General features: G+C 48.4%; 7 protein-coding genes across 16 annotated transcripts in view; 4 read left to right on the top strand and 3 right to left on the bottom strand.

The window, feature by feature from the left end:
* FLNC (filamin C) overlaps positions 1–6,074 on the top strand; it is a 94,156-nt gene extending 88,082 nt beyond the window's left edge. For 7 of the 8 annotated variants that reach the window (XM_060689316.2, XM_060689318.2, XM_060689313.2 and 4 more), the window contains 4 exons: positions 670–846; positions 2,072–2,290; positions 3,510–3,719; positions 4,441–6,074. In XM_060689316.2, the coding sequence (XP_060545299.2) occupies positions 670–846; positions 2,072–2,290; positions 3,510–3,719; positions 4,441–4,628 (794 nt within the window). In that variant the 3' untranslated portion in view covers positions 4,629–6,074. The remainder of the gene's footprint in view (positions 1–669; positions 847–2,071; positions 2,291–3,509; positions 3,720–4,440) is intronic. The other variant, XM_060689319.2, reaches the window with a different exon arrangement.
* Positions 6,075–8,149: 2,075 nt separating this feature from the next.
* On the top strand, positions 8,150–12,414 carry ATP6V1F (ATPase H+ transporting V1 subunit F). The gene is made up of 2 exons (XM_034404345.3): positions 8,150–8,853; positions 10,519–12,414. The coding sequence occupies exons 1-2, from the start codon at positions 8,696–8,698 to the stop codon at positions 10,718–10,720; spliced, it is 360 nt and encodes a 119-aa protein (XP_034260236.1). The 5' UTR covers positions 8,150–8,695; the 3' UTR covers positions 10,721–12,414.
* A 1,739-nt stretch (positions 12,415–14,153) lies between these two features.
* Positions 14,154–17,258, top strand: SPMIP1 (sperm microtubule inner protein 1). The gene is made up of 2 exons (XM_034404342.3): positions 14,154–14,811; positions 17,103–17,258. The coding sequence occupies exons 1-2, from the start codon at positions 14,340–14,342 to the stop codon at positions 17,210–17,212; spliced, it is 582 nt and encodes a 193-aa protein (XP_034260233.2). The 5' UTR covers positions 14,154–14,339; the 3' UTR covers positions 17,213–17,258.
* Positions 17,259–20,030: 2,772 nt separating this feature from the next.
* LOC117656230 (uncharacterized) lies at positions 20,031–54,539 on the bottom strand. Its single transcript, XM_087873498.1, has 18 exons — positions 54,334–54,539; positions 53,315–53,461; positions 52,316–52,405; positions 51,617–51,699; positions 50,520–50,647; positions 48,649–48,787; positions 47,564–47,689; positions 46,593–46,706; positions 39,644–39,776; positions 38,175–38,311; positions 36,349–36,631; positions 27,502–35,241; positions 27,158–27,289; positions 26,349–26,483; positions 24,962–25,111; positions 22,621–22,728; positions 21,291–21,379; positions 20,031–20,305 (listed from the first exon to the last, which is right to left on the bottom strand). The coding sequence occupies exons 2-18, from the start codon at positions 53,429–53,431 to the stop codon at positions 20,122–20,124; spliced, it is 9,888 nt and encodes a 3,295-aa protein (XP_087729624.1). The 5' UTR covers positions 53,432–53,461; positions 54,334–54,539; the 3' UTR covers positions 20,031–20,121.
* Positions 54,540–55,540: 1,001 nt separating this feature from the next.
* Positions 55,541–63,783, bottom strand: LOC117659337 (interferon-induced protein with tetratricopeptide repeats 5-like). Its single transcript, XM_060688743.2, has 2 exons — positions 63,708–63,783; positions 55,541–61,155 (listed from the first exon to the last, which is right to left on the bottom strand). Exons 1-2 carry the CDS (start codon positions 63,710–63,712, stop codon positions 59,838–59,840), a joined length of 1,323 nt encoding a protein of 440 aa, XP_060544726.2. The 5' UTR covers positions 63,713–63,783; the 3' UTR covers positions 55,541–59,837.
* A 3,499-nt stretch (positions 63,784–67,282) lies between these two features.
* On the top strand, positions 67,283–72,169 carry LOC132710998 (interferon-induced protein with tetratricopeptide repeats 5-like). 2 transcript variants are annotated; one of them, XM_060688740.2, is made up of 2 exons: positions 67,283–68,596; positions 70,152–72,169. In XM_060688740.2, exons 1-2 carry the CDS (start codon positions 68,592–68,594, stop codon positions 71,467–71,469), a joined length of 1,323 nt encoding a protein of 440 aa, XP_060544723.2. In that variant the 5' UTR covers positions 67,283–68,591; the 3' UTR covers positions 71,470–72,169. The 2 variants fall into 2 exon arrangements, with proteins under 2 accessions (XP_060544723.2, XP_060544724.2); XM_060688741.2 differs by having other exon boundaries at positions 67,996–68,596; positions 70,155–72,169.
* A 1,625-nt stretch (positions 72,170–73,794) lies between these two features.
* KCP (kielin cysteine rich BMP regulator) lies at positions 73,795–137,112 on the bottom strand. Of its 2 annotated transcripts, XM_087874369.1 has the most exons (47): positions 136,350–137,112; positions 128,530–129,086; positions 126,842–126,914; positions 123,432–123,700; positions 121,027–121,198; positions 120,549–120,616; positions 120,247–120,417; positions 118,806–118,902; positions 117,725–117,804; positions 116,595–116,688; positions 115,422–115,504; positions 113,793–113,886; positions 112,696–112,775; positions 112,502–112,595; positions 109,495–109,580; positions 107,894–107,987; positions 105,721–105,873; positions 104,860–104,966; positions 104,249–104,342; positions 103,239–103,412; positions 101,701–101,783; positions 101,406–101,499; positions 101,107–101,289; positions 100,321–100,491; positions 98,969–99,145; positions 98,676–98,761; positions 96,837–96,927; positions 96,446–96,528; positions 95,438–95,617; positions 93,474–93,744; positions 93,231–93,313; positions 92,436–92,603; positions 91,417–91,510; positions 90,296–90,469; positions 89,401–89,483; positions 89,062–89,182; positions 88,227–88,309; positions 87,885–87,984; positions 86,398–86,486; positions 84,648–84,750; positions 82,978–83,120; positions 81,636–81,808; positions 80,049–80,160; positions 79,824–79,925; positions 78,317–78,481; positions 77,105–77,411; positions 73,795–76,213 (listed from the first exon to the last, which is right to left on the bottom strand). In XM_087874369.1, exons 1-47 carry the CDS (start codon positions 136,468–136,470, stop codon positions 75,996–75,998), a joined length of 6,498 nt encoding a protein of 2,165 aa, XP_087730495.1. In that variant the 5' UTR covers positions 136,471–137,112; the 3' UTR covers positions 73,795–75,995. The 2 variants fall into 2 exon arrangements, with proteins under 2 accessions (XP_087730495.1, XP_087730496.1); XM_087874370.1 differs by lacking the exon at positions 95,438–95,617.
* Between the last annotated feature and the right edge of the window lie 1,754 nt (positions 137,113–138,866).

Genomic DNA, 138,866 nt, shown 5'->3' with positions numbered 1-138,866 from the left:
CTGCCAAAGGCTTTTCTTGGCTAAGGTTCAGAAGCAAGAGATGCTGACAAGAAACAAATGTAGCAACCTTGTTTTCTGACAAAGAGTCCAAGAGCCTTTGCTGCTCTTTTAAGCCTTATGGGAGGGGCCAATAATTTCCTGGCCTTACTCCCGAGTTGTCCTTTTTGCTTTAGCTGCTCTTGCCTTCTGGCAGTTCTTCGCATGCGTGCACTAGGAACAGGCTCCTATTCCTAGTGCAAAACTGGCTGAGGAATTCTGGGAGTTGAAGTCTACCAGTCTTAAAGTTGCCAAGGTTGGAGAGCCCTGATATATAACACATAATTTTCAACATTTTGGGGACTGTTTCGCGGCACATTTAATTTTTACACTCCCCCTGCAAGGTAGGCCAGCCGCCAGAGGAAAACATACCTAAGGAAATCATGTGGCAGATGCGAGATTTGAACTGGAGGCTCCTGAAAGTGCCCAAATGGCCTTCCCAGCCCCCGGACGATGCCAGTTGCCCACCCTTAAATTGGGGAGGGGTCTTTAAAAAGTAGTTGGCAGGAGTGATTTGAGGAGGCCAGGAGACTGAAAGGCATGGGGAGGTTTCCGGCTGAGGGGGGCTTTCTTCCAGACACCCCATTGTCGACTTGCATTGCTGAGCTTGACCTGTTGGATTTCTCCCCCCAGACAAATACGCCATTCGCTTCATCCCCCATGAGAACGGGGTCCACTCCATCGACGTCCGGTTCAACGGACGGCATGTCCCGGGCAGCCCCTTCAACATCCGTGTGGGGGAGCAGAGCCAAGCGGGAGACCCCGGGCTCGTCACGGCCTACGGCCCAGGCCTGGAGGGAGGAACCACAGGTAAGATGGGGTGGGGGTGGGGAGACAGGCAGGGCTTCAGGGAGGCTCTGGAAGAGGGACAGCGGGTAGGTGGGCAATCGAACCTCCCCAAGTTCTCTTCCCTTCCCCTCCTTCTTCCTCCCTCCCTCTCCTTCCTTCTCTTTTCTCTTCCTTCCTTCCTCTATTCTCTCCTTCCTTCCTTCCTCCTTCCCTCTTCTCTCTTTTCCCTCCTCCCTCCCTTCCCTTTTCCTCTCCTTCTTTCTCTTTTCTCTTCCTTCCTCACTCCCCTTCCCCTGCTTCTTCCTTTTCTCTTCCTTCCTTCTATTCTCTCGTTCCTTCCTTCTATTCTCTCGTTCCTTCCTCCCACCCTCCCTTCTCTCCTTCCTCTTCTCTCCGTCCTTCCTCCAGTCCTCCCTCCCTGTCCTTCCTTCTCTTTTCTCTTCCTTTCTTCCTCTATTCTCTCCTTCCTTCCTTCTTCCTTCCCTCTTCTCTTTTCCCTCCTCCCTCCCTTCCCTTTTCCTCTCCTTCTTTCTCTTTTCTCTTCCTTCTTCACTCTCCTTCCCTGCTTCTTCCTTTTCTCTTCCTTCCTTCTATTCTCTCATTCCTTCCTCCCACCCTCCCTTCGCTCCTTCCTCTTCTCTCCCCCTCTCCTTCCTTCTCTTTTCTCTTCCTTCCTTCCTCTATTTTCTCCTTCCTTCCACTCTCCCTTCTCTCCTCCCTCCCTCCCTCCCTTTCTGCCTTCTCCTCTCTTCTCTCCTTCCTTCCTCCCTCCCTCCCTCCTTGCTTCCCTCCCTCCCTCCGCATTGCTGCAACCGTTGTAAAATACAAGCCAGTTGCCAAGTGCCCGAACTTTTGACCATTGTGTCAGAGTCATAAGTCAGTGGTCCTAAGTCTTCTGTTTCAGTGTTTTTTGTAACTTCGAGCCGTCGCTAAATGAATAGTCCTAAGTGGAAGACTACCTGCATTGTGGGCATCCTTGGTAAAACTCTGCTCCGCCTTCCAAGGAGTTTGCTTGCTTTCAGGGAGCAGGGCTTGGCACCAACACCCCCCCACCCCAAATTCTCCCCTAAAAATCCTTTGTGTGACCCCAGAGCACACAGGTCCTTCCGTCGCTTGTAAAAGGGCCTCATTGTGTTAATACAGAGGCAATGCCATCTGGGTTTTTTCCCGCAAGAGAGACGGGCATCGTGCCAGTCCCGGGACCAACAGAGACGGCCCTGGCTAATCGCAAACCTTTTCTTGGCAGGGGTCTCCTCCGAGTTCGTCGTGAAGACCCGAAACGCCGGCTCCGGGGCCCTTTCGGTCACCATCGACGGGCCCTCCAAGGTGCAGATGGACTGCCAGGAGTGCCCCGAGGGCCACAAGGTCACCTACATGCCCATGGCACCTGGAAGCTACCTCATTTCCATCAAGTACGGCGGTCCCCAGCACGTCGTCGGCAGCCCCTTCAAAGCCAAGGTCACGGGTGAGTGAAGTCTCCGGGGTAGGGTTTCAGGGCCCTGAGTGGGAGAACACTGACCCCTCTCAGCCAGCATTCCCACCACCCCAGTCTCGGTTTGGGGTGGGGGTAGATATTCTGTCCATGCCCAGGGGAACATTGTTTTTCACCTCCGGTCTTGGACACGGCCAGGGTGAGTCTCCAATAAATTACTTGAATATGTCTGACAGCCATTTTGGTCTAGTAGTTGGGGCGCTGGGCTAGAAACCTGGAGAATGTGAGTTCTAGTTCCGCCTTAGGCCTGAAAACTGGCTGGGTGACTTTGGCTGAATCACCAGGAGACAGTGAATTCTAGTTCCGCCTTAGGCATGAAAGCCAGCTGGGTGATTTTGGATCAATCACCAGGAGACAGTGAGTTCTAGTTCTGCCTTACACATGAAAGCCAGCTGGGTGATTTTGGATCAACCACTAGGAGATAGTGAATTCTAGTTCTACCTTAGGCATGAAAACTGGCTGGGTGACTTTGGGCCGAATCACCAGGAGACAGTGAATTCTAGTTCTGCCTTAGGCATGAAAGCAAGCTGGGTGATTTTGAGTCAATCACCAGGAGATAGTGAGTTCTAGCTCCACCTTAGTCATATAAACCGGCTGGGTGATTTTGGGCCAATCGCTAGGAGACAGTGAATTCTAGTTCCGCCTTAGGCATGAAAGCCAGCTGGGTGATTTTGGATCAACCACTAGGAGATAGTGAGTTCTAGTTCTACCTTAGGCATGAAAACTGGCTGGGTGACTTTGGGCCGAATCACCAGGAGACAGTGAATTCTAGTTCTGCCTTAGGCATGAAAGCAAGCTGGGTGATTTTGAGTCAAACACCAGGAGACGGTGAGTTCTAGTCTCACCTTGAAAGCCAACTAGATGAGACATTAAATGAGTTGGGGGGGGGCTTTAGCGTTTTTTCAAATAAACAAACAGAAAAACAACAGTGTGGATTAAGAACCTGTCCTGTCAGGATTGTGATGCACTGACTAAAAAGTCTGGTTTTTAGAGTCGAGAAAAAGGTAAAATATTTGGGGGTTAAATCGACAAACACAAAACTGTTTCAGAAATAATTATGCGCCTCTTTCTGAAGGATATTAAAAAGATCCCCTTGATTCTTAGTCTAAGACTTGAGCTGCCATCTAAGGGGTCTCCACCTGTGAAGATGGCCCTGGGTGACGGTTCCCCCCCCTTCTCTCTGCCCCACCAGGCCCCCGCCTGTCCGGTGGGCACAGCCTCCACGAGACGTCCACGGTGCTGGTGGAGACGGTCACCAAAGCCACCTCCTCGGTGGGTGGCAGCTACAGCGCCCTGCCCAAGTTCTCTTCGGATGCCAGCAAGGTGGTCGCCCGTGGGCCTGGCTTAACCAAGGCCTTCGTGGGCCAGAAGAATACCTTCACCGTGGACTGCAGCAAGGCAGGTGGGTATCCTGGTGCCAGGCGGGCTGAGAGGGGAGAGGGGCTGGCAGGGAGGACGATGGGTGTCCTCCCTGCTCAGAACTTCAGATCTGGGCCATATAAAACCTCTTTTTCAAGTAGTTTTCTAAAACGTCATCGATTCGGGGAGCATATTTGGTGCCGCCGTCATTAGCACAGGTCGTCCTCGACTTATGACCACAATTGTGCTCAACAGTTGTGTTACTAAGTGAGACCTTGGCTGAGTGAGTTTCGCCCCATTTTGCGATCTTTCCTGCCTCGGTTGTTAAGTGAATTGCGGCGGCCGATAAGCGAGCAACCCGGTTATGAAGTGAATCGGGCTTCCCTTTTGCTTGTCAGAAGGTCGCAAAAGGGGAATCGTGTGACCCCGGGACAGTGCGACCGACATAAGTTTGAGTCAGCTGCCGAGTCCCGAGTGGGACATAAATATGTCATAAATATGAAACAGTTGCCAAGCGTCTGAATTTTGATCTTGGTGATCTTTTTTTTTTGGTCGTAACTGTGAAAAATGGTTGTAAGTCACTTTTTCCAGTACCATTGCCACGTTGAACGGCCACTAAATGAATGGCCGTAAGCCGAGAACCACCTGTATCGGACGGCCATTGGTCCGGAATGGCACAGGGCTTCCTGCCTGAGCTTGGAGGGGCTGGACTAGAAGACCTCTGAGGGGCCTCTGTGATTCCGCAATTCTGTCATTCCTCGCAGGCACCAACATGTTGATGGTGGGGGTCCATGGGCCCAAGACCCCCTGCGACGAAGTCTACGTCAAGCACATGGGCAACCGGGTGTACAGCGTCACCTACACCGTCAAAGAGAAGGGCGACTACATCCTCATCGTGAAATGGGGAGACGAGGGCGTGCCCGGCAGCCCCTACCAAGTCAGCGTGCCCTAGGAGGGGGGACGGAGCCCCACCCGCCTCCCTCCCTTGGCCCCACCCGCCCCTGCCCAGAACTGGCACCCTCGACGTGCCCACCCGTGACCAAGGCGGGGCGAGGGAGAAGGCACAACTGTCGGACATTTGCTTGCCTCGTTGAGTTGGACTTTGGCGTTTGAGGATTTCTCCAGGCGGATCGGGGACCGGGAGGGGGAGAGGGGGAGAGGGGAAGGGGGAGAGGGAGGGGGGATGGGAGGGGGGAATGCCCTTTGAGCTGGGGAGGGTGCAGGGGGCCCAGCGAGGCCAGTCTAGGAAAGGGGGGAGAAGAAGGGAAGTTGTAGTACGAATCGAGGACTCTTGCAAGAGACATTTGGGCACCTTTGCTGTGGTGGCCCTGCCCAGGAAGTTTCTCCCTGCTTGGCATTAATTTGGATTTACCCAAAACCACAAAAAAAAAGGGGCTAGTCCTCAGTCTGCCTTGCGGGGTCGATCTATATGACCTTACCTGGCCTTTACTTGGGGAAAGCGACTTTGGTGACGTTGTAAGAAGAAGCGAAGGAAGAAGAGTGGAATCCCGGAGCGGCTCCCAAACTCCTGCCAAATTTGAGGGGGAGGGCCGAGCGGGGGCCCCAAGCGCCCCCTTCCCCCCTCCTCTTCAAGGTGCCACCAAGGGGTGTTGAGTGGAGGGGGCGAAGAGAAAAATAAGCGTGAGCGCGGGTCTGTGAGAGGAGAACGCAAAAGGCATCTCTGCATTTCCCAGCAGAGCCTTTTGGAGCGCCTCCTGTTAAGACTGGGAGCTGGGTTTCGGATTCGAATCCAGCACCTGCTCTCCTGAAACACAGCGAGGGCTTGGAGCTTTTTAAAGCAGCCGCCTCTTTTCCTGGAGTCGCACAGCCGCCGCTGGATCCCAGGAGAAAAAAAAAAGGATGAGGCTGCTTTAAAAGGCACTAGTGCAGTGTTTCTCAACCTTAGTAGCTTGAAGATGAGTGGACTTCAACTCCCAGAATCCCCCAGCCAGCAGCGCTGGCTGGGGGATTCTGGGAGTTGAAGTCCACTCATCTTCAAGCTTCCAAGGTTGAGAAACACTGAACTAGTGGGAATGCCAACACAACTGCCAAGTGTGAAGGGGCTAGCTCATGCCAAAGAGATTTTGTGTTGTTGTTTTTTAAGAAAAGGAGGAAGGAGAAAAAAATATATATTAAAAATGTAGGGGAAAGGGGAAGACAGATCTTGGCCCTGGTGGGCAGGGGAGGGGGCTTTTCTCTCTCTCTCTCTCTCTCTCTCTCTCTCTTTCTCGCTCTCTCTCTTTTTTTAAAAAAAAGTGTTTTGAGGCTGTGTGTGTTCACTGCGGCTGGGATGGGATTACCACTAGTAGCTGTGGCCAAATCCGAGCAGCGACCTTGCACCCAATCGATCTGCCCCTCAGCAATAAAGTTTACTTGCTTTTAAAAAAAAAATTAAAAATCAGCATTGTGGTTTGTGCTTTACCGTTGGGTTTTTTTTTGGTGGGGAAGGGAGGGTAAAGCTCTCCTCCAATTTTTTTCCCCCAGGCTCCTTTTCCAACCATTGGGAGGGGGTATTGGTATTTAGGGCTGATGATGTTACCAAGTTGGGTCATGAAATGTCTTCAAGAAAATAATCAGACTGATTATTTGAGAGCCCTGGTGGTGCAGCAGACTAAAGCACTGTTATTAACATCTGCTGCTTGCAATTACTGCAAGTTTTACTGCAAGTAAAAGAGCCTTGATAGTACAGGGGTTTAGTGCACCCTGTTATTAACACAGCTGCCTGCAATTTCTGCTGGTTCGAATCTCTCCAAGGCTCAAGGTCGACTCAGCCTTCCATCCTTTCTAAGGTAGGTGAAATGAGGACCCAGATTGTGGGGGCAATAAGCTGACTTTGTATAAATATACAAAAGTATGAAGGCTATTGCTTAATGCATTGTAAGCCGCCCTGAGTCTCCGGAGAAGGGCGGCATATAAATCAAGTTAAAAAAAACTCAAGAGAGCACCCGGGCCTCCTCCTCCTCCTCCTCTTTGCAAAACACACTATTCCTGTTTAGCACTGATCATGTTAGCAAGTTGGGTTATGAAATGCCTGCAAGAAAAGTACGGAGCTGAGAGAGCACCCAGGATCTCGCAGTCCTTCACCACTACCTCCTCCTCTTCCTCATCCCCACAACCACCCTACAAATCCCCCTCTCTTCTAGCACTGCTGATATTACCTAGTTTGGTCATGAAACGTCTGCAAGAAAACATATTGAGGGAGTGCCAAATATCCCGCAGTCACCATCTTCAATCTCCTCCTATCCACCTTTTCCCCTCCACAAACCCATTCCCTTGAGCCCTGATGATGTTACCTAATTGGGTCATGTAACGTCAAAAAGACTTGGCTGAAGACTTGGCTGTTCAAACAAATAGGCTGACTCTGATTCTGGGTTTTATTATTCATTATTTATTAGTTAATTTGGTTTAAAATGGGATTTTGTTGTACATGTTTTTAACTTGTGTTCGCCGCCCTGAGTCCTTCTGGAGAAGGGCGGCATATAAATACATGAAATAAATAAATACATTAAATAAATAAATAAATAAATACCCACCAAGTTCAGAGAGCACCAAGAAGCCCACACTCCTCCTCCTCCTCCTCTTCCCCACCACAACCACCACACAAACCCCCTCCCTTCTAGCACTGATGATGTTACCTAGTTGGGTCATGAAATGTCCTCAGGAAAACCACCCAGCTGAGAGGTCATCAAGGGCCATAGTTCGTATTCTGGGGGGCCGGGAGGCGTGGGGAACCCCTAGAACCAAAGTGGCATCTTTTCAGAGCCACTTGTCAGTGTGTGATGGACGACAGAGAAATTTAAGAGATAAAAAACTTTGGAGAAGGCTCTTCTGAGCTTAATCTTAGAACACAATTGGGAAGGAGGCAGCCACCATCTCTATCCAGGTGGGCCCGAAGCTTGAATCAGACACAGCCAGGTTTTGGCAGCCGAGTTTTTGTTTCGTGTGGGTTTCTCGGCAGCCTCGTGGACATCCATGCGTGGAATCCTCCTGTAAAGGGCAGGGCTTATCTGTGAGAGATGTTAGAGCAGTTTCTCAGTCTTAAGCATTTTAAGACCCCTGGACTTCAACTCCCAGAATTCCTCATTCATTCATTCATTCCATTTATACAGCATTAAAGCATGCTGGCTTGAGGAATTCTGTAATGTGAAGTCCACCCATTTTAATGTTGAATGTTGTTTCTTCTTCTTCTTCTTCTTCTTCTTCTTCTTCTTCTTCTTCTTCTTCTTCTTCTTCTTCTTCTTCTTCTTCTTCTTCTTCTTCTTCTTCTTCTTCTTCTTCTTCTTCTTCTTCTTCTTCTTCTTCTTCTTCTTCTTCTTCTTCTTCTTCTTCTTCTTCTTCTTCTTCTTCTTCTTCTTCTTCTTCTTCTTCTTCTTCTTCTTCTTCTTCTTCTTCTTCTTCTTCTTCTTCTTCTTCTTCTTCTTCTTCTTCTTCTTCTTCTTCTTCTTCTTCTTCTTCTTCTTCTTCTTCTCCTCCTCCTCCTCCTCCTCCTCCTCCTCCTTCTCCTCCTCCTCCTTCTTCTCCTTCCCTTTTTTTTAAAATTTGAATTTAAATTTTTAAATCCTCCTCCTCCTCTTCTCCTCCTCCTTCTCCTTCCTCTTCTTCTCCTTCTCCTCCCTCCTCTTCCTCCCCCCTCCTCCTTCTTCCTGATTTTTCCAATCCTTGCAAGATAATTAATGAGGAGAAAAAGGCATACGCGGAACCCGTATTGTCCACGTCCGTACATGCATCTTCATTTTCTTATCTCTATAATTCCGATGGCTTCTTAGGTAGCTTTTCAACGACGCATGCGTCGAGACAAGGACACGTTTCCCCACCCCCCCTCGAACACTCTTCATTTCCTATCTCTATGCTTCCGATGATGTCATAGAAGGCTTATTTTGAACAACGCATGCGCCGAGGCAGGAACACGGTCCTTGGAACACTGCGCATGCGCATCCCGGCGCGTTTATCAGCTGGCTACGGCGCCTGCGCGACGAGACAGCTGATTTTGCTGGCTGTTTCTCCGTCCTTGGAGCGATCATGGCCGGCCGGGGGAAGCTGATCGCCGTGCTGGGCGACGAAGACACGGTGACCGGGTTTCTGCTGGGCGGCGTGGGCGAGCTGGACAAGCACCGGCGCCCGAACTTCCTGGTGGTGGAGAAAGAAACGGCGCTGACCGAGATCGAGGAGGCTTTTCGGTGAGAAGGGGGGGGTGGCGAAGGAGAGGGAAGAGCCGGGAGGCGGTTGCCCGGGAAACGCCAAGGGAAGGACCATTGATCTTGGAAAACGGGGGGCGCTGCATTTGGGAAAGGGCTATTGCTTGTCATGGGGGGGGAAGTTTGGATGAAACCAAGCCAATGCAAAGCGGCAAGGCGGAAGAGACCACCTACTCTTTCGGGGGGGGTGTCGCAAAAAAAGAGGCTAAACCATTCCAGGCGGGGGGGGGAAATAATTACATTTAATGGGGAAAAGAGAAGGAACTCAATTGGGGAGGGGGGAGGAATTGGGGAGAAAGGATGGGTTGAATCTGGACAGCCACCCTGTCTGAAATAGTACAGGGTCTCTCCTGTTTGAGCAGGGGGTTGGGCTAGATGACCTCCAAGGTCCCTTCCCACTGTTGTTCTGCATTTTTAAATGCTTTCAGCTCAGGGGGATTCTATGCAGACCTCCCCCCCCTCTTTAAATTTCCTCCCTATTGGGTTCCTAAATTGATCCTGGTTAGAACTGACCGACATTCGCCTCTTGCAAAATTGAGAAGGCGTTGGGTGTTGGGCCAATGTTTTGCCCATAAACAACCAAACTACTTTTGCAAAGTCCGGCCTTGGCTGCTTTCTGCCGGTCTTGGTTTACTTGGGAAGGATCTGCCCACTGTCATGTGTGACCTTGAGAGAGGAGGAGGAGAGTCAAAGGAGGCAGGATTCGATCTCTGCCCAGCATTATTAGTATGCGGTGAGTAGTTTTCCACGGTTCGGGGAATTCCTCATTTGGATGAACTCCGTGGGCCATGCATTTAATTCAGAAATTAAATTAAATCAGTTGGTTTCTCAATCTCTGCCGCTTTAAGATGGGCGGACTACAACTCCCAGGAGTCCCCAGCCAGGTGGCTGGGGGAATCCTGGGAGTTGTAGTCCGCCCATCTTAAAGTGGCTGAGGGTTGAGAAACACTGAATTGGATGGTGGAAATTTCTTCCACCGGAAACTCTGTGAACTCAGAAGTTGCTTCCCAGAATAAGTTTTATGGCGTCTTCTTCCTGTAGAGAAAGTCTGCCTTTGGCTTGTTTTAATCTTCTAAATTATTTTTTATTTCCATAATCTGTGCAGGTAGTCCTCCACTTATAGTAGTAGCAAGTGCAGCCCCAAGGAGCTGATGGTGTCCCAGTAGTAGCCCCAGGAATAGATGGAGTCCCAGTGGTAGCCCCTGTAGTAAAGGGAGTCCCAGGAGTAGGAGGGGGAGCCTCAAGGAACTGATGGAGTAGCCCCAGTAGTAGCTCCTGTAGTAAAGGGACTCCCAGTAGTAGCCCCTGTAGTAAAGGGACTCCCAGTAGTAGCCCCTGTAGTAAAGGGACTCCCAGTAGTAGCAGGGGGAGCCTCAAGGAACTGATGGAGTAGCCCCAGTAGTAGCCCTTGTAGTAAAGAGAGTCCCAGTAGTAGCCCCTGTAGTAAAAGGAGTCCAGTAGTAGCAGGGGGAGCCTCAAGGAGCTGATGGAGTAGCCCCAGTAGTAAAGGGAGTCCCAGTGGTAGGTCCAATAGCAGAGGGAGCCCAGCAGGAGCCCCTATAGTAGAGAAAGCCCCAGTAGCAGCAGGGGGAGCCCCCAAGAGCTAACCCCTCGTGACCTCTCCTCCCCGCTCCCCTCTGCCCGCAGGAGCTTCCTGGCCCGCGAGGACATCGGCATCGTCCTCATCAACCAGTTCATCGCGGAGATGATCCGCCACGTCATTGACGCGCACAACAAATCCCTGCCGGCCGTGCTGGAGATCCCCTCCAAGGAGCACCCTTACGACGCCTCCAAAGACTCCATCCTACGCCGCGCCAGGGGCATGTTCACCGCTGAAGACTTGCGATAGGCGGGGCCAGGAGAGCCCACACACCCTTCCCGGGCCGGCTTCTGCTTCGCGGCGGTCCACCCTTCTTGACCCCTCCCTCTCCTTGTGTTGCCTTGTGGTCCCTCACCTTCTGCTCCTCGTCGTGCGGAGGAACGAGTCTTCGTTGGAGACTTCTTCTTTGGTCCTTTTGAGCGTCCAGGCTGCTCTTCACCCCACCCTGTTGACCTCATGGGAGCCAGGAACCCGGAAGAACCGTGGTTCTAAGCGTGGCTGGCTGGGGAATTCTGGGAGTTGAAGTCCACCGGTCTTCAGGTGGCCAAGGTTGAGAGTAAAGTTCCACCATCCAATTCATTGTGTCTCAGCTACTTTTAAGACGGGTGGACTTCAACGCTGGTGGCTTGTTGTCCACTTCCCCTTCATCTGGGACTCTTGGGAGGAGACCCCCATCTTCTCCACGGGACCCAGGTTGGGTTCCCCATTTTCTCCGAGGCCAGAATTGGCCTAGTTGCCATTCCATGTTCCTGCTTCGATCCTTGTTCTTCATGACCAGTTATGGTCCTCACCGCGGATCTAGAGATACTTTGGCCCAAGTCCTCTGCTGCTTCCTTCTCCCTGTCCTCCTCATTCCTGCTATTTAAACCCTTTCCTTCAGGATGGAACCCCAAAAATGGGTTTGATGTTAAGATGGGATATCCTGGCTTGTTGCCTGCGAGAAGCTGGTTTGTTTGTCTTTTTCCTACAGTGCAATAGTCAAACATCTCCTTCCCTGAGATATTGCAACCCAGATGAAATTTTTTCCTAATTTTTGTCTTCCCTCAAAAGGGAATTCTGCTTCCGATGGCCAAGATGTCCCCTTGAAAATTGGTTGTCTAGAAGGAAGTTCTCCGATGAACCATTTTGAGTCGTCTTCAGCCTAGCGTCGAGTTTCCCAACCTTGGCTACTTGAAGATGTGTGTGGACTTCAACTCCCAGAATTCCTCAGCCAGCAGGGTTCTAAGCACAGCTGGGTGGGGGATTCTGGGAGCTGGTCCATACATTTTCAAGAGGCCAAAGTTCCACCATCCAATTCATAATTTCACAAAGGTAGCCACTTTAACATGCGTGGACTTCATTTCCCAGAATTCCCTAGACAGCATAGTTCTAAGCATGGCTTGCTGGGGAATTCTGGGAGTTTCATCCATCTTAAAATTGCCAAAATTAAGAATGGATTTCCACCGTCCAATTCAGTGTGTCTCATCCTCGGCCACTTTTAAGACGCGTGGACTTCAGCTCCCAGAATTCCCTGGTTCTAAACAAGGCTGACTGGGGAATTCTGGGAGTTGAAGTCCATATGTCTTCAAGGGGCCAAGGTTGGATTTCCACCATCCAATTCAGTATTTCTCATCCTTACCACTTTAGGATGTGTGGACTTCAACTCCCAGAATCCCCCAACCAAACTTGCTGGCTGGGGAATTCTGGGAGTTGAAGTCCCTGTGTCTTAAAGTAGTCAAATTGAGAAACCCTGGCCTGGTGGCATCACACAGTCCATCTGGGGGGGATGTTTGGGGTCTAGGCTCCCCCCAACTGGGAGACTCTAATCCCCTTTTCTCCCCTACCCTGCCTACAAAGTGATTATCTAATAGCAGTTGCAATTTCTGGGGTTTCGGAAGCAACCTTGCCTGTTAAAACAAAACCCGACTGGATGGAAGGAATGAATAAAGCTGATTTCTGTTTAATTTCGGTCTGTTTGAGTGCTCAACTTGGGTGAAGTGGGAGGCGATTCAGATGTAAAATGGGTGTTTCTGACTCTGCAAGCTATTTTCAGCCCGGCTGGAGTAGGGTCACACTTTCCCTGCAATCTGTCCCACGGGGAAGTTGGCGGTGCCCGTCCTTGGCACGCGCTCGTGAGTCACTTCCTGGGTGCCGCATGCAAACCAGCCTCTCATGCAGAAAGAAATGGCCGCATCGATCGGTTTCTTCCGTTGGGACGGATTTATTGTGGTTTGCTTCTGGTTCATGGTGGTCTTAAAGGACAAAGCAGCTCAGACTGAAAAGCGTTGATGCTGTTTTCCCGATTAGTTCAATTCATAAGCTACCTGGGTCATTCAGAGAGGGATCTAGGTGAAGGGTTTCTTTCTTTCTTTCTTTCTTTCTTTCTTTCTTTCTTTCTTTCTTTCTTTCTTTCTTTCTTTCTTTCTTTCTTTCTTTCTTTCTTTCTTCTTTCTTTCTTTCTCTTTCTCCCATCCCTTCCCTTTCTTTTTCTTCTAATGCTAAGTAGGCATGATAATTAGTTTTTATTTAGTAGTCTCTCTTTTCTTTCTACTTTCTTTCTCCCTCTCTTTCTTTCTCTCTCCCATCCCTTCCCTTTCTTTTTCTTCTAATGCTAAGAAAGTAGGCATGATAATTAGTTTTTATTTAGTAGTCTCTCTTCTTTCTTCTTTCTTTCTTTCTCTTTTTTTCTTTCTCCCTCTTTCTCTCTCCCATCCCTTCCCTTTCTTTTTCTTCTAATGCTAAGAAAGTAGGCAGGATAATTAGTTTTTATTTAGTAGTCTCTTTTCTTTCTTCTTTCTCTTTCTTTCTTTCTCTCTCTTTCTCTCTCCCATCCCTTCCCTTTCTTTTTCTTCTAATGCTAAGAAAGTAGGCATGATAATTAGTTTTTATTTAGTAGTCTCTCTTCTTTCTTCTTTCTTTCTCTTTCTTTCTTTCTCCCTCTTTCTCTCTCCCATCCCTTCCCTTTCTTTTTCTTCTAATGCTAAGAAAGTAGGCAGGATAATTAGATTTTATTTAGTAGTCTCTCTTTTCTTTCTTCTCTCTTTCTTTCTTTCTTTCTTTCTTTCTCCCATCCCATCCCCTTTCTTTTTCTTCTAATGCTAAGAAAGTAGGCATGATAATTAGTTTTTATTTAGAAGTCTCTCTTCTTTCTTCTTTCTTTCTTTTTCCCTTTTTCTTTTTCTCTCCCTCTTCCTCTCGTCAAGTTTGGAGATTCCTGGCTGAGGAATTCTGGGAGTTGAAGTCCACAAGTCTTAAAGTTGACAAGTTTGGAGATCCCTGGCTTAGAACATAGAATAAGGGTTGGGAGGGACCTTGGAGATCTTCTAATCCAGTGTTTCTCAACCTTGGTAGCTTGAAGATGGGTGGACTTCAACTCCCAGGGATTCCAAGAGTTGAAGTCCACCCATCTTCAAGCTTCCAAGGTTGAGAAACACTGTTCTAATCCACCTCCTTGCTCAAGCAGGAAGCCTTATATATCATTCCAGATGAAAGGGTTGGGTTGGGTTGGCTACCAAGAATGGAAAACGGCCTGAGCCAATTCAAGAGACCACTGGTGATGGGGACGCCATGATTTTGGCCCCTCCCGGTTGAGGTTCTGGGTGGTGGGGTTGCCTCATGTCTCACTCCTGGAGGAAGAGGGGGAAGACGTGACCTCACAAGAGGCTGTGACAGCAGTGTGAAGTAGCAGCTCACCAAATTTGATGGCCACTACTGGAAGCTCTCAAGAACATCCAGCTCCACCCTTAACAGCTGAAAGGAAGACCAACTGGCGGATTGTCTCTATGCCGCTACGAGAAAAGAGCTTAGGAAGGGAAGCCGGCATCTGGGGTCCCGGTCAGATAAGTCTCGTGGGTAGCCAAGCAGGGCTACGCTCTTGTCCAACTCAGCCATGGCGCGTCCACTCAACATGGACACCCTTCAGCAGAACTTCTGGAAGGAAGAATATGGGAAGGAGATCATGCTCCGTTTCGGCTGGCACCAGAAGTACGGGGCCTTGGTCAAAGCCAAGCAGGAGAGCCTACGCGAACGCCGCAAGAAAGCAGAAGACACCACCCTCCGCCTGCCCTCCGTCCGCCCCCCGCCCCCGGTCAAACCCAGCTCTCCCCCTCCGCCCCTCCCTCCTCCCCCACCCAAGCTGATCCGGCCGCTGGCTCGGCAACGCGACCTGACCGGACTGGACAAGGCCCTCCTGGAGATGGAGATGAAGCCGGCTCCCCGCGAAGTGCGCAACCTTCTCTACCAAGGTATCTCCCACGAGGACGAAGGACGTTACCACTACTTGAAGCTGCGCCTCCTCGTCCCGCCGGAGGAGAAATACACTTTCCCCATCACCACCAACTTCACCTACGGCTGGCAGATGGGTGAGTGGTTGGGCAGGAAGGACGGAGGGGGCAAGGGGCATGGAGTATGCGTGTACAGTAAGTGGACAGACAGAGAATCCATCCGGAGGGAACACGATGCAGGGAGCCTTGGTAGTACAGTGGTCTAAGGCACCCTGTTACTAAGCTGGTTATTAAGACCAGCTGCCTGCAATTACTGCAGGTTCGAATCTCGCCAGGCTCAAGGTTGACTCAGCCTTCCATCCTTTCTAAGGTAGGTAAATTGAGGACCCAGTTTGTGGGGGCAATAAGCTGACTTTGTATAAATATACAAAAGTATGAAGGCTATTGCTTAGCGCATTGTAAGCCGCCCTGAGTCTCCGGAGAAGGGCGGCATATAAATCAAATTTTTTTAAAAAAGGGTCAGGGGTGAGAAAAACAAGATTCTGCATTTAAGGCAGGTAAAATTAAATGCACGGAGGTAGAATAGATGGTAGGTGGCTCGCCAAATGAAATTCAGTGGTGAAAAAAAGGAAGGTGTCTACGTTTCGGAAAGAAAAACCAAATACATAGGTGAAACCTGGCTCAATAGTAGTAACTGCGAAAGGGATCTTGGAGTCCTTCAACATGAGCCAGCCGTGTGCAGCAGCAGCCAAAAAGGCCAATGCAATTCTAGGCTGCATTAACAGAGGGATGCAATCAAGATCACATGCAGTGTTAATATCACTTTACAAGGCCTTGGTAAGGCCACAGTTGGACTTCTGCATCCAGTTTTGGTCGCCACGATATAAAAAAAGATGTTGAGAATCTAGAAAGAGTGCAGAGAAGAGCAACAAAGAGGATTAGAAGCTAAAACATGAAGAATGGTGGCAGGAATTGGCTATCTAGTCTAATGAAGAGAAGGACTTAGGGTGATATGATAGCTGCCTTCCAATATTTGAAGGGCTGCCACAGAGAAGAGGAGGCCAACTTATTCTCCGAAGCCCCTGAAGGCAGGAGAAGAAACAATGGATGGAAACTAACCAAGGAGAGAAGCAACCTGGAACTAAGGAGAAACTTCCTAACAGTGAGGACAATTAACCAGTGGAACAGCTTTTGCCTCCAGAAGTCGTGGGTGCTCCTAAATATGAATATATAAATATAAATATACTAAATATGAGCCAGCAGGGTGTAGCAGATGCCAAAAAAGCCAATGGCAGTCCTAAATTGCATTAATTGAGGGATGGAAAGATTACATGAAGTTCTAGTACCGCTTTACAAAAAGCCTTAGTAAGATCACACCTGGAATAGTGCATCCAGTTTTGATCACCACAATACAAAAAAAGGATGTGGAGACTCTGGAAAGGGTGCAGAGAAAAGCAATGAAGAGGATTAGGGGGATGGAGGTTAAAACCTATGAAGAACGGTTGCAGGAACTGGTTGTGTCTAGTTTAATGAAAAGAAGGAGTAGGGGAGACATGATAGCAGTCTTCCAATATCTCAGGGGCTGCCCCAAAGAAGAGGGAGTCGAGCTATTCTCCAAAGCACCTGAGGGCAGGACAAGAAGCAATGGATGGAAACTCATCAAGGAGAGAAGCAACCAAGAACTAAGGAGAAATTTCCTGACAGTGAGAACAATTAATCAGTGGAACTCCTTGCCTCCAGAAGTTGTGAATGCTCCAACACTGGAGGTTTTCCAATAATTTTAGCGGACTGGAGGCCAAAACACAGGATGAACAGATAGGGGAACTAGGTAGGCTTAGCCCAGGACTCTTCAAACTTGGCAACTTTTAAGACTTGTGGACTTCAACTCTCAGAATTCTCCAGCCAGCTGGAGAATTTAACCAATGTTAAAAGTTGCCATGTTTGGAGATCCCTGGTTTAGCCTAACTAAAAGAAAGGTTAGGAGTGACATGACAGCTGTCTTCTCATAATGGGGGGGCTGTCAGAGAAGAAGGGGTTGTCCTATTCTCCAAAGCACTTGAGAGCAGGACGAGAAGCATTGGGTGGAAGTTCATTAAAGGGAGTTCCAACTTGAAAATAAGGAATTTCCTAATTTCCAATTAATCAATAGCTTACCTCCTGAAATTGTATTGTGTCATCTTTGGAGGTTTTCAATCAAAGGCCGGACAACCATGTGTGAGGACTCCTGCCTTGAGCAGGGGGTTGGACTAGAAGACCTCTAAGGTCCCTTCCGACTCTACAATTCTATGAGCCACTCCTTGGTCTTCTCCTAGCCCTGTCCGCCTAGGGTCTCTCAGGCCCACTTAGGGGAAGGACTTTAACCTCAAAGGGGCCACACAACTCCCTCCTCTTATTTTTCCTCTCCTCACACCTCAATTTCTGTCTTCCAGGGAAAATGGCCGCCTCCCACGTGGCCCCCACGGCCAAGACCCGCACCGACAGCTTCTTCCGAAAGAACGGCGCCTTTTCTCTGCTGCATCCTCGGGATGTGGCCCTCTGAGTGCCAATTTCACAAAAAAAAACAAAAAAAAACGAGACTATGTGATTACTTTGCTGCCCGTCTCCTTCCTTGGCCGGTATCTAAGGTGGCTTCAGGATGATCTAGAACAGGGGTGTCAAAAACTCAATTTCATTGAGGGCTGCATCAGGGTTGTGTTTGACCTCAGGGGGGCCGGGGGCGTGGCAGGCGTGGCCAGCTTGACGTCACTCATCGAGGCTCTGCTTTTGGCCGCGATGGCCTCCCGCAGTCCTCTGCCAGCGAAAACGGAGCCTGGGAGGCCCACATGTGGCCCTCCCGAGTAGTAGTGGGTTTCAAATCCTGTCACTACTGGTTCGCTCAGGGCATGCACACTTCCGCGAGTGACACTTCTGCGCATGTGCAGAGACATCCAGGCGGGTGGGCAGAGCTTCCTGCCACTACCGGTTCGCCTGAACCAACGCACCACTGTTCCGAGCTGTTTTCGCTTGCAGAGGGCTGCAGGAGGCCGTCGCGGCCAAAAACAGAGCCGGGGAGGCCCGCATGTGGCCCTCCCAAGCAGTAGTGGGTTTCAAATCCCGCCACTACCGGTTCGCTCGTGGGTAAGCGCGCACTCATACGCGCAATGCTTCTGCACATGCGCAGAGATGTCCGGCTTGGGTGGGCAGAACCTCCCACCACTGCTGTTACTGGTTTGACTGATCTGGGGCGAACTGGTGGCAATCCACCATTACTCCTGAGCTCCGTTTTCTCTTGCAGAGGGCTGCAGGAGGCCGTCGGGGCCAAAAACGGAGCCCGGGAGGCCTGTGTGTGGCCCTCCCAAGCTCTGTTTTCACTGGCAGTGGCACCGTGGGCTGGTCCTTTGCTGTTTCCAGGGCACCCAGCGGGCCGGATGAGGCCCACAGTCTTTGAGTTTGACACCCCTGATCTAGAACCATCCATCCAAGGCAGGCTTGGGCAGTGGAAAGAAAGGCCTTGCTTCACTCTCTCCGGGATCTTGGAGAGGTCTGTGACTCACTGAAGAACCGTTTTCCTTAGCAATGGAAATTCCGGCTCCAAGGAGTAGTAGCATCCTATGAGGGACTCCAGATGTACACCATCTGATGTCATTCAATGGGCTTTCAAACTCTCTTCCGGAGTTTTAAATCCATGGGCATTCGGCATTTTTGGACAACTGCAGTACACTCAATATGAGGGGCTGTAGGTAGTCCTTGACCTAGGACCACAATTGAGCTCAAAATTTCTGCTGCTAAGCGAGACAATTGTCAAGGGAGTTTTGCCGCATTTTACGACCTTGCCTGCCACAGTTGTTAAGTGAATCACGGACTTAAGTCAAGGCACACGGATGTTAAGTAAATCTGGCTTCCTCATAGACCAGTGTTTCTCAACCTTGGCCGCTGGACGATGTGTGGACTTCAACTCCCAGAATTCCCCAGCCAGCTGGCTGGGGAATTCTGGGAGTTGTAGTCCACACATCGTCCAGCGGCCAAGGTTGAGAAACACTGCCATAGACTATCCTGGTCAGAAGGCCGCAAAAAGGGATCATGTGACCCCAGGACACTGCAACCAACATAAGTACATGCCAGTTGCCAAGCCTCTGAATTTTGATCACATGACCTGCGGGGAGTTCAGTCGTAAGTCATTAATGGCCCTCCTTGAATTATGGCCGTAATTAAACCTGCCGTTTCTAGTTCCTTCGTCAGTTTTGAGGGTTTTGAACCAAGGAATTCTGGGAATTGAAGTCCACACATCTTAAAAACGGGCAAGGTTGAAAAAAACATGGGTTTAATGGATTCCTGGTAATCACCATTTCCAACTCCATACGTTGTACAGTTCTGTGAAATAAGACGGCAACACACAGCAACAAAACATATTACCCTGTTTCCCCGAAAATAAGACATCCCCGGATAATAAGCCCAATCGGGCTTTTGAGCGTATGTGCTAAAATAAGCCTCCCCCCGAAAATATTTAAATGCAGGGCTGGAAATCAGGTAAGATGGCAAGAGGAGCCCCATCTCACTCCACGCGCCCCAAAATAATAAGACCTCCCCAAAAATAAGGCCAAGCACTTATTTTGGGATTCAAAAAAATATAAGACAGGGTCTTATTTTCAGGGAAACACGGTAGAAACACTGTCTGCTACATCATGGATTAAATCATCTACTACCCAGTGGTGAAATCCAATTTTTTTTTTACCACCGGTTCTGTAGGCGTGGCTTGGTGGGCATGGCAGGGGAGGGATACTGCAAAATCTCCATTCCCACCCCACTCCAGGGGAAGGATATTGCAAAAATTCCATTCCCTTCCCACTCCTGAGGGAAGGATATTGCAAAATCTCCATTCCCTCCCCACTCCTGAGGGAAGGATATTGCAAAAATTCATTCCCACCCCACTCCTGAGGGAAGCATATTGCAAAATCTCCATTCCCTCCCTACTCCTGAGGGAAGGATATTGCAAAATCTCCATTCCCTCCCCACTCCTGAGGGAAATTGCTGTGTTGGGATGAATGGACAATGAATAAAGACAAATGAATTTTCACCCACGGGAGACAACGATGTGCTGAAGAAGTCTTGCAAACACGAACACAACACAACTAATAATAAGGGGAAGGTTTTCATCAAGAATATTCCTGCGCTTATAAATCCAACGAGGTAATTCTTGCCCAACTGTGACCACCCTTCTGCCGTTTAGTCTTTCTGTGATTGTCCACCAAAGATGATTGTCTTTTTTTCCTTCTCTTTTCTTTCTTTCCTCCTCACCTTTCCTCTCCTCTCCTCTTGCCCTCCTCCTCCTCCTTCTGATTCTTCTTCTGCTTCTTCTTCCTCCTCCTCCTCTCCTCCTCCTCCCTTCTCTTGTTCTCCTTTTCTTCCCCTCCTCCTCCACCATCACCATCTTCACTCTACCTCCTCCACCACCATTCCTCCTCCCCACACTTATTCTTCTTTGGGAATCATACGGGAGATGTGAGAAAGAGCCTCCAACTTCACTCGGTCTCCAGGGGATCCAGAAGGACAGAGGTTTCCCCTCTGCTGAAGCTCCTCTGCTTGTCTCGGCATAGGCTTCTCCTCCCTGGGGACCACCAGTGGGTCCAGGAGCTCCTTGAACTTCAGGGTGTTCCTGTGGGAGGGAGAGAGACAGAGATGGGGCAGCCAGGGCTTCCAGGGGATTAAGGACTACACCAGTCATCAGGAAAGTTCCATCTCAGCTTTCCTAAAGTTACTTTCCTAAAGTATATAAAGTTTTTATATAGACCAGTGTTTCCCAACCTTGGAAGCTTGAAGATGGGTGGACTTCAACTCCCGGAATCCCCCAGCCAGCGCCCATCTTCAAGCTTCCAAGGTTGAGAAACACTGATATAGAGAGTGGTACCTCAGTATCGGGTGATACAGCTGGCACCCGAGTCAGACAATGAGGAGGCTGGAGAAGATGTGGTGCCAGAGGCGGGGATTCAGCCAGGGCCTTCAGAACCTCCAGAAGCTCCCTTAAGTGAAGAGGACGAAGAGGAGGAGCCTCTTCTCGATGCACGGGCGCGCAGAGCTGCCAAAAGGCAGGAGTGGCTCCTCAGGAGGTCTCGAGAGTAAGGCTTGGGGCTAATTGGCCACTCCCTTAGCCTATTTAAGGAGGAACACCGACTGAAGCAATTTGTAGGGAACAACTTTAGTTCACTCTACTTTGCGTCTGGATTCTCTGCAAATTGCTTCTGGGCTTTCTGCCAACCTTAGTAAGATTGTGATTACTTTATCTTTGGTTTCTTGTAGGCTGTTAAGAAAGTTTATTAACGGCCTTTGTTTTGAAAAAGACTGAGTTATTTTAGTAAATTCAGTTTTGTACAAACTTTGTGCGTGCTGCGTTCTTTGGGGTCCGTAGCTGGGGCAGAGCAGAGAATTCCTGAGCCAGTTTGCAGGAACTCTGGGAGTTGAAGTCCACAAGTCGAAAAGGGGCCATCGCTCCCCTTTGCCTCTGCCTTATGGGAAGATATAAAGGAAACTCCCAGTTGAGGATCCCCAGAAATTTTAACACCTCTCTTGAATCTGGATCAATGGAATTGGGAATGGAAGAACCTGCGACACAGGTAGACATTCATATCCTGACACACTCCTACCTCTCTCTCTTGGACTGCATGATGTAGGTCCGTTCTCTCTTGATCTTCTCCAGATGGGTCTTCACGGCCATTTTCTGCCCAGCTTCATCCTGCCAGATGGGAAAGTCCAGGGGTTAGTCCCAGCTGGCCACCCATAGGCGCAAAAAATAGCACACCCTATGGGAAGAGACCTCCAGCTTCACTGGCCTTAGCCTGCTCCATGGTGTGGACGAAAATCAGTTCGTAAAGGAGTGGAATTTTTAATCAGTTCCAGTTGACTTATAGAGATATAAGGCTAAAGGATATAGGGACGCGGTGGCTCAGTGGCTAAGATGCTGAGCTTGTCGATCGAAAGGTCGGCAGTTCAGCGGTTCAAATCCCTAGTGCCGCGTAACGGGGTGAGCTCCCGTTCCTTGTCCCAGCTTCTGCCAACCTAGCAGTTCGAAAGCAGGTAAAAAGTGCAAGGAGAAAAATAGGGACCACCTTTGGTGGGAAAGTAACAGCGCTCCGTGCGCCTTTGGTGTTGAGTCATGCCGGCCACGTGACCACGGAGACGTCTTCGGACAGCGCTGGCTCTTCGGCTTTGAAACGGAGATGAGCACCACCCCCTAGAGTCAGGAACAACTAGCACATAGGTGCGAGGGGAATTTTACCTTTACCTTTAAGGCTAAAGGTTTGCTATGTTTTGCGAACAGGCCCATGGATTTGCCCATGGGAAGTGTTTTTCTTTTGGGGGTCTGGAACTCCCAAAGGTCATGAAACGACTCCACAAATCTCATCCCCTTCTAGCACTGATGATGTTCCCTAGTTGGGTCATGAAATGTCTGCAAGAAAACCACACAAGCTCAGAGAGCACCAAGGACCCCACAGTTCAACCCTGAGCTACAAAGATTCCCTGCTATTGGTAATTAATTAATTTCATAGATATGCTACCAATACCACATAACACATCATCATCATCATCATCATCCTTTAATGACCCCATAATCCCTTGCATCGGGGTGGAGTCTGGGCAACTGAATGGAGCTGAGTGTTTACTGGCCGGATGCCCTTCCTGTCACCAGTGCAGAGTTTTGTTCAGCAGATACATTCTCATTGTGCCCAGAGAGAGAAATATCTGCCTCTACCTAGGATCAAACTCACAGCCTCCTGATTCTAAGGCGAGAGCTCCACTTCTATGCCACCGCACCACTCACCAATACCACACACATACCTGACCCAAACACATTGAACAAACTCCCTGTTGTAAAGTACTTAAAGCTCCAAAGACCTTGAATTCTCTTCCTCCCTTCTCCCCCAGGAGTTAATTTTTATTACCGCAATAATTTTATTCCAATGGGAAAATCCATACCTGGCCTTCAGAGATTGCTGATGCCCAGGGCCCTCGGTCTCCTGGACCATCTCCCAGAAGATCCTGCGTGGACCTCCGGCGTTTGGCTATAGAGAGCCGTTCCTGGAACTTAAGGGAGGAAGATCTTTCTCTCCATGTTGCTTTCGGCAAGTTTTAGCGGTGTAATACTGTGTTTCCCCCAAAATAAGACCGGTGTCAGACTTCGATGCTATCTCAAAATAAATGAATTTCCAAACTGCCAATCTTTAAGGAAATCTTCTCTTTATTTGAGTACAGCAACCGGATCATGACTCGTGCGGACAAGACTGACCTTTTGCCCCCCAATCCCTCCCTTTCCGATCCCCAATTCTCTGCTTCTCATTGGCTATCTTCCAAGTCACTCTCCTGACTTCTTGTCTCGTCATTTCACAGGAATGTTCCCCCCTCTTCATTTCCACGGAGATCGAGCTTCAAAGGGATTTAGCAGGCAAAAGTTCAGGGCTTATCTCCCTTTTCTATGTCAGCGTTGAGACGCTGACAACTGGGTCTTATATTACCGTATTTTTCGGAGTATAAGACGCATCTTAGTTTTTGGGGAGGAAAATAAGAAAAAAGCTGATTGGCAGGTGGATCGGCCTCCTGGAATACTCCCAATCAGCTGTTCCCAGAGGTGAATTTTAGCAACAGGTTCCTTGGTTGTGAGTTCTGTGCCTTGCTTTTTTTTTTTTGCTTTTTTCCCTGCCTCTGAAACTCTGTTTCAGAAAAAACTTTTTTTCCTGCCTCTGAAAGCCTCCGAAACAGAGCTTCAGAAAAAAAGCCTCTGAAGCTCTGTTTGGGGGCTTTTTTTCTGAAGCTCTGTTTGGAGGCTTCTTTTTCTGAAGCTCTGTTTGGAGGCTTTTTTTCTGAAGCTCTATTTGGGGGCTTCTTTTTCTGAAGCTCTGTTGGGGGCTTTTTTTCTGAAGCTTCGGTTCTGATGCTTTTTTTCAGCCTCTGAAACCTCTGTTTGAGAAGCTGGGTGGGGCTACATTCAGAGTATAAGACGCACCCAGATTTTCACCCTCTTTTTTGGGGGGGAAAAAGTGCGTCTTATACTCTGAAAAATATGGTAATTTTTGGTCCAAAAGATGTATTATGGCTTATTTTCCGGTTAGGTCTTTGGGGGGGAAATACAGTACTAAATGCCTCTGTCTGCTGTCGATCTTAACTGGGGCTTATTTTGGGGGTAGGGCTAATATTACGAGTATCCTGAAAAATCATGCTAGGGTTTATTTTCCGGTTGGGTCTTATTTTCGGGGAAACAGGATAGTATTCCTGGAGGCAACTGATGCCTTCCTCAATGGTTCTGTAAACCAGAACACCTCATGTGCCCCAATACTTTAGAACAGGGGTCACCAACTTTGGGAACTTTAAGCCTGGTGGCTTCAACTCCCAGAATTCCCTAGCCAGCTGGCTGGGGAATTCTGGGAGTTGAAGTCCACCAGGCTTAAAGTAGCCAAGGTTGGAGACCCCTCTCTAGAATGCTTGGGAAGTCCATTGGTCTCCTCCACCATGACAGGCTGGTCTCTACATCCCTTCTACCTGGAATACCCAGATCCCTCTTCGTTGGGGTTATGCTCCCAGCCATCACACAGGCAGGAGTGGCTAACTCTCGGAGCCACAAAACACACATCCTGGAGTTCCAGATGTTACAGGTTGTGTAGATGTGACTGCTACTGGTGAGCTGTGGTGGCCCAGTGATTTAGAATGCAGCATTGCAGGCTGACTCTGCCGACTGCCAGGAGTTTGAACCTGACCGACTCAAGGTTGACTCAGCCTTCTGTCCTTCCGAAGTCGGTAAAATGAGGACCCAGATTGTTGGGGACAAGAGGCTGACTCTGTAAACCATTCAGAGAGGGCTGTAAAGGACTGTGAAGTGGTATATAAGTAAGTGCTACTGCTAAGTGCTAAAGAAGGGAGAAAGAGTGAGTGAGTGAGTGAATGAGGGAGGGAGGGAGGGAGGGAGGGAGGGAGGGAGGAAGGAAGGAAGGAAGGAAGGAAGGAAGGAAGGAAGGAAGGAAGGAAGGAAGGAAGGAAGGAGAGAGACAATGGCAGGGGGGAGAGACCCAACCTGGAAATAAGAGAAATTTCCTGACAATGGGAACAATCCATCAATGGAACTTGGCTTGGCTCCAGAAGTTGTGAGCGCTCCAATCTTGGAGGCTTTAAAGATCTCCTGGGTTGGACTAGAAGACCTTCATGGTCCCTTCCAGCTCTAGGATTCTGTGAAATGCCTCTCGGATCAGCGAGAGTTACGCCAGTTCCCGGAGAAGAGGGGGCCACTTCTCCTGGGTCTAAGAGGGATCGGGGACCAGAGGATGCTCACCCGGAGAGCTTGCCGCTCCTTATCCCGCTGGTGCCGGCGTTCGCCCTCCACCTGGGTTTCTGCCAGTCGCTGCAGAGCTTCCTTTTTGTCCCGTGGGGAGAGCCAGATGAAGGCCTTCTCCCGGCTGGGCGGCCGAGGGGGGAGCAGGGGCTGGTGGGTGAAGGAAAGGTAGGTCAGAAGGAGGCAGGTGAGACCAAGAAGGACCGAATAACAATGGCAGCACCAAAGGGGAGCGGGACTTCTTGGAGTAATGTTCTTAGTACAGTGGCTAGGAGTTTGAGTAACGTTTTTAGTACTGTAGATGGGAGACGACAATTGAGCCCAAAATTTCCATTGCTAAGTGAGATATTTGTTAAGTGAGCTTTGCCCCATTTTACGACCTGCCTTGCCACCATGGTTAAGTCAATCACTGCAGTCGTTCAGTTAGTCACACAGTTGTTAAGTGAATCCGGCTTCTGTTGTGGCCCCTCAGTGGCCTGTGCGGATTGTAGCTGACTCTGACAGCGAGGAGGCTGGTGTGGTGCTGCGCCAGCAGCCTGTGCAGCTGTCACTCGAGTCGGACAGTGAGGAGGCTGGAGAAGATGTGGTGCCAGAGGCGGGGATTCAGCCAGGACCTTCAGAACCTCCAGAAGCTCCTTTTAAGTGAAGAGGAAGAAGAGGAGGAGCCTCTTCTCAATGCACGGGTGCGCAGAGCTGCCAAAAGGCAGGAGTGGCTACTCAGAAGCAGGTCTCCTCGAGAGTAAGGCTTGGGGCTAATTGGCCACTCCCTTAGCCTATTTAAGGAGGAACGCCGATTGAAGCAATTTGTAGGGAACAACTTTAGTTCACTCTCCTTTGCGTTTGGATTCTCTGCAAATTGCTTCTGGGCTTTCTGCCAACCTTAGTAAGATTGTGATTACTTTATCTTTGGTTTCTTGTAGGCTGTTAAGAAAGTTTATTAACAGCCTTTGTTTTGAAAAAGACTGAGTTATTTTAGTAAATTTAAGTTTTGTACAAACTTTGTGTGTGCTGCGTTCTTTAGGGTCCGTAACTGGGGCAGAACAGCTTCCCCTTTGACTTGGCTTGTCAGAAGCTCGCCAAAGAGGATTACGTGATCCTGGGACATTATGACCGTCATAAATACGAGTCCAAGCTTTTGATTTTGGGTCACGTGATCATGGGGATGCTGCAACGGTCATAAGTGTGAAAACGGTCATAAGCCACTTTTTCCAGTGCTGTTGTAACTTTGAATGGTCACTAAATGAACTGTTGTAAGTCAAGAACTATCTGTTGGATGGTTGGACCAGTCCTTTCTAACTCCTCCATTGAAACCAGGCAGCGGAAGCTCTAGAAAATATCGGACAATTGGCAACCCCATGAACGATACCCCAAGAACTTGGTCACTTACCTGTCCATCCACTCCTTCCCCAGGAAAGCTGCTGATGGCCTTTTGGTTGGGTTCACCTGGCTGGGGTTGATCAGTTGACTTCTCCAAGGATGGAGAGTCCCCAGGACAGGTAACCCTTATGTGGACATTGATCTCCTGAGAAGAAGAAGAAAAAATAACACTAAGTAGGCAGAAACCCTCAAAGAAGGGACAGTCAGTCTGGTTATTGGGTGGATAGGGTGGGAGGTACCTCTACCTCTTCTGACCTCACATGAGTTTCAAGAAGAACTTTCCCCAGAATTCATTCATTTTGATATCTTCCCTCCCTAGCAAAAAATATCTTATATCATTTTACGTATGCCATTGTTCTGAAGACACCAAAACCATCTTCCAGATTTGGCCCAATTGTAGAGAAATGTGGCCTCTGAGGAGAAACCATCATCTGGAGAACCTCAATGGATGCTCATACCTCCCGTTCAAAGTTGAACACCACTTTGATTGATTTCAAATGTCAGAAATTATTTCAATTCCCCCTTGAAGCAACAGCCAAAACAATAGACAACTGATGGAATTTCACAGAGCAGAAGCCAGAAGATATTTTAGAGTCCCAAGGTCCCCCATCCAGCTCCTTCTAAAAGTTGGGCTACATCTCCTAGGATGAGAATGGCAGCTTAACGTGCCTGAAAACTTTAGGTCAGAAAATGCTGACATGGGTATCAATTAAAGGTTTTCTTAAAAGGTATGGAAGGACTACATCTGTATGTGACTTGGGTAGCAACATCATGTCAGTCTGTTGTCTCCAAAGATACAGTGCCACCAGTTCAGAAGACTCTGTCTCTTGTGCACATGAATGCCACCAATCTCAATGTCTGGCTTTTGGCATGGGTCATTGGTGGACATCTCAGTTTAAGGGCAGGCCAACAAATGTCTTCAGATAACTTCAGAGTCCCAACCTGGTCAATCTACAGAGAAGAAATACCCGCTGTTAGATAGAGAAGTTTCTAGTCAACTTATGGACAGAGGAGATGTTTGTAACCTTCTCTGTCCTCATCTCCAGTTTATCACCTTCATAAACCACCTTCATTCTTTAACATTAAAATTTAAAGCTGAAATAAAGCTGTCTCCACCCCTGTCCTGGTTTAGTACATCTCAGCTAAATGTTAGATCTTCTTACCCAAGATGGTGAAGAAGGCTGGGCCGCATCAAAAGAGGTCTCTCTGGAAATGTCCATGTTGAGCGAGCTGGGCTCCCATATCATCTCGCTGGGCTTTCCAGGGCTGGAGGGAGAGAGCAAAGTCATAGCTGTGGTCTCTGTGGTCTTCTGCTCCCAGAGTCTCTCCAGTCTTCTGCTCTCATCTTCAGGCTCAAGATCTCCCAGGTTCAGTAGGCCCTTCTCACGGGTTGAACGATTCCTTGGTTGAGTTCCTTCAGCCAGAAGAGTTCCTGCCTTTCTCCATTCCTGAAAAGCTTGGTTCTCCTCCATCCATTGAAGCTGAAGAGACTCCAGTTCCTGGCCCTTCCATGATTTTAGGTTCCTTCCTTCTTGGAGCTTCAACCTCTTATGCTTCTCCTGAAAATGTTGGCCTACTTGTTGGGTCATTGCTTCCTTCTGATTCTGAGGTAAAAGAATGCTCTGGTTTTCCTGTTTTGTGGGAAATTTCTGGTTTTGGGAAGAAATGGCTTCTGCTTGGATATTTAATGGTCCTTGGGAAATAGGTCTACGTTTAGTGGCCATCTCTTTATCCAAGGAAGGTAGACCTTTTACTGTTTTTGTTCTCTCATGCTGGAACTCCCGAGTCCTTGATAATGACTGAGGTGCAAGGGATTTTGATTTTGCCATTAAAAGTTCTTTCATATTTGAGGGATGATCCTTTCGTAACTCTCTGACCGTTGGCTCTTTCTCTCTCACTTTCCCTTCAAGATTAAGGGGCTCCTGGAGATCCAAGATCTTTGCTTCCACATTTTCCAGTGACTGAAGGAAAGGAGGATCTGTCATCCCAGACACCACAATTGATTTTTTTGACAAGTCTTCTTGCCATTGGACCATCTGTGGTGCCTTCTGCATTGGTGACCCCATGTTCCTCGCCAACTCCCTTTTTACTCTTGGCATCTGGTCAGGTCCTTGGCTTTGGGGAGATTGAAGAGACGGCGGCTGCATCTTAGAAGGTTCAGAGAAATCTCCTGGTGATGATGGTGGTGGCTGCGGAGATGTTGCTGTGCTCCATTTCTGGTGCTGGAGAACCTGAGAACCTGTATTTATTTGGGGTTCAGCTGGTATTTGCTGCTGTGGTTGACTGGAAACTTTAGCACTTTGGGGACAAATGGCCTTCCCATCCTTTACTTCCTGGGATGGTCTGAGGGTACTTAATTCATTATGCAACCTCCCCAGCTCCTGGAGAAATTTAATACCAAATTGTGGAATGTCACAAGGTGGAACAACGTGGGGTACACTGTCCTGTGGAACTATGTGTTGTGTATCTTCTTGTTGTTGAGGAGGTTCCTGGTTTGCATGTAGAGATATCTTGGATTTTATGGACCCCATTTCTATTTTGTGAGCTTCCTTTGGGCAGTTGGGTTGTCCTTTAGATTCCCCAATGCTTTCAACGTTTGCTATCTCCCGATGTTGAAGAACTTCAGGTTTAATTATCTCCTGGATTATTTGTGACTTTGGTCCCTCAAATCTCTGCAGCAACTGCTTCTCAACATGCAAGCTGTGCCCTTCTGCAGGTTCTTCTTCCCTTTGGACATCCTGGATGTGAGGATCAACGCTACTTGTTGGTTCCTCATAGCCAAATGTCTTGGACTTCCTCAGCAGGTTCCTGAGACTAGGAGGACTTTGTAGATTTCTTTCAACCTGGTGATTAAGTGGCTTTCTTAGTCCTTGAGATTTGGATTCTGTCTGCACACCCTGATCAGTACAAAGAGGCTCCTTCAAGCTCTGGGAATTAACCTGAAGTTGAGGAGCTTCCAATTCTCTGTATTCCTTGGAACAGAACATCTGGATATCCTCCAGTTTCTGGAAAGCCATGATTTCTCTCTCATGTGTCAGTAGCTCTTGGGACTTTTCAGCTTCCAGCTCCATGTGCTCCGTTTTCTGGTTGGCACAATGGTTTTCTTCCTGTTGGCCAATCTTATCTTTTGAATTAAGGTCCTCAAGAGGTTGGGTTTTGGAGAAGACCAGCGGAGTCCTGCATTTCCGTTGTTCATCCTGGAGATTTCTTTGTGGTTGAGACAGATTGGCTGAAGGCATCTTCTGGGTTTTAGAACAATCCAACTCCCCCAGAAGTGACTTTAGAGAGGGGACTTGATGTTCTCTAAAGTCAAGAGACTTCGATTTTCCCAGGGGCCACCAGACTGATAGAGCTCCTTTCTCTGTAGACACTAAGGACAACTGAGTTATAGATTCCCCATGTTTCTCAAATTCAAGAGTTTCTGGTATTGCTGAGTGTTTTTCAGGTTGAAGAACATCTGGATGGTTTAAATCTTCGCATCCAAAATACTCTGGATGGCTTTGCAGGTTCCCCTGGATCTGGAGAAAAACACATTCCTGAGGAACTCCTGGAGAAGGAAGAACTTCCATTCTTTCCTGTCTTTGGAGCTTCTGGGCCTGATTATCCTCAGGATTTAAAATAGTTGGCTTATTTTGGCCAAGTTCTTCCTGAGATTGTGAGTCCTTCAGTTCCTTTTGTGTAGGACATCTACTCTTTTTCTCCTGTGAAGACATAGTCATCTCCCGTGATGATGTTTGGTCATCAAAGATCTGAGGACATTCCTTCACATTTTCTTGAGATCGGGAAATGTCTGGTCTTTTCAACCCCTGAAGCAGGCCAATGTTTCCTTTGGGCAATTCCAAAGATTTTGATTTCCTGAACGTATCTGCCAGAGGGTATAAGATATCTTGGACAAGGAAAGATTGAGGAGATCTTTGCAGGTTTCCTCGCATTTCAGGGTGACTATCTTCTACTCCAAGTTCACAGTTCTCTGCTTGATGGTGTCCCTGTAGCATCTTGGAGTTTGTGGTTCTTTGGAGTTTGGAGCTCTGGGGTTGAATCATTTCTCTGAGTTCCTGGCTCTGCAAGGAACATGGGTCCATCTCAGGAAGTACTGATGTTTGCGTCGATGAATTCTGGAGAATGGAAGGGCTTTTAGAAGCCGATTCATGGGACTGCAGTAGTTGTGGGGTGTCCTGGTGACCCTTTTCTTGAGATGAAATGGTCTGCGAATCTATCTTTTTCTGGTTTTTCTTTGGAAGGTCTTCCCGAATCTTCAAGACTTCGGTTGTTTGAGTTTGAAAAGATCCTTTCTTCAGTGGTTCCTGAGTCTTCGAAATTTGAAGCTCCCCTAAGTCAAAAGACTTTGATTTCCCCAGAGGTTTTTCCAAGGGCAGGTCAACTTTGATCTTACTGTGTTCCTCAGAAGGGTCAATAATTGGGAAGTCATCCTGTTTGACTCCCTTCAATGTCTCACCATGTGCTGGTTCCTTCGGCTGAAGATCCTGGGATCCATTTAGAAGGCCACAATGTTCTGCATCTGTTTTCAACCTCTGGAGTTGTACAGATGAGGGTGAGGGGTCTAGGGAATCCATGTTCCCAAGCGTATCCAGAGTTTGATGGTCATGCGAATGAATTACTTTATATGACTCACATGGCTTGGACATCTCTTCCTGTACCAGACACTCCAAATCCTTAGGTTTCATGGGAATAAGTGTCTTTTGTGTCATTGAAGATCCTTTTCTACTCTGAACATCTCCTTCTGAAGATTCCTCAACTGAGACAGGTTCTCTCTCCTTTAACTGATGGACCTCAAGGTCCTGAGGACTTCTCTTGGGACCTTGAAATGATTTTGCTTTCTCCTGATCCAGAAACTGAAATGCTTCTGAGACTGAAACTCCAGGGCTAGTGAGCTCTACTTGAGGAACAATTTCATGAGACTGGGAAGGTTCTGGATCTTTGCATTCCTGGGACTGAAGATGATCATCTGCTGTCCTGCTTCCTTCAACTTGGAAGGATTCCTTCTGTGCTTGAGGAACCTCTAGTTTCTGCAGTTTCTTAGCCAAAGACACAATTTGATTTTGTGGATGTTGTGCCTCTGACTCATTCTGGGGCCATTCTTGTCTTTGCGTCCCTGGGACATAAGAACTGAACTCCTGAGGTTGAGGAGAAACATTATATAATATTCCATGATGAGCTAACTCCAAAACCCACCACAGAAGAGGAGGTGTTTCTGGACTACTGCGTCTTGCATGCTGAAGATGTTCTGCTTTTCTTTCTGGAGCTGGCTGAGATGTTAAGGCCCCGATATTCTTTCCGTGTGGTCTCAAATTTTCTAATTTCTCCAGTTCTTCTTTGTCACTCTGGGCTTGAGGAACTTCTAGATCTCTCAGCTCTTGAAGCTCCAGGATCTGAACGTCCTTTGACTCCTCCAGCAGATATTGCATTGAAATAGAATCTGGAGTCTGGGTATAAACAGATTTCCCAACTTGGATTTGAGGGACCATCTGCTCCCCTAGATCTGTTGGGTGATACACCTGTGGAGTTCCATGCTTCTGGGTTCCTTGGGATTCTGGTTCCATCTGTAGCATTCCTGATGGTGGGATCATCTCTAACTTTGAGCTCTCTTCTACATGAGAAGCCTGGAAGTCCTGCTGAGATCTTGGTGAGGTGGCCTCTGAGCAGTTCATCTGAAAAGTCTTTGACTTGATTAGCTCAAATGATTTTGCCTTTATTTCTAAGGCTCTTCCCAACAAAGGAGAAGGTCCAAAGCTTCTACTTTCCTCAGGATGAAGAGGTGTTTCCAGACACTTCATTTTGCAAGGCACAGAGTTCTGTTGATCTCCCAGTTCTCGAATGGCCATTTCTGGATCCTTTATCAGTTCTACAACTTCTTGGGGTATTTCAGAAGATTTTGGCTTTTCTTGTGAAGCTATCCAGGTTTGAGATGATCCCATCTCTTTAATTTCTTGACTCATTAAGACTTCTCTTTCACCTGGGGAAGGAGAGACGATCGTCCTGGGCCCACCTTCTTGAGACTGAGGAATTTCTGAATTATTTACTTTTGGGGACCGCGACTCTTGAGAATATGTAGGTAGGATTCCCCCACTCTGAAAGGTTCCCATCTTGGACCTATCTGGAGGAGACTCAACTTCCTTTAGGTCTTGAGAAGAAGTGACATCAAGACCTTTACATTTTTGAAGTGTAGAAGATTCTGGTTCCGTGTCAGCTCTTCTCCGCAATGGAGCCATCGGTGAGTCCTTCAGCTCCTGAGCTTCTATGTCACATGATGTCCTCAATTCAAAAGACTTTGACTTCAGGTCCATGACCCCCCACAGAAGAGGAGGAGAATCTGGACTTCTGTGTTCCTGGAGTTGCTGGACGAATACCGCTTTTTGCAACACCTTCTTTTGAATCTGGACTTTTCCCAGAATTTCTTTTGTGGGGGGCTGTGTCCCGCTCAGATCTTCCTGTAGGAAGGATCCTGAATGTTCCAGAAATTCTAGCTTCCTCTGGGAAATCTCTTCTCTCTGAAGCTTTTGAAGCCTGCTCCGTGGAGCTTCATGGGTTGAAGCATTCTCCATCTCCCCTGTTTCTCCTGGATGTTTCTCTCCAAGATTTACTTGTCCTACTGATATTTCCAGAAGAACCTCTGGTGTCTTCTCTCCCTGATGCTGAAACTCCTGAGGGTCAGTCTGTATGCATTTCTCTGCTAGGACAACCTTTTCTGTTTGGGTCTGGGGCATCACTTCCTGTTGCTTCAAATCCTGGAGATAAAGGACGTTGGACTTCTGGAGTTTCTGGTGTTCCATTTCCACCAGTGATCCTTCTTCCCGTTGAACCATCAATGCTCCCTTTGTTTCCTGCGGAAGTTGAAGGATGGGCATTTCCTTCTTAGTCATTCTCTGGATTGCCGTTTGTTCTAACTGTGGGCCTAGAAGAAGACGCGGTTTCATTTGTTCAAATGACTTTGCCTTTTGCCATAAGATGCTCCACAGGAGAGGTGGGCTTTCCAAACTTCTGAAATCCTGGGACACAGAAAGGTCTTTGTGCCTTTCTGAACCCAACTTCTGGGGCTGAAGTGTGAGGGATTCTCTCAAGGTAAGAATTGGCCATTCCAGCTGAGCTTTCTGGGACTGGAGAATTTCTCCACCAATTCCTTCCGTGGCTCCTGAGTTATGAAGCTCTTCTGATTCACCCACATCTTGCAAAAAATCCAACTTCTCTTTCAGCATAGGTGTCTCTGACATTTTGGGCAATGGTCCTGGTATCTCAACAACTTCTTCTTTGCATTTTGGAATGTTTGGGTCCTGGAGAACCTCTACCGAATCAGGTAACTTCAAAACTTCTCTTTCTGAAATGTTCTGGCTTTTCATCTTTTCCCATTCCTGATGCTGAGAGTCTTGAATGTATCTATTTTCCAGTGGAATCTCCAAAGAACCATCGGATTCATTGGCCCTTGTCCGCAATAGCTCTTGAAGTTCAGGTGAGTTTGATTTCTTGAGAGGAGGCCCTTGACAACGAGAGAATTCTAGGACCGTCTGTTCTTGATGACAAACATCTTCTGAAGGTCTCTTCATTTCTGAAATGTGAAGAATTGGTGATCCCTCATGGAGATTGCTGACCAAGTCAGGTTCTTCCCAGTCCTGGGGCTGAGCCATTCGTGTGCCTTGGGTGTGGAACATTTTTTCATTCCCGCCATCTTGGGAGTCCACCTCTTTTTGAGGTTTTTGTTTCCCTTGAAGAGAAATGTGAGGTTCTGGAGTTATCATCTTAGTATTTGTTTGAGCAACTTCTGTTTCACTCTGTAGGACAGTCTGGAGGCTACTCGGAGTTTGTTGGGAACGTATATTTTCCATCTGTGTTTTTGGGGAAGGACCTCTCTGCAGGTTCTCTGATAATAGTTGGAGAGAAGTTTCTGGGTCTCTTGATCCTTGGAACAGCAGACTCCAGGGTGTTACAACTTCTAAGCTCCCCAAAGACTTTGTCCTCCTTAGTATCTCTCCCTGAGGATGCAAATTATTTACAGTCAATCCATGGAATGGACCTTCTTGAGAACTTCCCTCCTGAGTATTACATTCCTTTTTCTCAGGAAGAGTCTGGTCTATGGCTGGAGTTTCTAAAGCCTGGGAGATCTCTAGATCTTTTACTGCTTGGTGTCCACAAGGTTTCCAAGGTTGAGAAATCTCTTCCCTCTTCTCTAAAGCTCCTGCACGTTCAAGAATCTCCTGTGGCTTAGATGTGGTCTGAAGACCATCAATTTCTCCTTTACTGGAAACTTCAGATTCCTTCTTCTCAGAGTGTTCTGGAATATTTTGAGGTCCATGAGATATCTCCTTTGGGAGACTGAGAATTTCTGGATCTCTCTGGTGTTCGTTTTGTTTTTGGGAGAACTCAAGATGTCCAGGACCAGCCAGCTTCTGATTACCTTCTCCCTTCCTAGATAGGGTTTCCAGATGCTTCTTTTCCTGGGGACCTCCAGACTGCATATCCTTCACATCTTGAAGGATCACACCATTTGAATCTTTTTGGAATCCCCTAAGAACTTGACATGATGTTGATGGTCCCTGAAGCCAACGTGACTTCTCCTCTGGTGGTCTTTCAGCCTGAAGTACATTAGCATCCATCTGTACAGTGTCTTGGAGCCTGAGGTCTTCTCCTCTGACATTGATCCTTTGCTGAAGATCAGGTTCTTCTAACCCGCTCTGTGGAGACCGTCCTGGACCTTCCCGTTGTGACTCCAGATTCTCTTGGACTGGAATCATTTCCAAGGTGGTCCAGAAATGCTTCTGGACTCCACTCTTGTTCACTTCTTGGGCAGTCTCAGAGAACTCTCTCTGCAGCATGGATTTCATGGAGAAGGCCCTGGTATCTGGGGGCTCCATCGGAAGAGAAAAGGCATTTTGGTCCATCACCAAAGTGTCCTGAAAAAGAAACACATGGATTCTATAAATGTACTTACTTATTTTGTGGATGTTCTTATTGTTTTTATTATGCTTTTACCAAGTGTTTGAATTGTTTTACCATTTTAGAATTGCAAGCTCAAAGAGCAGCAAGGACTCTATAGAACACCTCCTCCTCCTTCTCCTCTCTGCAAACCCCACTCCCTTCTAGCACTGACAATGTTATCTAGCTGGGTCATGAAACGTCTGCAAGAAAACTACCAAGCTCAGAGATCGTCAGAGACCCCACAGTCATCATTCTCCTCCTTGCCTCCTTGTTCTTTTTTCCTCTTCTCTGTTTCCTGTTTCTCCTTCTTCTTCTCCTCCTCTTTGCAAAACCCCTCTCCCTTCTAGCACTGATGATGTTCCCTACCTGGGTCATGAAACATCTGCAAGAAAACCACCAGGCTCAGAAACTATCAAAAGCCCCATGTTTTCCTCTTCCTGCTCCTCCTCTTCTTCCATCATTCCACAAACCCCACTCTCTTCTAGCACTGATGATGTTCCCTACTTCAGTTATGAAATGTCTGAAGAAAAGCACCAAGCTCAGAGAACACCAAGGCCCCTGCAATCTCCTCCTGTTCCTCCTCCTCTCTGCAAACCCTTCTCCCTTCTAGCACTGATGGTGTTCCCTAGTTGGGTCATGAAACGTCTGCAAGAAAACCACCAAGCTCAGAGAGAATTAAGGACACCCCCATCAAGAGACACCCCTTATGGATACATATTTATTTATTTGCATCCTGCCTTTATTGTTTATTGCATCCTGCAACTAGAGGATTACTCTTGATTTTGGGGAAGAGGCACCTTTGACCTCCACAACTTTGCAGGATGAGACAATCTTCAGTCCCTGGAGCGAAAGTGATCTCAGCAGAAAAGTTGCTTGCATGAGGTTTCTTGGATGGAGCCAGAGGTGGCATTCAACCGGTTCGGTCTGATTTGAGCGAACCAGTAGGTCCCGGCACTATGTTGTCCTATTTAGCCATGTTTCTGAGGCCGAGGGCATGCATGGAAGGTGCACACATGGGGCAAATCGGTGGTAAAAATAAGTGAAAATAAGACAGGTGTGAACGAGGCCTCTCTGCTCCTCACCCTTCTACTGGTGGCTTCAGCCAGCTTCTCGATGGTCCATCTCAGCTCTTCCTCCTGCTCCTGCTGCAGGGCCACCAGCCTGGTGACAGCACCATCCCACCACGAAGGTCCTGGGGTAGCCTCGGTTGGCCACGGTTCCTGGGCCAGCCTCGGCCCCAGGCAGGTGGGTTCCTCTGGCCTAAGAGAAGCCTCTGCCCCATCACTGCCTGCGGGAGAGAAGGAGGTCATTGCCAGGCCTGGATGTGGAAAGGGTCTGCCGGTGGGGGTGGGGGTCCTCTCCAGACTGATATCCATCCATCATTCATGAGGTTTGGGGAGCCCCGAGCCTGGCACTAGATGGGGGCAAGCAGGGTGGTCTCTTTCAGCAAGGATGTGGGGTTGGTTTCCATAGTAACAGGGTTGGAAGGGACCTTAGAGGTCTTCTAGTCCAACTCAATACTCAGACAGGAGACCCTACAGTCTGTCATTCTCCTGTTGTTATTCTGTTATTGTTATTCTCTTATTCTCTTATTTTTATTTTATTATTCTGTTCTTGTTATTTTGCTATTGTTGTTATTATTTTGCTATTTTGTTATTGTTATTCTGTTATTCTATTATTCGTATTCTATTATTCTGTTCGTGTTATTCTGATATTCTGTCATTGTTATTGTTTGCTATTTTGTTATTTTTATTGTTATTCTATTTTTCTGATACTGTTATTTTGTTATTGTTATTCTCTTATTCTTATTTTATTATTCTGATATCTGTTATTTTGCTATTCTGTTATTATTATTTTTCTATTTTATTGTTACTCTTATTCTATTATTCTTATTCAATTATTCTGTAATTGTTATTCTGATATTCTGATGTTGTTATTGTTATTCTGCTATTCTTTCATTGTTATGGTTTGCTATTTTGTTATTTTTATTTTTATTCTATTTTTCTGATATTGTTATTTTGTTATTGTTATTGTTATTCTCTTATTCTGATATTGTTATTCTCTTATTCTGATATTCTGTTATTTTGCTATTCTGTTATTATTTTTCTATTTTATTGTTACTCTTATTCTATTATTCTTATTCTATTATTCTTATTCTATTATTCTGTAATTGTTATTCTGATATTCTGATATTGTTATTGTTATTTTGCTATTCTTTCATTGTTCTGGTTTGCTATTTTGTTATTTTTATTTTATTCTATTATTTTATCATTCTGTTATTTTTATTCTATTATTCTGACATTGTTATTTTGTTATTGTTATTGTTATTTTGCTATTCTGTTGTTATTCTGTTATTGTATTGTATTCTGTTATCGTTATTCTATTATTCTGTTATTTTGTTAATCTGTTATTCTGTTGCTATTGCTGTTATTTTCTTATTCTCTTATTGTTTATTCTGTTACTGTTATTCTACTATTCTTTTATTCTTCCCTGGAGGTCTGCAAGGATTTTGAGACAGCGCCACCAAACCATCTCTTCCCAATCCTACATTGGTCTTTTTTCCTCCCCCAAGATAAGGCCTCGTGCTTGCCCTATTGAACATCTGCCTGTTGTACTTGGCCCCGTGTTCAAAGCAGCCCACGCTGTGTTCAATTATCAGTTTGTGAAGAGAACAAATTCTCGGAGGAGTGAGTAAGATAGGAACCTCGAAGGAATGTGTGCTAATTGGGGCAACTGGGAAGTCCTTGGTTCCCCGTAGACCTTATCAAACATTTCTTTGGCCACATAACTGGAATGTTTCTTTTTCTTAAGACAATCACTCTTTGTTGAGGAGAGTCACAGCAGAAGAACGGGGAAATAATTGGAGGTTTGCTAACCATGACTAGGAGTAACTTCCCTCTCCGTTTACGAGGGTCTACCTTCTCCCAGGTGGGTTGGCTCTGCGCCGGGGTGGGCTCGTGCCTTTGGTTCAACCAGGACCATCAAGGACGTGATGAGAGAACTTCGGTCCCTCTCCTGATGGAGCAGAAGCTGGTCCAGCACCACCTGCTTTGGGAGAAGAAGAGACAGGGGAGGTGGGCTTCACAGTTGACCGGTGGAACGACTTTCCTCCAGAAGTTGTGGGGGCTCCAACATTGGAAGATTTTAAGAAGTGGTTAGACAGCCATCTGTCTGAAATGGTGTAGGGTTTCCTGTTTGAGCAGGGGGTTGGACTAGAAGACCTCCAAGGTCCCTTCCAACTCCTATTCTATTCTATTCTATTCTATTCTATTCTATTCTATTCTATTCTATTCTATTCTATTCTATTCTATTCTATTCTATTAGAATAGAGGAGAGGAGAGAATGGAATGGAATGGAATGGAATGGAATGGAGTGGAGTGGAGTGGAGTAGATTAGAGTAGAGTAGAGTAGAGTAGAATAGAGCTCAACACAACAGAGAAAATGGATAGGATAGAAAATAGGAATATAGCAATAGAATATGGCAATAGAAAAGAACAGAACAGAACATGGGATAGAATAGAATAGAATAGAATAGAATAGAATAGAAAAGAGTAGAGTAGAATAGAGTAGAGTAGAGTAGAGTAGAGTAGAGTAGAGTAGAGTAGAGTAGAAGAATAGAATAGAATAGAATATAGGAATAGAATAAGGAATAGAATAGAATAAGAAATAGAATAGAATAGATTAAAATAAAATAAAATAAAATAAGGAATAGAATAAGGAATAAGGAATAGAATAAGGAATAAGGAATAGAATAGAATAAGGAATAAGGAATAGAATAGAATAAGGAATAAGGAATAGAATAGAATAAGAAATAGAATAGAATAGAATAGAATAGAATAGAATAGAATAGAATAGAATAGAATAGAATAGAATAGAATAGAATAGAATAGAATAGAATAGAATAGAATAGAATAGAATAGAAGGGCAGTGGGAAGAGTCAGCCTGCAATGCTTCATTCTAACCACTGTCCCACCAGGGCTCGCCCTTCCTTCCTTCCTGCCTTCCTTCCTTCCTTCCTTCCTTCCTTCCTTCCTTCCTTCCTTCCTTCCTTCCTTCCTTCCTTCCTTCCTTCCTTCCTTTCTTCCTCTCTCCCTCCCTCCCTTGCAATAGCACTTAGACTTCTATACCGCTTCTAAGCGGTTTACAGAATCAGCCTCTTGCCCCCCAACAATCTGTGTCCTCGTTTTATGAACCTCGGAAGGATGGACGGCTGAGTCTATCCTGAACTCCGTCAGGATCGAATTCCCGGCAGTGGGCAGAGTTAGCCTGCAATGCTGCACTGTAACCGCTACGTCACCAGTATATGGTTTACCTTAAATTAATTAAATTAAATTTATATTTAAACCAAGGGAAAAAAAAACACCAAGGAAAAAATACCTTCGTTGATCTTTGGGGCGCCATCCTGGCCTGCGGCTGCCATGCCAATCCTGTGTTCCATCGTGCCGCCAGGCGCAGCTCGGCCAGCTCCTGATGGCAGGCCTCGGGCACGCTCGGCTGAGAGTCCCAAAACCTGCAAGGCACGGGACCCCCCAGGACTCAGCTGCCACGCCTGCTTGCTGAGGGTGCAACGGTGCCCTTCTGACGGTTTCCAGCAGGCACAACCTCACAACCGCAGCTTCCAGGCGGCTTTTGTTGCCTGGGGCTGGGAGGCCTTGAATTAGAACCGCTCAGGAAGTGACCGAAGTTAAGAAAGGACCTGAAAAAAAGGGACTCACGGCCGGTCCTCGGAATTACGACCGTCGCAGCATCCCAAGGGTCACGTGGTCAAAATCTGGGCACTTGTCAACTGGTATGTATTTATGAGGATTGCAGTATCCCAGGGTCAGGTGATCATAATTTGGAGCCCCCAAATCCGGGAGAGGGGTGGGTTATGAAATATGAAGCATAATTTTCTTTCTTTCCTTCCTTCTTTCTTTTTTTTTTTTTTCTTTCTTTCTTTCTTTCTTTCTTTCTTTCTTTCTTTCTTTCTTTCTTTCTTTCTTTCTTTCTTTCTTTCTTTCTTTCTTTCTTTCTTTCTTTTTTTTTCTTCTTTCTTTCCTTCCCATCTTTCTTTCCTTCCCTCCCTCCCTCCTTCCCTCCCTCTTTCTTTCCTTCCTTCCAATCTTTTTGTCAGATGTAAATGCCTTATTCTCCAATGTGTAAATAATGTATATATGGAACATCAGAGGTTAACTTATTCTTTGGACTTTAATGTATTCATAACTTACCACTCCCATTCCTAGCTCCACCCCTTGTATATATAAGGAGCCACCCTCACCATTCTCGTCGCTTCTACCTTGAATATTCAGTGAATATAGAATGCCTATCATAATTAAAAAGAAATATATTTAAAGCTCTAACTCCTATTATCTTTATTGAGTCTGATCCTGAAAATATTGCAACAAGCTGGTAGCAGAGGATGGTTAATTGACTCAATAAGTAATTAAAAATGTCCAAGAAAGATAGGCCCAACACCAGGGCCTACAGCAAAGAAATAGAAACTGATCAAGAGATGATCAACGAATCCACCAATGCGATTTCGAGAGAATCCGAAGAATACACCACTGAAGAAGAAGAACTAATGAGTGAAAATAATGACCAGAAAGAAATCGAAATAGAAAATAACGAACTCAGGTCAGAGATATTAAAGATACTAAAAAGCCAAAAGAATGATGAAAGTCTCATCGCGGACCTCCAGGAGATGCTGAAGAACAGCGGAGCAGCGAGAGAGAAAAACGTCATTAAAGAAAAACCCAAAGATCAAAAAACCGTAAGTGAGATGACTACTGAGAAAATAGTTGTTAAAAAGAAAAGATGTGATCCCGCGCGAAATTTTGAATGGCAGCCATCTTGGTTTCAACGAACTTCAAAAGAGAATGGAGCAGAGCCAATCAAAACGCTCAGTTCAAAATTTCTGGCGCGAAAAACACTATCAGACGAAGAAAGTGAGAAAGAAGTCTCAAACTCTTCAGATGATCCAAAATCAGAAAGTGAAGACGATTTAACAAAATCTCAAGTAAAATCAGCAATGAAAACGCTTTTTGCTGCTTTTGGGCCAAGACTGAAAATTACCAAGACATCTACGAAGAAGCAAGAAATCAAACCGGCGACTCAAGACCTGCACGCTCCCATCCTGACTTCGAAAGCGACGACGCCCGAGCCCAGAGAGCCATGCCGATTTCGCCCTACACCACAGACAAAATCGAATACCAACGCACACAAAAAGAAGAAAAGAACCGTCGCCACCACCAGAACCCCAAAAACCGAGCCAGAGACCGACTCATCTGAGGAGGAGCGGATCGAGAGAGCTGAAAGGGAGAGAACCTTCCACGACGCCACCAAAGAAGAAATGAGCAACGCGCATGTGCGAAACTACGTAGACGACCCAGAAGGACTTGAACTGGCCAGAGAACCGCGCAGACTCATTGCAAGCATCCCAATGCCGTTCTGTAATTTCCTGCACTTGAGAGATCACGGACTGCCCCAGGTTGTAAGTAATGGACAGAATAATGTAGGTAACTTACCCAGTGACTTCCCAAAACTTAGAATTGATGGCATTAATTTACAAGAGTGGTATCAACAGCTTCAGGTTATTTTCATGAAAGAAAATTTACTATTCTTTATAACTAGCCCTCCAAGAAGACCTTGGACTTTAAAAATAGATTGTTTACATCATAGAGCATTTTTCATAATAATATCTAGCGTGTCTCCTGCAATGTATCATAGCATCAAACCAAACCTAACTGTATCAGAAATAATTCAATGCATGTTTAATCTATTTCACAGCGATAGCGTAGCTACAACCACAAGAATGTCTAAGGATTTCTTTTCCTCTAGAGTAAAACCAGGGGTTTCTATAAGTGAGCATTTGATAAATCTAAACAAAATAAGAGCTGAGCTACAATTGAGGGGGGAAGTGATTTCAGATCAAACAATGAAAAGTGTTATTATCAATTCACTTGATCCATCATGGGATAGCTTTATGTCACACTTAGATACCATTAATTTGGGATATTTATCCATAGAAAGTCTATCTAACAAATTGATAGCAGAAGACAATTCAAGAAAAAATCGATCCAGTAACCAAACAGACCACAAACCTTTTAGGAAAGTAGTCTTTCAAGATAAACATAATGAGGCCTTTAGATGCTACAATTGTGGATCCAGGGAACATAGTAGAAGAGACTGCCCCAAAGTCTCAAGAGAGAGACATAGACCAGAATATAGGAGCAAATATAATTACAGACAATCTTCCACAGATAGACACAAATATAGAAGCCCACCAAATTACAAAGAAGGTAGAGGGGGTAGAGAAAATTCAAAAGAGAGGAAATCTGGGTCACTGAATGGGCTAAATAAACAAGACAGCACCAGAACACAGCAGGATGAGAATAACAATTGGCTTATTGATTCTGGTGCAACAAATCACACCACCAACAACAAAAGTATATTATCTTCATTTATAGAAGATAAGTTTGTGATAAAGGTAGCTAATCAAGAAAAGGTTCAAGTACTAGGCAAAGGAAATGTGACCTTGCCTGGTCTAGGGAAAATAGAGGGGGTATTATTAATCCCAGAAATACCTCACAACATACTAAGTGCCATAAAATTAAGCAGAGAATCTGATATCAATATAGTTTTCTCAAAGGGGAAAGCAACTATAGAAAAGAACAAAACAAATGTAGGTACTGTAATGATAAAAGGAGGTCTACCCTATCTGATAACTAAAGAAAGATGTTTACATAACATTGATTCAAATATGGAAGATTGTATTGAAGCAGATGATGAAAATGTCAGTAACAGTGACAATGATGAGTGTAGAATAACTCATGATCACAAAAATACATACAAGGAAAAGAAACCAAAAATAGGTAAACCAATTCATGATGAGTGTGCTCACATCTTACACAGGAAGTTAGGACATGCAAGCTTTCCTGTAGTACAAAAAATGACTGAACACGCAGAAGGTGTCAAAATAAAAAATTGTGAAAATTATTTGGAATGCTCAGTATGTAAGTCCACCAAACTAAAAACCAGTCCCAGACCAAAAAAATCTAACAGATCAACTAACAATATTTTTGATTTGGTACACATGGACTTAGTTGGTCCATTAAGTCCCTCAATTACCTATAGAAAACGTTACTTCCTAACAATAGTGGATGACTACAGCCGATATGGTTTTGTTTACACATTAAAGCACAAGGATGAAACATTTCAGAAATTTAAGGAATTCTACAAACGTATAGAAACACAACATAATATCAGAATAAAGCAAATTATGACAGATAGGGGATGTGAGTTCATGTCTAAAGAGTTCTCCCAATGGTTAAAGGATAGAGGAATGTTACATTTCACGTCCAATCCTTTTTCTGCATTTCAAAATGGAGTTGCAGAGAGGAAAAATTCCACACTACAAACCATGATTAGGTGCACATTAGAGGATGCTGGTTTAGGCAAACAATTTTGGTCAGAGGCATTACATTATTCGAATTACACTCAAAATAGAACCTGGTCCAGTATTGTGAATAAGACACCATATGAGGTGATGTACAATAGAAAACCCAAATTATCACACATGCACATATTTGGAGTCACTGCAGACGTACACATACCTAAACAATTGAGGAGAAAGGGAGAAAACGTATCCAGGAGATTAAGATTCATGGGATACGAAACTGGAACCAAAGGGTACAGATTTATTGATAGTAATAACAAATTTATAGTATCCAGAACAGCTGTGTTCCATGAACAGGCCAATTGGTCAAAATTGCACCTTAATGAAATATTTCCTAATAAATGTAAAGATACGATATCTTGCGAGGAAGGAACAACAGAAAATCAAAATATTAACAAAAGTAAGAACAAAACCAAAACTTGGACTAATAGTCAGCATAAAATAAAGACAGACACATTAACAAAAAAGGAAGCTAGATATTTGCATGATAACCATAGCAAGCCTGAAAGAACTATTAGAAACAATAGAAACCAAATACCAAATAAATACAAAGATTACATAATGCATATGAATGGAAAACAAATAACACCTAATACATATGAAGAAGTATTGAAACTTCCACATGAAGAAAGAGAAAAATGGGAACTAGCTATGGAAAAAGAGATGGAAAGTTTACAAGGATTAAATGTATTCACACCTGCGATCGCACCTAAGGATAAAACAATTATAGGTACCAGGTGGATTTATAAAATTAAGAACTTAGAAGGAGGCAATACCTTATACAAGGCTAGACTAGTTGCACAAGGCTATGCACAAAAATATCCAGAAGACTATACTGATACATATTCACCCACAGTGAGAACAGAGAGTGTCAAAACAGCCCTTGTAGTAGCATCTGCACTCAATCTGGACGTATTCCAATATGACATACAGACCGCATACTTACATGCAAAATTAGATAAGGAAATATATGTAAGAGCACCACACAGTCAATACACTAATAAGAACGAAATTTGGTTATTAAATAAGAGTCTGTACGGATTAAAGCAATCCGGCAAAAGATGGTACGATTGCTTGGTAAAAGTACTTAAGACCATGGATTTCAACGCCACCACTGCTGATAATTGTTTCTTTGTAAAAAAGAGTAATGATCATATTGAATTTGTATTAATTTACGTGGACGATATTTTATACATTGGAAAGCATAAAGAGAGCAGGGAAATCTTTGTAAATAAGTTAAATGAACACTTCTCACTGAAATCTCTGGGTAAAGTGAATAAATACCTTGGTGTGCAAATTAACAAAACTAAAAGGGGATTCAAACTTACACAGAAAGATAAAATCATCGAACTCCTAAACAAATGTAACTTAAATAATGCCAAAACCTGTGACACCCCTATGCAAACTGATTTTCTTAGAAACACTGATGAATCTTCCCCTGAGTTTAAAGACAACACATTTTACAGATCAGTTATAGGTTCACTCCTTTATATATCTAATTGGACTAGGCCAGATATTGCATTACCTCTCAATCTATTGTCAAGATATGTTAGTAAACCAACCTTGTATCATTGGGAAGCTGTCAAAAGAATTCTAAGATATCTGAAGGGTACATTAGATTTTTGTTTAATGTTGGAACCCAATAATGACAGAGAACCAAAAATTACTTGTTATGCTGATGCAGATTGGGCTGGTGATACATCATGCAGAAAGAGTACTTCTGGTTATGTTTTTCTATTGAATGATTGTCCAGTTTACTGGTATACTGGTAAACAAGAACTAGTAGCCACTTCTACTACAGAAGCGGAATATGTTTGTTTGTCCAAGGCTGCAAATAACCTTGTATGGTTCAATGATCTGATCACTGATGTTTGGAAGAAACCCACCTTACCATTTATTATGCATGAAGACAATAAAGCGGCCATTGAAATATCCAGATCCGATGCAATTGGACAAAGGTCCAGGCATATTGATATAAAGTTTAAGCATGTGAGACAACTGTCTCAAGACGGATTCATTAAAGCAATACATTGCGATACTTCTGAACAATTAGCTGACATATTAACAAAACCCTTACCTTCTAAACAACACAAATATTTAACTTCTAAATTATATGTATTATATTGTCCTGAATCAGAATGTAATTGGTGTTGTGTAACGAACCGGCATTTAGAGGGGGATTTGTCAGATGTAAATGCCTTATTCTCCAATGTGTAAATAATGTATATATGGAACATCAGAGGTTAACTTATTCTTTGGACTTTAATGTATTCATAACTTACCACTCCCATTCCTAGCTCCACCCCTTGTATATATAAGGAGCCACCCTCACCATTCTCGTCGCTTCTACCTTGAATATTCAGTGAATATAGAATGCCTATCATAATTAAAAAGAAATATATTTAAAGCTCTAACTCCTATTATCTTTATTGAGTCTGATCCTGAAAATATTGCAACACTTTTCTTCCCTTCCTTCCTTCCCTCCCTCTTTCTTCCCTCCTTCCCTCCTTCTTTCCTTCCTTCTCATCTTTCTTCCCTCCCTCCTCCTTTCCTTCCTTCCCATCTTTTCTTCCCTTCCTTCCTTCCTTCCTTTCTTCTTCCCTCCCTTCCCATCTTTCTTTTCTTCCTTCCCTCCTTCCTTCTTCCCTTCCTCCCTCCTTCTTTCCTTCCTTCCCATCTTTTCTTCCCTTCCTTCCCTCCTTCCCTCTTTCTTTCCTCTTTCCCTTCCTCCCTCCCTCCTTCCCTCTCTCTTTCTTCCCTCCCTCCCTCCTTCTTTCCTTCCTTCCCATCTTTTTCCTTCCTTCCTTCCCTCCCTCCCTCTTCAAGCTACCAAGGTTGAGAAACACTGTTCGAGAGGTTATATTTTGCATTTTGAAGAATGGGAAGACTCACCGCTCCCCCGTCAAGAGCTCCAGGGCAAGCAGGGCGGCCGGCAAAGTCGCTTCCTTCTCGACTAGCTCGGCTTCGGCGTGCCGGCGGAACTGCTGGCGCCAGGACTCTGGGTCCCTGCAGCGAGAAGAGAAATCAGACAGAATTAAAATCCTTTATTTGGCCAAATGGGATTATTAGACGCACTGGGGAGAAGCTCTCAGTATAACATTAGTCCTCGATTTACGACAGTTCATTTAGGGACCGTTCGAAATTACATCACTGGAAAAAGCGACTTGTGACCATTGTTCACACTTACGACCCCATGGTCACGTGATCGAAATCTGGATGCTCGTCAACTGGCTCATTTTTATGACGGTCATGCAATCCCCTTTTTTGCGGCCTTCTGACGAGCAAGGTCAGTGGGGAAGCCAAATTCACTTAACAGCCAGCTTACTAATTGAACAAGGGTGGTGATTCATTTAACAACGGTGGGAAGGAAGGTCGTAAAATGAAGCCAACGTCAAATAAATGTCTCACTTAACAACAGAAATTTTGGGCTCCATTCAGCCCGACATTTCCCTAGCTAAGCGGAAAACTTGTGAAGTGAGTTTTGCTCCATGTCGCCACCTTTCCTGCCACCGTTGTTAAGTGAATCACTGCCATCAGTAACCTGGTTGTTACAGGAATTCAGCTTCCTTGACGACGTTGCTCGTCAGAAAGTCGCCAGAGGGGGATCATGTGACCTCGGGACACCGTGGCCGTCATAACTATGAACCACTTGTCAAGCATCCGAATGCAAATCACATGACCAAGGGGATGCTGGAATGGTCGTAAGTGTGAAAAATGGTCGTAAGTCCCTTTTATCAGCACCATTGTAATTTTGAACAGTCACGAGTTGAAAGGTCGAAAGTCGAGGACTATCCGTAATGCCTAATCTGGTGTCTGCCTATACGGAAGCCCCTGGGATGTTTTCGACATAGAAGGAGACTCACCTGCCCTCCAGAAGGCGGGGCTGGGCCAGGAGAGCAGCTATCTCTCCCTGCTTCCTCTGCTGCAGCTGTAGGAGAGCTTGTCCTGCCGTGGGACGATACTGCCCCACAACGGAGCCGGTCCCGGAGCTGGTAAGGAAGAAGATCAAGAATTCACAAATGAAAAGCAAAAACTTTATAGGAAACTAATTTGGGGGGCCTCTTTTATTGCGCAGTCAGACGGAAAGTTATTTGTCTAGAGAAAATGGAGAATACAGGCAGTCCTCAACTTATGACAGTTTGTTTAGTGACCGTTCGAAGCTACGTAACTGAAAAAAGGGACTTACGACCGGTTTTGACACTTACGACCGTTGCAGCATCCCCTGTGGTCACGGGATCAAAAATCAGATGTTTGGCAACTGGTTCGTATTTATGATACGTTAGGTTCACCATCACGGCTCTATACTATTGGGGACAAATGGCTGTCCAGTCTCTTCTTGGATCTACTTAGATTGAATCTACTTCTCATCTAGGGGTGACAAGATAACAGTGTTCCAATGTTTGAGGGGCTGCCCCAAAGAAGAGGGGAGTCAACCTATTCTCCAAAGCACCAGAAAGCAAGAAAAAGAAACAATGGATGGAAACTCATCAAGGAGAGAAGCAACCTGGAACTAAGAAGAAACTTCCTAACAGTGAGGACAATTAACCGGTGGAACAGCTTGCCACCAGAAATCGTGGGTGCTCCATCACTGGAGGTTTTTAAGAAGAGACTGGACAACCATTTGTCTGACATGGTATAGGGGACTCCTGACTGAGGAGAGGGTTGGACTAGAAGACCTCCAAGCTCCCTTCCAACTCTATGATTCTGTTATAGTGCCATTTGGCAGTCCGAATTGGAGATGCAATTGGGTTTCCCATCAACTGCTGGAGATCTTCTCCACCAACCTTCTTCACAGGAGATCGGTGGCTGTGGTGGGGTCAAAAAACTCAAGAGGACCCCCGAGATCTCACAGTCAGATCCACCACCTTGGATCCAGATGGCCTTGCAGTCCTTTTCCAAACCTTTGACCATTTTTGGTTGCAAGTTCTTTGGCTGATCAGAGCCATACCTGATCTGGTGCCCGGCCCCTGGGAGATTGGAGAGGGGCAGAAGGCTCCCCTGGGGCAAAGCCAACTCCACCAGCGCCATCATCTCCAGGATCTTCTCCTCCTTCGTGTGGTCGGCCAGGGATGTCCATAACTGCTGTCCTGCGAGAAGAAGAAGAAGACGAAGACTGCGTGTGGAGCCTTCAACTGAACAGCTCTCCCTCAACTGAAGGGGAGGGAGACAACATCTCCCATCTACAACACAATCCTTTCAGCAGTTCCAAGAAGGCTCCACACCCAGCACTGGCTTTCCTATATTCTTATCACTAGTTCGCCGCGTGTGCACACGCTCGCTTCACGTGTGCCCCTTCCGCGCATGCGCCCACTCTCGAAAACATGCCTAAATAGGACGCCATAGAGGCAGGGCGGCTGGGTACGATCTCTGCTACCGATTCGCTCGAACCGTTACGAACTGGCTGAATGCCACCTCTGTCCCCACCAATTTGCAACACTCAGGTGACCCCGACGACACAGGTGAACATCCAAGTGGCCTCAGTGACTCTCAGAGAGACTACTAATGTCCAGAAGACTGCAAGGAATAGAAATCAGGTGCTTTTTCAAGAGGCAACTGGACTTTCTGGGGGTTTTTTTTAATTGATACATTTTTCTTTAATAAACATAAAAATTCAGTATCTATATCAGGGGTCCTCAAACTTGGCAGCTTTAAGACTTGTGGACTTCAACTCCCAGAATTCTCCAGCCAGTTGGCTGGAGAATTCTGGGAGTTGAAGTCCACAAGACTTAAAGCTGCCAAGTTTGAAGATCTCTGATCTATGTGAACAGCGTGTTTTCCGAGTACAATTCGTTTTGAATAACAAAAATATATATATAGAAATAATAGACTTCCGGTTGGCACTGCTGGCATTGTGGACGGTCTCTCCGGCCCGCTGGCCCCGTGATCTCGTAAAAGCCGCTTTGACAGCATTAAGCAGCTGTCTGGCGGCTTGAAAACCTCTCCATCGGGAGAAGAAGGAGAGGAGAGCCGGTGGGTGTGGGTAGAGCTCCCCGTAAGCCTCCTGGATAATTCCACTTATCCCTACTGGGAAACCTTTATTATATAGTTAATCATTCTCTTAAGCTTTTTAATTTCTAACCTCTTGTTTCTGCTAGTTAGCCATTGGTAAAACAAATCCCATGTTGAAAAGTATTCTGTTTCTTCCTTCTCCTTTATTTTGAGTGTTAATCTATCCATCTCTGCACATTCTAATTTTTTTTTTAATAACACTTTCATCTGAAGGGAGCTCTTCATTTCTCCACTGTTGTTCAAACAGAATTCTCGCTGCTGTTAAGACATGTAAAATTAGATATGTATTCCCTTTATTATACTGCTCTGATAAAATGCCCCAAAGAAATATTTCTGGTTTAAAATCAATCTGTTGTTTTGTCGTTTTTTTCTAACCATGTGTGTATTTTTGTGACTTTCTGGTTTTTCTTTGAAGACATTTCGCTTCTCAACCAAGAAGCTTCTTCAGCTCTGGGAAGCTCTGAAGCTCATCCAAGAAGCTTCTTCAGAGCTCCTTGGATGAGAAGCGAAACGTCTCCAAAGAAAAACCAAGAAAGTCCAGTTGCCTCTTGAAAAAGCACCTTTGGGACAACTGTGACCTGGAGGACTTGAGAATCTCCAGAGATGTTCAATCAGAACTGAGGAAGCTTCTCGGATGAGAAGCGAAACGTCTTCTAGGAAAAACAAAGTCCAGAAAAAGCACCTTCTTCCTATTTTTCTCAGCTTGGGTGGACTTGGAGATGTCCTCTCCATTCCTGTCCTGCTACCACCTTGCTCTGAGCCCTCAACCTCCCAGGTGGAATTCCTGCATCCCGGCCAACATCTTCTCACCAAAATGCCCTCTCAGCATCTCCTGGCAGAGCTTCCTTTGAAGGGCCTGGTACTTCCGTTCCAGTGCTGCCATCACTTCTGAAGCCTCCTCCACCTGCACCGAAGGGGACAGGCCCCTGGAGTCCCACCTGTGGAAGAGAAGGCCCTCCGTCATCTGCAGCAGCTCCCTGCTCTCAGGGTAGCGGTTCCTCTACCTTTGGGAGTCTTTGGAACTTGAGGTCCGATTTACTTACAACATGGAGAAAAACTTCATCCATGCTTGCCGTGGGGTCTCCTAGGAATAGGGAGGGACCTACTGTGGTCTTGAGCTATTTCTTTCCTCCCGATTGGTTCTTAACTGTGTCACTTTGATAGGACTCACTCATTAGTCTGGAGCACGTTTGGCATCTGAATTTATTCACTCTCTTTCTTTCTTTCTTTCTTTCTTTCTTTCTTTCTTTCTTTCTTTTCTTTCCTTTCTCTTTCCTTCCTTCTTCTTTCTTTCTCTTCCTTCCTACTTTCCTTTCTTCCTTCCGTCAATTTTTTCTTTCTTTCTTTCCTTTTCTCTTTCTTTCCCTTCCTTATTTCCCTTCCTTCCTTATCAATCTCCTTCCTTCCTCCTTTCAATTTTCTTCCTTCCTCCTTCCTTCATTCCTTCTTCCCTCCCTCCCTTCTTTCCTGTTTTCTTATTCTTCTATTCCTCCTTCCCTCCCTCCCATCTTCCCTGTTCCACCTTCCCTTTCTTTCTTTCTTTCTTTCTTTCTTTCTTTCTTTCTTTCTTTCTTTCTTTCTTTCTTTCTTTCTCTTTCTTTCTTTTCTTTTCTTTTCTTTCCTTCCTTCCTTCCTTCCTTCCTTCCTTCCTTCCTTCCTTCCTTCCTCACTCACTCACTCACTCACTCACTTACCCATCTCACCATCCACAGTGATTTTGGGTGGCTTACAATGCAATATCTTTCCCTCCTTTTGACTCCCTGGCCTCCTTCCCACAACCTCTTGGTCCCAGTCCTTCACTGATGGGCTGAAGACTAAGTTTGGTCTCTACCTTTTTGGATTCTTTCAAGACTTTCCTGAAATACTTTTGTCCCCCCCCAGGTTTTTCTCACCATCTGGGGACCCACCTGACCTCCTGTTCCAGGGGTTGGGATGTGTGACCTCTGGTTCCCCACCGAGAGAAGGATCTGTCCATGGTAGCACCAACGGCCTTCACAAGATGAAACACTCAATGAGCTTCAGCAAAAAAGGCTCCCATAATTTCACGTCTGTGTTTTCACAATATTTTGCCCCTCCCCAGTTAACCACCCTGTAACCCGACTTTGAATGTTGTGCAAATCTATTTCCCGAGATTAATCCATGACTCGGTTTATTGGCCAGGCCCAGAAAATGTAGTTAATTCAGTAAACCATGAGTTGGTTAACCCTGGATACGGACAATGGTGTCTAGTGGTTGGATAGGTTCATTTTTCTTCCAAGATCTCACAGGAATGACCGACTTAACCTGGTTAAAAGAATTGACCCTTTTCTGTACCAGAACTGAAGAAGCTTCTTGGATGAGAAGTGAAACGTCTTCAAGGAAAAACCAAGGAAGTCCAGTTGCCTCACGAAAAAGCACCTTTGGGGACAACCTTGACCTGGATGACTGAGAAGCTCCACAGACAAGTTGGTTGTTCCTACTTCTCAAAAGTTAGATGGTCTGAAAGTGAATGTGAGGTGGCTGTCCAGATTTGCATGCCTTCCTGAGAATTGGGTGAAGGGTAGTCTTCAAGGAATGCCTAGAAGGTCTAGAACCATCTCTTGCCTTCACCCATGGCCCCAACTCACCCATTGCCCTGGAGCACTTTGTTGTCCTCCTGAGAGGTCCTTCAGCAGCTGGTGGGCACAGCAGCCCTCCCAAGGTTGTCCACCAAAGACCTGAGTGATTGAGAAGGTGCAGAACGGAGGTGGGTCACCTTCGTAGTAGAGCAGCCATTATAAGAGGATGGGTAGGGAACAGCTTCAGAGGGAAGGGTGGGTAGCCCCTCATCCTTCTACCCCAGCATTTATTGCCCTGAAGGACACCTGGAGATCTCCTGCCTCTGCTTGGACACAACCCACCGTTGAGTTTGCATCCAAGACCAACCTTCTACAAGTCCCATCATCCACAATGGCTAGGGATGGTGGGGATAACAAAACAGCAGAGTTGGAAGGGTCCTTGGAGGTCTTCTAGTCCAACCCTCTGTTCAAGCAGGCGACCCTAAACCATTCCGGCCAAATGGTTGTCCAATCTCTTCTTGAAAACCTCCAGTGTTGGAGCACCCACAACTTCTAGAGGCAGGCTGTTCCACTGGTTAATTGTCCTCACTGTATTCTCCTTAATTCCAGGTTGCTTCTCTCCTTGATTGCTTTCCATCCGTTGTTTCTTGTCCTGCCTTCGGGCGCTTTGGAAAATAAGTGGACCTCCTCTTCTTTGGGGCAGCCCCTCAAACACTGGAAGGCTGTTATCATGTCAACCCTAGTCCTTTTTTTGTCCAGAATGGTCTTCTGCTTGAGAAGGGGGTTGGGCTGGAAGACCTCCAAAGGACCTCCTTCCAAGTTTGTTATTCAATATGCATGTATCCCATGTAACATTTCAAGAAGTTTCCCCTCATCCCATCAAATCTCATACACGTTGAGCCAATATGAGCAACTTTTATCACTTCTCCTCTTCCAGATCATTTCTCAAAACTGTTTTGGGTCAACGTCTACTCTTCTTCACAGAAACCCATGACTTCCTTTAGTCTAAAAGCCCAACCTTCTCGTCTTGTAGAGCAATGCTTTGGTAGAACTTAGAACATCTCCTACCTGGTAGACAGCAGCTCGCAGCTGGGCCCTTTCTTCTGGCGTCTGGAAAGGCCCACGAGGGAGGTCCCCATGTCCCCGAAGCCCCTGGGTCCCTGGGTGAGGTGGTCTGACATCCATCTGGAGGCCGTGAAGGCCAGCAACTCTCTCCTTCAAAGAGTGGGGAGGAAGTAGCTTTGATGACGATTAAGGTGTATTATGGCAGGACTGCCCTCTTATTCATTCTCCTAGAATACAAACCCCATCATCCAGGCTGGTTGGGGATGATGGTATACCCAAACCCAGGCTTGAAGGAAGCTGGCGCCTTTCTCTTGGCTTCTTGCTCAGAGCAGGTTGGAGTTTGATGACTTAAAACAATGTTTCTCAACCACAGCATGGCGGATTCTGGGAGTTGGAGTCCACCCCTCTTAAAGCCTGCCAACTGGGGGATTCTGGGAGTTGGAGTCCACCCATCTTAAAGAATGCTAGGTGGGGGATTCTGGGAGTTGGAGTCCACCCCTCTCAAAGCCTGCCAACTGGGGGATTCTGGGAGTTGGAGTCCACCCATCTCAAAGCCTGCCGGCTGTCCCGAGGGAGGATTTTTCCCAAGGCCAAAGCCGGCAAAGTCCTCAGACTCTCCCACCCCCTCAAAAAGAGCTGATTTTGCAGAGCCCACAAGCCAGGGGGGAGACCTCACTTGGTACTGATTAGGCTTTAACCTTGGTTACTTTCCAGAGGGGGCGGGTGGGTGGGGGATGGTTGCTGAGCTTGGCCATCAGGAAGAGGGGCCCTTCAGTCTATAAACCCCTGCAAGGGGGGAGCCCCTCCTCAGCCCCAAGTGGGGTGGGGGGAGCAGGCAGGGGAATTGGCCAATGTTACTCAGAGGAAACACGGAGGGGCACCCCTGAGGATTCAAGAGGGACCAAGAAAGGGGGGGGAGCAGAAGGGCAGCATCCCCCCCCACCTCTATCGGCTGTTCCTCCCTACCTGCTTTGGGGGAGAGAAGGAAAAGAGCCCACCCATCCCCATCCCCAACCTCCTACCTCTACGACTTTGGAGACTTGGTTGCGGAGAGTGGGGGACAAGACGGGTACTCCCCCGCTTCCCTCCAGGGAAGAAAGACGCCAGGAAGCTCTCAGCTGACACCCCCCCCTCCCCTGGCCTCAATTATTCAAGGGCTGCCTGATATCCGAGAGCCGCAACTCTCCCCTGCACCCAGAGAGAGCTGCTGCGGAGCCACTCCGGTTACAGGCGCCGGCTTCTCTCTTTCTCCCTTCCTTTCATTCTCTTTCTATCATTCATTCTTTCTTTCTCTCTCATTTTCTTTATTGCTCATCCTTTCTCTCATTCTCTCTCTCATTCTCTCACTCTCCCATTCTCTTTCATTCTCTCTCATTCTCATTCTCCCAATCTCACTCTCCCATTCTTTATCTTTCATTCTTTCTTTTTCTCCTTATCTCTCATTCTTTCTTTCATTCTTTCTCTTATTCTTTCTCATTCCCTCATTCTCTTTATATTTCATTCTTTCTCACTTTCTCATTCTCTTTACCGCTCATTCTTTCTCATTCTCTCCCATTCTTTCATTCGCTCTCGTTCTCATTCTCTCAATCTCTCATTCTCTCCCATTCATTCTTTCTCATTCTTTTTCTCCTTATCTCTTTTTCTTTCATTCTTTCTTATTCTTTCTCATTCTTTCATTCTTTCACTCTTTCTCTCATTCTCTTTATCTCATTCTCTCCCATTCATTCTTTCTCATTCTTTTTCTCCTTATCTTTTTCTTTCATTCTTTCTTATTCTGTCATTCTTTCATTATTTCTCTTTCTCTCATTCTCATTCTCTCATTCTCTTTATCTCATTCTCTCCCAATCTTTCTTTCATTCTCTCATTCTCATTCTCTCAATCTCTCATTCTCTCCCATTCTCTTTATCTTTCATTGTTTCTCATTCTTTTCCCCCTTATCTCACATTTGTATTTGTATTTGTATTTATTAGATTTATATACCGCCCTTCTCCCGAAGGACTCAGGGCGGTGAACAGCCAAATAAAACACAACAATATATAAAATTTAAAAAACAATTTAAAACAAATTAAATGAATTTGGCCCTTACGCATTAAAACACTCCCCTTTTTAAAAATGAATTAAAATTAGCAATTCTTTCTCTTTCATTTTCTTATTCTTTCTCATTCCCTCATTCTCTTTATATTTCATTCTTTCTCTCACTTTCTCTCATTCTCATTCTCTCTCATTCTCTCCCAATCTTTCTTTCATTCTCTTTTTTTCTCCTTATCTCTCATTCTCTCTTTCTCTCCCATTCTCTCTCTCTCTCTCTCTCTCTCTCTCTGTGTGTGTGTGTGTGTGTGTGTAAGGTGCAATCTTTGCACCTTGTTAGCCTCAAAAATAAACCAGGCTAGGTATCTGGTGGGCACAGAGCAGGGTGGGGGGCTCTGGGGCCTTTGTGAAGACCCAGGGGCACCATAAGAGGGACTCCCTCATCCACAGCACGGTCTTTCATCCCCAGGGAGGGTACAGGCCTCCCACGAAGCCAAGAGGGGAGAAAGCCTTGCTGGTACAGTGGTCTAAGCACCCTGTTATTAACACAGCTGCCTGCAATTTACTGCTGGTTCGAATCTCTCCAAGGCTCAAGGTTGACTCAGCCTTCCATCCTTTCTAAGGTAGGTGAAATGAGGACCCAGATTGTGGGGGCAATAAGCTGACTTTGTAAAAATATACAAAAGTATGAAGGCTATTGCTTAACGCATTGTAAGCCGCCTTGAGTCTCCGGAGAAGGGCGGCATATAAATCAATTTTTTTAAAAAAAAGCGTGGAAAGGGGAGACATTTGGGTGTGTAAAGGTAGACTGTCTTAAAATCCGATGCTCTCCATTGTATTTGTCGGAGGAATCCATGCATTGCAGTTGATCCAACTTCTTTGCTCCAGGCACAAGAGCTTTGCTCTCTCTCTGACACACACACACAACCTGCTCTACTGGCCTGTGACCGTCCCTCTGAGGAAGGAGCCGCAGGGTCCCCGGATCAGCCCCCCCAAAAGACACTGATCTCCTCCCAGGACTGCAACTCCCCCAATAGAGGACTGCTGTGCATGTGCAGAGGGGGGAGGCCTAATAGTGGGAGGGGGGAGACAAGAGGTTTCTCTGTGGGGCACCAAGCAGGGACCAGGTCTCGCTTTCTGGCTCTGCAGGGCTGTGGGGCAGCCGCAGGAGAAGCTCCCCAGAGCCAGCGACCTCTCCACTTACCTGAGTGGAATTGGGGGGGGGGAAGAGGGACAATTCCTCCTTTCCAGGCATAGTCTATCACACACACACACCAACACACCCCAAGAATCGGATCTAGGTAGTCCTTGACTTACAACAGTTCATTTAGTGACCTTCAAAGTTACATCGATACTGAAAAAAGTGACTTAGGATCACACTTACGACCCTTTCAGAATCCCCCTGGTCATGTGATTTACATTCTGATGTTTGACAAATGACTCACATTTACGACGGTCCCGGGGTCACCCGATCCCCTTTTTGCGACCTTCTGACAAGACAAGTCGATGGGGAAGCCAGATTCACTTAACAACCGTATTACTAACTTATCAATCAATGGCAGTGACTCCGTGAACAAATGTGGCCAGAAAAGTCGTAAAATGGGGCGAAACTCACTTAACCAATTTCTCACTTAGCGACATAAATTTTGGGCTCTGTTGTCGTCTTAAGTCGAGGAATACCTGCACTTTATTGTATGCTGCCTATAATACAGGAATCTCCCCGTACTGCCAGCCTCAGCCTGGGAACCGACAGAGGAAGGCTCAAGGATTCAAGGCTAACGCCCCACTGAAGTCCTTTTCCATTCCTGGCTGGGTGTTTCCCAACACACACCCAGTGGTGGGTTGCCCCCAGTTCGCACCGGTTCTACAGAACCGGTAGTAAAACTGGCGGGAAGCTCCGCCCACCAACCCCGACGTCATCAAAATGCTTCTGCGCTTGTGCAGAAGAGCATACACACAAGTGAGTGAAGCGAGCGTGTGCACGGCCCCCTTGAAAACCAGTAGTAAAGGTAAGTAGAACCCACCTCTGACACACAGACACACACACACCAATTGGGCCAGGCACCCTAGGAGCCCCCGATCCGAACACAACAAGTTTTCCATCTTACCAAGCTCAACAATTCCATAATGTGTGGCACAATCCCCACTGAAAACTTGACTGTTTGTTTGTGTGTGTGTGTGTGTGTTGTGGCCCGCCAATGGCCTGCACGGATTGTTGCTGATCCTGACGACGAGGAGGCTGGTGTGGTGCTGCGCCAGCAGCCTGTGCAGCCAGCACTCGAGTCGGACAGTGAGGAGGCTGGAGAAGATGTGGTGCCAGAGGCGGGGATTCAGCCAGGGCCTTCAGAACCTCCAGAAGCTTCCATAAGTGAAGAGGACAAAGAGGAGGAGCCTCTTCTCGATGCACGGGTGCACAGAGCCGCCAAAAAGCAGGAGTGGCTCCTCAGGAGGAGGTCTCCTCGAGAGTAAGGCTTGGGGCTAATTGGCCACTCCCTTATCCTATTTAAGGAAGAATACCAATTGCAGCAATTTGTAGGGAACAACTTTAGTTCACTCTACTTCGCGTCTGGATTCTCTGCAAAATTGCTTCTGGGCTTTCTGCCAACTTTAGTAAGATTGTGATTACTTTATCTTTGGTTTCTTGTAGGCTGTTAAGAATGCTTATTAACAGCCGGCATTTGCTAAAACTGCATTATTTGAGTAAACTAAGTTTTGTTCAGAGTTTGTGTGTGCTGTGTTCTTTGGGATCCATAGCTGGGGCAGAACAGTGTGTGTGTGTGTGTGTGTAGGGTAGGAACGATTGTGCTTTTGCCCAGTGGTGAAATCTGAACCAGTTTGCTACCAGTTTGCTGGCTGTGCACGCAGTACGCACCACAAGGAGGCTTGAGAATGTAAGTAGAACAGCGAGGGGGGGGGGAATCAGCTGTGCCGTGAGATTTAGCTTAGCTAGAAATCAGGATTTCAAGCTTGTTAGCAAAGCTAAGCCGCGCGGGACAGCTGATCATCGGAAAGCTTTTTTTAAACTACCGGTTTTCCCGAACGGGAGCGAACGGGGAGCATTTCACCCACTTTTGCTTAGAAAATTGAGGAAGGGAAGATTAATTTTCTTTGGTCTAATAATTGATGTATTAATGACTAATTACAATGATTAAGTAAATGAATTAAGAATTCAATTAATGATTAATTAAGGTTCAAGAAAAAATATCTGAGTTTTGAGAATAAAAGTAGGAGGGAGAATAAAATGATTGAGAAAATGAACTAAGAATATCTTACAGATGTATTACGAGAATTCTAGGCTCTGAATGATCTATTAGTGTTTGTTAATGTTTTAAAAACTCTTAGGCCTAAAGGATTATATGTTATTTTGAGTTTAAAGGGAGGTTGATGAATAATCTGTAGAAGGGGAGTTAAGGGTCTAGGGAGTTAATAGTCTTGCATTAGCTTAGCACATTTTAGCGTATGTTTGATAAAACTTATACCTTGTTTTTCTTCTGGGAAGCCAGGGGACGGGGGTGGAAGGTTGGGTTTATAAATGTTTAAATATACAAGTGAAAATGTTATTTGTTTCATTATAAAAAATAATAAAACCTTTTTTTCAAAAAAAAAAAAAAGAAAGAAAATTGAGGAAGGGCAGGAAAAGAGGGAAGATCTGAAGGCCATCAATTTTACAAGTTTCTTATGGTCAAAGACCATCAAAATGAGGGCGGGGGGCACACAATGAAAGACCATAGAAAATAAATCAGGGTCTAGAAAACAATACTAATATTCATTTTATTTATTGAAGTTATATGACGCCCATCTATATAAAAAGCTGCCGGATACAAAACCGAAGGTCTAACTGTCATAAAAAACAAACATCTAAAAGGGTTAGAAACATTAGAGGCTTGTAGGGGAGCATGAAGCATTAGTAGCACTCTATCTGATGAACTAGATCCTCCTTAATTCTACTTTAGGGCACAGGTCCCTCTCGGATGGATTTGAAGCGCTGACACGTAGAGCTGCCACAGAACTGTTTGTTGTAGCAAGGCTCACATCTGCAAGCAGCTGGGAGCTGTAGAATTGTCAGGTGTGCACCAGGGATTCATCATCTTCTTCTTTTAATGACGCCATAATAATCCCTTGCATTGGGATGGAGTCTGGGCAATTGAATGGAGCTGAGCGTTTACTGGCCGGATGCCCTTCCTGTTCCCAATGCGGAGTTTTGTTCAGCAGATCTATTCTCATTGTGCCCAGAGAGAGAAATATCTGTCTCCACTTAGGATCAAACTCACAGCCCCCTGATTGTGAGGGGAGAGCTCCACCTCTAGGCCACTCATGTGCACCCTGGATTATTCATGCAATAAAGAAGGGGAAGGAAGAGAAAAAGAGAGAGGTTGTCACAAACATTATCTTGCTTTCCAGCAACACCCCAGGAAGGAGCAGCTCAGGGCTGCGAGGAGGCACCACCCATATTCCCAGCCGGCTCCTAGGGAGAGTCGCGTGAGGCAAGGCCTGCAGATCAACAAGGGCCCCCCTGATGCTTTGCTGCCATTTCGCTCAGCAGACGGTGGACAGCTCTCTCTTGTTCCGTGTCGCCTTCCAAATGGAAATCCCTGGCCAGCTCTCTCAGACGCACCCCCAGATGCTTCTGTTCCACAGGGTGATCTCCTGGCACCTCGAGGCAGGCCTTGTACGCCTGCAACGCTGCCTGCCTCTGCCCCTTCTTCTGGAGGAGGAAATCCCCCCAGTGCAGATAGAAAGACTGCTGGCATCTCTTGGTGGCAGTTGGGAGTTCCTCCATCACGCTCAGGTAGACCTCCTCCTCGTAAAGCTGGCACCTTTCTCCGTACAAGTTCGCCAGCTTCAGCCGGGAAAACACGGATCCAGGATTATCTTCCAGAGATCGTCTGAAACTCCCAATGGCGTCCTCCATGACGTCCGCTCGTTTCCGCTCGGATCCTCGATGTAAGAGAATGGTGTAATAGATGCCAAGGTCGTAGTGGAGGAGATAGTAATCACCGCAGAGGGCGATGGCCTTCTTCAGGGTGGAAATGGCTTGGGAGGGAGAGTGGACCTTATAAACCTTGGCGGCCATTCTCAGGAGTTCCGGGTTGAGACTGTTCTGGACCACGTCGTCAGCAAGCTGCCAAGCTCTTTCATCATCTTTCATACGGTAAGTCTGTGCCAAGTATACTTTGACTTCATAATTTTCGGGGTGGCTACGGATCAGCCCTTCCAGCAACTTCCGGCTCTCATCCTGTAACTTCTCATCCTCGTAGGAGTGTGTCCAGGAAGCGAAGGTGGAGAAGGCCAGGCCCTCCTGCAGCTCCACGCTTGGTTCCTGCAGCTCCAGGGCCTTCTGGAAACACTCCTTGGCCAGCTGGCCGTTCCGGAAGCCCATGGCCAAGAGGGACCAGCCCTTCTGGGCGTAGACCTCCGGGATCGGGGCCGAGTAGGGCTCAGGGCTGGACAGGTCCCGGCAAATCTGGCGGATCTGGGCCAAGTAGAGGTCCACCTTGTCATAATCGGTCAAGTGGTAATAGATCCAGGCGTAGTTCCCGTACACCAGCAGGACGTGGCGTGGGAAGGTCCCCGGAGGCTCCTTCCTCAAGACCTCCTTGGCTTCCTGCAGGATGGCCAGGGCCTCTTTGGGGCTCCCCTCCAGGTGGCGCAGGTAGGCCTTCAGGGCAAGGTAGGTGCCCCGGTTGCGGAGGGGGCCGTGCTCCAGGCGGACAGCCAGAGTAAGCAGGGTGTGTCTGATGTGCATCTTGTCCTTGACCTCAAAGTCCCAGGTGAAGTGACACTGCAGGCGCTGGAGCTTCTCCTTCAGGGGTCTGCTGTGGGGTGGGGAGCGGGGGAAGGAGAAGACAAAAGGGGAGGAGACCTGGGTGAGAGGCAAACGACACCTGCCGTGTGTGTGTGTGTGTGTGTGTGTGGTGGGCTGAGATAATGTGTTCACCAGCTGGGCCAGAGCATGTGAGCCTGGCCACGTCTGGCTACTCATGGGGAAGCAGATGCTGCCACCCTCTGGACCCTCAATTCCCCTCGGGGCTCCTGGGATGGGGGGGACACTCTTTTGGGTCTTGCAAAGAGGCTAGCTTCCAAGGAAGGGAACCTGCTTTAGCCTCCTGTCTGCAGGGAACAAGATCTCTGCTCACCCCTTAGAACAGTGGTTCTCAACCTTCCTAATGCCGCGACCCTTTAATACAATTCCTCATGTTGTGGTGACCCCCAACCATAAAATTATTCCTAAAACCATTGAAAATATGTATGAATATATGAATATATATGAATATATGAAAGGGTCGTTCGACCCCCAAAAGGGTCCCGACCCACAGGTTGAGAACCACTGCCTTAGAAGCTTTCCTGCCCCCCTTGATGGTCCTCAGGGGACCCCCATGTGGGGGTGGGGAACAGTCTTTGCACCTCCAAAATAAACAGTACAGGTAGTCCTCGACTTACAACCGTTCGCTTAGTGACCATTCGAAGTGACAACGGCACAGAAGGAAAGTGACTCATGGTTGTTTTTCACACTTACGACCGTTGCAGCATTCCTATGGACATGTGACTTGCATTAGGACGCTTGGTGACTGACTCACATTTACGACGGTCCCAGTGTCCCATGATCCCCTTTTGTGACCTCCTGACCAACACAGTCACGGGGAAAGCCAGATTCACTGAACCACCGTGTTACTCACTTATCGACAGCAGAGATTGGGTTAACAACTGCGGTAAGCAAAGTTCGTAAAACGGAGCCAAACTCACTTGACAAACAAGTCTTCACTTAACGACAGCAATTTTGAGCTCCGTTGTGGTCAGAAGTCGAGGACTACCTGCACTTGGCCTCTGTGGGGCACAGAACGTCCGCAGTTGCCCCTGAGCTGGCTCGGCAGCTTGTGTGAATGTCCGGGGGGGGGGTAGTGGGGGACTCCATAGAAGCTTCACCCCTTTCTAGCCCTGGCATGGAACAGGACCCCCTCGCAGCCAGGAGGAGGGAGATGGTGGAAAGGGGGAGGGGGGCAATTTTGAAACTCCTTGTGTAGTGGACGACTGCACCAAAACCCACTTAAATCCGATGCCCTCCACGGTTACCGTTTTTTTATCAGGGCAACCTGGTCTACCCAATTATGGGATGGAGCATCCTGCTTCCGCCTTTCAGCCCCAATCCAGGTGGTCGCTTTCATGACAAACTATTGTTGTGTTAAGTTTATGTTTTCCCCACAAAGAAACAAAGAGAGGCTGATATAGATCTATTTCAAGCTATTTAGCTCTCGTCAGCTAGCTAGGCCCTTCTGGGATTCGAACCTGGGCAAAGAAGGGCCTGGCTAGCTGAGGAGAGCTAAATAGCTTGAAATAGATCTATACTAGCCTCTCTTTGTTTCTCTGTGGGAAAAACTTAACGCTCCATTGTTACAGGTTTCAAAGGGAGTTGTTGATGGGCCCTCTTGCTTTATTTATTTATTTATTTATTTATTTATTTATTTATTTATTTATTTATTTATTTATTTATTTATTAGATTTTTATACCGCCCCCTCTCCCGAAGGACTCGGGGCGGTGAACAGCCAAAATTAAAAACATACAATATAAACAATTAAAATACGTTTAAAACAGAATTAAATCTAAAATGGCTCCCCAATTTAAAACGCCTTACCCATACCCCTATAAATAAGACGAATTTAAAATTTAAAAATTTAAAATTTCCACATTTAAAAAGGGGGGAAGATTTAGGCCAGGCCAGCTTGATAAAATAGAAAAGTCTTAAGCGCGCGGCGGAAGGTGCGCAGATCCGCAGATCCCATCTGGTCCCTAGCTGGGATGGGGGGGGGGGGCAGCCTCGGCAGGAGCAGAACAGCTTTTGGGAAATCTGGGGGGGGGGGTATTGGGGGGGCAGCTGCCTTTGGCTGTTCCCGAGTCTCGCTGGGGACGGGGGGGGGGCAACGCCGCCTCCCCCAGCCAGGCTCCCGCTTCGGCTCCTTCGGGGCTGCAGAGACAGACACGGGGGGTTCTTGGAGAGTCTTGGGGGGGGGCGTTGTGGGGCAGGTGGGGAGCTGCCTGTCTCGCTGGGGGCCTCGCTCCGGCTCCTCTGGGGTTCAAAAACATTGCAGAGCCAGGATGCGCCCCGGGCCCCTCTGAGAGGCAGGGGCCACGGGCTCGTATTGCAGCAACCGGACCAGCGAGGGGGGGGGAGGAGGGAAACTCAGGTAATTGATGGGGGCGGACAGGGACTTGGTTGCAGCCCTCCCCCCATTTTACATTTTAATAAATAAATAAGTAAATTTTACAGGGAGAGACCCTCCCCAGGATTCCGCGGGACCCTCCCCATTAGGGACCCGTCCTCCCTCTGTTCCTTGGGGGGCTCCGTTCCGACACCCCCATCTGCCCGCCTACCTCATCCTGCCACACTGTTCGCGCTCCGGCTCCCTCTCCGGAGTTTGGGCGCAAGGAAGGGAGTTGGGCCAGGTGGGCGGACGGGGTGGTCCTGCCGGAGAAATGGAAAATGAAAGCAGGTGGGGGGGGTCGAAGGGGAGGGGGGACGTGGCCAATGGCCTGGCCAGGTTGGATTGGTTGGGGGTTGTGGTGGGGGGTGGGAGATGGACAGGGAAAGCCCATTCAGGCCACCTGCTTCGCGGGCAAAGGGGCCGTCCAGCCAACGGCGTTTCGGACGACCCCACCCGCTTTAGCGCGAGTTTTGTTTCGTGGGGGCCTTCTATGTGCAGGGCGGGGGGAGAAGGGGGGGCTGCAGTTGTGGGAACCCAGGCCCTTTTGGCGGGGGCGGGGGCTCCTTCTAGTGCCCCTTGGAGCCTCTCGCCGGAGGAAGCCCCCTTCCCGATGCCCCTCTTCCTTAGAAGCGCCCCAATTGCCTTGCCTTTCCCTCTCCTTCTTTCTCTGGGCTTGCGTGTATCGGAGGATTTGATGAATTGCACGTGGATCCAAGTGCTTTGCTCCAACCGCGAGAGGAGAGGGGGGGGAGGGCGGCCCACCGAATAGCAGAGTTGGAAAGGACCTTGGAGGTCTTCTAGTCCAACCTCTGGCTCAAGCAGAAGACTTTATTCCATTCCAGTTGAACAGCTGTCCAATCTCTTCTTAAAACCCTCCAGGGAAGGAGCATCTACAAGTTCTGGTGGCAAGCGGTCCCACTGGTTAATTGTTCTCACAGTTGGGAAGTTTCTCCTTAATTCCAAGTTGCTTCTCTCCTTGGTTAGTTTCCATCCGTTGCTTCTTGTCCTGCCCTCAGGTGCTTTGGAGAATAGCTTGACTCCCTCTTCTTTGGGGCAGCCCCTGAGATATTGGAAGACTGCTATCATGTCTGCCCTAGTCCTTCTCTTCATCAAACTAGACATACCCAGTTCCTGCAACCTATGTTTTAGCTTCCAGTCCCCTAATCATCTCCTCTTCTCTGCCCTCTTTCCAGAGTTTCAACATCTTTTTTATAGCCTGAATCTCCCCTTCCAGGGCTGCTCAGAGGCAGTGAGTAGCAGCAGGGTCCCTTGTGAGCAAATGTTCCCTTTGGGAAGACCCCTCAAGGGGGGAAGAGTTCACCAAAGATTTCTTGGTTTTAAAGGTAGCCTCATTTCTTCAGAATGTCCTGTCTTTAGGTCTTTAGCTACCTAGTTAAGGCAGGTTGCAGGAAGGGTTTCCATAACCCAGTCCGGAAGAATTTAATTATATCACCTGGGGAGGTACATATCTTAAATTTGCAAAGGTTGAGAAATATAAAGTTAGAGAAAAATGGCTGAAATGTAAATGCACTTGAACTGAAATGTTTTTAGTAGGGAAAAAAAACCCCAATATTTTATTTTATTTTGTTTTATTATTATTATTAAATGTCTACCTTGCTCATTTCACCTTACTGACTGTGGGCACGAAGGATCCTTGGTGCTCTCTGAGCTGGCTTGTTTTCCTGGAGACATTTCGTTACCCAACTAGATAACATCATCAGTGCTAGAAGAGATTGAGAAAACGGTACTTCCCTGTAGTACTGATGTTAACTAGCTGAGTCATGAAAAGTCTGCAAAAAACTCCCAAACAAGCACAAGGCACCAAGAACACCAGTCCTCCCCATTCCTCCTTTCTGCAAACTCCCTGCCTTCTAACATTGATGATGTTCCCTAGTTGGGGCATAAAACGTCTGCAAGAAAACAGCCAAGCTCAGAGAGCACCAAGGACCCCTCATTTCAAAACAGCTACCGATATTCTCCTTTATTGACTTCGGACAGTTTACAACATAAAACCACATAAATAGATGAATAAAGGCAAACCTTAAAACAGGATTAAAAGTAATTTAAAACCTAGGCTGGCCCGAACGTGTGAAATCTTCCCAAGTGGGTAGATGGTTCCATGTGCAAACTGGACTAAATGCAGCCCAGAGTCCCCTTCCCTGGCATGGGCCACTACATGAATTTGATTAATATAAATAAATAAATCTAAGCCCCCTCCTCCTCCCAATCTGCCTCCCCCCTTCTCCATCATGTGTCCGTAATTTTGTTTGTATGGTCATTTTATCGAATACTTATTTATACTTGGTGATTTTAATTTTTGTTTTATGCCGGAAGCCGCCCAGAGTCGCTTCGAAACGAGACAGGCAGCAAATAAATATAAAGATAAAGATAGATATAAATGATAGATCATAAAATGAAATTTGGATAAAATGCTTTTGTTAAAGGAAAGAGCATTTGTCATACAATGAGATTTTGAAAATTTGGAGAGCACGAAATGATTTTAACCGATACTGTCTGTAATTGTTTGGAAGGATGATATTTTTATGCTGTTTTTGTTTAAAAAATAAAAAAAACTTTTTGGAAAAAAAAAAGATAGATCATAGATATAGATAGATAGACAGTAGATGATAGATATAAATGATAGATATATCATATATAAATAGAGAGAGGGGGGCATAGATAGATAGAGATGAATGGATGGATAGGTAGGTAGGTAGGTAGATTAGATAGACAGAAGATATAAATGATAGATCATTGATAGATGATAGTTGATAGATGATAGATATAGAAGAGAGGGGGGCATAGATAGAGAATGGATGGATGGATAGACTAGATAGATAGATATAGAAAGATAGATATACAAAGATAGGTAAGTAGGTAGGTAGATAGAAAGATATAATAAAAAAACGTGTCGAAGGATTCGGCATTCGAGGCAGGGATCGGGCGCTCGCCTTCTCCGTGGGGTCCGGAGGTTTTCCAATGCGCTGCGCTTTCTTTCTACTTTGCAAAACTCTCCCATCGCTCGGGGTCTCCCCAAAGAGGCAACTCCCCACAACCGCAAGAGTGATGCTGAGGACGCCCAGGAAAACTTTCTTCTGGGGGAGGGGGGTCCCGGGTCGCCGGGAGTGGCTCGGCCGTCCTCCCCTCTGGCTCCCGGAGCGAAGGATTTGGATTCCTCGCAAGGTGGGGGGGGGGCTTTAAAGCTGAACCCGGGTCCTTCCCGGGCATCCGACGCCGGAGAGGGTCTAAGAAACAGGGTGGCGACCCCGCCCCGCCGCCTGGATTCTTATAATCTGATAAGATAATAACAGAGTTGGAAGGGACCTTGGAGGTCTTCTAGTCCAGGGGCCCCCAACCTTTTGGACCTCAGGGGCCACCAGGTTCCTAACTTTAAATCCCGCGGACCACTAATACGAATTCAGCGCGCCTCTTGCTGAAGCGCCTGGACTCCCAGTGGCGGGATGGCACTCTCCCTCCTCTCCCTTTCTTTCTCTCTCTTATTCTGATTCCCTCTGTCTCTTTCTTTCTTTCTCTCTCTTTCATTCTCTCTCTCTCTCATTCTCTCTCTGCCTCTTTCTCTTTCTCTCTCTCTCCCCCCCATTCTCTCGGATTCCCTCTGTCTCTTTCTTTCTCTCTCTTTCATTCTCTCTCTGCCTCTTTCTTTCTCTCTTTCCCCCTCTCTTTCTCTCTCCCCCATTCTCTCTCTGATTCTCTCTCTGCCTCTTTCTTTCTCTCTCTCTCCCCCTCTCTTTCTCTCTCCCCCATTCTCTCGGATTCCCTCTGTCTCTTTCATTCTGTCTTTCTCTCATTCTGTCTCTCTCTTTCTCTGATTCTCTTTCTTTCTGTCTTTCATTCTGTCTCTCTCTCATTCTCTCTCTCCCCCCACTCTTTCTCATTCTCTCTGTCTCTTTTTCATTCTCTCTCTGATTCTCTCTCTCCCCCTTTCTCTCTCTCTCTCTCTCATCTCATGGGCCAGCCAGTGTCTCCCCGAGAGACCGAGGTGCGCGGAACACCAACGAGGGCCGGAAGAAACGGCCGCGAGATCCAGCAAGAGACGAAGCTTCGCTCCCGCTCTGCAACACGGCGGATTTGGAGCGGATCTCCATCCCCCGCCCTTCCCTTCTCAGGCCAGGCCAGGAGTGACTGGGAAGAGAGGGCGAGGGGCGGGGAGAGCCACTGGTGGGTTCAGCCGACAGGAGGGGGAAGAAACAGCCGTGGATTGCTGCGGCCCGCCTGCACCGCCAAAACCCCCCCCCCATTACCTCATTGGGGCCGGCGAAGGCTGCGCTGCAAAGATGCAAGTTGCACGGACCGCCCTCTACGGCGGAGATTCCCAGCCCCACCACGAGCTGCCTGGCCAGTCCCGTATTCCAGAGCTCTAGTCTCAGGACTGGCCGGTGCTCATCCCGGAGCAGCTCCTCCACCACCACCATTTTCTCACGGACCACCGGCTGGTGACCACTGTTCTACTCCAACCCTCTCCTCAATCGGGAGACCCTAGACCATTTTAGACATGTGGCTGCCCAGTCTTTCCCTAAAAACCACCACAACCTCTGGTGGCAAGCAGTTCCACTGGTTAATTGTTCTCACTGTCAGGAAATTTCTCCTTAGTTCTAGGTTGCTTCTCTCCTTGATTAGTTCCACATGCACATAAACTGCCGCCCCCAGCCCCATACAACAGGCTCAAAGGAAGCGAGGGTCGCCCGGAGTGCGGTGGGTCGTCTGAACGCGGTTACTAGAGGGTCGGGTTGCCCGTGAAACACGCGGTCTAACCGGCTTCCCCTTGTCAACCAGACGTCGCCCTTAGACGAGACGGGCGGCGCCCAAAAATCGAAGCAACAAAAACAAACAAACAAACGAAACAACCAACAAAAAGTCAAGGCAACTCATTCTCATCGCTGGTCCATTCTCAGCCATCGCCTCTCCCGCTACTTTCACTTTCGATTTTCAGAACGCTGGAAGCGGAAAACGAAACTCAGCGCTGCGCCCGCCGGTCTCTTCGCCTTTTGCTCCAAAGCGGGAGAGGCAGCCGGAGCGCGAACAGTGTGCAAGGATGAGGTAGGCGGGGTGTGAGTGTGTGAGGGCTGGGGAGACCGGAGCCCCCTCCCCAGGAATAGAGACAGGGGGGCGGGGGTCCCTAAAGGGCGAGGGTCCCGTTGGATTTTGGCGGAGCGTCTCTTCCTTGCAAAACGGGTGCGGGGGCTGCTCCTGCAGCCAGGTCTCTCTCTCTCCCCCCCCATCAAGTACCTGAGTCCCCCCCATCCCCAGTGCGGTTCTCCTGCTGCAGCACCAGCCCGTGGCCCCTGCCTTTTCAGAGGGGCTTGGGGGCGGGGAGAGGGGGAGGCGGCCTGGGGCTCAACCCGGCTCTCCGGCGCCTTTCAGCCCCCAAGGAGCCGGAGCGACAACCCGGCATGGCAGGCGTGGACGCCGGAGAGACTCCGGAACGGGCAGCTCCCCTCTTGCCCCACAACCGACCGACCCCCCCCACTGACTCCCCAACAATCCCCTTGCCTGCCTCTGCAGCCTTTTGCAGCCCCGAAGGAGCCGGAGCGAGACCCTGGGGGGGGGGTGAGGGGGGGGCGTTGCGGGCGTGCCCCCCAACGAGACTCGAACAGGCAAAGTCCGCTCTCTTTCTGCCCCACGAGCCCCCCTCCCCACCGCAGACTCTGCAAAAGCTGCCCTCCTCCTGCTCCCAGCTGAGGGACCTGCTCCCCATAGGCTGGGTAGCCGTGGCATCCCCAGAGAGCCCAACCCGAGCAGAGGGCTTCACAACCTCCTCCTCCCCCCAGACTCTCCAACAACCTCCCTGGCTGCCTCGGCTGGGGAGGCGGCTTTGCGGGGGTGGGGTGGGGCGGCAAGGAGCAGCGAGACTCTGGAACTCAGCTCCTCTCCAGCCCCACCAACCCTCGGCCTCTCCCTCCTGCTTCCCCTCCATGAAAAGAGACTCTGCAATTGTGGGCAGCCTCAAAGCTGAGACTCCCCCCCCTCCTGGGAGACCTGTTTCTCCCCAGGGATGAAAGACCATGCTGTGGTGGAGGGGGGTCTTTTTATGGAGCCCCCTGGGCGTTCACAAAGGATGCAGAGCCCCCACCGTGGCAACCTTGGCTACTCTGTGCCCACCAGATACCCAGCCTGGTCTGTTTTTGAAGGTCACAAGGTGCAAAGATTGTCCTTATACACAGAGAGGGGGAGGGGGGATGAGGAAGGGGAAGAAGAGCAAAGGCAGCCACATGGGGGTCCCCTGAGGACCATCAAGGGGGGCAGGAAAGCTTCTAAGAGGGGTGAGCAGAGATCTTGTTCCCTGCAGACAGGAGGCTAAAGCAGGTTCCCTTCCTTGGACGCTAGCCTCTTTGCAAGACCCAAAAGAGTGTCCCCCCCCCATCCAAGGAGCCATGAGGGGAATCGAGGGTCCAGAGGGTGGCAGCATCTGCTTCCCCAGGAGTAGCCAGACGTGGCCAGGCTCACATGCTCCGGCCCAGCCTGAACAGCTCCATTTGTGGTCAACACATTATCTCAGCCCACTACGCTCACAGACACACGGCAGGTGTCGTTTGCCTCTCACCCAGGTCTCCTCCCCTTTTGTCTTCTCCTTCCCCCGCTCCCCACCCCACAGCAGACCCCTGAAGGAGAAGCTCCAGCGCCTGCAGTGTCACTTCACCTGGGACTTTGAGGTCAAGGACAAGATGCACATCAGACACACCCTGCTTACTCTGGCTGTCCGCCTGGAGCACGGCCCCCTCCGCAACCGGGGCACCTACCTTGCCCTGAAGGCCTACCTGCGCCACCTGGAGGGGAGCCCCAAAGAGGCCCTGGCCATCCTGCAGGAAGCCAAGGAGGTCTTGAGGAAGGAGCCTCCGGGGACCTTCCCACGCCACGTCCTGCTGCTCTACGGGAACTACGCCTGGATCTATTACCACTTGACCGATTATGACAAGGTGGACCTCTACTTGGGCCAGATCCGCCAGATTTGCCGGGACCTGTCCAGCCCTGAGCCTTACTCGGCCCCGATCCCGGAGGTCTACGCCCAGAAGGGCTGGTCCCTCTTGGCCATGGGCTTCCGGAACGGCCAGCTGGCCAAGGAGTGTTTCCAGAAGGCCCTGGAGCTGCAGGAACCAAGCATGGAGCTGCAGGAGGGCCTGGCCTTCTCCACCTTCGCTTCCTGGACACACTCCTACGAGGATGAGAAGTTACAGGATGAGAGCCGGAAGTTGCTGGAAGGGCTGATCCAGAGCCACCCCGAAAATTATGAAGCCAAAGTATACTTGGCACAGATTCTCTGTAGGAAAGATGATGAAAGATCTTGGCAGCTTGCTGACGAGGTGGTCCAGAACAGTCTCAACCCGGAACTCCTGAGAATTGCCGCCAAATCTTATAAGTTCCACTCTCCCTCCCAAGCCATTTCCACCCTGAAGAAGGCCATCGCCCTCTGCGGTGATTACTATCTCCTCCACTACGACCTTGGCATTATTTACATGGACCTCTTAGATCGAGGATCCGAGGGGAACCAAGCGGAGATCGTGGAGGACGCCATTGGGTGCTTCAGACGGTCTCTGGAAGGCAATCCTGAATCTGTGTTTGCCCAGCTGAAGCTGGCGAAGTTGTACGGAGAAAGGTGCCAGCTTTACGAGGAGGAGGTCTACCTGGGCGTGATGGAGGAACTCCCAACCGCCAGCAAGAGAGTCCAGCAGTCTTTCTATCTGCACTGGGGGCATTTTCTCCTCCAGAAGAAGGGGCAGAGGCAGGCAGCGTTGCGGGCGTACAAGGCCTGCTTGGAGGTGCCAGGGGATCACCCTCTGGAGCAGAAGCAGCTGGAGCAGCGTCTGAAAGAGCTGGCCAGGGTCTTCCGTTCGAAAGGCGAGATGGAACAAGAGAGAGCTGTCCAGAATCTGCTGAGCGAAATGGCAGCAAAGCGTCAGGGGGCACCTCGTTGATTGGCAGGCCTTGCCTCACCCTCACGCGACTCTCCCTAGGAGCCGGCTGGGAATATTGGGGTGCTCCAGCCCAAATGGGTGGTGCCCCCTCGCAGCCCTGAGCTGCTCCTTCCTGGGGTGTTGCTGGAAAGCAATATAACATTTGGGACAACATCTCCCTCCTTCTCTTCCCTTCCCCTCTTTATTGCATGAATACTCCAGGGTGCACTCTTCTACAACTCCCTGCTGTTTTCAGATACAAACCTAGGTACAACATACAATATTGTGCCAGGCTCTACGCGTCAGCACTTAAAATCCATCCGAGCATGACTTGTGCCACCAAGTAGAATTAAGGAGGATCTAATGAAGAGGTCTCCAACCTTGGCAACTTTAAGATTTGTGGCGCAAAGCTGGCTGAGGAATTCTGCTAGTTGAAGTCCACAAGTCTTAAAGTTGCCAAGGTTGGAGACCCTTGAGTTCCTCAAACTGGAGTGCTCTGTGTTGTATTAGATTTTGTGTGCCATATTCTAACCCTTTCCCCTACCGTCATCCAATGCTCCTACCCCGCCTGTTCCTTTTTTTGTCTTCTGCTTGTTTACAGATATCTTGTTATAACTTTTAGCTTTCCAAAAATTGTTATTTTCTTGTATTTTTAATTGCCTGCACCTCACTGTCCTTGTGGGGTTCTCTGAGCATAATAAAGGCTGGATTTTGTAAGGCAGTTAATCTCGAGAGCATTTTTCTTGCCCTTCTCCTCTTCTCTTACGTACAGGTGCCACTCATGCATACACCCCCATGTCCAAGTTTCCAGAGGGATTATTAGGGGACATGAGTCTTGGGACTCGGTCCCAGATTGTGTGTGTAGGGCTTTGATTAATCATCTCTTTGTAGTCGTCCATGGGGACTGCACGGAAATGTCTACATTCACCCGCACCAAAAAACCGCTTGCTTTTAAAGATTATTTATTCCACGCAGGGGTACCTGTGGGGTGGGGGATTAGCACCGTCGACAGTGGGGTCTGCTGTGCCCATTTCTGGCCTGCTTGTTCATATTTGGTGGCCGCAAATGTTATGTTATAGAGCTGCGGTTATCCCTTGTATCTATGGGCACGAATCCTGGACTCTGTACTGTCCACAGATCAAACGGGAAATTTCACACGCACGTGCTCTACGGCATCCTCCGCATTTGTTGTCAAGACCTCCTCTCCAACCTGGGGGTCTTGGATCGCATGGTGTCCAGCGGCCTTGAACCCCTGATTTATCAGAACATGGATGAGATGGGTGGATTGCGTCATCGGAATGGAGAACCACTGTGTCCATCGCCCGTTGCTCTGTAGTACGTTTCTCAACCTTGGCTGCTTGAAGATGTGTAGACTTTAACTCTCAATGTTGGCTGGGGAATTCTGGGATTTTGTCCACACATCTTCAAGTGGCCCAGGTTGGGCAACAGGACTCCAATGGATACTGTAGTCTGGGAAAACACCACAGGTTCGAACAGACAAGTGCTACAAAGACACTACGAATGAAATCCTGCACCACTGTTACACTGAAGCTGCTGACCGTAATCGCTAGGGAGCTCAGAGCTCTAAAGCATCCACTAGTTTTCAAGTCAGGCACCACCAAAAACAAATGGAAACCCGTCAGTGGTGTAACAGCCACTGCTGGTGGTGGCACAGTGGTTAGAATGCAGTATAGCAGGTCAACTCGCGGCTCACTCCAGGAGTTCAATCCTGACCGGATCAAGGTTGACTCAGCCTTCCATCCTTCCGAGGTGGGTAAAACGAGGACCCAGATTGTTGGGGGCAAGAGGCTGACTCTGTAAACAACTTAGAGAGCTACAAAGCCCTGTGAAGTGGTATATAAGTCCTAAGTGCTATTGCTATTATAATGATGGATTTCCAGTGTCCCATTGGGTAGACCAGAGGTGTCAAACACCGATAGGCCATGGAGTTGGCTTGTGGGGCCATCCCAGAGACGGCGAGGGACTGGCCCCTGTCACCCCGGCCATGCCCACTCAGTCACGCCAACCAGGCCATGCCCATCTTGGCCCCCCAAGAGCAAACAAACTCCTGATGTGGCTCGCGACAGGACTGAACTTGATACCCCTGGGCAGGGGTGAAATCCAGCAGGCTCTGACAGGTCCTGGAGAACCAGTAGCGGAAATTTTGAGCAGTTTGGAGAACTGGCAAATACCACCTCTTGCTGGCCCCAGAGTGGGGTGGGAATGGGGATTTTGCAATATCCTTCCCCTGCCATGCCCACCAAGCCACGCCCACAGAACCGGTAGTAAAAAAAATTTGGATTTCACTACTGCCCCTGGGGTAGACTATGAAGAATGCTCGCAAGAACTGGGAATGTGCTGTTTAATGAAAAGAAGGATTAGCAGTTTCCCATTATTTGAGAGGCTGCCACAAGGAGCCTGGATAGCTCAACAGATTAAGCACTGTAATTTAACACCACCTGCCTGCAATTAAAGTAAGATTGAATCTCGCCAAGGCTCAAGGTTGACTCAGCCTTCCATCCTTTCTAAGGTAGGTAAATTGAGGACCCAGATTGTGGGGGCAATAAGCTGACTTTGAATAAATATACAAAACTTTGAAGGCTATTGCTTAACGCACTGTAAGCCGCCCTGAGTCTCCGGAGAAGGGCGGCATATAAATCAAATTAAAAAAAAGAAGAAGAAGAAGAAGAGGGGGCCAACCTAATTTCCGAACCACCTGAAGGCAGGACAAGAAGCAAGGGATGGAAACTAATCAAGGAGAGGAACAACCTAGAATTAAGGAGAAACTTCCTGACAGAACAAATAATCAGTGGAACAACTTGCCTCCAGAACTTGTCGGTGCTCCAACATTGGAGGTATTTAAGAAGCGATTGGACAGCTATTTGTCTGAAATGGTATAGGACCATGATGGCGAACCTATAGCACACGTGCCACAGGTGGCACGCGTAGCCATACCTGCGGACACGCGAGCCATTGACCTAGCTAAGCACAAGCGTGCATGCGCGCGCAGGACAGCTGGTTTTTGGCTGGCCCTGCCCCTCCCCTCCCAGGAGTCTCCACATGGCCCATTTTGGATGCCAGGTAAGTACAGGGCTCGCAGTGGGAGGGTGTTTCCGGCCTCCGTAGGGCTTCTGGGGTGTACAGGGGAGGCCGTTTGCGCCCTCCCCAGGCTCAAAGAAAGCCTCTGGAGCCTGGGAAGGGCAAAAAACGGACCTACCAGAAGTCGGGAAATGGGCCGTTTCTGGCCTCCAGAGGCTTCAGGGTGGTCTGCTGGGCCCAAAACAGGGCGTGGCGGAGGTGGAGTGGGTTGTGTGCACATGCACGGGGGAGCAGGGCGCAGGGGGCATTGAATTATGGGTGTGGGTACGCGCATGTGCACTATAGCGCATGTATGCTTTCGGCACCCAAGGAGAAAAAGGTTCGCCATCACTGGTATAGGGTTTCCTATACAGGGGGTTAGACTAGAAGACCTCCAGGATCCCTTCAAACTACATCATTTGGTCATTTCATACAGACTGCAGAGCCAGTTTAGTGTAGTGCAGGGGTGTCAAACTGGCGGCCTACAGAGGCCGCGCCCACCCCAGCTCCGCGAAGGGAAAAAAGTCATGATAAATCACGTGACGGCAATGCGACGCCACAACTTTGACCCCCGTGGTATAGTGGGTAAGGTGACAGCCTAGAAATCAAGAGATAGCGAGTCCCACTTTGGGCATGAAACTATCTGGGTGATTATGGAGAAGGCTTCTATGAGAGCCCCCACCACCTTGATTGAACGCCTTGATGATATTGGACTACAATTACCAGAATCCTCAGCCAGTGTGGCCCACGGTTGGGAGGTATATCTGAAGTTCTCCTGGTCAGAGAAGGTGTGTCAGGAAACTTTCTGCCCAGCAAAAGCCAGATTGATTGAAAGCAGGACCCAGAAGTTGCCAGCAAGAAGGCCAGGAGCCTCTCCAGAGAGCTCTGGATGAGGCTGGTGCAATGAGAAGGGCCCAATTTGATACCAAGGAGCGCTTTGCAACTAGACAATATAGGAGTGGTATTTTCTCATCCGCTTCGAACACGGAAGGTGGAAGGAAATTCCAGTGTGTCTGTGTTTGTGTCTGTGTGGGCGTGTACATGATTTGCGTTTGAAGGCCCAGGAAGAAAAGGGACAGGGAGGGAGAATTGTGTGTATCTGTGACCCATAACGCAATCCAGACAAGACAAATCACACACTTTTTCCCAATGATTTGGTTTTGCCTCATTAATCGTGGTTCATCATTCAAACTTTCTGCTAGTTCTGGAACATTGGGTGGAAATTCTCGTTCATGAGCACCGGGGCCCAGATTTCTCAAGAGTTCATGACAAGGGGCAGCTTCTGCCCTTGCCAAGCACATCAGTTGACCCTCCTCTTCCCCCAAGGGAGAGTGCACCACCAAGGCAGCTCTGTGTGGTTTGTGTGAACCTGTGTGTTGTGTTTCGGTAGCTGGAGAAGGTCCCTGTCAAAGGTCCACGGCTGTCCCGGAAGGGGGCGAAGGTAGGTAGCTCTCCTGAGATGGTCCAGTTCAGAGGGTGCCGTGGACGATGGGTGGACAGGTCTCTGGGGGGATGCAGTGGGCCTGGTGCTCCACCAAGCCCGCTGGGCACTGGCAGCCTGGCACACAGGGCTTAAAGCAGTGGGACTCCAGCACCCCCAAAGGCACGGCGTGGTTGAAGCAGGTCTTGGGGCAGGGAGGGCCACACTCGTCAAAGACGTAGCCCCTCTCTTGGGGGCAGCCCACCGCTGCGGAGGAAGAGAGAGGCAGGGGATTAGTAGCAGGAAGGAGGGAGGGGACGGATGGGATAGGACTGTGCCGCTCCAGGGAGAGGCAGGGGGTACCATGTGCCATACGAAGCACAGAGGACTGACCTAAGACTAGGGCAGGGCCAGACTCCTGGAGGGAGGGAAGGGAGAAAGGGAAGAAGAGAGGAAGGAAGGAGAGAAAAGGAAGGGAGGGAGGGAGGAGAAAAAGGAAGAAAGGAGGAAGGAAGGAAGGAGAGAAGAAGGAAGGAAGGAAGGAGAGAAAAGGAAGAAGGAGGGAGGGAGGAGAAAAGAAGGAAGGAGAAAAGGGAGGGAGGGAAGGATGGAGAGAAAAGGAAGAAGGGAGGAGAAGAAGGAAGAAAGGAGAAAGGAAGGAAGGAAAGAAGAAGGGAGGGAGGGAGGGAGGGAAGGAAGGATGGAGAGAAGGAAGAAGGAGGGAGGGAGGAGAAAAAACGGAAGGAAGAAAGGAGGGAGGAAGGAAGGAGAGAAAAGGAAGAAGGAGGGAGGGAGGAGAAAAAGAAAGGAAGGAGAAAAGGAAGAAGGAGGGAGGAAGGATGGAAGGAGAAAACAGAATAGAATAGAATTTTTTATTGGCCTCTCCTGCACAAACCCCACTCCCTTCTAGCACTGATGATACTACCCAGTTAGGTCATGAAATGTTTGCAAAAAACCAACAACCACCAAGCTCAGAGAGCACCAAGATCCCTCAGGGTTGAACCCTGAGCTGCAAATACTCGCTTCTATTGATATTTCTCCTCCTTTCAGCCCCACTCGACCTCCCAGGGTCCCGTCCCTCTTTCATTTGACCCCCAACACTGCCTCCCCCCCCACCAGGACCGAGCGGGAGGTGCAGCCAGCCCACCACATTCTCACCGCAGAGGGTAGGCGAGCGCCACTGGAGCATCACGCCAGCATGGCGGCACTGGCGGGCATAGGCCTCCAAGACCTCGCAGAGACAGTCGTCCGTGCCGGCAGCCCCACAGGCGCAGAGGTCGTAGACGCAGGAAGCGAAGAAGGGCTCCGGGGCCACGGCGGCATGGCAGCGCGCAAAGGGGGGCGACTTCAGCACCTTGCAACGGGCATTGGCCTCTTTGCGGGAACGGTACCCGGATCCTTTGCAGGGATCTGCATCCAGCGCGTCGGCGCAGCGGTGGGACCCTGTAGCGTTGGCACCGGCCACCTGGGAGGAAGCGGCACGCGGTCTGCAGAAGCCCCCTCCCTCTGCCCCGTGGCGGGAGTGGAGGGCCTGCCCGGTGTGGGGTTAAGGTCTTGAGGACCAAGGGCCTCCGGAGAGGAACGGTGGCGCTTTGGGCAGGTTGGGAAGCGGGTGGATTGTCAGGAAGAAGAAAGGCGCATCGCTGTTATTCTGGGGCTGGAAGTAACTGAAGGCTGACTAGGTGCCTAAGTGGCATTTCTCAAGGTCAACTCAACCAGCATGGATAGATGGATTCTCTTGCCTCCCCCTCCTTCCTTTCCCATTTTCCCTTCTCTTTTCCTTCCTTCCCTTTCTCCTTCCTTCCTTCCTCTCCCCCTCCCTCCTTCCTTCCCTCCCATTTCCTCCCCCTTCCCCCTTCCTTCCTCTCTTCCCCCCCTTGGCTCCCTCCCATTTACTTCCTCATTCCCTTCCCCCTTCCTTCCTTCATTCCTCCCTCCCACCCATTTCTTTCCTCCTTCCCTTCTTCCTTCTTTCCTCCCATTTCTTCCCTCCCTCCCATTTCCTTCCCCCTTCCTTCCTCTCTCTCCCCCTCCTTTCCTCCTTCCCATTTACTTCCTCCTTCCCTTCCCCCTTCCTTCCTTCGTTCCTCCCTCCCACCCATTTCTTTCCCTCCTTCCTTCCTCCCTCCCATTTCCTTCTTCCTTCCTTCTTCCCATTTCTTCCCTTCCTCCCATTTCCTTCCTCCTTCCCCCTTCCTTCTTCCCTCCCTCCCATTTCTTCCCTCCCTCCCTCCCATTTCCTTCCTCCTTCCCTTCCACCCCTCCACCCTTCCCTCCCTCCCTCCCTCCCTTTTTCCCATTTCTTTTCTTCCTTCCTTTCTTCCTCCTCCCCCTTCTTCTCCTCCCTCCACTTCCTCCCCCCTGGCTTGCCTTCCAGCTGTTCCCAAAGGCTGCGTCCGACAGGCTCAGGTGTCCGGACCTCATGCGCAGATCGTCCTGCGGGAAGCTGTTGAAGTTGCCACAAAGCCCACACAGACGCCCTTTGTACGTTCCGGGCACGCTGACTTCCAGGTGGGAGCGGCCGTTCCAGAGCACCTGCAGGTGAGCAAAAGGACCCAACGATGTGCCACATCTGGGGCGTGAAGGAAAGGATTTACTCGCTGTTGCCCCCCCACCCCCACCCCTTCCGCCAAGAGCTAGACCAAAGCTACCAACTGCAAGAAAAGAGTTTCAGGCTAGACACTCCTGAGCTGTTGGTCAGTGGAACAGGCCGCCACATGATGGGGTGAGATCTCCTTTGGCAGAAGTCTCCGAAATGAAGATGACACTCTTAGTCTAGGCTAATCATACAGGTCGTCCTCGACTTACGACTACAATGGAGCCCAGGATTTCTATCGCTATGTGAAAAATGTCTTTCCGAGGGAGTTTCGCCCCATTTTACAAACTTTTCTGGCTGCATTCGTTCAGGGAATCACTGCCCTTGTTCAACCAGTGACATGGTTGTTAAGTGAATCCGGCTTCTCCCATTGTCAGAAGGTCACAAAGGGGGGGACCCGCAGGCGATCCCGGGGACGCGGCAACTGTCATAAATACGAGTCAGTTGCCAAGCGTCTGAATTTGGATCGCATGACCACGGGGATGCCGCAACGGTCGTAAGTGTGAAACACGGTCCTAACTCCCTTTTTTTCAGTCCCGTTGTAACTTCAAACAGTCACTAAACAAACTTTTGTAAGTCGAGGACTGCCTTTCCTCAATACTTGCAAACACTGTTCATGTTTTAGATCAGGGGTCCCCAACCTTGGCAACTTTAGGACTTGGGGACTTCAACTCCCAGAGTTCCTCTGGCTGAGGAACTCTGGGAGTTGAAGTCCCCAAGTCTTAAAGTTGCCAAGGTTGGGGACCCCTGTTTTCGACGGCTTGGGCAGTGAAACATGGATGTCCCTGTAGTGTTAGAGAGCAGAAAACACCAGTTACAGAACGGGAATGTCTTTGATACAACTTGGTTGCCTTTCCGTGAATTTCCCCAATTGACTGAGCCCCCCCAACTTGCTGCCCCTGATCTCTGGAACCCCCCCCCCAATGTGTTGCTTGTGGGGGCTGGGGGCATCTCCCCAATCCCCCAACTCAGGGGTGAAATGCTACTGGTTCGCTCCGGTTCGGGCAAGTCGGTAGTAAAAAAAAAAAAAGCTACCAGTACCTCTGAACTGATATTTCGACGATCAGCTGTGCCGCACGGTTTAGCTTTGCTAGGAAGCAGCTTTCTAGCAAAGGTAAATCGCGCAGCGCAGCTGATCCCTCCCCTCGCTGTTCTACTTACCTTCCCAAGCCTCCTTTTGGAGCATACTGCACATGTGTGCGTGCAGCGCGCATTTGGTGCACATGCGCGGCCAGTGAACCGTTAGCAAACCAGTTCAGATTTTACCACTGCCCCAACTACCTTGACGCCAATGTTGGTGTTCAGCAGCAGAGTGCTGCCCTTTGGCTCCACGGAGAGGAGGGGCTCCTTCAGGAAGGGGAGGGTCACCGTCTGGGAGTCCACCTGCAGAGGGAGATGAAGGTCACCATGTCCGGGTGAGTGGCTGGATCTTGCCTGCCCTCCCCTCCCTTCTTGTAGAACAGTTGGGTGCAGGAAGGCCAACCAATGCCCCTTTGCCCGCCTCACCACGACCACACCGTCCTGTAGCAACTGCACCGTTGTGTCCCCGATCAACACAGTCACTTCCTTGGTCCAGGACACGCCCGGGCGTCCACGGTCCTCGTTGGTCACATGGATGCTGGATGGAGGAGGGAGTAGAATAATTCGAGAATTACTTTGGACCTTTGGAAAGGTCGCCATTGGTTCTCCATGCAAGTCGGATGGTATTTCGGTTTGTTGCATGGTGCCCCATAAGCTGACTTATTTTGGCAGGATCTCTGGGATCCAAGGTTTATTCTTCCAAACTTTCAGGCTCATGCTGGAGCTCATCATCCTCAGGGAACGTCTCTCTCTTATTGTTGACTGAGATGGATCAAGAATATAATTGCAGCCAGAAAAATACACTAAGGCAGACGCTTGTCCACCCCAAGGATAAAACACCCCGAGAGGAACCGAGCAACGTGGTACATGCAGTACAATGCAGTGAGACGTGTGCAGACTGTGTTGTTTCTCTGTGTCATATAATACTATGTGGGTACATGCATAATTTTGTATTTATTTATTTATCTTGTCATGTTTACGTTTACCCTGTTTCCCCGAAAATAAAAGACATCCCTGGATAATAAGCCCAATTGGGCTTTTGAGTGCATGCGCTAAAATGAGCTTCCCCCAGAAAATAAGCCCTCCCTGAAAATAAGCCCTCCTCGAAAATATTTAAACGCAGAGCTAGAAATCAGGTAAGATGGCAAGAGGAGCCCCATTCTTGTTCCACGTGCCCCAAAATACTAAGACCTCCCCAAAAATAAGGCCAAGCGCTTATTTCGGGGTTCAAAAAATATAAGACAGGGTCTTATTTTCAGGGAAACACAGTATATTAGAGGTGGAGACCCTTTGAGAGCTGTATGCAACGTAATTTAATTTTAATGTATGACGATGAGTGTATATTCAAAGTGACAATAAAGTAAAAATATTCTATTCTGTACATTGGGGAAACAAAACAACCACTTCATAAACGCATGGCACAACATAGGAGAAAAAAAATCATCAGGACTAGATTCAACAGTCTATCTGCATTTAAAAGGCAAAAGGCCACTCTTTTGAAGACAACAAAGTCCACATTCTGGACAGGGAGGGCCGCTGGTTTGAAAGAGGGGGTCAGAGAGGCCATCTATCTCAAAACTGAACAGCCCTCCCTCAACAGAGAGGGAGGGATACGATATCATCTATCTGCAGTCTACAATACCAGTTCCAAAGAGGCTCCACACCCATTTGCACGACTCAGGTAATCCTGAGGACACAGACAAATCTCCAAGTGGCCTCAACAACTCGCTAAAAGAATGCAAATGACCAACTGTTTGCAAGGAATATAAATCCTTCCCTTCCCCACCATACAGTCAGAGTTGAAGAAGCTTCTGGGATGAGAAGCAAAACATCTTCAAAGAAAAACTAGAAAGTCCAGTTGCCTCTTGAAAAAAAGCACCTTTGGGATAACCATGACCTGAGTGACGGAGAATCTCCATAGACATCTGGCAAAAGAACAAAGGCATTCCTACCCCCAACCTTTAATTTGAGGTTAGCATTGAAGATCTGGGCTTGGAGAGGAAGGGGGCTCACCTGAAGTCCTCCCCATGGCAATCCTGGGACAGGACGTACTTGCAGCCCCCTTGGAAGTGGATCATTTTGCCATCGAACGTCCGGTAGTGGGGGTCACCGAAGGCCACGCAGGTGGCGGGATGCGGGACGCAATGGGGGCAGCACACGCCGGGGATCAGGGCTGGAGTCTCGTCCTGTCGGCAAAGAACACAGCCCGGAGCATCAGAGTTCCCTCTCTTCCCCTCTCCCTCCTCCAGAGACACAACCCTTCTCCCCAGCAAGGTTAATGGCTTTGGGCCACTACAGGTAAACCTCGACTTACAACCACAATGGAACCCCAAATTTCCGTTGCTAAGCGAGACAGTTGCAAAGGCAGTTTGGCCCCATTTTACGACCTTTCCTGACGCAGTTGTTAAGTGCAGTTGTTAAGTTAGTCACACGGTTGTTACATGAATCTGATTTCCGCACGGACGTCGCTCGTGAAAGGGGATATATGACCCTGAGACTTTGCAGGCGTCATAAATACGAATCAGTTGCCAAGCGGCCGTATTTTGGTCACGTGACCACGGGGATGCTGCGACAGTCGTAAGTGTGAAAAACAATCCTTTCTCCCAGTGCTGTTATAACTTTGAAAGGTCAAAGTAATGAATGGTTCTAAGCAGGGGTGAAATGCTCCCGGTTCAGACCGGATCGCCCGATCCGGTAGCGATGGAGGCGGGTGGTTCGGAGAACCAGTAGCAAAAATCCCTGCCCCCCCCCATGCCCAGCTGAGCTGCACAATCATCAGAGGCTTTTTTTTTTACTTTTCAAAGCATTTTTTCTACAACCTTTGGACAAAAAATGCTTTTAAAAGTAAAAAAAAAAAGCCTCTGATGATCGCGCGGCTCAGCTGGGATCGTCAAAGGCATTTCAAAGAAAAAAAGCCTCTGCTGATCAGGCAACTCAGCTGGGATCATCAGAGGCTTTTAAAAGCATTTTTTCTACAACCTCTTCGGCCAAAGAGGTTGTAGAAAAAATGCTTTTAAAAGTAAAAAAAAGCCTCTGACGATCAGGCAACTCAGCTGGGATCGTCAGAGGCTCTTAAAAGCATTTTTTTAGAGGTTGTAGAAAAAATGCTTTTAAAAGTAAAAAAAAAAAATTGGCCACACCCACCCAGTCACATTACACCCCCCCAAGCCACGCCCACAGAACCGGTAGTAACAAATTTTAGATTTCACCACTGGTTGTAAGTCAAGGACTATCTTTATCTCAGAGTTGCTCTCTGAGTGATTGTGGCAACTCCCCCTTGAACTGGGGGGAACCCCAGGGGTGGGACAGGCTTTGTCTGACCTCCCCTCCATCCAGACCTTTCTCTGCAACTCACCGCAGCACAGGTAGAGGGGGGGCAGCGTTCACGACGACAGTGTACCTGGCCAGACACGCAGGTACAGGAGGTGCATTCGTCCACCTGCCAGCGCTGGTTGGAGTGGAAGACCTGGCTCAGGTGGGAGCAGTTCTGGCCAGGATCTGGGGAAAGATATGGATGGGGGTGGGGGTGGGGAAGAAGGTGATGTCGTCTTGCAAACTGCCCCTTCTTCCTGCCCCCAACGTTGCTGCACCTGGATTCCCACCCCCAGCTCACCCTGGAGAGGCACCACTAGGTGCAAATGCAGTGGTGGGATTCAGCCGGTTTGCACCTATTCAGGAGAACCGGTTGTTAACTTTCTAAGCAGTTCGGAGAACCGGTTGTTGGAAGAAATCTTATTTTCTTTTTCCCCACTTTACAGGGCTAATCCTGTAAGGAAGGCAGGAAGGAAACGTTCTGCTGGTGTTTCTAGCCTAATCTTTATTGCCCTGCTTACAGAAACTGCCTCTTTGGTTTAACCCTTATTACGTTGTAACAGCTAAGGCGAAGCGCCCATTGACGTAAGTGATGTTGAGTTGGCCACGCCCACACGGTCACATGACCACCGAGCCACACCTACCCAGCTGGTCATTAGGGCAGAGAACCGGTTGTTAAATTATTTGAATCCCACCACTGTGCAAATGTATTGGCTAAGGCTGTAAAAATCTGTATTTTTTTTTTAAATTGGCAAATGAAAGGGCAGGGTCTTAGCAAAAGATCCCTCTCCCCACCCCACTCCACAACCATTTGTATGAGAGCTCAAATCAGGACCTTGCTGTAAGCGAAGTTTGCATTTATTTTATCTGTTAAATTTGCTGGTATCTTATCGATTGAATTTGCTTTTAATTTCTCCAGTTTGCCTTTATTTATCGAACTTGCATTTATTTTGCTTATCGAATTTGCACTTTTTTTTTTTTTAATTTGATTCATATGCCGCCCTTCTCCGGAGACTCAGGGTGGCTTACAGTGCGTTAAGCAATAGCCTTCATACTTTTGTATATTTATACAAAGTCAGCTTATTGCCCCCACAAACTGGGTCCTCAATTTACCTACCTTAGAAAGGATGGAAGGCTGAGTCAACCTTGAGCCTTGGCGAGATTCGAACTTGCAGTAATTGCAGGCAGCTGAATGTACTTATTCAGCACTTATTGCATTGGTCCAATTTGCTTTTATTTTATCGATTAAATTTCCTATGATTTCCTTTATCAAACCTGCTTTTATTTCATTGATCGAATTTAACAGAATGTTGCGAGGGACCTCGGAGGTCTTCTAGTCCAACCTTCTGCTCAATCAGGACACCCCTGTCCCATTTCAGACAAGTGGCTGTCCAGTCTCTTCTTAAGACCCTCCCCCCCCACCCCCCGTGTTGGAGCACCTACAACTTCTGGAGGCAAGGAGTTCCACTGGTTAATTGTCCTCACTCTCAGGAAGTTTCTCCTTCGTTCTCAGTTGCTTCTCTCCTCGATTAGTTTCCATCCGTTGCTTCTCCTGCCTTCAGGGGCTTTGGAGAATAGCTTGACTGCCTCTTCTTTGGGGCAGCCCCTCAAATATTGTAAGACTGCCATCATGGAGCACGAAATGCATTTGCTAACAGGGTTTGTGCTAAACAACAATGCCCTTTTCTTCTTGTGTGTGTTTTATTGTCTTACCTTGGCATTCGGCGCAGCACTGCCCTGGCACCCGTACCTCCACCAGGCCATCCTGGCACACTAAAGGCAGACACTCCTGGATGTGGCACTCCACGTGTCCCAGCTGCACATCAACAAGAAGGCTTGTTACACCACAAAGTTGCGTGTCTGAGACACACCGGCCTCAAACTTGTGTTGCCACCCGAAATGCATTTCTAAGGATGTGTTTTTGCCCACTCTAAACCTCCCCGGGTGGCACTGATGATGGCAAAGCAGCTCCCTAAAATGCCAGCTATGGAAGACCTGCAGAAATGCAATTCTAATCTAGGATTGTGGGGCAAACCTTCTCGCAGATAAGACGGCCGGCCCTGGGTTCAAATCTACACCATTCTTTTGCCATTCTACAATTTATCAATTTTCACCCTCGGTCTTATTCTTGGTAAAAACTAGGAAGGGAAAACAGGTTGTCCTCGACCTTCAACAGTTCGTTTAGTGACCATTTGAAGTTACAATGGCACTGAAAATAGTGACTTACGACCGTTTTTCAGACTTACGACCACGGCAGCATTCCCATGGTCCAAATTTGGATGCTTGGCAACTGATTCATATTTATGACGGTCGTAGTCTCCTGGGGTCACATGATTCCCCTTTTGCAACAGTGGGGAAGCCAGATTCATTTAACAACCGTGTGACTCACTTAACAACTGAATTGATTCGCTTAACAACTACGGCAAGAAAGGTTGTAAAATGGGGTAAAATTCATTTAACATCTGTCTCGCTTTGCATCAGAAATTTTGGGGTCAATTGTGAAATAAATGGATGTTGACATTTTTGGAAATAAACTAGCATGTTTAGTGATAAATGGAAGAGAGGAGGAGCACAAAAAATGTCACAGACTGACATGCTGTCTGTAACTGTTTGGAATGATAATGTTTTTATGTTTTGTTTTTGCTTTTAAAAATAAAAAAACTTTTTATAAAAAAAAAGAAATGTTGGGGTCAATTGTGGTCGTAATTCGAGGACGACTTGTCTCAACATGGACTAGAAACTTGGGGAACTGAGAAATACTGCCAATATCCTTGGTAATTATAGGGAATCTTTGTTGTATGACTGCTTGCTTAGTGACCACTTAAAGTTATAACACAGCTACCCAAAACTATTTACGACCTGGATTCAAAGTTATGACAGCTGCCCCCCTACCCCACGATTGCATTTTGGGGACCGTCCTGCACTTACGACTATTAGCAGTGTGCTGTGATGATGTCACTGCAATCTACAACATTTTTGCTGGAAACCAAGTTCACACTTCAAAAAACGTCTTTTGCAGACAATCATTTAACAACCTCATAATCCCTTGAGTTTGATAATCCATAATCAGGAGGTTGGACAACTGAATGGAGCTGGGTGTTTTATTGGCCGGATGCCTTTCCTGTCGCCAGTGCGGAGTTTTGTTCAGCAGATAAATTCTCATTGCACCCAGAGAGAGAAATATCTGCCTCTACCTAGGATCGAACTCACAACCTTTGCAGACAATGCATTCACTTAATGATTGGGCTGTTCACTTAACAACTTCCACATTGGCTTAACAACCACTGTAAAAAAAAGGTTTTAAAATCCAGCATGATCACCGGCTTAATGAGCAGTGGGACTTAATGACTGTAATTCTGGGCTCAATCACGGTCGTTAAGTCGAGGATTTCCGGCATTGGCTCCGAACTCGTCAGTGAACAGACCATGCAGGGTTTGGGTTGAAAGGGGTGCGAGGTTCTTACGTGGCACGAACAGGACACGCAGCTGTCCGCACTGTCCTTCCAGGTCTCCCCGTCGGACACCCGCCGTCCGTCAGCCTCGATCAGGCATTCTGCAAAAAGAATCATAGAGTAACGGAGGTGGAAGGGACCTTGGAGGTCTTCTAGTCCAACCCCCTGCTCAAGCAGGAGATCCTCTACTATTACACACAAATGGATGCCCAATCTCTTCTTAAAATCTCCCAGTGATGGAGCATCCACAACTTCTGGTGGCAAGCTGTTCCACTGGTTAATTGTTCTCATTGTAAAGAAAAATTCTCCTTAATTCCAGGTTGCTTCTCTCCTTGATCAGTTTCCATTCGTTACTTCTTGTCCTGCCTTCAGGTGCTTTGGAGAATAGGTGGACCCCTTCTTCTTTGGGGTAGCAGCCCCTCAAATCCTGGGGTTCTACTCTCATGTCCCCCCTGCCCTTCTTTTCTCTAGACTGGCCAAACCCAAATCCTGCAACCGTTCTTTCATATGTTTTTAGTCTCCAGGCCTTTAATCCTCTTAGTTGCTCTTCTCTGCACTTTTTCCAGAGTCTCAACATCTTCTTTATATTGTGGTCACCAAAACTGGTGGCACTATTCCACGTGTGGCCTTACTAAAGGTTTGTAAAGCAGTGTTCCTCTAATTCAGGGATCTCCAAAATTGGCCACTTGCAAACTTGTGGACTTCGACTCCCAGAATTCCCCCCCTCCCTCCCCCCTCCTTTCTCTTTCTTTCTTTCTTTCTTTCTTTCTTTCTTTCTTTCTTTCTTTCTTTCTTTCTTTCTTTCTTTCTCTCCATTCTCTTCCTTCCTCCCTTCTTTCTTTCTTTCTTTCTTTTCTCTTCAGCTCTTTCTTTTTCTCCATTCTCTTCCTTCCTTCCTTCCTCCCTCCCTCCCTTCTCTCTCTCTTTCTTTCTTTTTTCTCTTCAGCTCTTTCTTTCTCTCCATTCTCTTCCTTCCTTCCTTCCTTCCTTCTTTCCTCCCTCCTTTCTTTCTTTCTTTCTTTCTTTCTTTTTTTCTTTCTTTCTTTCTTTCTTTCTTTCTTTCTTTCTTTCTTTCTTTCTTTCTTTCTTTCTTTCTTTCTTTCTTTCTTTCTTTCTTCTTCCTTCCTCCCTCCCTCCCTCCTTTCCTTTCCTCCTTCCTTTCTCTCTCTCTCTCTCTCTCTCTCCCCACCTTTATTATATTTATAACTAACTCATGGTAGTGACCATATCCAACACATCTTCCTACTCCTATTTTCCCTGCAAAAACAACCCTGTGAGGTGTGTTGGACTGAGTGATTGGCTCAAAGCTGACTTTTCTGCCTGAGGCAGGACTAGAACTCCCCGTCTCCTGGTGATTGGCCCAAAGTCACCCAGCTGGCTTTCCTGCCTACGGCGGGACTAGAACTGGTGATCTCCCGCTTTCTAGCCTGGTACCTTAACCCCCAGACCAAACTTCCACAGGGCAGGGAGGGGACGTAAAGGGCAGAGAGATAGGTCACCATCACAGACTGGGCAGCAGGAACCCGGCGGGGTGAAGCGTTGGGCGCTGGGGCAGCTGAGCAAAGGGCATCCTCGGTGCACACAGACCCAGGTCAGATCCTGCATGGAAAGAGGGCAACGTCAGGCGTGGCCCATACCAAGGGAAGCTTGGGGGGTCTTCTGGACACCCCCGGATGACTTAGGGGAGACCAAGGAAGGGGACGACCATCCGTGGTCACGAAGACTGGAAAAGAAGCAGATCTGAATCACTGACTCTGCCACTGCCACGCCAACCCCCCTCCCCCACCCCTCTGCAGGAACCCCGTCCTTTGCTGCGGCATCAGTCCTGGGCGGAGCCTCACCTGGCACATACAGGTGTAGCAGGGTTCCTGGGTGGCTTGGACCTCGTTGCCCAGCAGGTCGGAGGTGCAGTTGCTGAGGGCTTCTTTGAAAGGAAGGAGAGGGGGAAGGGAAAAGAGAGGGAGGAAAAGAGGAAGGAGGAAAGGAAAAGGAAAAGGAAGAAAAAAAGGGAGGAAGGAAAGGAGGAGGAAAAGAAAAGAAAAAGGAGGGAAAGGCAGGCAGGAAGGAAAAAAGAGTAAGGAAAAGAGGGAGAGGAGGAGGAAAGGAAAACAAAAGAAAAAGAAAGGCAGGCAGGAAGGCAGGAAAAAAGAACAAGGAAAAAAGAACGGAGAAAAAGGCAGGAAGGAAGAAGAGCAGAGAAATGAAAGGGAGAGAAGGCAAGAGAGGAAAGGAAGGGACGAAGAAGAGAAAGTGAAACTTTTAGGATGCTTTTCTTTTCCAAAAGGACCCCCACTCGTCCCCACAGGGCCCTTTAAGCCCACCGGCTGCTTTGGTTACCCTGAAACTGCCGATGGGGACAGTTGGGGAGGTCTAAAAATGACCAGGGCATGGAGCCCTGCCAGCTTGGCCTCCTGAAGACAAACTGCCTGCTGCCTTTCAGAAGGCGTGACGGACTACATTACCCATTATCCACCCGGCTACTGGGACCTGAAGTCCAAAACCCCCAAGCAGGTCCTGTTCAGAAGGGGCCGTTTTCCAGACTTCTGCGTTTTTCCTTAAAGCGGAGGTCAGACATTTCCCCCCTTTGAGGGAGGGGTGGTTTCTCTCGAGAGCCCCCCCTGAACCCCATTCCTGCTCAGTGGAGAAGGAAAGCGGGGGGGGGGGGGAGAGACTCACGTGCACAGGTGGGGCAGCAGGCGCCAGGTGCCGGCGCCTGAATCTGGTCCTGGGTGCAATCCAGCAGGCTGGGACACTGTTTGCGATGGCATTGGAGGTGCGGATGGCCGTCGGACATTAGCTGGAGAGGGGAGCAGAAGGAGGGTGTGAATTTGTGCGTGCGTGCATGTGTGAAAACCGGTCGTAAGTCCCTTTTTCAGCACCGTTGTAATGCCGAACGGTTCAATACTGCAAAATTCACTTAACAAATATCTCGCTTAGCAACTGAAATTTTGGGTGCCATTGTGGTCATTAAGTGGAGGACTGCACTGGTCGGATCCAGCGGGAGGGGGCTCCTACCTGACAGGTGCAGATTTCACAGGGGTCTCCTCCAGGCTGGAAGCTCTCCCCTGGCCCATAATGACGGCCCCTGTAGCTGCAATCTGGGCAAAGGAAGGAGAAGAATGATCATAGGAAGAAGAGAGGAAGAGATTCATAACAGTTAGATAAGAGAAATTTGAGTCCGGAATAGAACTGTAATCAGAGAAAGCGTCGTAAGAGAATCACTGTAGTTGTTGAGTGAATATATGGTCATTAAGCAAATCTAGCTTCCTCCTTTAACTTTACTTATCACGAGCTAGCTGGGAAGGTCACAAAGAGGATCACATCGTGACCCCAGGGCACTGCGACTGTCATAAATGCAGGTAGTCCTCGACTTACGACCACAATGGAGCCCAACATTTCTGTTGCTAAGTGAGACAGTCGTTAAGTGAATTTTGCTCCATTTTTACGACCTTCCCTGCCTCATTTATTAAGCGGATCGCTGCCATTGTTAAGTTAGTCCCAGGGTTGTTCAGTGAATCTGGATTCCCTGTTGACTTTGGCTTGGCAGACGGTCGCAAAACGGGACCCTGGGACACTGCAAGTGTCATAATATGAGTCAGTGGCCAAGCGCCTGCGTTTTTATCATGGTCGTAAGTGTGACGCAACGGTCGTCAGTGTGGGAAATGGTCATAAGTCACTTTTTCCAGTGCTGTTGTAACTTTGAGCGGTCACTAAATGAATGAAGTTGAGGACTACCTGCAATAATAGGCATGGTGTTGGATTCCTTAGTCTAGTCTAGTCTACCTCGAAGGGCTGGCAAGAACAGGGTGGGGGGTTCCTCTCATGGTCAACAGATGCCCAAACGATGACCGAAGGGCCTTTGGAGGTCTTCTAGTCCACCCCCCTGCTCTAAGCTCGGCCCCCTCCTCACCTGCGCACACTGGGCAGCACTCCCCGGGCACTTCCACCTGCGCAGGGCAGGAGTTCACGCAGATGATCCGGGTGCAAGTGACGACGCCGTCTGCGCACAGGCAGGCCTGGCAGGGCTCCGAGGGGGCAAACCAGCTGCTGCCATCGGCCCGATCCTGGCCCTCGTGCACGCAACCTGCAGAAGGGGGGGGGGAGAAGGGCAGGGAGGGGTCAGGCCTGCTGGTGGGGTGGGGGGGGGGAATGGGCCCTGCTCTTCTGGGCAAGGCTGGGGGATGGTCTGCATTTCTTGGGCCAGTTTCTTTGTCTTTCTTTCTTTCTTTCTTTCTTTCTTTCTTTCTTTCTTTCTTTCTTTCTTTCTTTCCTTCCTTCCTTTCTTCCTTCTTCTAGTTCCTTCCTTCTTTCTTTCTCTTTCTTTCTCTCTCTTTCTTTCTCTTTTCCTCCCTCCCTCCATCCCTCCTTCTCTCTTTCTCTCTCGCTTTTTATTTTCCTTCCTTTTCCTTCCTTCCTTCCTTCCTTCCTTCCTTCCTTCCTTCCTTCCTTCCTTTCTTTCTTTCTTTCTCTTTCTTTCTTTCTTTCCTTCCTTCCTTCCTTCCTTCCTTCCTTCTTTCTTTCTCTTTCTTTCTTTCTCTTCATTTCCTTCCTTCTTTCTTTCTTTCTTTCTCATTCTTTCTTTTTTGTTTCCTTTCTTCCCTCCTTCCTTCTTCTTTCTCTCGTTTATTTTCCTTCCTTTTTTTCCTTCCTTTCCTTCTCTTTCCTTTCTTTTGCCTTCCTCCCTCCCTCCCTCCCTCTTCCTTCCTTCCTTCCTTCCTTCCTTCCTTCCTTCCTTCCTTCCTTCCTTCCTTCCTTCCTTCCTTCCCTCCCTCCCTCTCTCACTCCCTCCCCTTCTGCCCATCCTACCACAGGGTAGCTGGGAAGGGCAGCTTTCTGCTCACTACACTAATGGTTTGGGCCAGCCCAATGATGGTGGTTTGTTTGTCTCAAACAACAATGAGGACTAGAAACAAAGCCTCGGCCACAAAGGCGGTGGCCCCTTTTAAGGCCACATTCCTGAGATCTTTCCTTTGTCTTTCTGAAGTGCCAGGGTGCCTCCAGGGTCAAAAAGGGACAAGGTGGACGTGGCACCTTGGCAACGGGGGCAGCAAACTCCGGGCTCCGTCACCGGCTGGGCGCACGTGGCAGGAGGGCAGGGGATCACCTCACAGCGGACGTTCCCGTCCTGCAACAGAGAGAGATGGGCGAGGACATCAGTGCCACCCTCCGCCCCACAGATCCCTGACTCTGATCCACCCCCTCCTTCCAGAGGGCTGGCACATCTTCGGTTAACTGGCATCTTGCCACAAAACAAGACGGAAGGGGGAAGGGATTTCGGGTGATAAAGTTCGGAGAACACAAACGGCGGGAGGGGAGACAAGAACCGGAAGTGCCAAACTGGAATAAACCAGCCACCAAGGACATCAAATGCAAAACGGCATCAAGAGGCGACAAGCATCCGGGCAGTTCCCAAAGCATCAAACCAGCGTGAGTTTTGCTCCACTTTATGATTTTTCTTGCTGCCGTTGTTAAGAGAATCACTGCAGGTGTGAAGTTAGTCACGTGGCCATTAAGTGAATCTGGCTCCCCCATTGGACTTTGCTTGTCAGAAGGTCGCAAAAGGGGAGGTCGGAACACTGCAACCGTCATAAATGTGAGTCAGTTGCAAAGTATCTGAATTTTGATCATGTGACCATGGGGATGCTGCAACGATCGTAAGTGTGAAAAACCATTTTTCAATGCCCTTGTAACTTCAAACGGTCGTTACATGAATTGTTGCAAGTCGAGGACTACCTACAGTCTCCATTCATTTGGAGAGGCTGAACGGTCAATAAATGCAGTGTTGTAAGTCGAGGACTATCTGTACTCAGATGTAGCTTTACTTTCACTTCAACCGCTTAACTTTAGTAAAAGAGACTATCACTTCAACCAAATGGGAGTCGAGGGTTTTTCTTTCCTAGAGGTCAAAGTTGGGGCAGGCCTGACAGCAATCCTGAATAGCTACCCAGAACAAAGCTTTGGATTTCTGCCTGCGATATAGCTGGTAACCCTGGGCAGGCTGTCTTTTTCCTGCTGGGAAGCCGTGCCGAGGGGCAGAGGTGGGCACTCACCTGGCAGACGCACTGCAGGCACGACTCCGGCTGGAAACCCTGCCCGTGGGCATAGCGCTCCCCTTCGAAGATGCAATCGTGGCACATGGGGCAGCAGGGACCCGGAGCCGGATGAGAGCAGAGCGTAGGTTTGCAGGGCACCGGCTGGCAAGAGGCTTCGCTCCCAGGCTGGCAAAGAGAAAAGAATAAGGGGCCTCTAGCCATCCAAAAGAGGTGAGAAGAGTTCCCAAGCAATCTGCCCAAAGTCATCAAAAAAGTCAAAATGGCGGCCGGGATGGTGCAACTGAATAGCGCCAGTTCAAACAACTCTCCTAATGTTTTTGACTACACCTAATGGACACCCCTGGTCCAACACTTGATTGGGCCAAGATTGCCCCTCCCCTCCAGTCCAGCATGAAGCTCCCCTTCACAGGGGAATTCTGGGAGTTGAAGTCCAAGAATTGACTGGGGAATTCTGGGAGTTGAAGTCCACCCCTCTTAAAGTTCCCAAGGTTGAGGGACACTGCTCTGTGTCAGGGCTCTCCAAACTTAGCTACTTTAAGACTGACTTGTGGACTTCAACTCCCAGAATTCCTCCGCCTTCCATGCTGGCTGGGGGATTCTGGGAGTTGAAGTCCGTCCCTCTTAAAGTGGCCCTGCTTGAATAATATTGGAATAGAGTTTTGATGCTGATGATTATTTTGATTGTTTTTTTCAGATCCTCTGCACAGTGGCATGGACGTGGTCACTCTCTTGACTTTTTTGACCTCCCTTGGGTGAGGTGGGGTCCACAGGGTGACGACACGAGGGTCTTACCCCACAGGAGCATTCCTGGCAAGGGTCCAAAGCCGAGAGCCACTGGGTTCCTTCGGGATATTCCTGACCTGCGTGCTGGCACACTAGGGGCAGGAGGAAAAATTGAGGTGAAGCTCCTAGATTTTGGGGTACCCGGTCACTCTGCCACCCAGCCTGCTTTCTAGCCAATTGCTAACCGGCAATTGGGCATTAAAATTTATTTAGTGTGCAGGTAGCGTCCCTACCACGCCGGATGCTTCTTACCTTGGCACTGCAGGCAACATTCGCCCGGTTTTCGGCTGGGTTTGGCGCACGAGGCCGGTGGACACACCACGGGGGCGCAAAGCACGTTGCCCCCGAGGCAGCTGCAGCGGCGGCAGGGGTCGGAGAGTGGGGTGAAGACCGCTCGGTTGGCGTATTCCTGACCTTCGTAAAGGCAGCCATCACAGAGGGGGCAGCAGGCAGCCCTGGCGGGGGGCACGGGGTGGGCACACTGCTGCGGGCAAGGCTTGGGCTGGCACGTCACCGTTCCTGCCTGGGGAGGGAGAGGGCAAGGAGCTGGAGAGGTGGGGAGGGCCAAGGCTGGTGGGCCACACCCCAGGTGAGAATTCTTTTCTTTCTTTTCTTTTTCTTTTATTAGATTTATACACCGCCCTACTCCCGAAGGACTCAGGCACAAAAATAAAATACACAAATACAAAAATTTAAAAGCAAAAATAAAACCAGATTAAACAATTTAAAACATCCCAATAATTTAAAAACAGATTTTTTAAAATTTTCAATTTAAAAGAAAAGGGGGGAAAAGGTTAGGCCAAGCCAACTTGCTGGAATAGGAAGGTCTTAAGAGCGCGGCGGAAAGGGCGCAGATCCGGGATCCTCCGTATCTCCAGGGGGAGCTCGTTCCAGATAGTAGGTGCCCCCACAGAGAAGGCCCTCCCCCTGGGGGCCGCCAGTTGACACGGTTTGGCCGACGGCACCCGGAGGAGCCCCTCTATGAGAGCGTACCGGGCGGTGGGAGGCTATTGGTGGTAGTAGGCGGTCCCGTAAGTAGCCAGGTCCTAAGCCATGGAGCGCTCTAAAGGTGGTAACCAAAACCTTGAATTCATTCTTGAGGGGGTGAGATCCGACCTCAGCCTAAAGCCAACTGTCCCCTTGGCACCCCAGAGTCAGAAAGAGGGAGAGGGAGAGGCAGATCAGTGTCGCACCTGTGGCGGGGGTGGGGGTGGGGGGTTCAGGTCAAAGGAGCCCTGGACCACTTTTGTTCACTCTTGAACTCAGCTCCTTCCTTCTCCACCTGCTGAGACTAGCAGTCTCTTGTATTTCTAAGACGGGGACACCCCCCAATTTAGTGCCACTCCTAACCCAAGAACTCCCTAAAAAGGTCATTCTTTGCCCCACAGGTTCAGCCCGAAAGTTCCCTCCTAGCCAGGAAGCGCCCGACTCCTTTTCCTGCAGCCCTCCCTGCCCCTACACCCCCCTACACGGTGCCCCAAACCCTGTGCCCAAAGCAGACTTCAAATCTGCAGGTACTGGAAGAGGAGAATATATTAGTTCAAGGTTAAAATGAGGGGTCCTGGGTGGTCTCTGAGGTTGATGGTCTTCCTGCAGACGTTTCATGACCCAACTAGGGAACATCATCAGTGCCAGAAGGAGGACGACTTCTTGACTGGAGGAGAACAAGGGGAGGAGAAGCGGGAGGAGAAGGAGAGGAGGGGGAGAAAGAGGAGGAGGAGGACTGTGGGGTCCTTGGTGCTCTGAGCTGGGTGGTTTTCTTGTAGACATTTCATGACCCAACTAGGTAACACCATCAGTGCTAGAACTGAGTGGGGTTTGCAGGGAGGAGGAGGAGGAAGAGGAGGAGGAGGAAGAGGAGGAGGAGGAGGAGGAGGAGAAGGAGGAGGAGGAGGAGGAGGAGGAGGAGGAGGAGGAGGAGGAGGAGGAGGAGGAGGAGGAGGAGGAGGAGGAGGAGGACAACTGTGGAGTCCTTGGTGCTTTCTGAGCTTGGCTATTTTCTTGCAGGCATTTCACGACCCAACTAGATAACATTATCAGTGCTAGAAGGGTGTGGGGTTTGCTCATTTTATATTCTACTGACTTGCCACACAAATGGTTGACGCCATCCTTTCAGGCTGGGCTCCTGTGACTTGTGCCCCCTGCCGGAAAGGCCAGAGACTGGTGTGCCAGCCAGGAACCCGCAAAATCCCTCCGTCGGTCTGGTACTGACTCACCTGGCAAGTACAATTGCGGCACGGATCCTGGGACGAAATAAAGACCTCCCCGCTTTTGTAGAGGTGTCCCTGGTAGCGGCAGGCACCCGGGCATTTGGGGCAGCATTGGCCAGGGGGCGTGACGGGTTCCTGGCAGGGCACGGGAGGGCACGGAGTGGGAGAGCACTTCACCGTTCCACGCTGCGGACAGTACAGGATAAGAGTCCTGTTAATAGTGTAGAGTTTCTCATGGGGTGAAATGCTCCCGGTTCGGACCGGTTCGGGCGATCCGGTAGCGATCGGTGCAGGTGGTTCGGAGAACTGGTAGCGATGGCGGCGCGAGGCTTTGCCTACCCACCCGGGTGTCGTTACTTCCTGCTTTTAAAAGGTTTTTTAAAAAGGCTCTGATGATCGCGCGCCACAGCTGTGATCGTCAGAGCCTTTTTTAACCTTTTAAAAGCATTTTTTTATAACCTATTCGCCCGAATAGGTTGTAAAAAAATGTTTTAAAAAGGAAACAAAAAAGTTGGCCACGCCCACCCAGTCACATTACCCCTCCCCCCACAGAACCGGTAGTAACAAATTTTACATTTCACCCCTGGTTTCTCAGTCATCTGGATGAGGGGTCTCCAACCTTGGCAACTTTAAGACTTGTGGACTTCAACTCCCAGAGCTCCTCACAAGTCTTAAAGTTGCCAAGGTTGGAGACCCCTGATCTGGATCACAGTTGGCCGACAACTGATGCTTACAATTTTTGGCAAAAACTGTGCCATTGAAACAATGGCTTCGTTTAATGACCCCAGGGTTTACTTAACGACTGCAACGTTAGCACAATGGATTGCTGAGTTTGCATAAAAAAAAAAATTGCAAAAAAAAAAATTGTAAAATTGAGTCTTAAAATTGCAGTGTCATAAAATGGATCACTTCAGGTTCCATTATGGTCGTAACTTGAGGACTAACTGTGGTTTGTGCCCCCCCTCTCCAGTTGCAATGACTCAGCCCCCTTGCCCCCCCCCCCCGGTTACTGACCAGGCATTGGCATTCCTCACAGGGCTGGTGTGGGGAAGCAAAACTCTCTCCATCTCCGTAGTCTTGGCCCCGGAACCTGCAGCCTGGAAGGGAGAAAAGAGACCACTCAGAGTCGGAGCCAAGAAATCCCTTCTGGCCCTTTAAGAAGCTGGGAGGGCAGGGAATTCTGGGAGTTGAAGTCTTAAAGCGGCCAAAATTGGTCATGATTGTTCTTTGTTCCTTTGTTTGTTTTTGTTTTTTCTGCCACAAATTTTAAAGCAATCTATAAGGGAGGGAGTGAACGAGTGAATGAATGAAGCAATCAATCAATCAATCAATCGAGTGAGTGAGTGAATGAGTGAATGTGTAGCCCTGCAGATAAAGGGTAGTAGCATCTCTTGAAATCACTCACCCTGGCACAGGGGGCAGGTGCATGGGCCGGGCACCGGATGGGCACAGCTGGCTGGCGTGCAAAGTTTCTTCATACAGTGAATCGAGCCCGCCTGTGGAAAGAGGAAGAGGAAAGGGAAGAAGGAGGAGGAGGAGGAGGAGAGAGAGAGAGAGAGAGAAAGAGAGAGAATGAGAGAGAGAATGTGTGTGTGTGTGAGATAGAGGGAGAATGAGAGAGAATGCGAGAGAAAATGCGAAAGAATGAGAGAGCGAATGAGAGAAAGAATGTGTGTGTGTGAGAGAGAGAGAGAAAGAGAAGAGAAAGAGAAGAGAAGAGAGGAGAGGAGAGAAGAGGAAGAGAAAGAGAAGAGAAAGAGAAGAGAAAGAGAAAAGAAGAGGAGAGGAGAGGAGAGGAGAGGAAGAGAGAGAAAGAGAAAGAGAGAGATAGAATGAAAGATAGAATGAGAGAGAGAATGTGTGTGTGTGTGTGAGACAGAGGGAGAATGAGAAAGAATGCGAGAGAAAATGAGAAAGAATGAGAGAGAGAGAGAATGAGAGAAAGAATGTGTGTGTGTGAGAGAGATAGAGAAAGAGAAGAGAAGAGGAAGAGAAGAGAAAAGAGAAGAGAAGAGAAGAGGAAGAGAAGAGAAAAGAGAAGAGAAAGAGGAGAGGAGAGGAGAGAAGAGGAAGAGAAGAGATGAGATGAGAAGAGGAAGAGAAGAGAGGAAAAGAGAGAGAGAAAGAGAAAGAGAAAGAGAAAGAGAAGAGAAGAGAAGAGAAGAGAAGAGAAGAGAAGAGAAGAGAAGAGAAGAGAAGAGAAGAGAAGAGAAGAGAAGAGAAGAGAATGCTTTATTGGCCATGGTGTTCACACAACCACCACAGAATTTGTTTAATGACCGTGCTCATTTTATGACCGAGGCTGGCCACGTGTGTGTCTGTGTGTGCGTACACCAGATTCCAGCTGTTTGTGCAACGGGCAACTGTGCGTGTCTTTATTGCACCCCCCGGGCAGCGTGAAATGTTTCCGGTTTTTCTTCCTTGTGCTTATTTTGGCCGCAGGACGTCCGGTGGGTGCCAGAAGCCGCCGGGCAGGGAATGACTCGAGGCTTCCGAGGAAAATAGTGACCCGGCAAGTTCCTGTCCCCACCGTGACTCTTGCCGGCAGCCCTGGTTTCTTCATATGCGGCAACTTTTAAGAGGGGTGGACTTCAATTCCCAGAAGCCCACCCCTCTTACAAGTTGCCACCTTTGGAAAAAGACAGATTTACATGATGTATAAAAAGAGCAGGCTTCGGTTTTCTTTCTTTCTTTCTTTCTTTCTTTCTTTCTTTCTTTCTTTCTTTCTTTCTTTCTTTCTTTCTTTCTTTCTTTCTTTCTTTCTTTTTCTTTCTTTCTTTCTTTCTCTGCCTCTTCCTCTTTCTTTCTTTCCATTCTCCTCCCTCCCTCCCTCTTTCTTCTCTCTTTCTTTTTTCTTTCCTTCTTCCTTTCTCTTCATCTTTCTCTCTCTTTCTCTCCAGTCTCTCCTTCCTTCCTTTTCTTTTTTCCCTTCATTCTTCCTCTCCATTCTCTTCCCTCCCTCCCTCCCTTCTTTCTCTTTCCTTCCTTCCTTCTGTCTTTCTCTGCCTCTTTCTTCCTTCCTTTCTTTCCATTCTCCTCCCTCCCTCCCTCTTTCTTTCTTCTCTTTCTACTTTCCTTCCTTCTTCCTTTCTCTCTCTTTCTCTCCATTCTCTCCTTCCTTCCTTCCTTTTCTTTTTTCTCTTTATTCTTCCTCTCCATTCTCTTCCCTCCCTCCCTCCCTGCTTCCTTCCTTCCTTCCTTTCTCTTTCTTTCCCCACCTGCTCCTGGCGACTGCCATACTCACCTGACAGGTGCACTCCGAGCAGAGAGGGTCTCCTGGATCAGGAATGGCTTGGCCATTGGCAACAGTGACCCCATGGAAGGCGCAGTCTATCTGGCGAGAGGAAGAGGAGTTAGTGGAGGCTCACTGGAGCCTTTGGGCTCAGCTGCCAAGGGGGTGGGCAACCAGGAGCTGGTTGAGGGTGGGTTGTGAGGACAGCCAACCCCGAAGGTCAGTGAGGTCGTTGCCCACCCCCTTTTCCTTGTGGCCAATCACGCTTCCCACCTTCTCCTGCCCTCCCATCCCTCGGACCTCACCATGGCACGTAGGGCAGCATTGGCCGGGCGTCCGGAGAGGATGGCTGCAGGGCGCCTGGAAACAGGGCTTCCTCGTGCAGGTGACGAAGCCGCCCAGGCAGGAGCAGAGGCCACAGGTGTCCTGGGGGTCCGGGAACTCCTGCCCGCTCAGGTAGCGCTGGGAGACGTATTCGCACCCTTGGGACAGTGAGAGAAGAGGAGGTTGCAGGAGGGGCCCCGAAACTCACCCGGTGAGTCTTCCTCGGAGGTTGCGGCAGTGAGGAGGGCAGAGACGGAGGGTCCCAGAAGGCCTCTTCTGCTCCGATGAGGAGGAGGGCTATTTGAAGGACCGACTCTGCCCTCTTACAGCCGCCTGGCCCACCAAGACGGGCAGGCAGGAGCTGGTATGGGTCCCCTCCTTCTTCAGGAGCAGCCGTGGTCAAGGCGTATTTGCACAACTACAAGTTGTGCACCGGTTACACCCATTCCTGGAGCAATGTGCCCTTCTGACAGGCAGTCACTCATCGATCACCTCCCGTCTCCTGGTGATTGGCCCAAAGTCACCCAGCTGGCTTTCATGCCTAAGGCGGAACTAGAACTCACCATCTCCTGGTTATTGAGCCAAAGTCAACAAGCTAGCTTTCATGCCTAAGGTGGGACTAGAACTCCCAGTCTCCTGGTGATTGGCCCAAAGTCACCCAGCCGGCTTTCATGCCTAAGGCGGGACTAGAACTCACCGTCTCCTGGTGATTGGACCAAAATCACCCAGCTGCCTTTCATGCCTAAGGCAGAACTAGAACTCACCATTTCCTGGTTATTGAGCCAAAGTCAACAAGCTAGCTTTCATGCCTAAGGTGGGACTAGAACTCCCAGTCTCCTGGTGAATGGCTCAATGTCACCCAGCCGGCTTTCATGCCTAAAATGGAACTAGAACTGACCGTCTCCTGATTATTGAGCCAAAGTCACCCAGATAGCTTTCATGCCCATGGCAGGACTAGAACTCACTGTCTCCTGGTGATTGGCTCAAAGTCAGCCAGCTAGCTTTCTTGGCTATACTGGAACTCCCCATTTTCTGGTGATTGGACCAAAGTCACCCAACCAGCGTTCATGTCTAAAGCAGGACTAGAACTCACCGTCTCCTGGTGATTGGACCAAAATCACCCAGCTGCCTTTCATGCCTAAGGCAGAACTAGAACTCACCGTCTCCTGCTCTCCCACTTTCTATCTGGTGCCTTAAACCGCTCAACCAAACTGATTTGGGAGGTCCAGCCAAAAGTCCCACTGAATTGTCAGGATTGGAAAACGTGTCCCGGTGGGATTGTGACCCGTCCCGCGTGTTCCAGCCAGGCTCTACTGGACAGTCAGACACTTACCTTCACAGCTCTTGCAGCAGGGCCCGGGCACCAGGAACGGGCACTCGGCCGCAGGGCAGGCCTTGGTCTTGCAAACCACGCCCCCTTCCCAGCAGGAGCAGAGGCGGCAGGGGTCTTGGGGGTCCGCAAACTGCTCCCCGTTGGGCAGCTCCTTGCCCTGGTAAAGGCAGCCTGGAAGCGGAGGAGGCAGAGAAGAGCCGGTGAGCAGTTTGGAGAACCGGCAAATACCACCTCCGGCTGGCCCCAGAGTGGGGTGGGAATGGAGATTTTGCAGTGTCCTTCTGGAGTGGGGAGGGAATGGGGATTTTGCAGTATCCTTCTCCTGGAGTGGGGAGGGAATGGGGATTTTGCAGTATCCTTCTCCTGGAGTGGGGAGGGAATGGGGCTTTTGCAGTATCCTTCTCCTGGAGTGGGGAGGGAATGGGGATTTTGCAGTATCCTTCTCCTGGAGTGGGGAGGGAATGGAGATTTTGCAGTATCCTTCCCCTGCCACGCCCACCAAGTCACGCCACGCCCACCAAGCCACGCCCACAGAACTGGTAGCAAAAAAAAATTGGATTTCACCACTGCACAAGAGGCATGGCCAACTGCACCCAACTGGCATGAGAGAACGGCTGGCAGCCGAGCCCAGCCGCGTTTGGGGCAGAGGGAGAGACGAAAGGCCACGATGTGGGGGTGCAACCCTCTTGGGGTCCCTTGCTTGAAGTTGACTGAGCGAGCCCCCCACCCCTTCCCCAGGGCTGGGACTCCAGGGGTGGGTGAGGGCGAGCAGAGGCCGCCCATTACCATCACAGGAGCGGCAACATCCCTGCTGCAGCGGGTGTGAGCACAGGACCGGTGCGCAGGGCTGGCGCTGGCACGTGATGGTACTGTTGGCACAAACGCAGGTGCGGCACTTCTCCGAGGGGTCGTAGAACCGTTCCAGGTGCTTGTAGGAGACCCCCAAGTAGAGGCAGCCGGCCGGAGGGGCTATAAAAAAGGGGAGGGGGCTGTTCAGAGGCGTGGCGTGCTCTCCTTGGGCATGGCTGCCCTCCCTGTCGAAACCCAGCCCATTGTAGGGTGAGGAGCTCAAGAAGGGGTCCTACCTGGACATTGGGGGCAGCACTCTTGGGGTCTCACGGTGGGCTCGGGGCAGAGCAGAGGTGGGCATCGACGGGAGAGGCACTGCACATGGCCATTCTGCCATAGGGAGGGAGGGAGGGAGGGAGGGAAGGGAATCGTGCTGGCATTCTTCTTGATTCAGCAGGCACCCTTGAGGTCATGTAGTCCACCCTCCTCCGCCCCAGAAGCGATCCACCCTATTTTCCTCTGAACTGCTCTATGGCGGTCGGTCGGGGGGGAAGGGGCTGCCAGCTTCCCCTGCCACTGCTGGGCACTCACAATGCAGTGACACTGCCGGCAGCTGTCGGTGGGGTGGGGGAACTCTGCTCCGTTGGGGTACTCCTTTCCGGTGTAGCTGCAGCCTGGATAGAAAATGCCAGAATAAGAGAGTTGGAAGGGACCTCGGAGGTCTTCTAGTCCAACCCTCAGCCCCGCTCGAGCAGGAAACTCTATACCTGTGATGGCAAACCTTCGAGTATCCAGTGCCCCGGTGTGTGCACACAGATGCATGCGTACGAGTTCTGGTTTGGGCACTCGGTGCCGAAAAGGTTCGCCATCACTGCTCTACACCATTTCAGACAAATCAGATGCATTATTTTTGCAAACTGGGGGTATTTTTTTGGGGGGGGATATTCCAGGACAGGCACACGAGTGATGAGTTGGCCTAGAGGTGGAGCTCTCACCTCACCATCCGGAGGCTGTGAGTTCGATCCTAGGTAGAGGCAGATATTTCTCTTTCGGGGCACAATGAGAATATTTCTGCTGAACAAAACTCCGCATTGGTGACGGGAAGGGCATCCGGCCAGTAAACACTCAGATCCATTCAGTTGCCCAGACTCCACCCCGCAAGGGATTATGGAGGTTGTTAAAAGAGAATGATTCCAGGGCGGGCATATGAATGGGAAATGGGGGGGGCTTCAACACTCTGCACATGCTGGTCTGGCCTAACCTTTCCCATTCCTTTTTAATGTAAATTTTAATGTAAATTTTAATTTATTCTTAACCTGGGGTTTTAAATTTGTCTTGGGCTAAATTGATTTAATTCGATTTTACTTCTGTTCTTAATTTTTGTATTTTACGTGTTTTATTCTGTGCCTGTTCACCGCCCTGAGTCCTTCGGGAGTAGGGCGGTATACAAATTAAATAAAATGAAATGAAAAATGAAATGCTCTGCTGCCTTCTCTGGGGCTCTCAGAGAGCACTTAACACCCACGATTTCCACTACAGGTTTGGAACCAATTCAATGCCACCTCTGACCACATTACACAAAAGAGGCCGAGACTTTGGGAAAAGTGCAAAGAAGGGAAAGTAAGATGATTAAAGGCTTGGAAACTAAAACATACGAGGAACGATTGCAGGGTATAACTAGTCTAGAGAAAAGAAGGACTCGGGGGGACAGGATAGCAGTCTTCTAATATTTGAGGGGCTGCCACAAAAAGGAGGGGGGTCAACTTATTCTCCAAAGCACCAGAAGGCAGGACAAGAAGCAATGGATGGAAACGAACCAAGGAGAGAAGCAACCTGGAACTAAGGAGAAATTTCCTGACAGGGAGGGCAATTAACCAGTGGAACAACTTGCCACCAGAAGTTATGGGCACTCCAATACTGGAGGTTTTTAAGAAGAGACTGGACAGCCATTTGTCTGACATGGTATAGATCTCCCGCTTGAGCAGGGGGCTGGACTAGAAGACCTCCAAGGTCCCTTCCAGCTCTATTCTGATTAATTAAATCTCCACCTCAGTCTGGGGTTTATTGGGCGTTACACACAGGGCAGGACCGGTTTTCGGGGGTAACCCCTTGAGGTGCTGCCATCTTACCGTTGCAGTTGTTTTGGCAACAGGAGCCCGGCAAGGGGTGGGCGCAGAGGGGAGCCACGCACTTCCGCGGGGTGCAGACCAGCTCTCCCCCACTGCAGATGCAAGACTGGCACGGATCCAGCGGGTTGGGGACCTCCTCCCCATCGGGCACCAGCTGGTTGTCCTGCAGGCAGCCTAGTGGGGGGAGGGAGGAGAGGAAGTCACTTAACATTCAGGTGCAAACCACTAGTCGTCTCCATCCCCCCCCCCCGGTTATCATTTTTATGTATTGGTTTATTACATTTATAGGCTTGCCCAACTTGCTGTCCCAGATGGCTCTGGGCAGTTTACAAAATAGTAAGCAATAGAACTATAAAAACCATTATCAATATAAAAAGAAATTAAAGTTACAGAGGATTACAAGCAATCTCTAAAAATGTGGATTTGAAGCAGAGCAGGGCCCCCCAATGCCTGCCTTCCTTCCTTCCTTCCCCTTCCCTTTCTATCTCCTTCCTTTCCTTCCTCCCCCTCCCTCCCTTACCCTCCCTCCCTCCCTCTTTCTTTTTCTTTCCTTTCTTTCTTTCTTTCTCCTTCCTTCTCCCCCTTCCTTCCTTCCTTCCCCGTCCCTCCCTCTTTCTTTGTTTCTCTCTGTCTCTCTTTCTTTCTATTCTACCCTCCCTTTCTCCTTCCTTCTCACCCTTCCTTCCTCCTCCCTCCCTCTTTCCTTTCTTTCTTTCTTTCTTTTCCTCCCTCCTTCTCCTTCCTTCTCCCCCTTCCTTCCTCCTCCCTCCCTCCCTTTCTCTCTCTCTCTTTCTATTCCTCCCTCCCTTTCTCCTTCCTTCTCTCTCCCCTTCCTTCCTTCCTTCCTTTCATTCCTTCCTTCCTTCTCTGTCCCTCCATCCCTCTTTCTTTCTTTCTTTCTATTCCTCCCTTCCTCCTTCCTTCTCCCTCTTCCTTCTTTCTTTCTTTCCTTCCTTCCTTCCAGAGAGAGAAAGCAAGAGGTGCCCCATCAATTCCCTTCAGTTACTCACTAGGGCAGGTGGGGCAGCAGGATCCAGGCCTCCGCTCTGGGTGGGGGCAAGTCACTGGTGGGCAAACAGTAGGTGAGCAGTGGACGGTGCCCCCCTGCAGGAGAGGACACAGACGGGGATTTAGATCTGAAGGAACCTTTGATTCTGCTTCTTCTCCATCTCATCTTGCAGAAGCTCCAGTGGAGATAAACATCCTTTTATTGCTATTCTTCTTCTCACCTTTTCTACTACCTTCTCTTATTGGTATCATTATTATGACTATTATGACTTTATTGTTTGTATGTACACTGAGAGTTTCTGTATGGGAGACAAATTCCTGGTGTATCCAATTCCATTCCATCCCATTCCCATCCCATTCTCTCTCCTATCCTATTCTACATTCCTTCTATTCTGTTCCATTCCATTATTAAATTATGACAGTTCCTTTTATCTTTTTTGAAAGAAAAATTATCCCTGCAAGAGTTTTGAGAGGAATTTGAGATCTCTAAAGGAACCAACGAAAGGATGATTGAGTTTGGGGTGGCAGCTTCAGGATCTGGGTTGCCAGGCAACTGAAGGTGGGCAGGAGAATTTGGGGGCATCATCCACGGGTCGGAGCTGATGGGTCTCACCTTGCACTGGCAGTTCTGGCAGGAATTGTCTGGATCGGCGAACTCTTGGCCGTGACTGTAGAGGCGCTGGTTGTAGAGACACTGGTGGCATTGGGGGCAGCAGGAACCTTGGAGGAGGCACAGCGAAAGCTGCTAAGACCCCTGGCACAAGGGAGACCCTCGGGCCACGTCTAAATTTCCAACAGCCGAGCGCTCGTTGTCACAGTGAGATAAAACTCGCCTTGGCAGTGAGATGGGCAGCATATACATTTAATCAATAAAATAAATAAATAAAGTTGGGAGCCACTGAATGAGGGGAGAGAAGAGGGGCAGGGGGTTCATTAGAGTGTCTAAATATTGTTTAGTACAAGATTTCTTAAAAAAAAAAAACAACTGTGCTCTTAGAAATCGAAATGCAAGTTCTGGATATCGTTTCGTGCAAGATCTTTTTTAAATGAATGAGCTCATAGAAACTGAAATGCATGAGTATCTGGATATTGTTTCCTGCAGGAGGTTTTTTTAAAAAATGAATTAGAAATTGAAATGCAGGAACGTCTGAATTCCATTGTAGTATAAGAGCTTTAAAAAAAAAAAAAGAGTGCCCTCTTAGAAATTAAAATGCAAGAATGTCTGAATTTCATTTAGGGTGAGATTTTGGAAAATGAATCTTTCTTTCTTTCTTCCTTCTCCAAAAATGTCACTTTTGTTTTCTTTAATATTAGCTTGAATTTTTTTCTGACAGCAACAGAATCTGGAGCAGGCTATTTGCCGGCACCCTAATTCTGCCAAGCCCTTTCATTTTCCTCTCGGTGCCTTCCTTCTACAGCCGGGTTCGATGCCACCGATCCCAGAGGTGAGGGCCCCGGTGGTTTTGGCACTCACCGAGAAGCCGGGCTGGATGCTGGCAGGTGACAGGTGGGCACTGGAGGGCATGGCACACGGTCTCCCCCTGGTGGCAGGTGCAGACGCTGCAAGGGTCTCTCGCTGGTGCCCACTCGGTGCCGTCTTCAAATTCGAGGTCCTCGAAAACACAAACTGACAGTCACCAGCAAGAGAGGAGTTGGGTCAAACTGGGTTTCATCCTGGCCAGTCTGCAAAGCAGAATCCTGGATTCCTTTCCCCCACTTCACTCCCCGTATTTTACAAGGCATTTGTAAATGAAATTTCCTGACAGTTAGAACAATTCATCGGTGGAACAACTTGCCTCCAGAAGTTGTGGGGGCTCCAACACTAGAAGTTTTTAAGAAGAGACTGGATGGCTACTTGTCTGAAATGGTAGAGGGTCTCCTGCTTGAGGAGGGGGCTGGAGTAGAAGATGGTTCCTTTCTAACTCCTCCTCCTCCTTAGTCCTATTCTATTCTGTCCTGTCCTGTCCTGTCCTGTCCTGTCCTGTCCTATCCTATCCTATCCTATCCTATTTTTCTAGTCTAGTCTAGTCTATTATTCTATTCTATTCTATTCTTCTATTGTTCTGTTCTGTTCTGTTCTGTTCTGTTCTGTTCTGTCCTGTTGTTCTGTTCTGTCCTGTCCTGTTGTTCTGTTCTGTCCTGTCCTGTCCTGTCGTATCCTATCCTATCCTATCCTATCCTATCCTATTTTTCTATTCTATTCTATTCTATTCTGTTCTGTTCTGTTCTGTTCTGTTCTGTTCTGTCCTGTTGTTCTGTTCTGTTCTGTTCTGTCCTGTTGTTCTGTTCTGTTCTGTCCTGTCCTGTCCTGTCGTATCCTATCCTATCCTATCCTATTTTTCTATTCTATTCTATTCTGTTCTGTTCTGTTCTGTTCTGTCCTGTCCTATCCTATCCTATCCTATCCTATTCTATTTTTCTAGTCTAGTCTAGTTTATTATTCTATTCTATTCTATTCTGTTCTGTTCTGTTCTGTTCTGTTCTATTCTATTCCTATTTTTTATTCTTTTCCTATATTCTATTCTATTCTATTCTATTCTATTCTATTCTATTCTATTCTATTCTATTCTATTCTATTCTATTCTATTCGGAATGGACACAGGGGCTGCATTGACACAAGGTTATCCTCAAGTTACAACCATTCATTTAGTGACCATTCAAAGTTACGACAGCATTGTAAAAGGTGACTTGCAACCAGTTCTCGCATTTATGGTCACTAAATGAATAGTTGAAGTCGATCTGTATTACTTTTACAAATAACTCAGGGCGGCGAATGTATCCAACACACCTCTTTCCTCCTATTTTCCCCACAACATTTCACAGTCTTGAATAGCCATAGCCTCAAGGGACATGCCAAGCCATAGTTTGTTTGCTCACGCCAGCTACATTTGCATGACAGCCTAAGCCACAAATCCTGGTTTAGGATGCAGAATCTCCCCATTGGGAGCTAAATCCAAACCAAAACTACTACTCTGAGGTCCCTATCTAATTAACATATCTCGGATCAAAAATACAGGTAGTCCTCGACTTACGACCACAATTGAGCCTCAAATTTCCATTGCGAAGCGAGACATTTGTTAAGTGCATTTTGCCCCATTTTAGGACCTTTCTTGCCAGAGTTGTTAAGTGAATCCCTGCGGTTCTTAAGTTAGTAGCCTGGTTGTTAAGTGAATCTGGCTTCCCCGTTGACTTTTATCGGTCAGAAGGTTGCAAAAAGGGATCATGTGACACACACACACACACACCCCGGACAATACAACGGTCATAAATATGAGCCAGTTGCCAAGCATCCCAATTTTGATCCGGTGACCATGGGAATGCTGCAACGGTCGTAAGTGTGAAAAACGGCCGTAAGTCGTTTTTTTTTAGTGCCGTTGTAACTTCGAACGGCACCTAAACGAACTGTTGTAACTCGAGGACTATCTGTAATATGAATGGGATTGAGTAGCCCTTTGGGGTTCATTAACCCCATTCCAGATGCCCTGGAGACGACTCAAACAAGTGAGCCAAGTTGCGGGCTGCAAACTTCCAAGACGTCACCAGTCCAATCTGAGCTGGCGGGGCCCACCCAGCTCCCACGTGGGGAAATGAGCAGAAAACTGGACAAGGGGTCTCCTCCCCATTCCCAGTTCTTCTTCGATGGTTACCTGTGCACACTGGACAGCAGCGTTTGGGGTCTCGGAGGGGCCGGGCGCATGGCGGTGGGGGGCAGAGTTCTTCCTGGCATCGGACATGCCCATCCTGAGTGAAGAAAAGAAAGGGAAGTGAATTTCTCAGCCGCTCAGCAAAATTAAGAGGGGTGGGCTTCAACTCCCAGAATTCCCCAGCCGGCTCGGCGGCTTCAGGATGGGTGAACTTCAACTCCCAGGCGTCAAAAAAAGATGTGGAGACTCTGGAAAGAGTGCAGAGAAGAGCAACAAAGAGGATTTTAGGGGACTGGAGGATAAAACATACAAAGAACGGTTGCAGGAACTGGGCATGGCTAGTTTAATGGAAAGAAGGACGAGGGGAGACATAAGAGCCTAGGTGGCACAGCAGACTAAAGCACTGTTAAGTAACACCAGCTGCCTGCAACTACTGCGAGTTCAAATCTCACCAGGCTCAAGGTTGACTCAGCCTTCCATCCTTCCGAGGTAGGTAAAATGAGGACCCGGATTGTGGGGGCAATAAGCTGACTTTGTATAAAAAAGAACACCGCTTGTGGGGGGGGCGAAAGCCCTACGAAGCAGGTATATACAAAAGTATGAAAGCTATTGCTTAACGCATTGTAAGCCGCCTTGAGTCTCCGGAGAAAGGGCAGCATATAAATCAAACTAATAAATAAATAAATAATAAATAAATAAATTGAACCAATAAATAAATAAATCGAACCAATAAATAATAGCAGAGTTCTGATATTTGAGGGGCTGCCCCAAAGAAGAGGGAGTCAAGCTATTCTCCAAAGCACCCGAAGGCAGGAGAAGAAGCAATGGGTGGAAATTAATAATTAAGGAGAGAAACAACCTGGAATTAAGGAGAAACTTATTTCCAGAGAGAACAATTAACCAGTGGAACAGCTTGCCACCAGAATAATAATAATAATAATAATAATAATAATAATAATAATAATAATAATAACAACAACAACAACAACAACAACAACTTTAATGTCATTGTACGTGTATACATAGTATACCCATTCAATGAAATTCACTTAACACCCAAAGACCAGATCCAACACACATAACAATCCCCAAACACACTCCCACCTACCACAATTCCCCACTCCAAGCCACCCAAACATCCACACAACAGACCAAGTAAGTAAGTAGTAAGTGAAAGAAAGAAAGAAAGAAAGAAAGAAAGAAAGAAAGAAAGAAAGAAAGAAAGAAAAGAAAGACCAAAGACACTTCTAACTGTCATTCTGTTATCCTTAGATAGTTCAACTAGAATAGAGAGGCCCTTTGAGGTCTTCTAGTCCAACCCTCTGCTCAAGCAGGAGAACCTCTACTATTTCAGACAAGTGGCTATCCAATCTCTTCTTAAAAAGCTTCCAGTGATGAAGCACCCCCAATGTCTGGTGGCATGCTGTTCCACTGGTCAATTGTTCTCGCTGTTAGGAAGTTTCTTCTTAATTCCAGGTTGATTAGCTTCTTGTCCTGGGTTCTGGTGCTTTGGAAAATAAGTTGAATGATTGAATTCTGAATTCTGGTCTCATGATTCGGCCTCCCGCCTGGACCGACCGGTTCACCCATCATGCCCTACTCACCAGGCACTGGCATTGCAGGCAGGGGCCTCCCGCGGCAGGCAAGAACCTCTCTCTGTCCTGGTACAACCGTCCTTCAAATTCACAGGCTTGCAAAGGAGATTCAGGAAGGGAAAAGAGAAACGCAGAAGGTGTGTGTCAAACTTTTCTCTCCTTGGTGTAACCTCGGAGTAATTTTAGGACAAGGGCTTTCCCCACCTACTAGCTCTCCACCTGGCTATTTCTACACCTGCAACGGGCAGACGGGTAAAGAGGTTTTCCCGCAGAAAGAAAACTATGTGGAAATAGTCCTCAGACTTATGACCGCAATGGAGTCTAGACGTTACAGTTTCAAGTTGTGATCGTTGTACGGCAAGCTATCGTGGGAGTGAACCAGTTTTAAGACCTGTTTTTGTATGGTGGTTGTTAAGTGAACTTGCAGTCATTAAACAGACCCATTGTTTGCTATGGGGAGTTTTTGCTGGACGCCTGAGGTAAATATTTTGGAAAAAACACATCATAAATTGTGCTTGTGTGAATATAAATATGGGCTGGTCATTGAGTGCCCAAAATGCAGTCACATGACTGTAGGGGGGGGAGGTGGGGGGGCTGGCCGCCGTAACTTTGAATCCAGGTTATAAGTAGCTGAGGGAGGTTTGTCATAACTTTCAATGGTCACTAACTGACCGGGCGTAAGTTGAGGTCTACCTGTAATAAGGTAATCCTCTGATAGATACTGATAGTCCTTGACTTAAATCTACTTGTTTAGTGACCGTTCAAAGTTCAACGGCACTGAGTTATGACCGTTTCCTTCACACTTACAACCATTGCGGCCTCCCCATAAAATTTGGAGCTTGGCAAGTGACTCATACTTACGACGGTTGCAGGATCTCGGGGTCACGTGACCCCCTTTTGCAACTTTCTGACAAGCCATGTCAACAAGGAAGCGAGATTCACTTAACAACTGTGTTACCGACTTAACAACTGCAGTGATTCACTTAGCAACGGTAGCCAGGAAGGTCGTAAGATGGGGCAAAACTCTACAAACAACTGTCTTGCTTGGCAATTAAAATTTTGGGGTCAATTGTGGTCAGAGGTTGAGGGCTCCGTGGTACCCAATAAACTAGTGGAGAAACCCTCAATTTTTGATAAGGTTACTTTTAATATCTGCACAATCCAATTTTTACGTTCAACTTCTCTCAACTTTTACATTCTTCCGAGTAAGATAAAACGAAATACAGTTTTGCATTTCTTTTGGCATCCTTCAGATAGACAGTTCCTGATGGGGGAGGCTTTATTACGCCCACTCAGCCAATCTTGTTCGGACTCACCCGATGGCAAGAGGGCCGCCTCACAAATTGAATAAATCAATAAATAAAATTCGGGTCAAATGCATTTCGGGAAAATGTTTAAATTTCCCTGCAAAATAAAAAACGATCACCTGCAAGGAAGCCGATCCTTTTGTTTTGGGTTTTTTTTGGGGGTTTTTGTTTTGCATATGGTTAGGTATTCATTAGGAATTTAGCTTACAGTGATTAAACAGGAGCCCTTGCCCCCTTTTTATATACATAATTTTTATTTTATTTTTAAATATGAATATTGAATACATGAACAGTGTGTCATCTGGGCATCGTTAGTTTTGATACAAGATAATAATGATAATATCGATAATATTAGTTACATTAATCATACTCACATAATTATAGTAATATTATAAATATTAAAATTAAAGTGATTAACATGTTAATATTTGCTCCACCATGTTATATAATCCTTCATCATTTAATTATTATTAATTAATATCTTAATACACAATACTAATAACCATAGTGATATTATCTCAGTGTACCTAATAAAATCCTCTTTCAACTTCTGATTTTTACACCTACAAATTAATTTTAAAATACTGTATAGGAAAATTTGCATAATATTATTTCCCCCCCTCTGGTTTCTACCTCTATTCTACTTTTTAATAGAACACATCTTATATTAGGAGGTATTCTATTTCTATCCGTCATCTCTTGACCGTTTTAGTAGTTCAATTCTTGTTGATTTTTTGGCATGTTTCCCATGGGAAAACTTTGGGATTTTGTATCTCCATGCATCATTCATATTTGATCCAGGGGTGGGTTCTAAAATGTTTTACTACCGGTTCTGTGGACGTGGCTTATTTGGTGAGCGTGGTTTGATGGCCTTGTGACAATTCTTCAGGATTTAGCAGAGGTACTGGCCTACCAGGCTTTTAACTGCTTGCAGAGCTGTACCCGTCTACTAATTTGTTTTTGGAGGCACCGGTCTACCCATTTATTTTTGGAGGCACCGGTCTACTCATTTGTTTTTGGAGGCACCGGTCTACTCATTTGTTTTTGGAGGCACCGGTCTACCCATTTGTTTTTGGAGGCACCGGTCTACCCATTTGTTTTTGGAGGCACCGGTCTACTCATTTGTTTTTGGAGGCACCGGTCTACCCATTTGTTTTTGGAGGCACCGGTCTACCCATTTGTTTTTGGAGGCACCGGTCTACTCATTTATTTTTGGAGGCACCGGTCTACGCATTTGTTTTTGGAGGCACCGATCTACCACCACACTGCCTTTTAACACTGATCAGCTGTAGGGCGGCCCTTTGAAGCCCCGCGGCAAGAGTTTAAACAGTTTTTTTCCTTCTAGCCAATCAGCTGGGACTCGGGAGGTAGCAAATAGGTTGGGGGTGGGGCCAAATAAAAGGTAAGAATAACATGGGGGGGGCGGGGCGGGAGGGCCCAGCTCCCGAACAAAGAGAACCAGTTCGGTGATGTCATATCGTCACCGCTACCGGCTCGGCCGAACCGGGCCAAACCGGGAGGAACCCACCACTGATTTGATCTAAATATTTCCTCTGTCTCTACATCTCCCTCTCACTGCCAGACCTTCAATACGCCTATCAGGGCCTCAAGGAAGCCAGTCCTTGAGTTGACATCCCTGCCGGGGGGGGGGGGGGGGGGAGGGGATGGAGAGAATGGGAAACCTGCTGGGGGGAGGGGGAGCAACTCACCATCACAGGTGGGGCAACACTCCTCTGGGCGCTTGCCAGGATGGCTGCAGTGGGCAGGTGGGCAGCTCAACTGTCTGCAAGAGACCTCGCCAGCCTGTGTGGGGACAAGCAGGTCACTGTGGGGGGTGGCTGTGTGCCCACCCCGGGACAGACTCAGCCCCCACCCACCCACCTACCCTGCCAAGCAGACTCACCACACAACGGCAGCGTTTGCAGGGGTCTGCGGTCTGCACGGTGTGGCCGCTCCGGTACTCGCGTCCTTCCCAGAGGCAGCCTGCAGGGGGCGAAACACAGATTGCAAATGTTCTACCCTGCCAAAGCTGCCCAGGCTCCTTTGGAAGCCGCCAGCAGGGGGCAGCAGAGCTGTGTTGGCAGGTTTGCTCCCCACCCGAAGGGGAGGGAGGCTTCCCGCTGCGGTGCTGATGGGGGGCGATGGGGTTTGGAGTGCTAGGCTCCGTTGCTTTCCTCTGCTTTCCCTCTCCGTGATTGAGACGGGAAGGGGGATTTGTTGGACCGGCTCCAGAATATTCTGGAAGCTGGTCCAGGAAATATATCGAGAGAGAAGCAAGCTAGAAATAAGGAGAAATTTCCTGAGAACAACTGATCAGTGGAACTCCTTGCCACCAGAAGTTGTGGGTGCTCCATTACTGGAGGCTTTTAAGAAGAGATTGGAGAGCCATTTGTCTGAAATGGTATGCTTGAGCAGGGGGTTGGACTAGAAGACCTCCAAGGTCCCTTCCAATTCGTTCTATGATTCTGTTATTCAATCAACCCTCCCTGCCAAGGATGAGGCACATAGTGAAGGGAATCAAGATGGCAGCAGTTTAAAACCCCTGAACCCTTTTAAAGTGCATCGTACGGCAGCACATCCGTAAAAGATAAAGATTTAGAGCTTTTGTTGCATAGATAGGATGCCATCTTGACTTTTTCGACCTCCAATTATTACTGCGAAATCAGGTGCCTGGAAGAGGGTCAAGGAATGGTGGCCCAAAGCATTTTGAAATCTGCACCCCTTGTTCAATGATGTCATCATGGTTTGTCTGGGACGCCTATTCCCTCTTTCTCTCCGATGACGTCACTGTGGTTTGACTGGGATGCCTAGCTTTCCTTTCTGCTCGATGGCATCAACCTGGTTTGTCTGGGATGCAGAGCCCACCCCCTTTCCACTCAATGACACGATCATGGTTTGTCTGAGACGCCTAAACCCCATTCTGGCCAATGACATCATCGTGGCTTGTCTGGGATGCCTAGTGCCCCCCTTTCAGTCCAGAGCCCTCCCCCCAAGACTCACCATCACAGACGGGGCAGCAGGTCCCCGGCCGAGGGCGGGCAGGGTTGCGGCAGAGATTGGCGCACTGCCTCCGTTGGCAGATGGCGTTGCCCTCCTGCAGGAGAAGGGGAGAGAAGGGGGTTCCTTGGGCTCTGTGTAGAAGGAGGGACTTCTGGGAGGGGGATTCCTGCAGCTTCCCCGCCCCCCTCCCCAGATTTAAAGAGGCTACTGGAGCTTCCTTGGTCCAGAAGCCAAAGAGATGTGAGATGCGGGCACCATCGGCCATCGAGAAAAAAAGGCCCATAGAAAATTCACCGAATTTTGTCCTTGACTCAGAAGATGGTCAAAAAAGTCAAGATGGAGTCATAAACTCCACTTGTCGGTTTTTTTCATTTACTGACTGTCATTGGGACCTGTAACTTGGCCTTTAAGCGGAGTGCTTAAATCTGGCCTGCGAGGCCAGCCTGAAAATATCAAACGACCTCCCTGGGGTGCCAAAACGCTCTGCCGGGGAGAGGGGGGGCTGCAACCCCTGTGTGACCCATTTTCAGCCTCCCTGAAAACATTTTTGGCCTCTGCCGTATTTGGCCGGCAATGTGCTTCTGGAGGCCGGAGACTGCTATGGAAAGAAAGCGTGGGAAAAAACGCATCTTTGAGCCTGTGTCAAAGGCCCGGCATGACCACCCCCACCCCCTCTTGGCCACTACCCTGCCCCTGCAGCCCTCCGAGGTCAAACATAATCCTAATGCATCCCTCAATGAAATCGACTTTGACACCTGTGCTCTAAAAGGATGCAAATGACCAGCTCTCTGCAAGGAGTCTCAATCCTTCCATTCCCCCACCCCTTCGGCCAGAACTGAGGAAGCTTCTTGGATGAGAAGCGAAACATCTTCAAAGAAAAACCCAGAAAGTCCAGTTGACAACCAGGGCCTGGAGGACTGAGAATCTCCATAGATATCATGCTAGGACCATGATGGCACGTGTACCACAGCTGGCACGCAAAGCCCTTTCTGAGGGGCACGTGAGCCATCCCCCGGCCCAGCTCCAGCGTGCCTCCTGCCGGCCAACTGAGTTTTGGGATGTGTGGGGAGGGAGGGGCACATGCAGGAGACGCACATGCATGTGTGTGTGGGGGGGGTGAGAGGGGATTGTGCATGCATGAGCAGCCCCCCCCCACAATGCATTATGGGTGCTGGCACACGCATGTGCTGCTGCACGCGCTTTTGGCCCACTGCAAGAAAAAGGTTAGCCATCCCTGTGCTACGACTTTCAGGGACCCGGTCCCAGAACCTTTAGTGAAGAGCCTTGGTAGTACAGTGGTCTAAGGCACCCTGTTATTAAGCTGGTTATTAACACAGCTGCCTGCAATTACTGCAGGGTTCGAATCTTGCCAAGGCTCAAGGTTGACTCAGCCTTCCATCCTTTCTAAGGTAGGTAAATTGAGGACCCAGTTTGTGGGGGCAATAAGCTGACTTTGTATAAAATATACAAAAGTATGAAGGCTATTGCTTAACGCACTGTAAGCCGCCCTGAGTCTCCGGAGAAGGGCGGCATATAAATAAAATAAAATTAAAAAAATAAAATAAAAAATAAAAAATAAAAAAAGGTCTGAAAGCTACAGGTGGACAGCCGGCCACTTCTGGGACTCACCTGGCACTTACATCTCAGGCAGGGCTCCGTGGGAGGCGTCCACTCTTCCCCGTGTTCGTGCCTGGCGGTTCCATTCGCACAACCTGCGTCGTGGAGGGAGGGAGGGAGGGAGGGAGGACTGAATGCGGGGAAGCCCACCCGGCAGTAGGAAAAGGCATTCAACACAGGCAGTCCTCGACTTACAACGGTTCGCTTAGTGGCCGTTCGAAGTTAAAACGGCACTGAAACAAAGGGACTTACGACTTATGACCGTTGCAGGATCACGTGATCAAAATTCGGTCGCTTGGCAACTGGCTCGTATTTATGACAGTCGCAAGTGTCCCTGGGTCACGTGATTCCCCTTCTGACGAGCAAAGTCAATGGGGAAGCCGGATTCGTTTAACAACCGTGCGGCTCACTTAACCACCGTAGTGATTCGCTTAACAACCGTGGCCAAGGAAAGTCGTACAATGGGACAAACTGTACAAACGTCTCGCTTAGCAACAGAAATGTTGGGCTCAATTGTGGTCGTAAGTCGAGGGGGAACCTTACCCTCAGGTGGGAAAGTACATTCGGTACCAGTACAAAGGGGGGGGGCGTGGGGGAGGGGCTAGGAGGAAGGCAGGATTGAGAGATTTTCATTTCTGAAAAGCCCCCCCCCCCAGCTGATGGAGACGCCTGTCTCTTTAAGAGCTGAGGACAGGGGACCACCTGGAAGAGGATGCAACACTTCCCAGAAGCCCCTTCTTTCTTAGAGCTGTGTTTCTGCAGCCTTGGCAATTTTAAGATGGGAGGACTTCAACTCCCAGAAGCCTTGAAGTCCTCCCGTCCTAAAGTCGCTGAGCTGGCTGGGGAATTCTGGGAGTTGAAGTCCGCCCATAGTAAAGTTGAGGAGCTGGCCAGGGATATCTGGATACCCTGTCTGCCTTCTTAGTCTGTATGCTTAGGGGAGGGGATTGTTATAAAGGATGAATAAAGGATGAAACCACCCCCCCATCTCAATTACTCAGGCCTGGAGCATAACTGCCCTTCACCCCGTCCCAGACCCACACATTGGGTGTCTCCGGCCTGTCATTCTTTCTCAGGTCAGCCTACCCTGTAGGGTTGTCGTTCTGGGCAAAAATGCTCCGTAGGCCACTTGGGTCCCGAGAGGAGAAATGGGAGAGAAATCTAACAGAGGCATGAGAGACTCACCCTGGCACCGGGGGCAACATTCTGCGGGCACCTTCTCTGGATTGGAACAGTCCAGCTCTGGGCAAGGAAACCGGGAGCAGAGAAGTTTTCCATCCTGTGGGAAAGGAAAGAGGAAATGAAGGAAGGAAGGAAGGAGGGAGAGAAAGAAAGAAAGAAAGAAAGAAAGAAAGAAAGAAAGAAAGACAAAGAGAAACAGAAAGGAAGGAAGGAAGGATGGAAGGAAGGAAGGAAAGAAAGAAAGAAACAGAGAAAGAGAAAGACAAACAGAGAAAGAGAAAGAAAGAGAGAGAGAGAAAGAGAAAGGGAAAGGGAAAGGGAGGAAGGATGGAAGGAAGGAGAGAAAGAAAAAGAGAGAGAAAGACAAAGAGAAACAGAGAAAGAGAAAGAAAGAAAGAGAGAGAGAGAAAGAAAAAGAGGAAGGAAGATGGAAGGAAGGAAAGAAGGAAGGAAAGAAAGAAAGAAAGAGAAAGAGAAAGAGAAAGAGAAACAGAGAAAGAAAGGAAGGAAGAAAGAAAGAAAGGAGAGAGAGAGAGAAAGGAAGGAAGGAAGGAGGGAAAGAAGGAAGGAAGGAAGGAAGGAAGGAAGGAAGGAAGGAAGGAAGGAAGGAAGGAAGGAAGGAAGGAAGGAAGGGTGAGATGTCTTATTTTGAGGAGTGCAATTAGAAATCCTTCATCAAACCCTTTATTTATTTCCTTAAATAATAAATAAATATTTATGCACCAAAAACATTTACATAGCTTACATCGAACTCTGGGCAGCTCCCAAGCAACGATTAAAACAACATCTATAATCAAACAACATCACAGATGCATCTATTTGGAATCATCAACATGATTATTTTCTTCTATGCTTAAGCCTAAATTGAATTTGGTTGATCCTGTTCACCTGATGAATTATTTTATACATTAAAAAAAAAACAAAAAAACAGGAGGAGCTCTGATTGCACCATCAAGGACGTCATGTTGAATTTTTTGACCACTCTGTGCAGGCGCTCCCAAGCATAGGAAAACTTACCCACAGAACCCGGAGGCGTCTGCATGTGCCCCACGCCCTACAGCTGCCCCCTTTTCCATTGCAAAGTTGCACAGCCCTGAAGCCCACCCCCCTTCCTCTCCCCTCCGGTCACTCACAGAACAGGAGCAGCGCTGGCATCCGTCGGCCGAGGTCGCCTCCTGCCCAGGTTCCACCGGGCGGCCATCCAGCTCACAAGCTGCAGAGGGATGAGATCGGAGAAGAAAAGGCCAACTTGGAGATAAAGTTTCTGATTGTCTCTCTGTGAGTGCGTGTCACCTGCAAAAATCTGGATGACCATTAGGTGGCAGAGAAGGGCTACAGAAACTTCCCTCTGTGGTCCTCTGAAGGGGGCTGAGATTCTTGGGACCAGGAATGCTGCCCAATGCTAGCCCATGGGGCAGGAGGATCCCTTCCTTCCCTTCTCTCTTCTTGGAAGATGGGGAAAGGCCAGGATGGGGACAGGCTGGCATGGAGAGACTCTTATCTATTAGGTCTCTAAGCATTGACCTGAACGTGATGGGACTTAATCAATGAATGAAACAATGATTGATCCAATCAATCAATGAGCCAATGAATGAATGAATAAATGATTGGACCAATGAATGAATGAATGAACGAACGATTGACTCAATGAATGAATGAATGGATGACTGATCCAATCAATCAATGAGGTACTGTACGATTGACATGATAAAAGAATAAATGATTGATTGTTTGAATGAATGAATGAATGAATGAATAACTGAGTCAATGAATGACTCAAAGAATCAATGATTGACCCAATCAATCAATGAGTCAATGAATGATTGACCTGATAAATGAATAAATGACTGAATCAATCAATCAATGAACGATTGACTCAATGAATTGACGAATGAATGAATCAAACAATGATTGACCCAATCAATCAATGAGAATCAATGATTGACATGATAAATGAATCAATGAATGATTGAAATAATGAATCAATCAATGAATGAATTCATCAACAGTTGCCCACCCACCATTTTTTAAAGCTCCAGACTGGGTTAAGAAAACACTTCCCCATATCCTGCTATGCTCAAACCAGTAGATAATGGGTTCTGTGTGCGAATTGCCCAAACCTGCCTATGGGAACACAAACGCAGCTTCAAACATCAGATTTGACACACAAACACAACTCCGCGGCTTTCCCACGTATTGCACAAAACCTCTTACCTTGACGGCAGTCGGGGCAGCACTGCCCAGGTGGCGTATAGCGGTCCTGGCACAAAAGCTGGGGGCATTCGGTCTCTTGGCACCGGACTGTGCCTGCCTGGCACCGTTGGAGAGATAAAAGAAGATTGATCTAGAGTGGCACCTGGACAGAAAGGAGGGGCTAAGGGCGCTCTTCCCTGGCATCACTGGGGGGGGGGGCACCCAGCTGCAGGACCGGCATTTCCAATTCTCACAGTGGGAACAATGTGTACATTTCCTAGCTGTGTGTTTCCTGGTCGTTGTGATTCCAAGCCTTGACTTTGGATCGTGCCTCGTGAACCTTTTCGTATCGTGGGTTTAATTCTGCCTGGTGGGTTTATCTTGTTTGGGGAACTTACAAGTACCTTACAAGTTACAAGTCTCCACTGGCCATTGCTCTTCGGACTAACCTTGGTCTGCTTTTGGCTGGATTTCATTGGGACAGTTCTGGGTTTTTGATGAAGGGAATTTCGAGCAGAGCAGAGCAACAGAGTTGATAAGGGACCTTGGAGGTCTTCTACTCCAGGGCTCTCCAACCTTGGCAACTTTAAGACTTGTGGACTTCAACTGCCGGAGTTCCTCAGCCAGCTTTGCAACTTCAACTCTGGCAGTTGAAGTCCACAAGTCTTAAAGTTGCCAAGGTTGGAGAGCCCTGTTCTAGTCCAACTTCTGGAGGCAAGGAGTTCCACCGGTTAATTGTTCTTACTGTCAGGGAATTCCTCCTTAGTTCTAAGTTGCTTCTCTCCTTGATTAGTTTCCATCCGTTGCTTCTTGTCCTGCCCTCAGGGGCTTTGGAGAATAGGTGGTGGAGGGATTTTTAGGGCAGTCCCTCAAATATCGGAAGACTGCTATTATGTCTCCCCTGGTCCTTTTTTCCATCAAACTAGACCTACCCAGTTCCTGCAACCGTTCATCGTATGTTTCAGCCTCCAGTCCCCTAATCCTCTTGGTTGCTCTTCTCTGCACTCTTTCTAGAGTCTCCACATCTTTTTTACACTGTGGTGACCAAAACTGGATGCAGGATTCCAAGTGTGGCCTTTCCAAGGAATTATAAAGTGGTATCAACACTTCAGGTGATCCTGATTCTATCCCTCTGTTGATGCAGCCTAGAACTGCGTTGGCTTTTTTGGCAGCTGCTGCACCCGGCTGGCTCATATCTAAATGGTTGTCCACTATTGCTGGGGAATAATAATAAAACCCACTAAATCTTCATTATGGATTAACAGAGTTGGAAGGGACCTTGTAGATCATCTAGTCCAGCCCTTTGCTCAAGCAGGAGATCCTGCACCATTTCTGACAAATGGCAGTCCAACCTCTTCTTGAAAGCCTCCAGGGATGAAGCTCCCACAACTTCCGAAGGCAAATTACATGTGTGGGTGCGTGCGAGTGAGTGGAACAGCACGGGACCTGCCCCCCCCCTCACCTCACAGGTGCAGTGGGTGCACGGATCCTCCAGGAAACCATCTCTGTCCTTCAGCAGGTGTCCCTTGTACCTGCAACCCCCACATTCGGGGCAACACCTGTCCTCAGGGGTGGCAGGATGCTGGCACAGCACGGGGGGACAATCCTCCACTTCACAAGTCACTCTGCCATCCTGGGTGGGTGCAAAGAGACCCCAATTTCATGAGAAGATTTTTTTGCTACCGTTTCTTGCCAAGGGAAGGGCACCATTTTTCCAAATCAGGAAGCTGGCATCCATACTGGCATGGCCGCCCACCTGCTCACCTCGCACTGGCATCTCCGACAAGGATCTGGCTTCCAGCTCTCGCCATCTTTCCTGCCGTCAGCACAGCCTGCAGGGAGGACAGGGGGGGAAGTGCACCTGTTGGATTTCTGCCTGCCGAGAAGCGGTCAAAGGGAGAAGGGCAATTGGGGGAAGGCAGGGCATGCAAGAGAAGAGGAAGTGTGGCTTTTGTGGATCGTGGCCCAAGACTTTGAGGTCAAAAACGTCAAGATGGTGGCCTCGGGCAGACCTGAGGCCGCCATCTTGACGTTTTTGACTTCTTCCAACTCTGTGGACAGTCCTGACTGGTGGAAATCCAGAAATCCACTCTGTAGATCACGCACTCTTGATTTCTAGGTTGATCTTGGCAAGAGCTGAAAGGGAAAAACGGCCACCATCCCATGCCCCCTGCTTCCCTGGGCCAGATTCCCTCAAAGGGCACTTGGCATGGTGAGTCTCGAACCCTGGGCATTTCCTCACCCTGGCAGGGCTGCAGTTGGCACTCGGCCTTGCCCTGCACGCACATGCAGGAGGTGCAGGGGTCTTGGTCCCAGGAAGCCCCCTCCTCATAGTGCCGTCCATCTGCAAAGCAGGTCGCTCGCCGACACTCGCATTGTTCAAGAGTCTTCACCCGGCCCAGCAGGTCGGAATTCTGTCGGGGGAGGGGTGTGTGGAGGGGTGGGGGGTGGGGGGGGGAAAGACAGAGTTGCAGAATCAGGATTGTACATCAACACACAATTGGGTCATCCCCCCCAGAACTAACTATTAAGGTGGTAAGGCTGCCTCTCTACTCTTTTGGGAACAGGTTTCTAGTCCTCGTGGTTACAGAACACAACTGTGTGCAAATTCCATGGATGGACCCTCGTAAAAACAGACAAAGGAGGACTATCAAAATCGTCCTCGCCAATTGCTTCGTGTTTAGTGATCCATGGCAAGTTTCCTTCAGCTCAGGGTGCCTGGGAGCAAAACAGCAGAATCACCAATAGAAGAGAATATTCAGGGTTGAGCTGTGGGGTCCTTGGTGGTCTCTGAGTTTGATGGTTTTCTTGGAGACATTTCATGACCCAACTAGGTAACATTGTCAGTGCCAAAAGGCAATGGGGTTTGGGGAAAGGAGGAGGAGGAGGAGGAGGAGGAGGAGGAGGAGGAGGAGGAGGAGGAGGAGGAGGAGGAGGAGGAGGAGGACAACAGAGGGGTTGTTGGTGGTCTCTGAGCTTCGTGGTTTTCATGGAGACATTTCATGACCCAACTAGGGAACGTCATCAGTACTAAAAGGAAGTGGGGTTCACTCTGTGCTTATATAGGCTTATACCCTTGTTGGAGGGTTTGTGGGCACGTTCTTGGTGGCTCTGATTAGGCTGTGGTTTACTCTTTGACTGGTTCTCTGACTTGGTAGTTCCTTGATTGGGTATGGTTTACTTGATTGTTGGTCTAGTATTAATCTTGGTGTTAATCTCTGTTTATCTGGTGTTGTTTGCGGGTGAAGAGCTGTTTCAGTCTTTCTGTTTCCTTTATAGCTTTTTGATTCTCTCTTTTGAATGGTGTGTAGATGTTGCTTATCTCTATGTGCCCGGTGATGACTGATTGGTCTGCGTGCCAGGCTTCTAGGAATTTTCTCAAGTTTTTGGACTTGGTTTGATCAAGGAATCATCAAGAACACTCACGCTGATAGGGCAAACCACTTGTACATAAACCAAGAGAAACCCCACTCCCTTCTAGCACTGATGATGTTCCCTAGTTTGGTCGTGAAATGTCTGCGAGAAACCAACCAAACTCAGAGACCCCCAAGGACTCCACAATCCTCCTCTTCCTCCTCCAGTCAGCAAACCCTACTCCCAAGTGGCCTCAACGACTCTCAAAGAGAGTGCGAATAACCAGATGACTGCAAGGAATATAAAGCCCTCCCTTCCCCACCATTCAGTCAGAACTGAAGAAGCTTCTTAGATGAGAAGCGAAATGTCTTCACGAAAAAAACCAAGGAAGTCCAATTGCCTTTTGAAAAAAGCATCTTTAGTCACCAGAGTTTGAAAACAGTTGGACTAAATTGTACTGAATCCAGGATCCCTTGGACTAAACCTTTCTTGGCCAAAGTTGTTGTGGTCTGCCACCGGCCTACGGAGCTGGCAGGAGAATCGGACAGTGAGGAGGCTGGGGAGGAACATGGGCCAGTCCTGGACTCTGGGGAAGGCTCGGGTGAGGGCTCTGTGTCGGAGGCAGGGAGGGGGCCAGGGCCATCTGGTAGTTATGTGCTGCCTCTGGAGCCTCTGGAATCTGACATCAGCGAGGCAGAAGAACAGTGTGAGCCTGTTCCCAGTGTGCGCATGCGCAGAGCTGCCAGAAGGCAAGAACAATTAAGGGAAAAAAGGGCGACTCGGGAGTAAGGCTTGGAGTTGATTGGTCCCTCCCATAAGACATAAAAAGAGGAGCAAATGGACGTGAGCCTTTGCAGGAAGCAATTAGTTCATATAGTCAAATCAAGCTCTGAGATGTCCTGTTTGACTCTGTGCTCCGTTCGGCCTTGCAAAACTAATTGGCAATTAGGTCTCTGATAGCGTTTCAAGGGAGATAAAGGTGGGTGCTTATCCACATTACCCTGAATGACTGTGTCAACTCGAGCAGACATCTGTCGGAATCTGCATGGGCTGTGAATGACCGTAATTCACAGCCGTTTCAATAAAAGAGTTTTTTTGGGATTAAACTTGTGATTTATGCTTTCTCAGGAAGCCGAGGTCAGAATAAAAGTAAGTCCTCTGAATGGCATTTCTATCTTGATGGGTCTTGCCCTCGGTACTAGAGGGATGGATTGCCAACCTGCTTTCCAGTCAGTCAGCTCTGTCTCCAGAACAACCATTAGAAGGAATTGGCTGGTACAGTACAGTCCTCACCTGTTCCTTCACCATATCCAGCATGGTTCCCAGTCCTTCCACCAGCTCCTCCAGTCTCTGGATCTGGTCTTCCAGGCTGGCCACGCCAGAGCGTGAAGATCCCAGGGGTGGCAAATCTGGTTGGCTGGGCTCTTGCTGGTAGCGGTGAGTTTCTGCCAGGGCTAACGGCCCAAAGGGTGGCAAGGACCCCAGATCCAGAGAAGATTCTTCTGGGAGATCAAGATACTGGTCCTCAGACAGACCGTAGGGCAGAGAGAAGAGGTCCAACTCTGTGGGTCAGCAACACAAGAGGTCAGAACTACCTGATACAGGTGAGGAGGAATCTCCATAAGTCCCCATCCCTCGTTTCCTGGGCCCATTAATGGGGTGGGTGTGTGTTTACTGGGGCACCTAATTCTTTCAGCAGGCCAGGCCAATGAAGATCAAGCATGGGCTGAAGATATGCAGTGGAATGTCCAGGATGGGATGTTGGTTGGCCATGCCATATTTTCTTTCAATTTTCCAGGGATGGACTGCTCAGGCCTTTCATGTTTAGGCTTTCTGCAGTAAATCTTTTATTTATTTCAGATTTTTATCCTGCTTTTATTGCTTTGGAAGTAACTCAAGCCAACGAGCATCCTTAATATTCTTTCCTTATCCTCTTTTCCCCACAGCAACAACCCTGTGATGTGGGCTGGGCTTAGAGAGAAGGAGTGGTTGAAAGTCACCCAGCCAGCTCTCATGCCTAAGGCGGGACTAGAACTCACCGCCTCCTGGTGATTGGTCCAAAGTCACCAGCCGGCTTTCATGCCTAAGGTGGAACTAGAACTCACCATCTTCTGGTGATTGGCTGAAAGTCACCCAGCTGGCTTTCATGGTTAAAATGGAGCTAGAACTCACCCTCTCCTGGTGATTGGTCCAAAGTCACCCAGCTGGCTTTCATGCCTAAGGAGGAACTAGAACTCACAGTCTCCTGGTGATTGGTCCAAAGTCACCAGCCGGCTTTCATGCCTAAGGAGGAACTAGAACTCACAGTCTCCTGGTGATTGGTCCAAAGTCACCCAGCTGACTTTCATGGTTAAGATGGAGCTAGAACTCACCCTCTCCTAGTGATTGGCCCAAAGTCACCCAGCTGGCTTTCATGCCTAAGGAGGAACTAGAACTCACCGTCTCCTGGTGATTGGCCCAAAGTCACCCAGCCGGCTTTCATGGTTAAGGCGGGACTAGAACTTGGAGCCTCCTGCTTTGTAAACCAGCACTAATCACCAGACCAAAGTGGCTCTTACGTTACCGAAACGAACTTCCTGAGAAACCGATTGAGCAAGCGTGCTGTTTGTCCGATGGAAAAATGTGTATTTGCACTTTTGCACATTTGCGAGGAGTCAGATGGAAGCGCCAAGGGCTGTGCAGCCAGAACCCCCCCCGCCCCGCCCCCCCGGCTTCTCCCAGACAGACGGCCTTTGCGCAATCTGAATCTAATTGATTTCAGCAGAACCAGGCCAAATTATGCAAACCACAACAAAGGGACCCCTTGTGCGAAAGTTGTTCCTACGCCTGATTTCTTTTGGATGCCTCGTTTTGTTTATTTCCAGCTCGGGATCCTGGATCTCAACCAGAAGATTCCGCCATCGAGGCTCACCCTCGGTGGTCCCCCGGGGGAGATGGGAAGGAATTGCTCTGGCAGAGAGACCTGGGCTGCTCCAGGGCCACAAAGCCCCCTCCCCACCACTCAACCCTTCCGCCTGGGCCACTGGCAGAGAGAGCGCTCTTCCCAGGCAGCCCCTTCATTGTGGGGAGGGCTGAGAAAAGGGGGGGGAGGAGGAGGAGAGATGGAGGAGAAGGAGAAAGAGAAAGAGGAGATGAAGGAAAGGAGAAGGGGGAAAGAGAAGAGGAAAGGAAGAAGACGACGATAGAGGAGGATGAGAAGGAGAAGGGATGGAGGTGAAGTAGAGGAAAAGTAGAGGGAGAAGGAAAGCCTTGGTGGCGCAGCAGACTAAAGTGCTGTTAACTAGCACCAGCTGCCTGCAATTACTGCGAGTTCAAATCTCACCAGGCTCAAGGTTGACTCAGCCTTCCATCCTTCCGAGGTAGGTAAAATGAGGACCCGGATTGTGGGGGCAATAAACTGACTTTGTATAAAAAAGAACACCGCTTGGGGGGGGGGGGCAAAAGCCCTACTAAGCAGGTATATACAAAAGTATGAAGGCTATTGCTTAACGCATTGTAAGCCGCCCTGCGTCTCCGGAGAAGGGCGGCATATAAATTGAACCAATAAATAAATAAATAAATAAAAGGAGGAGAAGAGATGGATGAGGAGAAGGAGGAAGGAAAGGAGAAGGGGAATATCTATCTCTTTGTCCGTCTGTCCGTCCATCCATCATCCCTCCCTCCCTCCCTCCCTCCATCCACCCACCCACCCATCATCCATCCATCCATTCATCCACCCATCCATATCTATCTATCTATCTATCTATCTATCTATCTATCTATCTATCTATCTATCTATCTATCTATCTATCTATCTATCTATCTATCTACCTACCTACCTACCTACCTACCTACCTACCTACCTACCTACCTACCTACCTACTCTATCTATCTATCTATCTATCTATCTATCTATCTATCTATCTATCTATCTATCTACCTACCTACCTACCTACCTACCTACCTACCTACCTACCTACCTACCTACCTACCTACTCTACCTACCTACCTACTCTATCTATCTATCTATCTATCTATCTATCTATCTATCTATCTATCTATCTATCTGTCGCTTCTTCCCCCCGTCCCTTCGCTCTCATCTATATATCTAGGAAATGCACCTACACCGAAATGCCACCCCACGGGAGTGTGAAGCCAGGAGAGAGAGCCCTTGTTGCTTGCCAGAATGATTGATATCCTTCCATATCCGGTCCAAATGTCCACTACTCAAATGTGGCTCAGAACTGGAGCAGCCCAAAATATTCCGCTGGCGTGCCCGTTCCAGAGGGCTCCCTTCCTCCTTCCCTCCCTGGCATCGTACCACCCTGGCACCAGTGGGGGTCTAGCCTGCCCCCCAACAGCTGTTGCCTCCTGTCTGGCGGGATCCCAGCCGAGGCCCACGGCTCTTAGCCGCCCCTGAGGGGGAACATCTGGCCCACAGCAGAGACGTCCGGGGGTCGGGTGGGAAGAAAACCTTTCCCACTGCTGGGACTCCTTTGATCTCTGCTTCTCAGCTGCCCCCTCTGACTTGGTCCCCTCCGGGTGACCCTCCCCAGCTCTGGGTCGGTGGGTGGCCGGGGAAGCGATCTTGCCGAACTGCAACACTAGGCAACTACCTACTCTCTCTCTCTCTCTCTCTCTCTCACACACACACACACACACACACACACACACCCTGCCAGCCCAGGGAATGCTGATATGTGCAATTTGGGTGGAGACCTTACCCGGCAGGTTCTCACAGTGCCAGGGGCGATGGGGGAAGCCATGGGGGGAGATCTCGGCCGTCTGCCAGGAGCCCTGCAAAATACATAAATAAATAAATAAAACAAGCATCATCGTCATAAATGTCTAATGGTTAAGGAATCAGGTTACAAACCAGGTGGTGGTGAGTTCTAGTCCTTCTTTAGACAAGAAAGCCAACTAGGTGACTTTGGGCCAATCACCAGGAGATGGGGAGTTCTAGTCCTGCCTTAGCCATGAAAGCCGGCTGGGTGACTTTGGGCCAATCACTGTCACTCAGCCCAGCCCACCTCATAGGGTTGTTGTTGTGGGGAGAATAGGAGGAGGAAGCAATATTAGTTAAAGCCAGAGGTCCTACACTATTTCAGACAAGGAGACTGTCCAGGGCCTCCTTAAAACCCTCCAGTATTGAAGCAGCCACAACTTCTGGTGGCAAGCTGTTCCACTGGTTAATTTGTACTCAAGAAGTTTCTCCTTAATTCTATGTTGCTTCTCTCCTTGATGAGTTTCCATCCACTGTTTCTTGTCCTGCCTTCAGGGGCTTTGGAAAATAAGTTGACCCCCTTTTCTTTGGGGCAGCCCCTCAAATATTGGAAGGCAGCTATTGTGTCTCCCCTGGTCCTTCTCTTCACTAGACTAGCCCGGCCCAGTTCCTGCAACCGTCCATCGTATGTTTGAGCCTCCAGTCCCCTCATCATCCTGGTTGCTCTTCTCTGCACTTTTTCTAGAGTCTCCACATCCTTTTTTGTAATGACCAAAAATGGACGGAGGTTTCCAGATGTGGCCTTACTAAGGTTTTATAAAGCAGTACTAATAGAATAGAATAGAATAGAATAGAATAGAATAGAATAGAATAGAATAGAATAGAATAGAATAGAATAACAAAGTTGGAAGGGACCTTGGAGGTCCTCTATTCCAACCCCCTGCTTAGGCAGGAAACCCTTCACCACTTCAGACAAATGGTTATCCAACATCTTCTTAAAACTTCCAGTGATGGACATTCACAACTTCTGGAGGCAAGGAGTTCCACTGAGGAATTGTTCTAACTGTCAGGAAATTTCTCCTTAGTTCTAAGTTGCTTCTCTCCTTCACATGATCTTGATTCTCTGCCTCTGTTTGTACAACCAAGGATTATATTATCTTTTTTGGCTGCTGCTGCACACGGCTGGCTCATGTTTAAGGGATCGTCCACTAAGACTCCAAGGTCCCTCTCGCAGTTCCTGTTCTGGAGCCCGTACTTCTACCTTTGGCTTTTCCTGCATAAGTGTAAAACTTTTGCTTTTCTCCGCATTAAATTTCATATTGTTGGATAGAGCCCATTGTTCAAGTCTGTCATGATCTTTTTGGATCCTGAGCTTGCCATTCACTTAACAACCGTGCCAATCAAGGTCGCAAAATGAGGCCAAACTCGCTTAACAAATGCCTCCCTTAACAACATAAATTTTGGGCTCAACTGTGGTTGTAAGCCGAGCTCTGCCTGTAGTTCTAACACAGTTCTAGAAATGTGAAAGAAAAGTTGGCATTAACCAAGTCCTGCCCCTGGCATGAAGGAACCCCAACCGGCCTGGCGAAATGGACTGAGGATTGGGGTTTAAGGGTAAGCACAAAGTGGGTTTGTTTGGGAATGTCTCTGGATGCAGGGCACAGCTAAGTGCCTCTTGGCTGGACTTACCAGGAACTTGCTAGATTCATCTCCGGCTAGGCTGGCGAAAGTGATTTGCAGGTCGAGGGGCAGCAGGAGGCTGAGCAGGTCTTCCCCACGGCCGTTCTCAAAGACGAAGGGTTCTTGGCAGTCCACGTAGAGGGAGATGCGCCGTGGCTCTAGGTTGAGGGCCAGCTGCGCCCAGCGGCCGTGGGCGAAAGGGGTGCTCCCGGGAAAGACCAGCGAGGCTGGTTCCATGTTATGCACTGCCCGGTACGCCAGCCGGAGCTGGTTCTCCTGGGTGCTGGATGCCAGCTGCAGGAGGGGGTGCCCGTCCCGCTTGGAGGCCGCCGGGGAGGCCAGGGAAATGAGGGTCCCCTCTGAGCCGGGGCTCTGGCGGGCCACGAAGTGGAAGCCGAGGGCAGCTTGCACCGTGGACAGCAGGTAGACGGAGTAGTCCCAGGGCAGGGTGAGGACGGGTACTCGCCGGCGGAACTTCCAGGCTGGGATGCCCGGATCGGGGCCCTTGATCTTGCTGATCCCTGGCACCGAGCGGCTGATGTTGAGCGCTTCCAGCAGATCAAGGACTGTAATGGAAGAGCAGGAGGGTTAGAGGCTGGATCGCATCTCCACGAGTCCCAGGGCTTGTTCTGCCCCAGCTACGGACCCCAAAGAACGCAGCACACGCAAAATCTGTACGAAACTTAATTTACTAAAATAACTCAGTCTTTTTCAAACAAAGGCTGTTAATAAACTTTCTTAACAGCCTACAGGAATTCTAAGATACAGTAATCACAATCTTACTAGGGTTGGCAGAAAGCCCAGAAGCAATTTTGCAGAGAATCCAAACATGAAGGAGAGTGAACTAAAGTTGTTCCCTACAGCTTGCTGCAATCGGCCTTCCTCCTTAAATAGGCTAAGGGAGTGGCCAATTAGCCCCAAGCCTTACTCTCGAGGAGACCTCCTCCTGAGGAGCCACTCCTGCCTTTTGGCAGCTCTGCGCGCCTGTGCATTGAGAAGAGGCTCCTCCTCTTCCTCCTCTTCACTTATGGGAGCTTCTGGAGGTTCTGAAGGCCCTGGCTGAATCCCCACCTCTGGCACCACATCTTCTCCAGCCTCCTCGCTGTCCGACTCGAGCACCAGCTGCACAGACTCCTGGAGCAGCACCATACCAGCCTCCTCGCTGTTGGAATCAGCTACAATCCGCACAGGCCGCTGACGGGCCACAACAGGGCTGGAAGCTCAGGAGAGAATTTTTTTTGGGGGGGGGGAGTTGGAGTTTAGCCCCTGGGAAGTTTACAGACTATCCTATTGTGTTTGCTTAGATATAATATGTAATAATATGTTGAGGAGCCATCTCACCCCAATGGGATTAGCTTGCCCCACTTGCGCCAGCAGAAGAGGCCTCGCAGGGAGCCCGTTCTTTAAGGAGTTCTGGTGGGTGGGGTCCAGGAGAAGGGCCTTTTCGGCTGTGGCCCCTGCCCCGTGGAACATGGCTCCCATGCTTTTGGCCTTCTGGAAGGGGATTAAACTTGGCTTTGCTGGTTGGCTTCAGACGCCAAGTAAACAATGCCCTAATCGAGGAACTGTCAGGACTACTCCTACCAACAGTGACAGGGTAAGTCTCTAGAATATAAACAGAGGGCAAACTCCATACTGGTGTTGTTACCTTGTTGGGTCATGAAATGTTGGCAAGAAAGCAACTAAACTCAGAGTGCCCCAAGGAATCCACATCCCTCCTCCTCCTCCTCCTCCTCCTCCTCCCAGGGCTGTCTTAACAGCATTATGGGCCCTGGGCAAAGCAGTGTACTGCGGCCTCTACGACAACTACTCACAGGAATAAAAATGTAAATGGTCGATAAAATTAAAACATAAATTTGCATGTTAGTATTAATAAAGAAATGCGGTAAAATGTAATAAAATACATTGCTGTATTTATATGATACAAGGTGCATTGAAGGGTTAATATACACAGATTAGTATGGGGACCCTATGCTTATGCGCCCATGCATTAAGGCAGCCCTGCCACCTCCCCCGCTCCTCCTCTTTTCTGCAAATCCTCCTCCCTTCTAGCACTGATGATGTTCCCTAGCTGGGTCATGAAATGTCTGCAAGAAAACAACCAAGCTCAGAGAGCACCAAGGACCCCCACAGTCCCATCTAAGGAACCTACATTCCTCCTCCTCCTCCTCCTCCTTGCAAACCCCACAACCTCCCAGGCCCAGCCCTGTTAATGTTCCCTAGTTGGGTCATGAAACGGCTGCAAGGAAATCACCCAGCTCAGAGAGCACCAAGGACCCCCACAGCCCCACCCTGAGTCCCCTTCCCTTGATTTGGATCCAATGGGAGGGTTGAGAAATGTCCCCACCCCAGGGGTGAAATGCTCCCGGTTTGGACCGGATCGCCTGAACCGGTAGTGATGGAGGTGGATGGTTCGGAGAATCGGTAGCAAAAATCCCTGCCCCACCCCTCCCCATGCCCAGCTGAGCCGCACAATCATCAGAGGCTTTTTCTTTTAATTTTTAAAAGCATTTTTTCTACAACCTCTTCGGCCGAAAAAAAATGCTTTTAAAAGTAAAAAAGCCTCTGATGATCGCGCGGCTCAGCTGGGATCGTCAAAGGGATCGTCAGCTGATGATCCCAGCTGAGTTGCCTGATCGGCAGAGGCTTTTTTTCTTTTAAAAGCCTCTGACGATCCCAGCTGAGTTGCCTAATCAGCAGAGGCTTTTAAAAGAAAAAAAAAGCTTCTGCCGATCAGGCAACTCAGCTGGGATCATCAGAGCTTTTTGAAAGCATTTCTTTACAACCTCTTCGCCGAAGAGATTGTAGAAAAAATGGTTTTAACAGAAAAAAAAAATTGGCCACGCCCACCGTTACATTACCCCCCCACCAAGCCACACCCACAGAACCGGTAGTAACAAATTTTAGATTTCACCACTGCCCCACACATATGCAATTGAACCTGGAGCCATCCTGACAGGCGCTTTCCTGAAACTGCACAAAGGCACAGTTCCCATTTTACTACATAGCCAGCATCCAAGTTAACATACACAAGGAAAGCACAAAGATTGGGCAAGGATCTTGTGAGTCTCACATCTCACACCAGAAAGCACAACTGGGCCAGGTTGTCTCCATATCAAAGTTTTCTTAGATGGCTCCTTAATGAAGGGAGTTTGCAGGGTTAACACCAGTGGTGGGCTGTTGCTGGTTCAGACCGGTTCGGGCGAAGCGGTAGTTGCAACCCTTGGCGCTATTCCGTCCTATACTGCCGTGTTTTTGAAGCCGCGTGCATGCACGATCACATGATACAACAAGATATAGATTTAAAACCTGAACTGTTCCTATTGGGTATCTTACCAGAGAAATTTAGTGAAGAAAATATATATTTGATTGTATGTGTGATAACTGCAGCGAGGATAGTATTTGCGCAAAGATGGAAAGCAGAGAAAATCCCTACAGAGGAAGAAATAATTAAGAAAATATTGGATTGTGCAGAAATGAATAGATTGACTTTGACACTTAAAGAAAGAGAGGAATCGGAATATTTTTCAGATTTGGGGGCAATTTTATTATTGGTTGGAGAAGAGATATATGTAGAGTAATATTGTAAAGAAAGAGGGGAGAAATGTTATAACAAACGAAATGATAAATATTAAGATATGAGAAATAATTGAGGAGGGGGGAGAAGACACAAAAGATGCACTCAGATGATGCACTGATGGATCGATTATGTATTGTATGTTTGTTTGCCTATAAAAATAAAAAACTTTTTTTTAAAAAAGAATAAAACATGGGTTAAAAACAACCCACATTAAAACTTGTTCGAGCACAGAACTAATTAAAACTCTGCAAAACAAGAAAGGGGGATGGGTGGGTGGGCTTATTCCTCCAGGAGGAACTCCCATTACAAGGTGATCCTCAACTTACGACGCCCATTGAGTCTAAAATTTACGTCGCTAAGCGAGAAAGTTGTCAAGTGAATTTCCCCCTCCCTCCCATTCTACAATCTTTCTTGCCACGGTTATTAAGTGAATCACTGCAGCCGGACGCTGCAGCCATCGTAAGTCCATGCCAGTTGGCCAAGCATCTAAATTTTGATACTATGGGGGATACTACAATGGTCACAAGTGTGTAAAACAGTTCTGGGCAGGGGTGAAATGCTCCCGGTTGGTAGTGAAGGCTGTGGGTGGTTTGGAGAACTGGTAGCAAAAATCCCTGCCCGCACCCCATGCCCAGCTGAGCCACGCGATCATCAGAGGCTTTTAAAAAAAATTTTAAAAGCATTTTTTCTACAACCTCTTCGGCCGAAAAAATGCTTTTAAAAGTTAAAAAGAAGCCTCTGATGATCTCGCGGCTCAGCTGGGATCATCAGAGGCTTTTAAAAGCATTTTTTCTACAACCTCTTCGGCCGAAAAAATGCTTTTAAAAGTAAAAAAAAAGCTCTGACGATCAGGCAACTCAGCTAGGATCGTCAGAGGCTTTTAAAAGCATTTTTTTCTATAACCTCTTCGGCCAAAGAGATTGTAGGAAAAAAATGCTTTTAAAAGCCTCTGATGATCCCAGCTGAGTTGCCTGATCGTCAGAGGATTTTAAAAGCATTTTTTTACAACCTCTTCAGCCAAAGAGGTTGCAGAAAAAATGGTTTTAAAAGTAAAAAAAAAAAAAAAGTTGGTCACGCCCACTCAGTCACATTACCCCCCCTCTCCCCCACCAAGCCACGCCCACAGAACCGGTGGTAACAAATTTTACATTTCACCCCTGGTTCTAGGTCACTTTTTCCCAATGACGTTCTAACTTTAAAATGGTCGCTAATTTTTTTTTTTCAACTTCAAACTAAACGAACGGTTGTAAATCGAAGACTACCTTATATTCTCAGGACAAGGCCTGACCCCTAATCCTCAGCATCCGTGAAGAATGCTAAAAATATTCTTTTTTTTAAAAAAAGTGTTGTGAAAAGTCAACAAAATTGACCAGCCGTTCAGCGAGCCGAGAAAAGGCGGAAACATTTTTGTCTGGTCTCCTCGGACACAAAAGTGGACATTGTGAAGGGCAGGAGGAGAAGGCAGCTTCGGACGAGATTTATTGAAGAAACAGATTTTCTCTGGATGATGAAATGACACCTCAAAGTTTCAAAAGAAGTTGCTGGATGAAAAGTTGTGGTTTTTGGTTTTTTTTGAGAAATCCCGGTGGGCCCGTCAAACGCCAGGAGAGCAAATATTGTCCTTGTCTGCTACAAGGAGGATCAGATAAATTACCCAGCAGTCAGTGTGGCATCAACATCTGGGAGTAATTTTCCACAAATTGTCAAGAGGCCAAGAGTGTTAGCACAGGACAAAGCCATGTCCTAGGACCGTGTTGGCGAACTGGCACGTGGAGCCATATCTGTGGGCACATGAGCATTGCCCTAATTCAGCTTCAGTGCGCGTGTGCGTGCCGGCCAGCTAATTTTCGGGCCTTCCAGGCCCACCGGAAATCGGGAAACGGGCTGTTAATGGCCTCCGGAGGGCCACGGGGGTGGGGTGGGGAGTGAGGAAGGCTGTATTAACCCTCCCCAGGCTCCAAGAAAGTCTCTGGAGCCTGGGGAGGGCGAAAAATGGGCCTACTGGGCCCATCATGCCATCACATGCCAAAAGCAGGGGGAGCGCAGGGGATCGCGCATGAATGCGTGGGGTGGGGCGCATTTAATTATGGATGCGGGCATGTGTGCGCCCAATTCCCACACGCTCTCCTTGCTTTTGGCACGCGACAGCAAAAAGGTTAGCCATCACTGTCCTAGGAAGCAAAAGTCAACATTGGCTTGGCCAAGAAAAAAAAAAAGATCGACTTAGTTTGCTTTTCCTTATTGTTCAACGGGAGGAAGTTCTTAGTAGATTGTGGGAATGCTGTCGACATAATATATCTTGATTTCATTGGCAAGGGCTTATTCAGGTTACAGGCAGTCTTCAATTTACAAATATTTTTTTGCAAACAAAGAAAAACATTCGTACAGTGAGCATTCAAAGTTACAACGGCATGGGAAAAAGTGAGTTAGGACCATTTTTCACACTTATGACCGTTGCCACATCCCCAGGGTCATGTGATTTATTTTCAGATGCTTGACCACTGGTTCATATTTATGACGGTTGCAGCATCCTGCGGTCACCTGATCCCCTTTTGCGACCTTCTGACAAACAAAGTCAAGGGGGAAACCAGATTCACTTAGCAACCGTATTACTCATTTAACAACCGCAGTGGTCCACTGAACCAATGCAGTAAGAAAATTGTCAGAAAACTGGACAACATTCACTTAACAAATTTCTCACTTAGCAACAGAAAGTTTGGGGTCAATTGTGGTCGTATGTCGAGGTCTATCTATAGAACTGCTGTAGACCACGGGTGAAATCCAGCAGGTTCTAGAGAACCGGTAGCGGAAATTTTGAGCAGTTCGGGGAACCGGCAAATACCACCTCTGGCTGGCCCCAGAGTGGGGAGGGAATGGAGATTTTGCAGTATCCTTCCCCTGCCAAGCCTACCAAGCCACACCCACCAAGCCACGCCCACAGAACCAGTAGTAAAAAAAATTGGCTTTCACTACTGCTGTAGACATAATACTGTATATCTTGATTTCATTGGCAGGGACATTTACACCGTTAGGCAGTTGGACTCTGGCAAAGTAAATCATGATATTTGGATTAGCAAACTGGTTAAGTGTGGTTTGGATGAGAGGATGAATAAGTGGGCTTGTAACTGACTCAAAAACCATATTCAGTAAGTTGTCATCAATATCCAGATAAACCTTTTACTTGCAAAAGTTCGTTTAGTGTTCCAAGTTACAATGGCACTGAAAAAAGTGACTTATGATCATTTTTCACACTTACGACTGTTGCCAACCTCCCCATGGTCACGTGATCGAAATTCGGATGCTCGGCAACTGGCTCATATTTATGACGGTTGCACTGTCCCGGGGTCACATGATCCCCTTGAGCGATCCCTCCCCCCGACAAGCAAAGTCAAGGGGGAAGCCGGATTCACTTAACAACTGTGTGACTAACTTAACAACGGCAGTGATTCGCGTAACAACGCTGACAAGCCAGGTTGTAAAATGGGGCAAAACTCACAATACCTGTCTCGCTTAGCAACAGAAATGTTGTGCGTTGTAAGTCAACCCTAACCCTGACTTCCTTACTTTGACTGGAAGGTCCTTTCCTACACAGGGTTTGGCTGGATGACCTCAAGGGCCTCTTCCAACATTAGGGGTCAAAAGTCAAGACCCTTGAGCTAAGCAACCTCCCTAAAGAGGACCTCTCCACACCCAAGAGATGGGTCAGAAACAGGGCTATCAGGCGCCTCCTGATCACTGGCTTACAAGGCTGCGACCTTCCCTCTTGGAACGGACCATTGGAGCCTCCACAGCCCGCGGCAGTCTATCTGAAGACCCTCCACCCCGAAGCCCTATCTCCATGGAACAAGCTGGGCTCAAGCTGAGCGTAAAGCAACCCAAACCAAGTGGGGTGGGCTGCAGGCGTGGGGGATTCCTCCTGCCCTCCCGACAGACCCCCCCCTCCCCTGCCAGTCTCCGTGGCCCACAACCCCCAAAGTCCTGGCGCCAGGGGTGAAATCCAGCAGGTTCTGACAGGTTCTGGAGAACCGGTAGAGGAAAATTTGAGCAGTTCGGAGAACCGGCGAATATCACCTCTGGCTGGCCCCCGAGTGAGGTGGGAATGGAGATTTTGCAATATCCTTCCCCTGGAGTGGGGCGGGAATGGAGATTTTGCAGTATCCTTCTCCTGCCATGCCCACCAAGCCCCCCATGCCACGCCTACAGAACTGGTAGTAAAAAAATCTGGATGTCACCGCTGCCCGGCGCTCACCGTCGTCTCCGAAGTCGCGGCGCTCCGAGTGGGTCCCGGCGGTGGTCTCGGCGCCCGTCCAGGGTCCCTGCAGGGCCAGCGCCGCCCAGGGCAGCGCCAACAGCTGCCAGCAGCCCCGCATGATGCCCACCCAGGGATGCCCGCTCTGCTCCGGCGCTCCGCTCGCCGGGATGGCTGGTCTGCCTCGTCCAGGGGGCGGTCTCGGAGGGAGACCCCGGCGCCCCCCTGGCTGCCAGGAGAGGGGTGGGCGGGCGAGGCGAGCCCAGGCGGGAGGAGCGAAGTCCCGGGACGGATCGCGGGGGAAGGGGCGGGCGGGGAGGCGCGCAGAGGGGCTGAAACGGGGGCTGGCTCATGCCCCCTGCCCCTCCCGGGATCCCCCTCCCCATAAGCAGGTGAGGGGGGGGTCTCTCTCTTTCCCGAAGAGAAGTCTTTGCAAGCTGCCGTTCCAGCTCGCTTGCCCTCCCTCTGCCCAGTTGCCCCCTCCCACCCAATTTGGTTGATGGGGCGCCCCGACGCCTCTTTGGGGGTCTTCCGACGCTCCCTCGGACCCCGCTTGGGCTCTTCGGCCAAAGGGGATGTGGCGGCGCGGTTGAGCCCCAGAGGGGGAAAGGTGGGGAGGCCCGTTCCCCGAAGCCCCCTGGGGATACACGCCCCGCCCCTCCGTCTGCTGCTGCCGCCGCCACCTGTCCTGCAGGTGAGGGCTTCACCTGTTCCCCCGGACCTCACCTGGCGAGGGAGGCGAGAAGGGAGAGAAAGATGCCCAGGAAAGAAAGGCTTTAGCGACATCTGCTGGCCGAACGGCGGCAAGACACTTAGCTAGGCGCGGCTCCGCATCAGGAGGGTTAATTGAAACCAGCTGTTATTCAGAACACCAGAAAATGTAAAAAAAATCAAATCAAATCTGGGAAAACACAGGATAGGCTTGGCCCGTCCCTAATTAAGAGGAACCCTGTTGTAAGCTGCACCAGAAATACACACTTTGCAGGGTCCTGTATATGCAAAACCTAAAAATCAGCTATGTATCCCTGTACCTTGTTCTTCGTTTGGGGGGGGTCTTTGATTGGAGGAGTTCCACAACCCATGCTACAGATTCCACATGCCTAAGCATGCCAGGCTGTGAATTTAAGGGAGTTCTAGTCCTGGGCTGGCTGATCTTGGGTGAATCATCAGGAGATGGTGAGTTCTAGTTCTGCCTTGGGCCTGAAAGCCAATTGAATGATTGTGGACCAATCGCCAGGAGACTGTGACTTCTAGTCCGGCTTTAGATATGAAAGTTGGCTGGGTAATTGTGGACTAATCGCCAGGAGACTGTGAGTTCTAGTCCTGCCCTTAGATATGAAAGCCGGCTGGGTGACTGTGGACCAATTGCCAGGAGACTGTGAGTTCTAGTCCGGCCTTACATATGAAAGCCGGCTGGGTGACTTTGAGCCAATCACCAGAAGATGGTGAGTTCTAGTCCTGCCCTTAGATATGAAAGTTGGCTGGGTGATTGTGGACCAATTGCCAGGAGACTGTGAGTTCTAGTCCGGCCTTAGATATGAAAGCCGGCTGGGTGACTTTGAGCCAATCACCAGGAGATGGTGAGTTCTAGTCCTGCCCTTAGATATGAAAGTTGGTTGGGTGACTTTGGACCAATAGCTAGGAGATGGTGAGTTCTAATCTTGCCTTAGGCGTGGAAACCAGCTGGGTGACTTTGGAACAGTCTCTCTCTCTCAGGCCAAACTACCTCACAGGGTTGTTGTTGTGGAAAATATAGGAGTACTTAGAATAGCAGAGTTGGAAGGGACCTTGTAGATCATCTAGTCCACCCTGCAGGCGTTTCCAGTGGATGGTTCTTGGCCCCGGGGTTTCTCAAGGACTGCATTCACATGAAGTTCTTCTCCTGGTCTGCGTGGGAGGTGGGACTGAAGGTTCTCCAGATCTTCTCATTCCGCCTCCAGAATTTCAGAGGCATCTTCAGCTGGAAGGGTCCTGGTGAAGCATGAAGGGGGCCAGCTGGACTCTCTCAACCTAATCTAATTTCCCTGCATTTTTTTGTCCAAAGGAAGTGGAAATTCCTGGAGGATTTTAACTGAAGGCACCCCCCCCACACACACAAGTGACCAGCTCAGAGAGGGGGAAGTTTAGGACTTCATTGGGGCTGATTTGTCTCCAAGACTGTTATGTGCCTGTGAGGTCTCTTCAGAGGCACACACACACACAACACACAACAAACTCCACAATGCATTAAGGAAACACAACTGCCGTCTCTGCAGCGCAGGCATGGCTCGGCAATGGAGCTGAGGGGCATCCAGCAGGCACTGAGTTCCAGAATCAAAATAGATAGGGACCTTGGAGGTCTTCTAGTCCAACCCGCTGCTCAAGCAGGAGACTTTATACAATTTGAGACAAGTGGCTCTCCAGTCTCTTCTTAAAAACCTCCAGTGTTGGAGCACCCACAACTTCTGGTGGCAAGCTGTTCCACTGGCTAATTATCCTGTTAGGAAGTTTCTCCTTAATTCCAGGTTGCTTCTCTCC

Source organism: Pantherophis guttatus, chromosome 7 (assembly GCF_059756535.1).
Source record: "Pantherophis guttatus breed Tessera chromosome 7, ASM5975653v1, whole genome shotgun sequence".
Taxonomy (NCBI): domain Eukaryota; kingdom Metazoa; phylum Chordata; class Lepidosauria; order Squamata; family Colubridae; genus Pantherophis; species Pantherophis guttatus.
The sequence above is the reverse complement of the archived record's forward strand: the minus strand, read 5'-3'. Positions and strand labels throughout refer to the sequence as shown.

Excerpts from the sequence above, each read along its gene's own strand:
- ATP6V1F (XM_034404345.3), top strand. The coding sequence starts at position 8,696 with ATGGCCGGCCGGGGGAAGCTGATCGCCGTGCTGGGCGACGAAGACACG. Across the intron at positions 8,854-10,518 it reads GAGATCGAGGAGGCTTTTCG|GAGCTTCCTGGCCCGCGAGG; the intron begins GTGAGAAGGGGG and ends CTCTGCCCGCAG.
- SPMIP1 (XM_034404342.3), top strand. The coding sequence starts at position 14,340 with ATGGCGCGTCCACTCAACATGGACACCCTTCAGCAGAACTTCTGGAAG. Across the intron at positions 14,812-17,102 it reads CACCTACGGCTGGCAGATGG|GGAAAATGGCCGCCTCCCAC; the intron begins GTGAGTGGTTGG and ends TCTGTCTTCCAG.
- LOC117656230 (XM_087873498.1), bottom strand. The coding sequence starts at position 53,431 with ATGGATGTCAGACCACCTCACCCAGGGACCCAGGGGCTTCGGGGACAT. Across the intron at positions 51,700-52,315 it reads AAAGTGCTCCAGGGCAATGG|GCCGTTGGTGCTACCATGGA; the intron begins GTGAGTTGGGGC and ends CATCTTGTGAAG. Across the intron at positions 47,690-48,648 it reads GGGGCCGGGCACCAGATCAG|CTCCGGGACCGGCTCCGTTG; the intron begins GTATGGCTCTGA and ends CTTCCTTACCAG.
- KCP (XM_087874369.1), bottom strand. The coding sequence starts at position 136,470 with ATGCGGGGCTGCTGGCAGCTGTTGGCGCTGCCCTGGGCGGCGCTGGCC. Across the intron at positions 92,604-93,230 it reads GCCAGGAATGCTCCTGTGGG|CCTGGGAGCGAAGCCTCTTG; the intron begins GTAAGACCCTCG and ends TCTCTTTGCCAG. Across the intron at positions 89,484-90,295 it reads GTGCTGCCCAGTGTGCGCAG|ATTGCAGCTACAGGGGCCGT; the intron begins GTGAGGAGGGGG and ends TCCTTTGCCCAG.